Source organism: Callorhinus ursinus, unplaced genomic scaffold (assembly GCF_003265705.2).
Source record: "Callorhinus ursinus isolate GAN/ISIS: 27379988/994484 unplaced genomic scaffold, GSC_fseal_2.0 scaffold21, whole genome shotgun sequence".
Taxonomy (NCBI): Eukaryota; Metazoa; Chordata; class Mammalia; order Carnivora; family Otariidae; genus Callorhinus; species Callorhinus ursinus.
This window is the reverse complement of record NW_027397083.1, coordinates 15,577,452-15,720,929: the sequence shown is the minus strand read 5'-3', so window position 1 is coordinate 15,720,929 and position 143,478 is coordinate 15,577,452. Positions and strand designations below refer to the sequence as shown.

The window sequence follows — 143,478 nt, the reverse complement described above, 5'->3', positions numbered from 1 at the left end:
TTTTCCTCCTGATTTTCACCTATGTTTTCTGGTCTTTGATTATGAGCTCCTGTCTGCTTATCTTAATCTGTGCCATTCCTGAGAACCTGGGTTAGGGAGATCACCGCCAAAGAGGACTTACAATGGCTCCTGCCTGAGCCTGGGAGCACAACCAGCCTCCCTCCGTGCAAGGGACTAATGTCAGCCCCTTGCAGGTTGGTTGTATCTCAGTTCCACTTGCCCGCCCCTCCTCCCACTTGCCTGTCCCAAGGCTTGATCTCTTAATCGTTTGCCAACATGGTGCTTGACTTCCAGGCAACCCCACCTTTCATATTTGCATACTTCTATTTCTATCTTTGGTTTCAGCTCATGGTTTTGTTTAAGTTTGCTGAGATGCGTGCGGGGCCGGGGGGGGGGGGGCGCGGAGGGAGTATGGGTAGGGTCTTTGAGGTTTCCCTTACATCTTGCAATTCCCGAAGTGCATTAAGATGTATGTTTCATCTAGGATCTAGTTGTTAGCTCATGGGTCGGCCCTTACGAGTATGTAGTCTGCCATAATGCTGCAGGGCAGAAGACCTCATTCAGTTCAAAGAACCCTATTTATGGATTCCCACCGCTGCTCTTTTTGTCCTGATGCCTTCAGGCTTAAAGACTTGTCAGCTTGTTCCTCAAGAGATCTAGCAGGCATGATACCTAAAGAAAAAGATGAATGAGAAGCACAAGTTAAGCTTTGTCTTCCCAGAGAGCATTTCTAGATTGTCTCCTGCTAAAGGAGGCTGTGGCCTGGCTCTCTGATCCTTTCTATCTCTGACTGTTTTCCTTTTATCTCCTCACGTGTTGATCAAAGTCTTCACTTTTGTGATAGTTCCAATCCTTTATCTTTGAACAGTGCTTTATAGATTGTGAAATGCTTACACCGACTTGCCTGATCCCCTTAGCCCCCCTTGGTGCAAGGCATCCTTGTTCCCATTTTAGAAGAGGGCAGCGAGGCCCAGAGAGTCCACCTAACTTGCTTAGGGACATAAAGTCTATTTATCAGCAAACTAGGACCTCCACCCTTACTTCCTGACTCTAAACCCCTTGCTTTCCCCCATTAAACGTGCTTTCTTTGAGTGAGAAAGTAAAATGCAATCAATGACTCACCGTTGCAGGCACGAGGATACAGCTGACAATAAAGCCCCTGCCCTCATTACACTCTAGCTGGTGGCAGATAATAAATAAGCAATGATATAATACCAGAGAGTGACAATTGCTATGGCAAAAAATAAAGCAGAATATGGAGATAGATTAACTGGGGCTCTAGGGGAACAGGGGGCTGGCTGAACGAGACGGAGGGAAGAACCACGGGAAGAACTGGGAGACAGGGTCCAAGGGAGAAGCAGTAGCATGTACCAAAGCCAGAGGCAGGAAGGCACTAGATCAGCGGAAGGACTCCGTGACTAAGGTGGCCCAAGCACAGGGGAGCATGGCAGAGATGACATAGAAGAGGGGGCTGGAGGACAGAAGGAAGAACAAAGGGCAGAGTTCGAGGAAGGAAGGAAAATCTGACCTGGAAGCCTGCTTTCCTTTTTTTTTTTTTTTTTAAGATTTTATTTATTTTTTTGAGAGAGAACACAGGTCAGGGGTGTGGGGGCAAGGGGCGAGGGGCAGAGGGACAAACAGACACCCCACTGAGCACATAGCCTGACACAGGGCTGGATCCCAGGACCCCAAGATCACGACCCAAGCCAAAGTCAGGCACTTAACCAACGGAGCCACCCAGGCTCCCCCTACTTTCCTTTTCAGTAAGAACCTGTGTGTTGATCGACACTGCGTTTTAACACATCCTCCTCTCTTGCTTGTCTCTTTCACAGGCATACAGGTTTTCCCAGCTTCCTGAAATGGTCATGGGCTCTCCCCCTCCACCTGTCCCTCCCCGGACTGGCCCCGTGGCTGTTACTTCTCTCAGGCGGTAACACATTGCTTTCTTGGCTTGTTTGGAGTGTCTGGAAAGGATTCGGTCCCGGGTACTCTGACCCGACGGTTTTCCTTCATGCCCGCCCCATTCAGGATGCATCCCCGGTACCGAGAACCATGTGTCTGGGGGGCCCCGAGTGCCATGAAGGAAGTGGGAGCACAGAGAGGGTTGACCAACTTTCTTATCATTTGAAATGGAAAGTTCTACAGGACTTGAAGAAGCCCAAGGGCAACCAACCCATACCCCGAAAGCTTCATACCCTGACCTTCAACATCTGAAAATTATTCCAGCTCAGTCCACTACAACGGCCACCTCCAGTCTGGGCAGCTCCTGGCACCTGTGTGTGGGCCCAGAAGTCCCTTTGTCGTTTAGGGGTAGCATCCAAGAAACTAGGGAGTGGCATGTCTGGGCACCCACCCTAACTCCTGACTCCGAAGACAGGAGGCTGAGAGCACATGAACTCAGATATGTATAAAGAGATGAACTCAGATAGAAAGCTATAAGTCAGACATGATAAAGGTACTGTCTTTGTTCTGTAATGGTATGACAAGCCCGTGTTTTAAATAAAGGTAGGCGAGAAATACAAAATCCATGAGCACTGGGAGATGCTGGAATAGGCATCAGGTCCAGGATTAAAGAAACAACCGGGGCGCCTGGGTGGCTCAGTTGGTTAAGCGACTGCCTTCGGCTCAGGTCATGATCCTGGAGTCCCGGGATCGAGTCCCACATTGGGCTCCCTGCTCAGCAGGGAGTCTGCTTCTCCCTCTGACTCTCCTCCCTCTCATGCTGTCTCTCATTCTCTCTCTCTCAAATAAATAAATAAAATCCTTAAAAAAAATTAAAAAAAAAAAAGAAAGAAACAACCGTGCCCTGGAATAGGGATAGGCCAGTGCCCTGGCCCTCCTACCCCAGCCTCCCCCCTCAACATGCTAGCCACACTCTCCCTGGGGACCACAGGTCTGACCTTTGTGAAAATGGTGAAGAAAAATGAGTTCCCCCCAGAAATGACCCTGCCTTCATTTCCAGTGGTCCGGAACACCGAGCTGTGTGTAGACACCAGCTCCTGACTGCAGTCGAGCTCAGGGTGGGGTGGGAAGCTGCAGACCAGGGTTCCAGCCTAATCTGCTGTGTAACCCTAGGCAAATTGCCTCAACTTACTGGCCCCCATTTCCTTATCTGTAAAATGAGGGCAAGGGCCTAACTGATCACGGAGATTCATCCAAGGGGGCTGAGTGTATGGGGCAGAACCCAGGAATTTTCCTGGGAAGGGTTTCCTAAACTAGGAGCAGATGCCTGGAATAGTATGTGGGAAGCCAGGGATAAGGGGGAGAGCAACCAGGAGAAAGAGGGGAGGGAGCGAGAAAGGAAGGGAGACCCCACACTACCGAGCCTCCAGCACCCACCCTGAAGTTGAGTCAAATCATCATGGCCTCTGAGCAATAGTGGGGGGCTTTAATTACTCCTGAGAGTTCTAATGCAAGGAGCTTCGCAGCAGTCATTTGTAGCCGATTTGCTAAGGGCCAGTGTCAGTTTCTTTCTTCTCTCAACCATCCGTCCCCTCCCATGCCTTGCACAGTGTCTGCCATCTTGCCAGATATCAGCAGGTCACTGCTTCCCATTTAGACCCAAAGGATTAGAGCAGGGAGGAGCCTTGGAGAGGGGGTCATCCGCCCCTTTTGTTTCTCAGATGGGGAAACTGAGGCTCAGCAGGGGGAGGAAGCTAGAACCCAGATGTCTGTCTCTTGCTGTGGCTCTGTTCTGTTCTTCACAGTGACAGACACTCTGCTGCTCAGAGGGTGGCCATATGGGCTGGCAGCCTGCCACCTGCTGTGGCTGCCTTTGCCTCCTTCCATTTTAATTTTAGGAGAGCCTGAAGTTCCTCTGTGAGGGGGAGGACAGAGACTGGCTAAAGCACCCTCTATTAGAGGGGGAGGCTGGCCGCCGTGGCGCCCAGGCAGCCCTCTTCTTACGGCTTTCTGAGCACTGAGTGGAAATAGGATGTGTGTAATGGGCTGGAATCTCGGCTTGCCTGTGGGTCCCCCCGCAAAAAAAAAACAAGTGCCTGTCATTCATAACGCCTAGAAAGTGCTAGGCTCCTGCTTCCTGGAGCCCCCCGAGCTTCCCGAGAGTCTTGAGCTTCTTGAGGCCAGAATCAGCAGCAACAGCAGGGAACGTGGTCCTCTGGGCCCTCGCGGGTCACCAGCCCCGGTGCCGGGGGGGGGGGGGGCCGCCACTCCACACGGAGCCTTCTCATTGGCTGCTGCTGATGTCATCCCCTCCCAGGCCGACCATCCCCGGCTAATACCAGCGCTAATGGCCTGGCTTATTTTTATGCGGAAATTAAGTGGGCTACTCCCCAGAGACACAAGAGCCACTCTCGGGGGAACACTGACCTTGAATATCTAAAAATGACTCCAGCTCGGGCCACCACGACGGCCGCTCCAGGTCTCGGCGCGCCCGCCTCCTTTGTGAGTCGGGGGCAAATCCAGGCCCGAGGACCCCACCCTCGTGGGGCTTGGAGGCCGCCGCGGCTCCCAGAGGCGACCCCCCCCCGAGGTGACAGGCGGCGGGAACTTCTGGGTGGCGGTGCGGCGGCGGCGGGCGTGGGGAGCGGCTAACGCAGCCCCTCTGCGCCCCCCAGGTCCACCTCGGACGTGGGCAGCAAGACCAGGATGGCCGAGTCCGCGGGGCCCGAGCCCGCCCAGCTGCACGACAGCGCCTCCTTCGCGCAGGTGTCCCGAGGCCCCGTGTCCGTGGCGCAGTTGGATCAGTCGGCTTTAAATTACTCAGGTGGGCAAGAGGAGAAACGCCTGAGAAAGGCCGGCGCTGCACCCCAGCCCCACCCGGGTGCTGTGTGTGCTCTTTGCACTGCCCACCCCCCACATTCCCACTCGCCACCTGCTACCTGCCATCCTCAGCAATGGAGGCAGCTGTTACGTCTGACTTCAGTAGCCCTGGCTACAAGAGCTACTGCTCTATTTCTTTGAAAAATCTGAAACGTGACAAAATAGGAAGATATGTGTTACAGTCAGGGTAGCTGTTAGCATTTGCCAGACTTCAGGGTTTCTTTTTAATTTATATTGATCTTTAAAGCATTACAGATAGAACTGTCCAGCCCTATCTCATTCCCCTTCTTCCCAGAGGTAATCCCAATCCTTAAATTGAGGGTGTTAACTTTTTTGCTACATATGTATGTATATGCAATAGTGTATATTAATGCTGTTGGTATTTTACATGTACACAAGTGATATCAAAGTATGCCTTTCCTTCCGCATTTGTTTTCTTGACTCAGCCTTGTGTTCAAGATGGGTAGGTACATGTAGATCTAGTTCATTTGTTTCAACTGCCATATGGTATTCAAAGATATGATAGGCCACAGTTTATCCTTTCCCCTAAGAAGGGACATGTGGGTTGTTTCCAATATTTTGCTATTACAGACAGTGCTGAAATGAACATCAAGGTTTATCCATGCCCTAATTGGTTTTTTGAGTCTGTTCAAAGCATACCTTTTAGGCGAAAACTGCAAACACCCGGTTGCTAACACTTACTAAAGCATTCACTGTCTCCAGAAATTCCATCAGTGGAATCCATTCCTTTTGGTTCCTTTTCTTGCCTTTTTAAAAATACCTCTTCCCCATGGGAGAAAAAAATCTGGACACTGAGGTGTCCCTTCTTGCCAGTAGGTCAGGGGTGTTGGGATGGGGATGGGGGAATCGGCGAGGGGAGTTGGGCCATCATTTCTCTAGAAAACCAGGTCTGCATCATAGCAGATGACTGTGCAGGTGGGCAGGGCTGGGGCTGCAGGTGAAGATCTGCTCCACACCTCATTACCCCCTCCCCCCATGCCAGAGTTCCTCCATTTCCCAGCTTCCCCCAGCTTCGGCAAATGCCAACCCAAGAGGTAGGGTGCTGGTCTAATCTTCCCCATGCATCTCCTCCGTGCCAGGTAATACGGTGCCGGCAGTGTTTGCCATCCCAGCTGCCAACAGACCCGGCTTTACTGGCTACTTCATCCCAACGCCTCCCTCGTCCTACAGGAACCAGGCCTGGATGTCCTATGCAGGAGAGAATGAGCTCCCAAGCCAGTGGGCCGATTCGGTGAGACCCTTGCTGATTCCCTCACAATCTTACCTGCTGGACACACTTGAGGGAGAAAATGGATGAAAGGTTGAGACAGTGTTTTTTTTGTTTGTTTGTTTTTTTATCTCAGCCTGCTTCCCACCAACCAGGTGGCTAAGTTCAGCCATTTTAGAGGAGACAGTGTGGTCAGGTGGGATGTCTTTTGACAGAGGGACTTGAGATTTGCCTTCCAGTCAGGTTCAACCTCTTCCTAATGGGGTGACCTTAATCAAATAACTTTTTATTCTGTCATTTTTAGACTGTTTTCTATGTGCCAGACACCATGTTAGATGTTTTATATATATTATCTTATTTAATCTTCACAACAATCCTATCCGGTAGGTGTTATGATTCCCATGATGTGGAAACTAAGGCCTAGTCACATGACCTGACTGCCTAAAGACACACAGCTATTGTACATGAAATACCAGAAAATATAGTTTTAGAAATTGAAGATTGAATTACTTTGCATGTAGATCCTAAGGCATTCTACTTGACTTCCAGCAAAGGACTATCTTGTCAGGATCCCCTGGTTCCATCCTCCATCGTAAGTAGGAATATATGGCACAGTGGGCCTGGCCTAGCCTCCTACACCACAGAGAGGCAGCAACTAGTTGAACCTGGATAGTCACACCCAAACTTGCCTCTGAGTCACCTGTCAAAGGTTGCTAAGTAAAAAAAATCAAGCAAACAAAAATAGCACAATGATGGCCTCTAGTGTGGGTTGCCCCCATCCATCTGTGAGACCATCCATCATGGATAAGAAAGGCAGGCTGTCTCCCAGGCTCAACCTGAAGGTTCCCTGGTGCTGTGTGTCATTTTAGGGTTTGGTCTCAACATTTGAAATATATCCTAGATTTAGCAAACATGTTGATGCCCAAGGCCTGGGTCATCTTTTCTCTCTGTCCAAACCCCTGGGGTCCATACTTTCTACCTCCACAGATTCAATTCAGCCTTGGTGTTGGTGTCTATTTTTATCATAATGGTGACACATTTGAACACCACTAATGGGATAAAGCTATCCTATATATATTAATTTTCCTGATGATCAAAGCTTATCCTTTTAATTTTCAAAGCACTTAAAATATCTTGCATTAAAAAAATTCTGGAATGAATTATATCCTTTCCTCCTTCTTTAAAAGAGGAACATAATTTAATTTGTGTCTAACAAATGATTCAGCATCATCATTATGCCTTACTAGTAAAATGACATTTGTAAGATGGACTCTGATGGTAGGATTATTACCCCTATATCACACCTCTCCCAACTACTGTAATTTTTGGAGTTACTACAAGGCTCAATATGGTTTTTCTTTTTTTGATCTTGCTCCCAGCCAGACCTTCTATTGCTGTCAGTGTCCGCACTTCCACAGATATACTCACCCTTAAATATACTTTTCCTAATGGACTGTTATCTGCAAATGAGGCATGTCTGAGTTCCTTAGAATTGTTTGTCAAGTTGGAGTAAATAAGCTTTAAGAGTAACTGTAGGGATTCCCTATTGTTAAGTCTACAGATCTTAATGTGAGACTTTACGGCATCTGTTTTGGTTGTTTGTGGGCATTTTTTTGCTTCCTTTGTCATGCTATTTTAAGCAGCTGAAATCACGGGGTATGAGTTGATCATTTCAGAGCTTTCTTGACTCCATAATTCCACTTATAGTCTAAACATAATGTGTACTTTTCAGAAAATAGATGATACTTAACTTGTGACAATTAGGCAGTAAACCTACAGCTTTGTGGGTTCACCCTCTGCATGGAAAGTTTCACTGGGTACTCTGCGGGAGTCAACGGAAGTATTTTCCCAAACTTTGGCCCTTGCCCTCAAGACACAGATGATAGCTTAGCCAGGCTTATGGCCACTTCCAGATGCTTTTGGATTCATATTGCCTTAAAGATGAAGGAACAGGAACCCAGCAAATCAAAACCCAACCTTCCTAACAGGATGATTTGACCATTCTGGGTCCATCCCTGTCAGTGTGAGGGGGAGTTAGTTTTCTATTAGTTGTTTTTAAGAGGAACATGTTTGCTGCAGCCTAAATGGGTCTTTCCTGGCGCCCAGTTACCACCTACAGTTAAGCAGGCTGGTGGGTCCATGCATGGAGCACAGTAGCCAGGAACCACAGCAGGGAGCACAGGAGATTCCTCACACGTGAAAGAAAGTGCAGGAAGCTCAGAGGGACCCGCTGTCAGCCTGAGAAAGTGGGGCAGGAATGGCGTCCACTTCTACATCCGTGCGAGAAGGAGAAAACCCCCACCATCATTTGGGGGTCTGACCCTCCTGATCCCAGGTATCCAGACATCAGGAGCTAGCTTAGACAAAATCACCTCAAAATCACCCCTTGACAAATGGGTTTCATCCTTGGTGCTGGTTGGAGAAGGGTTGGGAGGGGTGTGTTGTGATCACTAGGTGGTGCCTGCCTTAGGCACTGCCTGGGGAAGCAGTGGTGTTTGCCAGCCCCGAATTTTGGCCAGCAAGATGTGATGGCTCCAGCCTGGATCTACTATTAGGGGAAAAAGAGTTTCTTAGAGGAGTGACTCCACTCCATGATCCCTTGCCTGTGCCAGCCACTGGCACCTGCACGCTTGATGCCACAGAGCTGAGGGGTCTCAAGAGTTGGATGCTAACTCTCAGCTCCAGCTGAATTGAAATGCAGGGAAGGGGGATATGACCGCTTCCCTCACAAACATATGGCACCATCTGGTCATCCTTCAGTGATTTTCAAACTGTGTTCCTCAGAACCCCAAGTTCTGAGAGACTCCCTACTGTGTACCATGCATAATTCTGGGTACTGGTGCACAGTGATATGCAAGCAAGACACCGTTCTGCCTTTGGGAAGTTGACGGCCCGAGACAGGTGATGATGTCATGGGCGATGACTGACTCTAGAGAAACTACTGGAAGCATCTTATAGGGAGCCCTTGGCTAATGTAGGGCAGGGGAGCATGTCCTGGAAGAAAGGACGTTTGAGCTGAGACCTGATGGGTCAATCCCCTGTCTGGGTCTTGGCTCTGTTTCCCCACAATCACTTGTGCATTCCCAGTGCTTGTGGACCAAGGACACAGACAGTTCGACTCTGGTTTTCCTCTAAGATGCAAGGGAAATATGTACAGCCCTTGTGTAGAAAGACCCACTATTAACACCTATTTGCCACTTTGTCTTTCTTTGCCAGGCCTTGGGAAATTAAAGCCCCAGCTTTTGGAACATCCATCCTGTTATTTCTTCCCTCACTCGGGTCCTCGCAGGCCCTCACCTAGCCCATTGACATAGCCTCAGAACTCTCTCGACCTCCTGTAGTCTACCTCCAGAGTGTCCTTTCTAAAATACAGGCCCCTCCTCCACCTGACGCCCGCTGGTGGCTCCCAGGCCAGGTGTCAGGCATGCATCTCAGAATGCTGCATCCTCGGGAGGGCTTGTCAGAACATCTCAGGCAGGGAGTGGAGGGAGGCTGCATTCCTGCTGTACATTTGCCCACCCAAAATTTCTGACTCATCACCCAACCCCATCCTACCTCATCCTCACCAGGACCCAGACAAGTGTCTCTGTAAAGAATGGGAACCGTATTTCTGAGACGTGTGCCATAGAAAACTGAACTCTGCAGCCTGGCATTCGGTGGCTTTCTGATCCGGCCCTGCCTGTCTGTCTTCCCTGAGCTTCTCCCGCACCCTGTACATCCTCTCTGGTCAGACCAAACTCTTCGAAGATTCCTGGGTGCACCATCCTCCACGTACCCCCTGCCTCTGCCTTTGCTTTTCCCTCTGCTGGAACACCCCTCCCAACTTGCCTTCCTGGCAACAGCCTATTCATCTTCCAGACCCAACTAAGCTGCATCTCCCTGAAAGCCCCCTGACTCCCCACACGTGTCCCTTCCCCGCAGCACCCTGTGCCTTCGTTGTCCACAGGCACGCATCCCATAGGGATCCAGCTAACATTATGGGATATAAAGGCCTCTTGTGGGTTGCTCTGGAACAGCATCCCCACGTGTGGCACTGTTTCTGTGGGAAAGTTAATCCTGAATTCCAAATCACTGACGTGTCCTTATTACTAGAAGTGTCCATATATGTAAGCATCTAAGTATGTGTCTTCCACATTTGATAAAAAGAAAAAATTTTCCAGGAACTCAGATCACATCCCAGATCTGAGACAGTGCAGTGACTAACTCCCAGCCCTTGGCGTCAGACAGACTTGCTCCAAGCATGTCTCGGTGGCCTGTTAACCATGTCACTTAAGGCTGTGGCACTCTGCTTCAGTGTCCTCTTCTGTAAAATAAGGATGACCATATCTGCCTCCTGGGTTGTTGCTTTGAGAATCAAATGAGATAATGTGTGGGAAGCCCTGAGCGCAGGGCTTCTTCCATGTTGGCAGTTACCTGTTGGTAATGAGTCCCTGAGTCCTTCGAGGTCTGTGAAGAACAATACTTCTGTTTGCTGGATTGTGCTTATGTTAAAAAGGTAGCCGGGTAGATTCAGGTGTGGACTCTGTTTGTAGCAAGGTTCAAAAACCCTACTTCATTCATCCACCCAGCATATCCAGTGAGTCCAAATGACCTGCTTTCTAAACAAACAGACTCCAGGTTTTATATGTGTACAGTGGTACCTGGTCTCCATTTTCTTCTGAACCTCTTCCCTTGTCTTCAATTCCCCCCCACCACCCCCGCATCCAGTATCAAGCATGTCCCATGACTCGAGCCCCTTCCTAATCCCGGGCCCTTCCCTTCTCTCCAATACCCTCTGCAGGTCCCCCTCCCAGGGTACATCGAGGCTTACCCCCGGTCGCGTTACCAGCAGAACTCTCCCTCCAGACTCCCTCGCCAGTACAGCCAGCCCACAGGTATGCACCCCAGCCTGGAGCAGGCCCCGGGGCCGTCCGCAGCAGCCTCGCAGCAGAGCCTGGCCGAGAACGACCCGTCTGATGCACCCCTGACCAACATCTCCACCGCAGCCCTCGTGAAGGCCATCCGGGAGGAGGTGGCCAAGCTGGCCAAGAAACAGACAGACATGTTTGAGTTCCAGGTCTAATACCTCAGCCCCGTGGAACTTCCAGACTCCGAAGGAACAGTCTTCCGGTGTCTCAACCTGACCTCCTGGGACTTGAGGCACAGACCACGTGGGAGTCTTTCTCACCCTCTGGACAGGTGAACGGTGGGGCTTCTGGGCAACAGAGGAGATTCTTGGCCAACTGAATTCTTGGCTTCTTCAGCTGACTGTATATCAAGAAGTCCCCGCGTGGGACTTTATGTTTGATATTCTGTGAAGTTAAATGTTTGAACTGTGGGTGTATTTCCCTATGGAGCCTTAGTCGCAAGAGACACTAACTGATCTGCCGATCCCTGATCAATGCCACATTTTACTAAGTCACCAGAAGGGGGAGAACATAGCTCTGTCTTCGGTGAGTTCTGCATGTTAACTCTGTTTCTGCGTTAAAGGCGATGCAGGCATCTAAGCACCAGACTGCACCCTCTCTCGTTCAGCCGTGACTGTAACCATTACAGTCGCCTTTCGGTCTGTGAAGGAGGCACTGACTCCAGCCAAGAAACTCTAGTCCTTTTCTTTTAAAGGTTCAGGTTCAAAGTCAGATGAATTGGATAAAAATCAGTACTGTCCATGACTACACCTATAAATAGTCCTGGCTCTTTTTTTTCCTCCCGTTCATTAAACAAAGGCCAAGGAAGAGAGGAGTTTGGGGGGGAATGGTGGGTTTGGGTTGACAGGTTTTTTGAAAACATGTCGTTTTGGAACTAGAGTACCCTGCAAGGTCGTATCTAACTGAAAGGGAATCGGTGCTAAGAGCTTTTAGGATCCTACAGAAGAAAAACAGTCATATGTTGGAGGTTTTTTCTTTGCCCGGCAATGAAGGTGGCCTGAGAACAAAGCTTCTCTCTTCTTTGAGATACTAGAAACATCAGCGTTTACAGGAAAACCTCTGTCTCTTCAACAGCGACGTCCGGCAGGCGCTGCTGAGTGACACAGAAGGAAGGAGTAACTGATGCCTGTTCCGAGCAGAAATAGTCTCCCCCCCCAACCCTCGGCTGCAGCCTCTGTTTATAGAAGCTTCTGAATGTAGAAATCTGTTGATTTACGTTTAAATGTAAATACCATTTATAAAAGTGTATGGAGTTTGCCAGTTCCCTCCCTCCCCGCCCCCATAGTCAATGGATGCAGGAGGACATTGGCTGACTTTAGGACCGCCATGTGGCAAATCACACTCCCTGAGTGGTGAGTCGGTCTCCAGAGCTCTGGGTGGACACTGCCTTGCAGCCCGGAGGCACCAGCTGCTGACTGTCAATACCTGAGCAAAACAGCCACCGACTTCAGGTGGCCCCGGGGAGGGAACACTCCGGCTCCCTCACCAGCTCTGTTGGGGGCTTCCTTGGTGTCTGTTGGAGAACGAGGTCCTGTCCTGCCTTCACCCATGACCATCTAGCTTCAGCTGTGTCCATGCCTTCTGAGCCCATCTTGCCATTTTCCTCATGAGTTTCTTTGGTCTTTACTGAGAGAAAGTGGAAATTTAAAAGTTGAGAGAAGAATAGGAGTGGAACTGATTAGAATGGGAGATTCAAACTGTCAAAGCACAGGCTTTTCAAAGAAGCTGTTTTTATTTCCCAATGGCAAATTGCCCTTTCTGGAAAGTTCCGGAGAAGATGTGTCATGGAATCCCCCCAGTCAAGTCTCTTGTTCAGATGATATTAGATAGTGTCCTTTTGGTATGCTGGTTGATCTTTCATAGTGTTAGTTTTTTGTTACTTAAAAAAAAAATCAGCTATAAATAAAATGTATTTTTGTAATTTCCATGTGTATATATGGTATATTTCTACCAATGGCCAGTTGTTGTAGTCCAAAACCTAAATCAGCTTGCAAAACACTGTGGATGGTGCAAGATTTTGTTGACAGATTAACACAATGCCTAAGTCTATCCAAATAGGTATTCAATGCACTTGAATGAACAAAGAGCCAAAGAAACTCAGCCTTTTCATGCAAATGGTATGAGTCTGATAAAGTCAGCCACATTGTCCCGCCTTATCAATAATATTAATATTTCATCAGTGCAATGATATCAACCCAGTACTTTGTCTACTTGGTAAATGCCTGGAAATCCTGTATGTGAAAATGAAGTTTCAAGACCTTAGTGTAATTAAAATAGATGCTTCAAAGACAGTGTCTGAGCTTTGGATGTTCCAGTGGCTTACAGAGAAAGAGCCTGCAGTTTGCAGTGGTGTGGCTCCAGCTTGCTAATAGGATGGGGAAACAAATCATTGCGGTCTTTGCAGAACCCCAGGAAGTATTGAATTAGTCAACTGAGACGACTAAAAATATAGTGTGTAAATCAGACATCCTCGTAAACTAGACACCATAGGTTTAAGAAAAGTATATGGGAGGAAAACCTTAAGTTGAAAAGAAATCAATCTGTTCATGTTTTTTCCAGCACTGGGGAGACATTGTTAGATTTTTCTGTGACTGACAAATATGTGGTCCCTTCTCTGAAGAGTCTCCTGACCTCGTGGAGGGGATAGATGCCTGGACAGCTGACTCTGAGCAAAAGCAGATGGGCAGAAGTGCCTCATGGAAGTGAAAATAGAATTCCATGAGAGCCCAGAGGCTCTACGTTCCTCATGACCCTCCAGACGGTGGAAGAAGCCACAAAGGATGTTGGCAGTCCCGGAGAAGGAATCAGAAGTCCAGAAAAATGGAGCAACCTGATCGAGGATTCCGGCTCAAGCCTGATTCACGATTCAACTTGCTTTCCATTTCACCACGCTGCCTGCACGCTTGTCTGTGACACGTTTCTTGAACTGTGCTAGGAAGTTTAAACAGTAGACCAGGGTCAGATGAGGGACGCCCTACATTCTTGTGAAGAAAAAAGATGATTGGATATGTAAAGGACATCAGTTAAAGTATATAAAGGACGATGTGTTTGTGGCATAATAAACATTTTTCAGAACTTGTTTTGATGTGAGTTTTCTGCATTCCTGAAAAGAAATGCATCTTGACTTTTTCCAGAGAGGGCCATCAAGGAAATGGTGTTCTCCTTACCTGCTGTTCAAGGCTGCAGGGGTGCATTCCTCTCTCAGTGCCGTGGATCCAAACCAGCAGGGAGGGAGGCCATGACAGCTTGTCATTATGAGGCAGCAGATTCTATGCTCAGCATTAGGGGAGGCAACCCCATGTGCAGGAGCCTGAAAGTCTACCGTGTGCTCTGGTACCTAGGATCTGAGATGGCCGTGGTTACCTATATAGCTGGAAGTTCTCTCTTTCAGGGTGTGCTATGGGCTTAATGTTGTGTCCCACCCCCATTCATATGTTGAAATCCTAACCCCAACATGATGGTATTAGGAGATGGGGCCTTGGGGAGGGGGTAGTTAAGTCATGAGGGTGGAGTCCTCATGAATGGGATTAGTGCCCTTGTAAAAGGGATCCCAGAGAGCCCTCTTGCCCTCTTTTTTTGCCACATGAGGATACAGTTGGAAGTCAACAGTCTTGCAGCTCTGAAAAGGGTTCTTTCCAGACCCTGATCCTGTTTGCACCCTGATCTTGGACGTCCAGCCTCCAAAAGTGTGAGAAATAAATTTCTATTGTTTAAAAGCCACCCAGTCTGTGGTACTTTGTTGTGGCATCCTGGGCCGACTGAGAGAGGGTGGATTATGTTAAGAATCAGTTCTCTGGTCCTGGAGGTTATGTGCCTTTGCTAATTTAAGAATTCAGTAGAAGGGCATGTAGTTTCTGAGTAATCTTGATGGAAGAATGGATAGGAAATTGTTAGATTTGTGACTTAAAAAAAATCAGAATACAGATGGAGGAAGACAGGAATTTAAATAGCTAACTAAAAGAAATACTTCTCTAACGGGCAGAAATTAGAGAAATGGATCAAAAATTTAAACATTGATTGTAGATAAATAAGCTTCTTTTTTCTACGTAAGGTACCTTTTTCTACTCAGGCGCTCAATGTTTAATGAATACAATAACAAATACTATTTCTAAAGTTTGAAAACATATTTTAAACTTAATCTGTTCCTTCTACCACACACCAGAAAATAGTTTGGACCTTGCTTACAAAATACAGCCAAACACTCTTGGGAAATATAGTAATTTAACTTGGAGCAGTAACTGACTTGGCTCCAAGTGTTAGATATTAAATTCTCCCATGTAGTCCAGCCTTGAAGGTATTTTAGTCAAAGACCTTTGCAAGGACTAGAAACCTGTTCAGACTTGCTCAAAAGTGTCGGGGGTGATGGAGAGACTACAGGGCCATTTCACAGAAACTAAACACAGCGCCCATATGGGAAAGGGCTGGAGACAGCCAGCTCACTCTTGCTTTCTCTTGCATCCTCTCTCCATATGGACTTTCCTATGTTTCTCTCTGTATGTCTGCTCAGTTCTCTTGCTTCCCTTGCCCTCCTAGCATTCTGTTTTTTCATTACTGTATATACAGCTGAAAATCCATCCCAGGACCCACTCTGCTCCACTTTCTCTTTCCTGTACCCACCCCTCTCTGACTACCATCTCTGTGCCCAAATCTTGAGAGTCTGGTTGGTCCAGTTCATCTCCCTATGGATGAGCCACCCTTGGATCATGTGTCTATCCAGTCAACTGTCACCAAGGAGGCAGAGTCATGTAAGACCAGCACGGCCCCCTGGCCTGACCCATTCGGTAAGAGCCTTTGTTGGAGGCTAGTACCCAGAGGTGGAGCGTAAGTGGGCAGAACCTTCAAAAGGAAGGAACCTCCTCAGGACTGGAATTGACCGGCACTCCTAGGACACCACGTAGCCAGTGAGCAATCAGTATGGACACTGCTACAGAGAGGAGAGGTCGTCCTTGACGTGTATATCAGGTGGGAACGCATGCATTTGAAACCCTGGTGACCGGCCAGCGCTGCCCCAACCACAGGCCATCCCAGCACCAGTACTACTGATTCTGGGTCTAAGAGCAGTTTCCGGCCAAGGTCCAGGTAGCACCACATCTTGCTCAGCAGACAATAAATGCTTGTAAATTGAATTGCACGATCTTAGCTCAGGTGCTATTAATGTAGCTCATGGCCACACACTTGCATGGATGAGGCAACTGATGAGCCTCTCTATACAGTCTTTTGAAACAGAATTAGTTTCAAGTGAAATTGACATTATTGTGGCTTTGCCCTTCCGAATATAATAAGTTAGTGTCCCGAGAATTGAAAGGTCTCTTGATTTCTTAAGGTGAATGGTTACAGGATACCTAGCCTATGGTAAGTGCTAAAAGGTAGGGGGGCTTCTGGAAAGGAATATTTCAGAAATAGAATTAATAGTGCCAGAAACGAATTCTTTTAGACAGTGTTAAGTTGCTTGATTATGCAGGTTTCAAAGACAGGGAAATTTGTGATGTGGCAGAATTTGTCTCCATAGGTCAAACTCATACTTTAGTGAAAGCCATTATATAATGAAATTGAGATATTGATTATTTTCATTCTCTGACCTTGGCCTGACTCTTGTAAATTATGGAGGGAGGCCGTCAGTGTATTTTACATAAATTAACTGTGACCTCACCTTATTTCCCTCATCTCTTCCTTATGCCTAATTTCACCCCCTGCCCACATACAAACGGAGAGAAGGTTTGTACCAAACAGAATCAGAGTATCATTCTCTGGTCTGGAAATTTTGAAAAAGGCTTAAATAGTCAAGGCCTTAGGCAACTCACTTTAAAACCATTCTCTGACTCCTCATCCATAAAATGAGGACAGCGACATCTGTGCTTTCCTCCCTCCCGTGGTGGGCGTGAGGAGCGCGCGGCAGATTGTATCCGAAAAGGCTTTGAAAAGTAGGTTTGAAGGTATTCTTCCTAAAGTATCAGCTTCATAATTTGGTCTTTTGCTAGCAAAATATTTTATCTCCTTCCATCCACTGAACTAATTTGTCACATATTCTATAAAATTAAAAAAAAATACTCCATAAAATAAAAAAAGAAAGAAGGTCCTAAGTTTGGAACTGCCCACAAAAGCCAGCCTCATCGGAGCCATATTGTGTTGTTGCTGTTGTGGAGGATTTGGAGGCCATGTGACCACGTGTGTGTGCACTGTCACTCTGGGCGGAAAACCCAGACTCCCGCTCCCCACCAACCGCATCACACACACATTAGGCATTAGGCAAAGACAAGTACCGAACAGGAGCTCTGACTGTAGCCGTCGACACTTAATGCTTGGCTTTCTAATTAACTTCCTACGTCCGTGGCCTCTGCTGAGAACAGAGCGTTCATATGCTGTTAGAATTTTTTATTGTAAAATAAAAAGCAAAGGCTTTCATACCCCAAAACCTACCTGCTTCTCATTCTACCTCCTCCATATGGTGAGATGGAATCCCCTTCACAACCCAACCGCACAGCAGTACCTGCTTCAAGTTATCAAAGCCCTGCAGAAACCCTTGTGGTCTCAGAAGCCATCCCAGCCTGAGGCACGAGCTCATGAGCCAAGAAGAACTTCTTCCTGGCCATGCATAGGCCCCAAGAGAGCAGTTCCAGCCTATTCATGACTGCGTTCTGGGAGCAGATGTTGTCCCGGAGCAGAATAAGCCAATGTCTGGTCATAGGCCCTTCTCAGACCATAAGGAAGTCCCATCCAGGTCAGTGGCTCCCAAAAGGTCTGGGATGACATTGGTAATGGACACAAACTTCCAAAACCACCTACTTTCCCTGCCATTGCTAGTCCCAGCGATCATGATGCCTGCCTTACGTTCAGCCCTATCCATGTGTTTTCTGCTCTCTGATGCAAGCCGATTGGACAGGAGGAGACCCATCTGACCCAGGAGCCACAAATCCGTAGGCTGACCAGCCACAAGAAAATGTAACTCGGCCCATGGGGCTAGGCCGACTGGATTCTCTCTGTAGGAAATACCAAGACACAAAGTCTATTAGCAAGAGATGTTGAAACTGAACGGTCAAGACTCAAAGGCCGTGATGGGCTGTATGCAAAGCAAAGCAGCGAACAGAATATTGAGTAAGAAGTAGCCTTGGGCGCCTGGGTGGCTCAGTTGGTTAAGCGACTGCCTTCGGCTCAGGTCATGATCCTGGAGTCCCTGGATCGAGTCCCACATCGGGCTCCCTGCTCAGCAGGGAGTCTGCTTCTCCCTCTGACCCTCTTCCCTCTCGTGCTCTCTATCTCTCATTCTCTCTCTCTCAAATAAATAAATAAAATCTTTAAAAAAAAAAAAAAGGAGCCTTGAGGCCAAGGAGACTTAGCACATAGGTAAGAAAGCCTGTCTCCTGTAACGAAATAGACAAATGAAAACCAATTCTGACTGTTCCCGAGGGGTCCCCACGTCCTAATGGAGAGCCGCAACCCCGGGATTCGGGGGCTTTTTTGCGATTCGGGCAGCTTGGACAGTAAGAGCGTGTTGTTTCTCCCGGGAGCCAGGTCTGCTGAAGCTCTCTGCAAGTGTTCAGAAGTACTTAGACACCGAAGGAGCAACTTTTACTCCTCTCTCTGCCACTCCATAAAGAGGGTTGACATCTGCACAAAAATCACTCCCCAAAGCCACCGCCTCACTGCAGTGATGAGGAATAGACTTGGAGCCTCCACAAATTTCTGGGGCACTCACCATGGCAGAGAGTAGGACCAGTGTGCCCTTTTGTTTTTTCTTTCCTCCTGGATCCTGACTGCTCTTAACCTTCAGGACAAATGGAATGATCAAGGGAAGTGGTGGCGCCTACTTCAGTCCCAGGAATGGCAGACACAGACCCAGGGGGCTGGAAAAGACACATGGCAATCCCCAGCCTTTCCTTGCTGGGGTGCCCTCATGAAAAGGAGAGCAAACTTATTCCAAAGGACCATCTCCAGACTTCTCTGAGTCACTGTCATGCATCCAACTCATGAGCTCTGCTGGCCCCTGGAAGCCAGAAAGAATGCACCTAAGAAGGAGTGTGGAACCAAGTAATGGTAACATTAGTGAGCGTGTTGTCAATGGTCAATTACCTATAAAATGTACACAGATGGTTAGCAGAAGACATAATTGCTCTGAGTCTCTCTATGATCTTTTGGAGGTATGGCTATGGCAAATACTGGTTTGCACAGTTGGGCACTTCAAGTTAACAACATTTCAGTGTTCACGTTTGCACATGGACAAAGCCATATTTAAGGAGAGGCCATCTGATGCCTTGGAACTGAAATAAAGTTTCGTTAGCATAACAGTTTCATAGCCAACCCCTCCTACAAACCAAAGAGCTCTGGCAAACTCTTGAAGGTAAAGGCACTCTAGGTTACCTGGTCTCTGAAATGAGCTATATGAGCTTGCTCTGGATCTGATGGGCCTTCACTGAACATATAAGAGAGCTTTTTTTGTCTGTGGTGCCCACTCCTATCACCTAGCTCCTCAGTCCTGGTAGCTAAAGCCTTTGGGAAACCCAGAGGGCCCGTGTGAGCCACACCCCTTGAGGCCGTATCTCCAGTGATACCAACACAACCTAAGGAAAAATCAGGCTACCACCCAGATGTCTTGCCTATGGGACATTTGGAAACAGTTGGATTTCAGACACAGAGTCTACAAGTAAGCCAGATGTTGGATTACATTATTCATGCTTCATCCTACCCGGCTAGGATTCGTGATGGCAAAGCCAAAAGCTGTTTGCATCCTCCTGGAGAAGTCCATTTCCTAGGTCAAGTTGGGTAGCATCGAGAAAGGGCCTGGAAAGTCTTAAGACTGTGAAAACAAAGGGCTGCCAAGTTGCATGAATTGCTTCATATATGGAAATCCAGGTGCTTTGGAAACCAAAAGTTGGCTTCTTTTTAATTTAAGATTATGTCTCCAAAACTGGTAGGTCCCAAACTAGCCTTCGGTGCTTGTGGGGACCAATTCTTTAGAATGAGTCCAAGTGAAAGAACCAAAGGCTAAGACTAGAAATCAGATGCCACAAGTGAGCAGAAATGAGGGCTTAAGGAGGGCTGCTGGGCTGCCTTTCTGCCAGGGGCTTGCATTATGGACACATTTCTATCCTGTGGATCATTAACCTTTCATTTAACTGGAACTGTACAGGAAGCACTGATAGAACCTTTCACATAACCATCCATTCAGGCCTTCATTGGCTGAGCAAACATTTCCTGAGTACCTATTATGCACCAGACTCCGTGCTAAGTGATGAGGATTCAACTGTGAGCAGGACACATGCCTGCCCCTCCTGGAGCTAACGGTCAAGGAAGATTGATCCTTGAGACACAGAGCCCAACATATGAAGGACCGCCATTCATTCAGTGCATTGTCTATCTCATCAGAGGTAGGTGAATTAAAAACCGGATACAGCCACATGAAAAACCAAAGTCCCCTTCTTTCTGTAAACATTTACGATTAGAAAGGACAGACTACAGTCCTATCTTCTAATGATGCTACACAGTTTTCCTTATCAATGACCTTTAACTCTGTGTAAGGTGGCCACAATATCCCCATGGGGACTGAGAACAAATTGCCAACTTCCAAGAATCAACAAGTGTTATAAACCCAAATTTCAGAGCTGTCACCATCAAATGAAATCAAGAGCCCAAACTGTAAGAAAAGGAATAACCGATTTGGGAACTACACTATGCAATCCAAATGAAAATTTCAGGAGCCATATATTTTACAAATGAAAACACAGTACGTGGAACACTCTCACTCTGCATTGTTCATATCAATAAAGTGCTGTTCAGAATGCACTGGATTATTAATGAATGGGTTTTGGTGTTGGTTCAGCCTCTGAAATACAGTGCTCTATGAGCAAATCTAAATAGGCGAGCCAGGTAGAGCTTTGCAATGATACCATTTGTTTGCTGCATTTGTCTATTGAGCTTAGTTGAAATTGTGTTTGTTTTTTCTTCGCAAATTTGCATATGAAATAAAGCACGTTGTCTTACTGTAATTTTCTTTCCAAGGCATTAATGGATATTTGTGCTCACATTTTGTCTTTTCTCTTACTTAATATTTCTTTCTCCATTCCCCATAAGGAAAAGATTTTAACAAGTATTTACAAATTCTCAGAATATTAGAAATCACCATGGGATGGAAGGATGTATTTTGCTTTTTTTGAAATTATAGGATCCCAGACTCTTTGAGTTGGAAGAGAATTTAGTGGGGAAATTACCCAGCTTTGTACCCTGCAATCAACACAGGATAAACCTCATGCCCTGTATGCACAATGTTGGCTTACCCGGTCAAAGATTAAGCAGAATTAGGGCTTCAGCAAGGCAGGTACTCAAAATGAGCGGGAGGGGAATGAACAGGAGGTAGAAGAGAGATGGAGAATGTTAAATATGATTTGATATTTAGGGCAAAAAAGTAATGTAGTCACCACGGGGTGAAAGTGGGGGAATTGTCTTGATTTTATTTTTTTTTTTATTTTTATTTTTTTTAAATGTTGACCTACCAGTCTGGTTTCATTTATTTATTTATTTTTAAGATTTTATTTATTTGAGAGAGAGAGAATGAGAGAGCACAAGAGGGAAGAGGGTCAGAGGGAGAAGCAGACTCCCCGCTGAGCAGGGAGCCCGATGCGGGACTCGATCCCGGGACTCCAGGATCATGACCTGAGCCGAAGGCAGTCGCTTAACCAACTGAGCCACCCAGGCGCCCGGGAATTGTCTTGATTTTAAATTACATATGGAGTAAGAGGACACCAAAATTTTTTCTTTTTTTTAAGATTTATTCATTTGACAGAGAGAGACACAGCGAGAGAGGGAACACAAGCAGGCGGAGTGGGAGAGGGAGAAGCAGGCCTCCCGCCGAGCAGGGAGCCCGATGCGGGGCCGATCCCAGGACTCCGGGACCATGACCTGAGCCGAAGGCAGACAGACGCTTAACCGACTGAGCCACCCAGGCGCCCCCAAAATTTTTTTAAAGATTTTACTCTAGCTCAGAATCTATACCATGCCCGTTGTTATCACATGGGTATAGGGATCCCCATTTTAGGATTGGCGATCATCCAGATCTGGATTTGAACCTCACTTTTACCTCATTCTAGTTTTTGGACAAGTCATGTCCCCTCTCTGGGCCTTATCTGTGAAGTGAAGCTAAGATCTAGTCTATGATGTGACTGTAGTGCTGGGAGAGAGTGCCCGGTTTACACTGCATGATACTTTATGAGCATGATGGATTGTTGGTATTTATTTGCCTTCTTGAATACTTCTAGCATTGGGGAACTCACTGTCTTGCCAGAGCCAACATATTACCCATTGATCACCCAGAAGAGGTGACCCCTATGCTCAGCCCCTTCCAGCCACCTACTGTAGACAACCTCTCTTTTCAAAAGCCCAGGACACCCATAAGTCCCCAGAACAGAGGCGAGCTCAGGACACCCAGGCAGGGAGCAGTGCTATGAAAGAAAACGCCCTTCACCAACTGACCAAGTTGAAGATCTCCCACAGATTCCACATGTTCTTTTTTTTTTTTTTTTAAGATTTTATTTTTATTTACTTGACAGAGAGAGACCCAGCGAGAGAAGGAACACAGGCAGGGGGAGTGGGAGAGGGAGAAGGGAGAAGCAGGCTCTCTGCCGAGCAGAGAGCCCGATGCGGGGCTCGATCCCAGGACCCCGGGATCATGACCTGAGCTGAAGGCAGACGCTTAACGACTGAGCCACCCAGGCGCCCCCACATGTTCTTTTGATTATGGCCCCATCACTCCTGGGAGTCAGTCTTCAGAACAACCAAAAGACTCAACTCATCCAGGGTGTTCGACCCTAGTCCCACCTAGCAACTCCCTGCAAAACGCCTGGACTTGGTGTATTTGAAGTTCTGGCAGCAAGGACAGTTAGCGCTGTAAGAAGGATGGGGAACTCATTACCAGAATCATACAGTAAGCCAGTGGAAAATGAGACTGCCCATGTAACTGCTCAAGGCACAGTGTTGTTCAACTGAAGCTCTCCTGCGCTGAAATCAGGAGAAAACTTGCCTGTTCCTGTTTGAGAGTCCAGACTTTGGGTGGTTATGATATTTGCTCACACAAATGTTCTTGATAGCAGCTGGGTGCAGTGGGCTGAAGGGGAACAGGGAAAATATAATAGTTTGAAAGCAGTTACCAAAACATGAGCTGGAGGTTTAAGTGATCGGGCTTTGGAGTGGCTTGAACACATCCTAGTTTACATTTCTTGGTGCCTCTGTAAATGGCAGGGAGGACATCATCCTCATGGTCGGGGCTGGAAATATATATATATATATTTTTAAAGATTTTATTTATTTATTTGACAGAGAGAGACATAGTGAGAGAGGGAACTCAAGCAGGGGGAGCGGGAGAGGGAGAAGCAGGCTTCCCGCGGAGCAGGGAGCCCGAAGCGGGGCTCGATCCCAGGACCCTGGGACCAGGACCTGAGCCGAAGGCAGTCACTTAACGACTGAGCCACTCAGGCACCCTCGGGCTGGAAATATTAATAAGACTCAGTGTGTAGAGTGCTGAGCACAGAACCTGGCACAGAGGACCCCCTCAGTAATTGGTGGCTGATAGTTGGTATTGGTGGGTTTGGCATTATGGCGGGGCTTGCAAGAAATTCTAGGAGTGACTCGAAACCCCATCAGCCTCTCTTGTGCTCAGTCCCCAAGACACCTTTTCCATTGCAAGAACTGGCCCCATCAGAGCATCTTTGCTCTGTTCCTAAAACAGACTATAAAGTTACACCAGTCCTTGTAATGCACCTAAAATAAACGGTCTCTTGGGGATGGATGGGGAAGGGTGCAGTGAACAATTCAGGTTTGCTCACCGCCCTCTTCCCCGTGAAGAAGGTCACACACCCTCCTTCTACAAGAGGGCTGCTCGTGCCACGACGGCAAGCACGTGTACACGCGCACACAGGCGTCCATGCTCACGCATCGTACCTTGGTCAAGGGGGCCTGTCTTCATTGTCCCGTGACTTCCCACATCTCCTCTGGGGAGGGACAAGCAGGGAGCCTAGATGCCTGGAGGCTTACACAGAGGAAGGAACTGCCACCTGAGGTAGTGGGTAGGCTCCGCCACTGACCCGCTGTCACCTTAAGCTTCACTTCTCGGAGCCTTGGTTTCCTCATTTATAAAGAGATACTATTGGGCACCTGGGTGGCTCAGTTGGTTGAGCAACTGCCTTCAGCTCAGGTCATGATCCTGGAGTCCCAGGATCGAGTCCCGCATCGGGCTCCCTGCTCCATGGGAGCCTGCTTCTCCCTCTGACCCTCTTCCCTCTCATGCTCTCTGTCTCTCATTCTCTCTCTCTCAAATAAATAAATAAAATCTCTAAAAATAAAAAAAAGAGATACTATTTTCACCCACTCCCACGTCAGTTAACTCTGAAAACCAGGCCTGCATTCAACCCCAGATTTTCCAAACTCAGCACAACCCAATCAATTAAATAAAGGGGAAACTCTATGTATGACCTCTGTCTAGATCTGAATGGTCTGATACACTAGCCATTAGCTGTTTAAACTAAAATATAATAATTAAAATGAAATAAAATTTAAAATTCAGTTCCTCAGGGCGCCTGGGTGGCTCAGTTGGTTAAGCGACTGCCTTCGGCTCAGGTCATGATCCTGGAGTCCTGGGATCGAGTCCCACATCGGGCTCCCTGCTCAGCGGGGGGTCTGCTTCTCCCTCTGACCCTCTTCCCTCTCATGCTCTCTGTCTCTCATTCTCTCTCTCTCAAATAAATAAATAAAATCTTAAAAAAAAAATTCAGTTCCTCAGTTGTACTAGCCACATGTCGAGTCTCCACGGCCACGTGTGGCTAATGGCTTCCATATTACACAGCACAGATTTAGAACATTTCTATCACTGCAGAAAGCTCTATTAGACAACATAGGTCTAGACCATCCACCCATTCATGGATAACAATAATAACAGGTAATAGGCAAGTAGACAACAGTCCATAGAAAAATATCTGTATTTAGGTATATTTATGTTTGTTCCCTCATATGTAAGTAGGTATAAATATATGTACTTACTTATGGACTGTTGTCTATCTGCCTATTTATTTATCTATTGTCATCCCTTAATGGTTGGATGGTAATAGCAACAGGTGGATAAATGACAGGAGGGAGAGAGAGGAATAACTAGGAATACAATGTAGATGACGCTGCAGACTGACTTGTGCCGTCCCCCACCCCAAATCCATAAAATCGGGAGGGGGAGATGAACCATGAGAGACAATGGACTCTGAAAAACAATCCCCAGTGTGCTGGTATTTGGAGATGGGGCCTTTGGGAGGTAAGTAGGTTTAGATGGGGTCATGAGAGTGGGGTCCTCAACATGGGAAAAATGTGCTTGTAAGAAGAGGAAGAGACACCAGAGCTCCCTCTGCCATGTGAAGATGCAGCAAGAAGGCAGCCAACTGCAAGGCAGGAAGAGAGCTCATCAGGACAGGAATTGGCCTGCACCTTGATCTTGGACTTTCCGGCCTACAGAACTGTGAGAAGTAAATGTCTGTTGTTTCAGCGCCCCAGTCTGTGAAATTTTGGTATAGCCGCCCAAGCAGACCCATACAGACAATAAATATTAATGAGTTCAGTCCAGCTTCTTTTATTCATGTGAACCAGACTTTTCACCTTGAAACTGCTTCTGAAAAGAGATCCTCCATCCCCCCAGCCCTCCCCCCACCACCCCTGGCCCTGTGGGAGTAGAACGGGGCTCTCAGCAGGCCCCCACCTGCAGCCTCTGGGAAAGGCCCGGGCTGCACCTGTGTTTATTTTCGCACTGAATGCCGGCAATGGCCGCAGCGGGTCCTCCTCCCTACAGGTTTCCAAACTGGATTTTCTCCCGGATAATAACGAACAAGCTGATAAATGTCAGCTCTGGATGTGAGAGGACTAGAAAGGGACGGGGGGGTGGGGGGAAATCTGTTCCATCCCACTCCCAAGTTCAGGCTGCCACCTAGTGGATCCCACCAAGAGAGAAACACCTTTGTGTTCACGACCAGAAACCCTGATGCCGAATGTGCCCAGCAAACCCTACCAAGCAAAGTGACGGTGTCAGGTCGTGATGCGAGCGGTTTTATGCACATTATCTCAATTAATTTGAAACAACCCCAGGCCGGGGGGAATGACCAGGTACATTTTCCAGAAATTCCAGAAATTAAGCACCTGCTTCTTTGAAGGAAGGCTTGGATGAATAAATAAACGAATGAGTAAAATGAACGCAGGCTTAATTTACGGGCAGTGTTTTCCGAGTTGTAGAATGTACCGCATTCAAATAGAGTCTGAGGTGAAATAAAGAATCCCGGGTGAGTTTGGGAATGGATAGATGGGATAGCTGCTATTGCTTCCTCCCTGCGGAGGAGGCCGCCTTCGGGCCCCCGCTGAATCACCGGCTGACCTCGACCTTCGCCGCTCGGTCTGTCCTCTCCCCCAGCTCGTGACCGAGGTCCCTGCCAGCATGCCCCACACCGCCCACCCCCGCCCTTCCCTGAGGAGCTGGGGCAGGAAACTGCTCACTGCGGGCGCTCCTGCGACCACGAAGCCCGACGACGTGGCGCCCGTGAGTCACTGAGGAGTGAGGTTAGGAGGAGGCCCGGGGCAGAGGCAGGAAGGCGGGGCAGGAGTGGGGAGCGGGGGATGAGACGGCCGCGGCCCAGCCCCGCGCCAATCGGCAGGAGGCCCGGGAGGGGACATGCGGCTTCCCGGAATGTAGGGGCTGCCCCCAACTCTGAGTGCCTCTGAGGGGGCTGCCGGCACAGGACTCTGGCCTCCCGTCCCTCCCTCCGCGACGTGGTCAGAGATGGACTCGGAGGGTGGAGGGCCAGTCACATTTCCTCTCCAAGGACTGGGGAGGCTGGCGCGGAGCAGTCCTGGGGCAGCACCCTCATTCCTTTCCTTCTAAAGGCCTGGATGTCTCCTTTTTTTTTTTACATTTTTCTTACGTTGGTTTCTATTGCTTGTAACCAGAGAACCTTCCTGTCAGCCCTTCTTGTTATCTAAGTAAGCTAGTTTGAGTGGCCCACTGTTTCCTGGCAACCAAAAGAAACCCAGCCCCCAGACCCATTTCCCGGATTTCCCTCCGGTCCTGTTTCCGAGGACGGGGCACAAATACCTTCTGTGTGAGTTGACGCCCTGGTGTGGACTGATGAAAGCGCTGGGTGGGGACCGCAGCGCTGCCCTGGGGGACCCACCTGCAGAGAGGCCCAGCCCTTGGCTTTGCTGCAGGAGATGATGCTGCCTGGGAGAAATGCGGTTGGCCCTCAGACTCAAACCTCCTCCCAAACTGCCTCCCAGCCACCCTCACCTCCTGGTCACTTTTTGTAGGGCTGAGCCCTCGGGGGCCCTGCAAGCTCAAAGCTCAAAGCTTCTCCCTCCCTGCAGGCCAGGCCTCCTTCTGGCTCACAGCCCACGGCCACCTCCATTCCCTGCACCCATACCCCAACAATGAGAACAGTGTTCTAAATGCACCAGAAAATAATAATAATGACTCCCAACTGGGGCAGTTTCACATCTGTCACCTTATTTCTTGTCCCCCACCCAACCATCCTGTGAGAGCAGTGTCTCCATTATACAGATGAGGGAACAGGCTCAGAGAGGTTAGGTGACTTTCTCAAGGTCACATATGTGGTTGGAATCAAGTGTCTGTTGAAAATGCCAGTGAGCTGGGTGGGGTGGGAGGGATGGGGTGGCTGGGTGATAGACATTGGGGAGGGTATGTGCTATGGTGAGCGCTGTGAACTGTGCAAGACTGTTGAATCACAGGTCTGTACCTCTGAAACAAATAATGCAATATATGTTAAGGAAAAAAAAAAAGAAGATAGCAGGAGGGGAAGAATGAAGGGGGGGAATCGGAGTGGGAGACGAACCATGAGAGAGGATGGACTCTGAAAAACAAACTGAGGGTTCTAGAGGGGAGGAGGGTGGGGGGATGGGTTAGCCTGATGATGGGTATTAAAGAGGGCACGTTCTGCGTGGAGCACTGGGTGTTATGCACAAACAATGAATCATGGAACACTACATCAAAAACTAATGATATAATGTATGGTGATTAACATAACAATAAAACATTTAAAGAAAAAAATAAAATAAAATGGGGATAATAAAAAAAAAAAGAAAATGCCAGTGAGCCATGAGGCACCCATGTGGTGTTCACCTCCAGCGAAAGCTTTAAAGCTGTGATTGGCTCTCCTGTTCTGAGAAACCAGGTTCCTGCAGGCACTGGATCCTGCCTGACTCCTTTGGCCATACAGTGGGGCACAAATTACTTGCATTAGGTAGAAGGAGGTTTTCCCATTTCCCTTGAAATTTTCTATTTCTCTCAGGACTAACAGATCTGTGATGAAGGGGATGTGATATAAATAGCTAGTTTCATGCTTAATCAAGTTTCATGTTCCATCTTGCTCAAAATGGTTACCACTGCAGAGGAGGAACTTCTGTCCCCCACCTGCAGGCTATTACCTCTGTACTCCCTTATACCCTTATTACCCGAAAGTAGAAGTCACAAATCTGATTGGCCAGGGTCCAGAACATTCTTTGGGCCCCATGTTACCAGTGGGCAGGCTTACTACATCTTGAAAGTCAGTACACATGTGCTCCTATTTATTTCAAGGTAAAGCCTGCCTTGGGGGGCAGGCCTGATCAGGCTCTTCTTTCCTGCCTCCTCAATGTCTACAGCTAAGTGGGCAAATGGGGCCAGAGGGAGAAGGGGGCCTCATTTATACCTTCAGCCCAACTTCAAATGCTTCAAAGCAGCTTTCTCTTTAGCTCAGTTATGAACAAAGTGGTATTTTTTGTCTCTCATTTATCTGGTGGTGTGCTAGTAAACAATTTAACAACCAACTCTCTGGGAGAGTGGAGGTGGGCAGAAACAAACGTGATTTCTACATTCGCCAATTTCCATGGTGTAAAAACTCTCTGGATGGCCAATATCATACACCAACCTGACATTCTTAGGAAGTAAGGAAGCACATTAGATACCCTTATAAGTGGTGCTGGAGACGTCACCTCAAGAACATAGGTAATTGTAAAATGTAGCAAAAAAGGAAGTGATGGATTTTGAGTATTTCTTAACTTAGTTGTAAATAGTTTGTGAGTTGATACAGTTTAATTTTTAATAATGGCTGTATTTAACAAGCAGCTGACAAAATTCCTGAATTTTAGCAATTGGCGCTCATGAGCTATTCCAGCTGGCTTCAGCACCCCGTGCATTCAGCTATTATTCCTTGCATATGCTCTTCTCTCAATCAGGACTCTTATCCGTTTCATCTGCTAACATCCTTTTCTTTGGCAAACAGCTTCTTCCATTCCATTTTGTTCTGGAGGAGCCTCTCTTTCCTCATTTATAAAACACGCCAAGAGTGGTGCTTATTCCACAAGGTGATGGTGAGGATTAAATGAAATTGTTCATATCAATTGTCTCCCTCTGCACCTGGGACATGGTGTGCACTGAATAGGGGGCCAATCTTGTGCGCATGGGGGGATGGGGGAGAGGTTAGGGGTTAGCAGGAGGTGGGAGCTATTGGGACTGGGAAGGGAATGGGAAACAGGCCTCCCCTGGCTATACGGCCCTTGGTTTTCCCCCACCCTATCATTAACATTCTCCAGCCCCTCTCACTGACTTCGCCCGCCATTAGTTTTTCAGGGTGAACAAGGGAACTTCTCCAATAGCAACCAGCTTGGGGCAATAGGAATCTGCCTTCTTCCTGGGGAGGGGAGAGGGGCCTAGAATCCCTGCCCGGGGTGGAGAGGGCTGCTATGGGAAGAGCAGAGGTTACAAACTCTTTGGGACTGCTGAGCCTTTATTTGGTCCGAATTGTGTTCTGGAAATATTTGCATTTGTTGCTAAGATTTAGAAAGCAGGAGCTTTCGCCTGACAGCGGGCTACACTCCTGGCTGGGCAAGAAGCAGTTGGAAGTCGGGGTCGGCTGCCGACCCCCCCACCCCCTCCGCCCGGCCTCGGCTCTGCAGCTGGCCCCTCTCCACCTGGCCCCCCGCACCCCTTCCACGGTTTCCAGCTGGGCCTTGCAGGCATGCACATTTGCGTCCTCAAGCACGGGGTCGCTGCACCAACTTTGGGGCATGGGTATGCAACTTCCCGGGATTCCTACCACCCATTTCCCCATTTACCGGCATCTGCATGCTCACACCGCGGACAGAACCTCCTGTGATTGCGGAGGAACCGTCTCTACGCCCACGTAACGCTGATCCCTCCACTGTAAAGTAGGTCCCACCTCTCTTGTCCACTTGAGGACACCATTCCAGCCATGCCCCATCTACATCGTCACTTTTTCTCCCTCCGCCCGTTATACAGCAGTCATTTCTCCCTTAATGAAGACCGCTCAACCCCGCTTGCCCTGCCAGTTACTGCTCTAAGAGGCAGCTAAACGCCTCTAAAGTCTTCTCCAGCCATGGTCTCCAATTCACCTCCACCCCCCCTTCTCTCTTAAAACGACTCTGCTCAGGCGTTAAACCCCTCTCACTCAACCAAAACTACACCTGACAAGATCACCGACACCAAATCCTCGTTGCCAAGTCCAAGAGGGCATCTCAGGCTCGCGGTGCCGGGCCGACCAGTGCGATTGGTCCGAGCTGACCACGCCCCCTCCCAAACACCTCCTCCGCTCGGATTCTAAGACGCCTGATTCACCGCTCACTCCTTTCCGTTCTTTTTTGCAGGAAGCCCAAACGTCACAAATTCTTTGGCTATGATCTACAGTGGCTGCAGGCAGAGTGAGGGCACAAGGGAATCCAGATGCCAAGCATCAAAGTGTTACACTCGATTGAAGACCTGTTTTCTAAAATACTTTCTCCTTTATTTGTGGACTTGTGTTGCTGAGCTCTTGCTCCTTCTTGCCAGAGAGACAGCACCTGGCTGCAGGGGTGATGGCAGTGGGGGGCACCCCACAGGACATAGACACCTCTGACCCAGCAAGGGGGAAAGGGCGGCCGGGCCTGGGCCACATTGCGCGGCACCACCAATTCTCGGTGGATTATTAATTATGACAGCCTCCTACCTGCTTTCTCTGTTTCCTCCTCAGTCTGTTCTCAACTCAGAAGCACAGGTCAGATATTATCACTCGGCTGAAAACCCTCTAACCACTCCATACTCCCCTTGGAGTAAAACCCAGAGTCCCTGCATGGCTTGCAGAGTCCCACCTGGAAGGACCCTCTGCACTCACCCTTATCATGCTCCCCTCTCTCCTCCTGCCCCAGCCATCTGGGCTCTTGCTGGCCCACAAACATCCCAGTATGCTCCCACCTTCAGCCTTTGCACCAGCCCCCCTGTGCCTGGAACCTTCCCCTAGGTGCCACATGGCTATCACCCTCAACTTTCTCCACACCTTGTTTACATGTTACCTCTTCCAGAAACCTTATTTAAAATGCCATCCTGCTTTCCTCTGACCCTCCTGACCAACCTTGCCTACTGTTTTTGTTTTCCCCTTAGCAGGTCATCTATGATACTGTATTATGATTTACTTATTTATAGTATTTATTGTCTGGGTCTCCCCCACTCCCAATCCTGAGTCTGGGAAGGCACATAAGTCCTCGGTATTTCTTGAATATGATTTTCTAGGAAGGACCATAGCTTTGACCAGATTATCAAAGAGTTTTTTGGCCCAAAAACTATTAAAACACTTTTCAAGACTAAAGCTGTTTGAAAACAAACCGCTTGTTCCAGTCCTCAAAGAACCTTTCTGAGCAGGGACACAGCAACCAAATATATATTGCCCTTGGGTTTTCCCAACTCCCTCCACATGGCAGTATTGGACGTCCCCTCCTATGGTCTCAGGAGCCCCTGAATGCCAGCTGGGCAGCAGCTTCTAGACCCTGTGAGAGAGCACCCACCCCCAGCTGCAGCACAGAGAGGAGACAGACCATGAGATTTACCCCACAAGTGGGCACTGTATGTGGAGTACATGCTGGGAGCAATGAGAACAGCAGGAAATACAGAACAGAAAATAACCTTTGAAATGCCAACAAACAGGACACATTATCTAAGCACTAACACCTAAGGAGGTGGCTGCCCAGGCTCTGGTGGGCAGCTCCTCAGGAGAGAGAGGCCGACTTCTTTCCAGGAGCCTGCCTTGTCTTCAGTCCTTGTAACTTTTCATCTTTCAGTGCCTTCAAGAATTTATCTGCAGGACAGCAAAACAAACACAGCTGTAGTTAAGATAAGGGCTTTTCTAACACTTCCAAAGTAAGCTTCTGGGAAGCATTGTGTGTTGCCTGCATGAACCCAAAACCCAACATGGGTAGGAAAAAAACCCTAACAGCCAAAATGTGTTTTAAGTGGGGAATATGTAGTAAAGAAATCCAGGACTTAGAAAAGCCTGTCTTCTAGGGATTCTTTCCACGACTGTGGGGAAAAGGACCTTACAGGTGCCTGATGAGTTGGGGACCATTCTCATAGCCACATTAACTTAAACATTTAGGTTATTTCATACTCCCTCCCCTTCCCTGTGTGGCAAGAGAGCCGATTTAACCTGTTGTTTTTGTTTTGTTTTATAATAGTGGGGATGGTCTTTCTAGAACAATGTGCCCTCCTCCACTGTTATACTGCAAACCTTAGAACAGGTGATGGGAAGACAAAGTCAGCAGAACAGCCTATGGCTACTGAATATTCTATACTGTGATAGGTCCTTATGCAGGTAGAATCAGATTTAACTTCACCCTCCAACTGGAAGGATCAGTTAGCTTGCATGCTAGAGGAATCCTGCCCACATCAATACACCTGGTCTACCCTGATCCAGATCCCTAAGACTTTAAACCTAAGATCAGAGGGCAGAGTTCAGGACCCTGGTGAGAGAGCTACCAGGACCGGGCCCAGGGTTCACAGGGAGGTTTCCTTCCAACACTGAGAAGTGGAGGGCCCCAAAGCCCCTCAGTGAACTGTCCTTGGGATTCCTGGGTCTCGCACAATTCCCACCTCTACCTACAGACCCTCCAACTGATGTTTGCTTCCCTCTCCTCCCATTCAGGACCGCAGTTGAAGATAAACACTAAAGCTCAGGTCTGTAGAGGTAGGGATTGTGGGTCGTGGGTGATGGTAATATCACTACCACAGGGGTCGGGGATGTAGGAAGTTTAAACTGCAGGTTGGGGGCTGTGGTGGACGGAGTTCTGGGTTTGGAGGCGGAGTCCAGATTACCAAAAGGGCTCAGGATGAAGGGGGAGGGTGGAGTTTGGGCCAGAAGTGCTCATGAAATCCTGGCTGTGGTGAGGGAAGCGTCGGTTGAAATCGAGTCGGGGTGCTGGGAGGTGTGACTGGGTGCTGGAGAGGTCGAGAGATCTGGAGAGAGATCTGGGATCTGGGATCCCTGGGGGCTGGAGTCTGAGCCCGAGGCCACACTGCGGGGGAGGGGATTAGGAAGGCATGGAGCCAAGGAGCGAGCCAAGGCGGGCTAAGCAGGGACTCGGGCAAGGTCACGCACAGCGCTGGGAGTCGAAGCCGTCCCCAGTGATGGTGAGCAGCTCCAGCTCCTTAATCCGGATCTCCAGCTCGCATAACTCCTCGGGGTGGGAGGCGGAGGCGAGCCGGGGGGTCGTGGGGCCGGGGGCCAGAGGCGAGGCAGCCGCCTCGGGCCCCGGCGGTGGCGAGTAGAAGAAGCGCAGTGGCTCGTAGGGGATGGAGGCCAGGCCGGAGGGCCAGGGCGGGGGCCAGGGGCGCTCGCCGGGAGGCCCCAGGCCGGGTGGCGGCGGCGGGGGCGCCGGAACCTGGGGCACCTGCGGCAGGGGTCGCCCCGCCACCGCCCCGCCCGCCGCCGCCCCTCCCGCCTTCAGCGGCACGAAGAGCTTCTTCCAGATGTTGAAGTCGCTGAGCGGGGACGAGGAGATGCCGCGGTCGTAGAGGGAAGGGAAGTAGAGGGGCGGGGCCGGCCGCTGGCTCATGGTGGGGCTCTGGCTGCCGCGCCGCCCCTTCGGCATCTTTTGAATGGGAAGCTGCGTGGGAGGAACCCCGCGCCGGGAGACGCGCGCCTCAGCCCCGAGTCGCCCGGATTCTGAGGTTCCACAGGCCACGCCCCGACGGAGCGCGGCCCCGCCCTTTCGGCCTGCCCCGCCCTGAACCGGAGGGGTTCTACGGTCCGGCCGGCCACGCCCCAGAACGTGCCCCGCCCATTGACGGCAGGCGGTGTCCCTGGAGCGGGCGAGGCTGGGCGAGCGGCAGGAACCGGAAGTGTCGCAGGCGCGCCCTAATCCGCACTGTCCGCAACGCTGGTTTAACGATCGCCCCATATACGCTGTCCTCCAGCCTGCTATCCGGTCCGGCCCCTCGACTCTTCCCACCGCCCCTAACATTTCCACAAGCCTCGCTCCCCCGCTGTTGCGCCCCTGGCCCCAGCTCCCATTTCCCATCCCAGCAGAACCTCAGAAAAAAACAGGAAGCAGGGAGCTGGCCAGAACTGCAAGAATACATTTTTCAGTCTTCCTCTCCTTTCATAGGGAGAAAAATATTTCCGAGAAACCTGCCCCCTGCCACAGCCGACTTCCCTTAGCACCTCTCGCCGCAGAGTATCTCGGGAAATGAGTTACCATCCTCTACAACGGGAGGCAAAGGAGAAGAGTGTTGATTGGGATCGGCTGTTGGAGCCAGCCCATGTTTCTGCCAAATTTCCCAGTGTTGTGGAAGATTCTGGAGAACGGGACCCTGGAATGGATTTGTAATAGATCTGAAGGAGAATGTCTTCAATGAAATGCAGTTTACTTAAGTTCTTTTCCAGACACATTATTAGGCGCTAACAGGAAACAAGCCACCAAAAAGAAATCCTGCTGCACCCACCTCGAATAGCTCACCCATTCTTTAAGAGGGACCTGTACATACTGTCCCAAGGGGCTTGTCCAACTCATTTTACATGCGTAGCCTGTATTAGCACAGACTGAGGGGAAGTAAATTTCCTTGAAAACCTCCCCCTAGTGATCATTGGTGTGAACGGACAAAGGTGGGTGGGGGCCAGTTTAGGTTGGCCAGCCAAGATCTGAGTCAGTACCAGCTCCATTGGCAAATGCTACATATATGTATACGGCTATATACATATGGTTCATATAGGTGTCTGTGTGTGTGTCTGTGTACATGTATGTATGTATGTGTGTGTGTATAGATGTTAGGAGTGAGCTGGACAATTAGGCAGTCAGGACTAGGGTCCCCACAAGAAAATATGGAGTCAGGGGCGCCTGGGTGGCTCTGTCTTTGAGTGTCTGCCTTTGGCTCAAGTCATGATCCCAGGATCCTGGGATCGAGCCCCACATTGGGATCCCTGCTCAGCGGGAAGCCTGCTTCTCCCTCTCCCGCTCCCCCTGCTTGTTTGTGTTCCCTCTCTCGCTGTGTCTCTCTCTGTCAAATACATAAATAAAATCTGTAAAAAAAAAAAAAAAAAAAAAAAGAAAGAAAAGAAAATATGCAGTCAGGACAGCTAAAATAAAACAGCACTGACATCCTGTTTTGCAGCTTAGAAAGGACCGCACTAATATTTTGCTTTGCAGCCTTTGCAGAAATGACTTCTGCAAAATGTCCTAAAATAAGACAATTAACCCCAAAGCATTTGTCAATATCACAGGCAAGGGACAGTTAAGACATAAGCCCCAGATGTCAGCAAAAAAAGACCATCAGCACAGAGACATTAACCTAATAGATAGGCAGATACATGACCAAAGCCCTGATTGGCATGACTCAGCACACCCTGGTTGCTTAAGATAGCTCACAGAACCCCCTAATCTTAGAAACTTTGGGAGCAACCCACTCACACTCCCCTCCCTCTCCAGGAAGCTTTATACTCTTGCTCAATGAACTTTGCTTTGCTGCCCACCACTCTTCGTCTGGTCTACCTCTTCATTCTTCCAAGCAGTGTGACCAAGAACTGCGGGCACTAAGGGGACAAAAATCCTGTAGCATATATAGCGGAACAGTGGACAGTCAGATGTCCAAGGTGGATAACTTTGGGTAAGTTGCTTGACTTCTAAGAGGGTTTTCTGTAAAAATAAAAATAAGAAAACCAGGCTACCTCATACTGTTGTTTGTGAAGATCCAACAGAAGACAGAATGATGTGTGTGAAGCACTTGGAAACTTAGAAAATTCTGTCCAAATGTAAGGAGCAGCTGTCCCCACTGAGGGGCTTGTCTGAAGCTGAGGAGCTTTGTCTTCCCGTACTTAGCTGCAAGCTCCTCGAGGGCAAGAATTCAGCCTTATAATGTTGAGCATAGAATAGGACTCAATAAATATTTGAGAACTTTTATTTTTTTAAGATTTATTCATTTATTTGAGGAGGGGGGAGGGACAGAGGGGGAGGAAGAGTCTCCAGCAGATTCCGTGCAGAGCCAGACTCGGGGCTCCATCTCACAACCCTGAGATCATGACCTGAGCCAAAACCAAGAGCTGGATGCTTAACCTACTGCACCACCCAGACGCCCCTATTTGAGAACTTTTAGAACAGTGTTATGTGTTTGGGGGACTGAAGGGGACCAGGATATAGCACGCCAAAATATGCCACATTGGGATAAGGATTATTATAAATTGAAGGCAACTGAGAAACAGCAGACACAGGAGAAGTTCTGTCCTCTCCCTTTCTGCCTAAAAGCAGGGTACAAATTTCCCTTTGTGAAGGTATCTCCTCCCCTCTCCCAAACCAGGGAAAAGAGATGATAATTCTCACTGGAGATGGCACTGACTTGAGTATGCATAAACAAATCTTACTACACAACCCTATCTTCAATGAGTTTCTCCCATGTATCTACCTTCCCACGATTTATGACTTCTAGAAGCGCAAACCCCTTTTTCTTTGTCTTGTCCCTTGTCCACAATTTATCACCATTTGTTAAAATGGCTTATAAGCTTGCAAGCCTAAATGTTTCTTTGGGTTTTCACATCTTTTCTGTCAGCCCCCAAGTGCATGCATAATAAATCTTTTCTACTGTTAACTTGTCTTTCGTTGGTTTAATTCGCATGACCCAGCTACTGAACCTAAGAGAGTAGAGGAAAATACTTTTTCCCACCTCTACAGAACCACAGTAGTGGTAAGAACCAGAGTTTTGGACTCAGACCTAGCACCAAACCCTGGATCTACTATGTACTTGGCTGTATGGATGAACCTTTCTGAACCTCGGGGTTTTTTTTAATCTATATAATGGGAATAGCAGCGGTATTTCCTCATTAAATTGGCAAGATTAAATGAGACCATCTAAGTTACTTGACCATAGAACATGCTCAGTAATGTTAACTCTTATTATATATTGAAGAGCCTTAGAAAGAGATTTTGCATTGTTTTTTAAATGATGTAATCTAATCACATCTTTACTCATATATATATCCATTCAAAGAGAAAAAGCTTACAGACTTTTTGCCTTAGCTTCAAGGTAATCTGAATAGATGTTTATACCGGGTGGCTTAATTATAAGACAATCGTGATGTTACAAGTGGTAGATTTAAGAGAAAGGTAGTTTCCTCTAACAACTACACAACAGGAAAATGCTAAGATGAACACACACTGAGGTAAATCCCAGTGAGGTGAAGTCCGTACGGGGTACTAACAAACCACAGTGGTTAAGGCAAAACCCTACAAATTCGTTCTGCAAACAAGTGTCTGGTAAAGTCAAGTTGGTGATGAAAAGACAGAGCAGGCTTACATCCATTTTAAATAGAAACTTTCCCTCCCTGGGCTCAAAAGCTCTTGCAGCACCTGCTTCGCTACTCAAATTCCCCATTAGGTGCCATCCTATTGGGGCTGAAGGGATTTAGTTTCCGACACCCAAGCTCCCTGCCTGCACTTGGAACCAACTGAGAGAGACACTCACCCAGGTCCCTCTTCGCAGATAAAGGTCTGTTGGAGGATGTGGCTTTAGGTCTGGTAACCGGGTGGATTTGCCAGGACAGCACCTCTAAGCTGAGCTCAGCTACCCAGCGCCAGGCCCGATGGGAAAACCACAGGCCTCGTCCACAGGGGGCAGGGTCTTTACTGGCACAGAGGAGAGCGGGCTAAAGACAGGCCTGGTCCTTTCTCCAGACTCATCTATCAGGGCAGGTATTCTCCCACATCAGGAGAAGGGGGGCAGGAGTGTCACCCTTAAGACACGTGACACAGTGGGGCGGGGGTTCCTCCCAACACTCTGACTTAAACTCTCTCGCACCGAGGTTGGGGTTTATAATTTCCCCTCGCCCAAACCCTGTTCAGGCAGGAGCTCCCGGGAGTACATGCGTTGCTGGTTCCCTCATCATAGCCTGCTGGACATAAGAAAGCTTCTTCCGGTTTGCTGCCCCGGGAGTCCCATTGCTCTTCAGCACCTTAGTTCTGCATCTAGTCACACCACTGGTGGTCACATCCTGTCCGGGTTCCCAGGCTCTTTAGGGGACCATCGTGATTGGCCATGCCTGCCTTGGCTCCGGATGGCTTTTAGGGACATGTAGTGCTTGTGGCTCGGAGTACAGCAGGGTTGTTATGGAGTACATGTTTGTGTCCCCCCAAAATTTCTGTGTTGATATCCTAACCCCCAAGAGGAAGGTGTTAGGTGGTGGGGTCTTTGGGAGGTGATGAGCTCATGAGGATGGAGCCCCCACAAATGGGATTAGTGCCCTTAGAAGAGAGACCCCAGAGATCTCCTTTGCCCCGTCTGCCACGTGAGGACACAGGAAGGTGGATGTCTGTGAACCCAGAAGTGAGTTTTCACCAGACACCAAATATGCTAGAGACTCGACCTTGCACTTTCCAGCCCCCAGACCTGTGAGAAACGGCCTCCGGACTTGTTGCTCAAGTCCCCCCAGTCTGTGGTATTTTGTTACTATAGCCTGAACGGATATGTGAACCCAGGACTCTGTGAGTTGGGGAAAATCATGTCAGCTCTCTGAACTTCACTTTTCTAGCCAATAAAATGAAGACAGTATCTATGCCACAGGGTTGGTGTATCTGATGAAGATACGTATAAGCAGTACCTGGGACACACACTGGGCGCTCAGTGAAGAGCGGCTTATACAGCTGTAGGTGGGTTCCTTAGTTCACCATTAAGCCCTGGTGAATTGATGAGGAAAATGGAGCAGGGAAGGGAGGATGTCACTTCTAGAAAACCAAACCCTCTCCAGATAATTTAGCAAGGCCTGAACCCTGGAAACCGCTCCCCGGCTGTCCTGCTGAGGACAGTGATAGCAAACTCATGAAGAGAAGCTACTGCATGCCACGCACTTGTCTGAACTCCACTAATCTTTCTAACGACCCAAGCAGTAGGTGTTATTATCCCCATTTTCCAGATGAGAAACTGAGGCATGTAAGGTTAAGCACCTCACCTGAGGTCCTGCGGCAGGTTGGCATCAGAGCTGGTGTTCTAAATGGGGGGGCGGGCCCCACTGCCGCCTCCTCCAGCCCCCCACGGGCCCCCAGCCCTCAGGGCAGGCCCACAGCCGGGCATCTGGCCCCCTGTCCTCTTCCTGGAAGGGGCCTGGCTCCACTTGGAAGTTGTCTGTGCCACAATTCAATGGCCCAGCTATTCTGGGAACAGCCTTTCCTTTATTACTCATCTGAATTAACCATTGTGTTGGTCTGGACCTGGGGGCCCAGGCATGCCCACTTGCCTTCACAATGCTCACTATTTATAAAAGTTTCTAGAAAATACAGTTCAGCCCTTCTTCTTTTTCCCTGGGTAGATGTGTTCCTCTGTACTTACTCTGTACTTTGCAGAGTAAGCAAATTGTTTAATAAACTGGAGCCTGAGAGGCAATTTAGTGGAATGGAGCATGCAGGGGGAGGTCAACCAGCATCAACTAGCTGTGCAAACTTGGGTAAAATAATTGTAGCTAACACCTACTGACCACTCACTATTACGTGCTCTCACGTCTTCCCTACAGCAACACTTAAGAGAGTAGGGCTGTCAGAATTTTCTGTGCACAAGCAACAGAAGTTGACGCTGAGAATTTACATGGAGGGCTATAAGATAGCTCAGGGATTTGAAAGCTTAAGAATTAGGTTTAGGAGGAGGAAGAAGCAAGGCAACTTCAGGATCCAGGTAGCAGGGAGGAATCAAGAGCCTGTTCAGTGTGGCCACTGGGGGGGTAGCCAACTGTTGGCTGGCTATTCTCAATGACTATTCCCTTATCCTTTGTACCCTTGCTGCCCTCCCCTAGAGAGGCTGGAAAAATTAAATACAAGCTTTGCCAGTCCCCCCTTTGGGTAGGGGTGGCCGTGAGACACAGTTCCAGCCAGAAGGTATGACCAGAAGATATTTGGGAGATTCCTAGGAAAGACTGTGTACTTTCCTGGTAAGAGTGATAGGAACAACTGAAGCTTTCCCTTCAGCTCCTCTTCCTGCCTTGAACTTGGATGCAATGCTGGAATTTCTGCAGTCACCTTGTGACCGGGAGGGAAAGACAAGGCTATCACAAATATACCAGCCCAGACATTGTCGAGCAGCTGACCGAATGCCGGCCGCTGCTTACCTGCAGAGTGTTTATGCAAGAAAATCAGACTTTGTCTGGCTAAGCTCCTCTAAGTTGGGTTGTCTGTTACTTGCAGGCTTCCTGCGAGACTCACACCTTCACCCAAAAATACTTCTTTTTCAGTCCTTGCAGAACTCCGGTCGAGACTTAAATTCCAGGAGAGAACATACCCAACTTTTGGCTGGAGGGTAGGCTACCTTTATTAACAGTCCCACCAACACTGCACTTACGGGTAGAAGGACTTCCCCAAAAGAGGAGTATGCTCCTGTTACCAGAAGGTGGGGGCAACAGAGGCTGGGAGGCTGAAAGTCAAGCGTTCATTAGGATAGGTACCACGGTTACAGCTGGTGAGGACACAGAGGCTCAGGGCGGTGACGCAGGAAGCTCAAAGCCTCCGAGCTAGTCAGTTCACAGGCATGGAGAAGAACCCTTTACGACCATGCTGCAAATGTACTGCCTTTAAGTAAAGGACTGTTGTACTGGGATTTTATTGTCCACCCACCTCTTAAAAAAGGGGCAAAGCTGGGGCACTAGGTGGCTCAGTCGTTGAGCGTCTGTCCGCCTTCGGCTCAGGTCACGATCCCGGGGTCCTGGGATCGAGCCCCGCATCGGGCTCCCTGCTCCGCGGGAGGCCTTCTTCTCCCTCTCCCACTCCCCCTGCTTGTGTTCCCTCTCTCGCTGTGTCTCTCTCTGTCAGATAAATAAATAAAATCTTAAAAAAAGGGGGGGGCGCAAAGCTGCATTATTCACCTCATATACATGTTATTTCCATCCCAATTTTTAGTGTTCTTTAACTGCTCCCCACAGCTCAGGGAGGAGGATGGTTTAGTTAGCAACTGTCACTTAACCCATTTCCCTAGTAGATGTCTTGGGGAGCGATGCTTGGCTGCAAAGAACAGAAACGTTCTCAAACTAATTCAGGCACCCACAAAGGTCGGAGTTATGGTGTGGATAGACCTGACTTTGGGTATAGACAGTAAATACCATTCATAGTTACCGAGAAAAATTAAGCGAACTTGTACACATACAGCGCTTGGCATAGTGCCCGGCACACGGTAAGCCCTCAAGTTATGACCACAACACTCCAGGGTTGAAAATGTAGTGCCAGGTCCCATTTTGTCTACAGCAGTGGAGTTTATGAACTAGAACGCTAAGTTCCAGTTCTGGCCATAACACCATGTCACACCAACCCAGGAAAGGTGTTTCCATTACATTCAGGCCACCACATCTTATCAGCATCAGCATTTTAGGTTTGCCTGATTTATATATAAAACCTACAGCCAGATTGGGTGGTGTTAGTTGAGCCCGCATGAGCACAGTCTGTTTACGGGATCGACTTAATGGGGTCGGCCAACTTGCCCAGAGCCAACGCTGGCAAGGACGGGGACAGCCGCACCCTCAGGGAAGCTGACCACCGAAATGAAGGCCCTCACTCCACAGTAGAGGAACTGTGCTTCCCAGGTCAGTGCACCTGCCCCCTGCAGGGTCTGTGCTGTCTCCGCATCCCCCCCACCTCTCCCAGGCTATGGACCTACATGGCTTCTGGGGAAAGGAGAGCATCCTTACCTACAACAGAGCCTCGGAGGTACCCAGCTAGTAGTCCTGTGGTCATCTCCCTTACGCCAAAATAATGTGTTAGTAAATAGGAAGCTTTAGCTTAAACAAAAATCTTATGGTGAACAAATCTGTAATAAGCAATATGAAAAGATCTCTGGTCAATTTCTACATAGGTCAAAGCCAGTGGAGTGGATGCAACAATGTGGTCACTGGAGATTCTCAGATCTCTTTAGTTTTAACCACCCTGGACTCGTGTAACCTGCGTTTTTATTACAGCCCACTTCCTACCTGCCAGACACTTTACAAATGCACTTTACAAATGCACTTTACAAACGTGAGATCCCAAGCCTCACAATTCTTTGAGCAATGGGCAGGAAGCCAGAGTTCAGAGAGGGTCCAAAAACTTGTCTAGAGACAGCCAATTCGTGGCAGAGACAGGATCAGAACCCAGGCCTCCAACTATAAAATCTACTCACTCAACTGCTACTATACTGAAACGAAATAATTAACGAGAGGCAGTAGGCCTTGGAAACAGACTGTGGCAAACACAGTATTTTGTAATTTTATCATGTTTCCAGAAAGGCCTAACTGGGTTCTATAAAGTTTATCCCACTGGCTAACCTAACTGTTCAGTGAAAACAACCGTACTTAAAGTTTTTGTTTCGAAGAAGAGGCAGGAATCATTCACTTCACAGCAAAAAAGCACCCGGCTCTCCTTCCAGGCTTTTTCCCAAAGTCACGTTGGTGTGCGCTAAAGGCAGTGTGCAAAGGATGCAGGGCAGTAGGGTGGCTGCCTTGGGGAGCTGAGTGTGAACACTAGACCTGCCAACGTGTTACCCTGGTGACCGGGAGCAATTCAGCTAACTTCTCCAAATGTACTTTTCTCTTAAGCAAAGTGAGATGATGATAGCACAGATGGAAATACAGGTAGAACAAAGAGCAGAGAACCCCACACCAGGCGATGTCAGGTCCGTACTACTTCAGGTCAACTCTGTGCCTTCCCAGTACATCAAGAATCTCTTAGAAATGTTAGCATTAGTTCAGATCTGTTTGCAAGCAAACAAACCCAACATGAGCTAGTGGACTTTGACCACTGATGAAGCACTTACAGGGTGCAGGGTGAAATCATCTGGCCCCGAGGACTCAGACATATAAAACAAGGTTCATGCTCTCAGGAGGCCCAAAATCCAAAACGTGGGCTAGACAGGCTCTTATTTTTATCAGGACACATACTACGTGTTAAGTCGTGGGGCCCACTACAAGGACACAGGGGAAATATACCCATACCTTGAGGCTCAGTACCTTCAAGACGAAGTTGGATGATGGGTCGGCATCCTTCAGGACACACTAGGCGTTCCACTTTCTACCCATTGGGTGTATCTTGCATCCATACCTCACTCCCCGAGACAGAAGATCCGATGGAGTATGACCACCCAATATTAAACCCAGTATGAAAGTTCTTATAAAGCCATACAAAGGCTGTTGACTCTCCAGTCACCTGGCCTTTGCAGGACTACTTTTGGGTCAAGACACCCAATGCTCAGTCCATGGCGTGAGTCGTAGTAACTTTCTGCAGAAAGAAACCTCAAAGCTTAAGGCCATTTATTATGACCATGCTGATTTCAACTCCGAGGCCCTCTCCCCATCTCCCCATGTAGCAGCACTCAGATTCTGCTTTAGAGAATTATCCCTTTCTTCGTGCTCTCTGACCCCAGTGTGGGCACAGGACCCAAGACAGCAGTCAGTCACACCCTGGAATCCCAATGTTGAGAGAGCATTCTGGAACCACCCAAATCCTGGCTTTTTGTAGTCTGGTTGGATTCTTCCTCAAAAGGTCCCCCAGATTCATTTTCTGTGTGAGTGAGTCAAAATTGGTTCTGTTTCCTAAAGGCCTATGTGAAAGGCGCTGCGCTGCGCTGCTCAGCCGGCGGCCGTGGGTACGGTCAGTACTGCCCTGGGCAGAAGAAAGCCTACTGAGCAAAGAGTTCCATGTGGTATTCTGTCTCGGACAAGAGAATGAAAGACAATGTAAGGAAAGACACCGAGCCAGTGAGGAACCCAGAGCACCAAGGCAATGCTAGGTTTTGGTGAGGAAGCCCCAATTTGTATCTCTTCGAGGAAGGGCGTCCACAGGAGAAAGCTGACACTGCGCAGGCTCTCTTCTTCCAGCTGCAACCACTGGGCACACTGCAGATGCTGCTCTCCTCCTGGGCCAGTAACCACACTCATGCACTCGATTATATTTTATTTTCAGAAAGACATCCGTCATTCCAGTTTGTCGCACAGATTATGTGATCAAGGGGTTTAAAAAAATGTTAATCGTGAAATCCCACCTTCAGCTGCAAACAGTCAAGCTAAGCTGTTAAAGACAGCCAAGATCATAAGAATACAAGTGTCCTTACATCTATTGGATCTTGAGAATTATTCAGCAACACCCACAAGAAAAGCAAACTCTACCCTCCTGAAAAGGTGTATCACTTTTTAGGAAACTGGGAGAGCTTCCAAAAGCCTCAACACTTGTGATTATGTTAATAACCCTGACAAATGTCTCCTCCGCAAATGGGGCTAAGTCAGCTAGGGGTCAACAGGCCTGGTGTCCGCAGGTAAAAGCACACCCCCGTTGCTGTTTACGAGGGCATCTGGAGGTCCCAAGCTGCAGCCCCAGAGCTCTTCTCTGTGTTCATAAAGTACACAAGTAGGCACATTTAATGCTGCAAGTCATTTTTTTTTAAAGGAAGTTTTCCTGATTTTTTTTTTTAAAGATTTTATTTACTTATTTGACAGAGAGACACAGCGAGAGAGGGAACACAAGCAGGGGGAGCGGGGGAGGGAGAAGCAGGCTTCCCGCGGAGCAGGGAGCCCGATGCTGGGCTCGATCCAAGGACCCTGGGATCATGACCTGAGCCAAAGGCAGACGCCTAACGACTCAGCCACCCAGGCGCCCCTACTGCAAGTAATTTTTAACAAAGAATGTCCCAACGTTCCGTCTTTAACTGTGTGTGACAAAGCCAAGATACCCCACCAATCCGATACAAAAGTCAGGGGGGTAGTTTTAACACATCATTATTATATGCTGTTTGGTTTTTCTAGTGAAGACAGCAAAGCTCATTCACAACTGACGAACAGAGGAAAACTTGGGTTTTAGCCAACTGCTAGCTCTCGGAAGACAGACCTGGTGGTTCCACACCCTGCCATGTGGGAAGCTCCCCTCCTTCCCTGCCAGACACCTGCTAGTTGAGAGTACAAAGGTCATTGCGATCACACCCACCCACCCGGTGCTGAGACTCTCGCTGCGCCTGACTGACAGCCCACACGTGGGAGCTTGGTCAGGCCGGCATGGCAGCATGGGGGGCCATAAAGGGAGAGGATGAAGGCATTCCCTGGGAGAGGCTGTTGAAAAGAATCCCCTGCCCCAGTCTCCCCCCCACCCCAGAAAGCACTGATCAGAGTATTTAGTAACTACCTCCCAGCCATCAGAGGGGAAATGACCGGGGCATGCAGAGAATCTAAGGTACTCAAGCTGTCACGGCGAGGCTACTCTTGCAAAGCCGAGGAAGCAGCATGTGACCTAGCTCAGATGGCACAAGCTGCGCCCTTACATTTTGTCCCTCCAATGGGTCTTCGCTGCCGGAGGAACTGGTCTTCAAAGTCTCTCAGAGTCTCTCTCTTAGTCTTGAGCTAGTTTTAGTCTTGCCCAGCGGGATCCAGGTGAAAAATTTGGAAGGCAGCAGCCAAGGAAATAAGAAATATACAGAAACACACAGATTAGGAGAAGGCCTCCCGGTGTTGATTTAGAGACAAAGGGTCCAGACTGCCGCCAGCAGGGGGCTCAGCAGCAGAGCCTGGCTGCCGGCGCCCCGGGCCGCGGCGTTTCTGTTACACAGGTCCTGCTGGCAACAGCGGTACTCGAGCTTCCTCAGCCCTAAGGCTTTGGAGATGAAGTTGTAATTGCAATCATCAAACTTCCAACAGTGGTGGTAAAAAAGGTTTGGCTCTGTGGGGGAAAGACACACACAAGGGTAAGCAAGCCCGCGGGTACAGTTCGGTACCTGCCTTTGACCTCTCGATTCTATTTCCTAGAACTTAGCTACTCATGGAAGTAGAGACTACTGGGCAACAACAGGTACCCTAGTTGGGCTAGGGAATGACTGAGCAAATGATGATACAGCTCAAGATGTAGAACTTTTCCCTAAAACCAAAGTTTCATCAGAGCCCGTAAAGTTTGTGGTGCAGTAGCCAATCACGCTGGTGTTTTAGAGGTTTGCTGAGACTTTTAAACCCACATTCCCTTTGATCCAACAATCCTATGTCTAGAATTGACTCTATGATGTTACTTGTGAAAAAGGTTAAGATAGATGCTCGAGAATGGTCACGGCATCACCATCTATCACAACAAGAAACTAAAAGACAAAAATCAGTCCATTACTAAAGAAACATTTGAAGAAATAAGGGTAGAGTTCCATACAATGGAAATCCAGGTAGAAAAGGAAGGACACAGGCCTCCATGTGTTGAGAAGTGGAGTCTGAGTTAAAAAAAAAAAATGTAGAAAAATGGATAAATTGGACCCCATTAAAATTAAAAACTTTTGGGGCGCCTGGGTGGCTCAGTTGGTTAAGCGACTGCCTTCGGCTCAGGTCATGATCCTGGAGTCCCGGGATCGAGTCCCGCATCGGGCTCCCTGCTCGGCAGGGAGTCTGCTTCTCCCTCTGACCCTCTCCCCTCTCGTGCTCTCTCTACCTCATTCTCTCTCTCAAATAAATAAATACAATCTTAAAAAAATTTTAAAAAAAATTAAAAACTTTTGTGCATCAATGGGCACTGTAGAAAACAAAGACAACCCACAAAAAGGGAGAAACTGTTTGCAAATTATATGATGAGTCTCGTATCCAGAATATAGAAAACATTCTTACAACTCATTAATAAAAATACAAACATGAGCAAAGGATGCAGAGATTTCTTCAAAAAAAGATATACAAATGGCCCATGAGCACATGAAAAGATGTTCAGTATCATCAGTCATTAGGAAAATACAAATCAAAAGCACAGTGAGCTTCCCTTCACACCCAGTAGGATGGCTATAACGAAGAAACCGGAAAAGAACGAGTGTTGACAAGGAAGTGGAGAAACTGGAAACCTCCGTTCCCACCACTGCGGGGAAGGCAAAATGGCACTGATACTCTGGAAAAGTCTGGCAATGACTCAAAAAGTTAAAAATAAGAGTTATAAATACCACATGATCCAGTAATTCCACTGCTGGGCATTTACCCAAAGAAAACAAAAACACTAATTTGAAAAGATACATGTACCTCTACGTTTATAGTAGCATTATTTACAATAGCCGAGACATGGAAGCAATCCATGTGTCTGTCCATCGATAGATGAATGAATAAAGATGTGGAACACACACACACACACACAATGGAATATCATGTGGCCATAAAAAAGGATGAGATTGTGCCATTGGAGACAACATACATGGATGGACCTAGAGGGTACTATGCTTAGTACAGACTCAGGGTACTATGCTCAGTACAGACTGAAAAAGACAAATCCTGTATGATTCTACTCATAAGTGGAATCAGACCTATAAATACAGAGCATAAACTGGTGATTGCCAAGAGGGAAGGAGGGGGGCGGTTGGGAAAAACAGGTGAAGGGGAGAGGGAGATCCAGGACTCCAGTTACGGAATGCATGTCACGGGCAGACAAGACTGTATAGGAAATAGAGTCAACACTGCTGGTAAAGCGGGATAATGGGACACGTGATAGGTACACTTGTGAACACAGCATCACGCACACACTTGCCAAATGCCTTAAGTTATACACCTGAAACTACCCTAATATTGTGTGTCAACTATACCCCCCCCAAAAAAAGAGTTACCATATGACCTAGCAATTCCACTTCTAGGTATGTACACCCAGGAGAACTGAAAACTACGTTCACACAAAAGCTTGTACACAAATGTTCAGAGCAGCATTATTTACAACAGCTACCAAGTGGAAACCCAGATGTTCATCGGCTGGTGAATGGATCAACAAAATGTGGTCTCTCCATGCAACGGAGTGTGACTCAGCCACAAAAAGGACTGGAGGTATCGACACATGCCCTGACATGGGTGAACCTTATAAACACTCTGCTCGCTGGAAAAAGCCGGTCACAGAGGCCACACCCACTGTATGATTCAGTTCACAGCTAAGTGTCCAGAACAGGCAAATCCATGGAGATAGCAAGTCGATTAGTATCTGTTACGGTATGTGGGAGGGAGGGGCGGGAAGTGACTGCTAATGGGTATGGGCTTTCTTTCTGGGATAAAAATATTCTGGAGTTAGTGGCGATAGTGGCGCAACCCTGTGAATATACTAAAAGCCACTGAACAGTACCTTGTAAAATGTACATTTTCTGGTATGTGAATTTTATCTCAATAGGATGGATGCAGACCAGGATGTAGAATGGGGGCCATATGCATAAATGAAGTGTGTGTCTGGGGGTAAATGCATTCATTTTCTTTGGAAAGATTCCCAAGGAGTTTTACAGTGTTGCCTTCCTAGAAGCCAATCTTTCATTTATATATTTCTGTATAGATTTTTTTTTTAAGTCATTGGATGGATTTATTTTCAAAATACTTTAGGGGCCCGGCGGACGGCGGGCGGGATGGAGGCCACCTTGGAGCAGCACTTGGAGGATACAATGAAGAATCCATCCATTGTTGGAGTCCTGTGCACAGATTCACAAGGACTTAATCTGGGCTGCCGTGGGACCCTGTCAGATGAGCATGCTGGGGTGATATCTGTTCTAGCCCAGCAAGCAGCTAAGCTGACCTCAGACCCCACTGATATTCCTGTGGTGTGTCTAGAATCAGATAATGGGAACATTATGATCCAGAAACATGACGGCATCACTGTGGCAGTGCACAAGATGGCCTCTTGACGGCTTATATCAGTTCTCCAGCAGCCTGTCACCAGGGCTCAATCCTACCTGTGTAAATGATCTTGTAGAACTATGAAAGTCCCAGGAGTTAGGCCATTTATTTAGTGTTGTATTGGGCACATTTCTATTAATTTTAGAGTAAGCTGCTTTTTGACACTCAGTGGACTGACTTAACCCAAATATTAGTAAGAAAGGATCATGTTTTGAAGCAGCAGGTCCAGGTCACTTTGTACATAGAGTTTTCTTATGTTCAATAAATCTGGTCAGAGGAAAAAAAAATATTTTAAACTTCATTTAAATATTATTGGACTATTCAGTAATACAGGAAGAATTAAAAAAAAAAACAACACACGCCATTATGGTCCCAACTTTTGCACACATGGAAAAAAAAAGGCCCAAAATATCTATGCCAAATATCTTATTGTGGTTTTTGAATATTCAGAAAAATTATGTTAAGGGAAAAACAGTGTGCTGGTTGAGAGGCATTACGGTCAATTTTCCTCTCCAAAAATGCGTGCCAAGACCACGGTGTGCTAGTTGCTGGAGATACGCCAACAGAGAAGGGATGGTCCTGGCTCTGGGATCACTCCCTTATCCTCTGTGCTGGAAAGAAAAAAACCCATACAGATGCCTATTTCCTTATTAAGGGCTTGTTGTAACTAACTTCATTTCATTCATAGCTGGGAACAAAACTACATTTATAACTGCAGACATAACTGTCCCATCCTCCCCCTCGGAGGGGATGAGCGCTTGGGTTGGATTTTAATGAAATCTGATGAAGTGGCAGAGGCCACAGACTGTTCTAGGGACTCTACTTTCTTGGGTCATAAGTATTTAAGCAGATGCTTCTACTACTGAACTAGAGGATGCTGTTGGATAGGACAAGTTACTGCTTTATGTAAGCCTAATCAGGAATCGGAGCTGGAAAAACATTCAAGTGACCAGAATTTTAATTGGGGGAGCCTAACAGCCTGGGGAAAGCACACAGTAGTTTATTAATAATTGCTACCAATGAATGAATCGTTTACTCCATGGCCTGCAGTGAGCCAAGCACTCTACTTCAATGATCTCATTTGCATAACAACCTCCGATGGTGAGCTTCTCACCAAGCCACTAGCAGAATTACCCAAATAAGGTGGATCAGAGTCCCCAGAATGTTAAGAGTCTCTCTGCTGGGCGCATCATCCCTGATCTCTTTGAAGACTTAGTTTGAATCTAACTTCACCAAGCAACAGTCCCTCATTATTCTTGGCACCTCTACGTGCGCCCCTTATTCATAAGGTCATTCGGGCAATGATCACTCGGTGCCGTCCCCAAAGGCTTATGCCACAGTCTAAGTCCGTGGTTTACAGTTCTGGGACAGGCTGGGACACCAGTAAATAGTGGTTGAATGAACACCTAATACCTGCCTCCTCTCTTCTAGACTCTCTGTACGGCACCAACATACCCATTTTCTCCTCTGTCCCACTGACCCTGGGAGAGAAATATTCCTCTTTTACAGTGGGGGAGAGGGTAGGGTGTGGCTAGAGTCGTGGAATGATTTCTCCACTGGAGTACCTGACCTTTCACTCGTGTTTATGACGACAGTGTGCCCTGCCTCTCCCAGGAGATGTCCATCCCAGCTGGAGGGGGACTGAGGCGCTCTGGTAGGATCTGTCCTACTGTAAGGTCAGAGTGTCTGTATTTCAAGAACTGCTATCATCACATGTCAAGCTGAAGTTTTAGGACTTAAGTTCATAAGAAGAAAAATATTTAAGATTCAAATTATCCTTTAAAAAAAAACAGATTTTATTCTTTAGAGGAGTCTGAGATTCACAGCAAAACTGAGCAGAAAGTAGAGTTCTCATTTGGCTCCCCGGGACCCCCTTCCCTACCCTGAAGAACCTGTTCTTCGCGTCCCCCACAGAGTGGCCCACTTGTTACAACTGATGAACCTACATGGATTCGCCGTTACCGTTCAAAGTCCATGACTTACATTGGGTTCGCTCTGGGTGTCATACGGGGTTTGACAAATGCAGGACAAATATCCACCAATAGAGTATTATATAGAGTTGTTTTATTGCCCTAAAATCCTGTGTTCCACCTTTTCATCCCTCCCTCCTTCCTGCTAACCCCTGGCAACCACTGACCTTTTTATGGTCTCCTAACTTCGCCTTTTCCAAAATGTTCTATAGCTGGAATGGTCCATGATGTAGCCTTTTCAGATTAGCTTGTTCCACTTAGTAATATGTATTTAAATTTCCTTCATGTATTTTCATGGCTTAATAGCTCATTTATTTTTAGTCCATTTTCTAGATGCACTACAATGTACGGCTCGTTTATCCATTCACTTACCAAAGGACATCTTGACTGCTTCCAAATTTTGGCAACTATAAATCAGGCTGCTACAAACATCTGTGTGCAGGTTTTTGTGTGGACATGGGTTTTCAATCCCTTTGGGTAAATATTCAGTGACTACTGAATCATATGGGGAGAGTATGTTTAGCTTATTAAGAAACTGCCAAGCCGTACCATTCTGCATTCCCACGAGCAATGACTAAGAGTTCCCATTGCTCCACATCCTTGCCAGCATTTGGTGCTGCCAGCATCTTGGATTTTGGCCACTCTTAATAGGTGTGTCTTATTTGCACAAACCACTTTTAAAAGCTGAACAATTCATTTTAAGATGAATAAGCTTTGGGTATCTAATCTTAACAGCGTGGTGAGTCTAGTTACTAATACTGTATTACATTCTTGAAATTTGCTAAGAGTAGATCTTAGTGATCTCGTCACGCACAAAAAGGGGTAACTACGTGAGCTGCTGGACGTGTTAATCAGACCACTGCCATAATCATTTCCCAATGTATACAAATATCAAATTTTCACACTATACCCCTCTAGTATTCACGATTTTTATCTGTCAATTATGCTTCAATAAAGTTGGAAACATTTTCCATAAAAGTTTACCAACCCGGTAAGAAACACTGGGATTTGAGAGCTGGAAAAAAGATTCTGGCTCTACTCTACTTCCCTCTCCTCCTCACCTCTACCGTCCAACACACACATTTCATAAACCAAAAAACACAGGCAAAGAACTTACTGGAGGCAGGACAGAGATTGGAGTTCAGAGCTCCTAACTGCAAATCTAATTCTTACTCTACACATAATACTGCCTTTATTCTCTCATTTGGAAATTACACTTTTTGTAGTTGGGAGGGGTCCAAGAGACACAGATGATCAAGGTTAACTTGATGTATGTGCTCACATAGAACTGGTTTTCAAATATCTGTGGGACGAATGGCTACATTCTCTCCAGGGGGCTTACTGTGCTTTCGACATTAACAATGAATGATCGCGGTCCTCTGGAGGCAGAGAACCTGTCCCCCTCCAGAATCAAGGACCTCGCATACATAGGGCTCAGAATGTTACCCACATTCCAGGACTTGACATCAAAATGATCAGATCGTTTACTCTGACAGGATAATTCTGATGTGTCCTTACTTATTGAGGGATTTCTCCTTCTGGGGAAATTAATCTTCTCCTCCTTTCTATCAGGTTTTCCTGAACCTGTGGGTCTCCCGAGCCTTTTATGAGTTTACCAGACGTGTGCAGCATTCCCTGACGATGCCCCTGGAGGGACTTTGTGGTAGAGGGTAGAAAAAAGAGAATAACCTTGAAGGGTGCTTTTATTTTTATTTCTTAGATGGTAACCATTACTTGTTGAATACAGGTCTCATGAGAACGAGCGTGGCACACATTTTTTCCCAGACCCTCATCATCCCGTTACTCTAAGGAGACAGGGAAGGGGCAGGCTCTTACCGGCGTTGACCAAAAGACACGCATCAAGATTAGGCGAACAAACGGTGGTCTTATTGCACACCTCACTGGCAACACAGGTGTAACATGTCAGGCTATGACCTAGAATCAAGAAGAAACCCTGTCAGTGCTTGTAAGATCTCCACTGACTTGCCCCTCCCTGGCAGCAGAAGGGAGACCACCATCGCCACTGGTATGAGGCCGAGGTCGGCAACTCATAGCCTGCTTCCGTTCCCGCACAAACCTGTAGCAGGTATATTTTCCCAACCTCAAGCTACAGTTCCAGCAGCATTTTTTGGACCCTGATACAAGTGCAAAAGGAATTTCCATATTTCAAAATCCACCGAACTGGGACACCTGGGTGGCTCAGTCGGTTAAGCATCTGCCTTCGGCTCGGGTCATGATCCCAGGGTCCTGGGATCGAGCCCCACATCAGGCTCCCTGCTCAACGGGAAGCCTGCTTCTCCCTCTCCCCCAACCCCTGCTTGTGTTCCTCTCTCTCTCTCTCTCTCTCTGACAAATAAATGAATAAAATAAAAAAAAAAAACCCAAAAGCCCAAAAAATAAAATCCACATAATCATGCAATGGAGAAGTTTCCTCTTACCTTCAACTAGAAGTGATTAAAAAAAAAAGAAGTGCTTAATCTGCAATGTAATGACATATTAAATGGAAACTATCAAAAGAAAAAACTAACAGAATTCTATAAATGCCTTCCAGGCCATGAATACGCTCTTTTTGATCACATTCTCCTAGACTGATACTCAGTTATCTGGCAGTACATATCTGTGTGAAAAGACATTTTCAAAGATGAAATATGTAAAATCTCATAGAAGAATGTCATGGTTAAACCCAGACCCAGTGTGGGTTTTAGAACCCAAGAGCTGACTTGTAGTTCTAAGGCCAAAGCCTACATTCCTCACGCAGGGAAGGGAATTTTCCAGAAGGCCAGAAGAAAGTGGCTCCTCACTATCTGAGCACCACAGGAATCAAGCTCTCTGTAACATATAAAATGGCCATGCTTGCCTTCACAGGTGTGAAATCCCACCTAGCAGAGGACGCTCTGATTTGTGAAGGTTCCAGATGAACCTTTGAAATGTCAGTCCAAAAAACGCTCCCCCACCCACTTTGTTTGCAGATGACAGATGCCTGAAGAGGTGACGTGGCTCACCCAAGGACACCGAAGGACACCCAAAGCAGCACGGCCGGAGCCAGCCCCCACAGCCAGGGGCCAGGCTCTGTTAGCCCACTCTGCCTCCTCCCTCCCAATGTTAGTTAGCGTTAAGTTGTGCCTGTGTGAGGGGGGCCACCATGAGAAGGGACAAAGATGCGATTTTTCTGCAGTCCCCTCCCTGTTCCAGATGTATACACCTGCGTGGGAGGGTAGGATGAAAGAGGGAAGAATATTCTAGCCTGGATACTGGGGAGGGCCATCTGAAAAGGCTGTTCTGAGGACTGACTCTTCTCCTGGCCACAGCCAGACCTCTTCTGGCTTCTTGACAGAGGAACCAAAGCTTGTGTGGGAACTTGTGTGGGGCAGATACAGCTGACATGTTCATTCGGTGTGCAGAGATCCTGTGTGCCTCATGCTAAGCTCTTGATCTTTGCAGAACTGTTATGACAGGTAGGCTCAGTGATCTCCAGCCCCATGTTTGAAGAGAAAACAGGACTAAAATGTTAACTAACTTGTCCAAAGTCTCACGTTACAAATGAGAGTTGGGACTCAAACCCAGGCCATCGGTGCTGAAACCCAAGCTTGGTTTAACCATGACATTCTTCTAACGGTCCAGAGCGGGAAAGAGAAGGAAAGAGCACAAACTGTGCAGGGATCTGACTCTGGGCTCACAGAGATGAGAGGAAGACTCCCCTGCATTTTCCTCAGAGCCCAGGCAGCAGCCAGGACGCATCTCCCCTGCGTGTGCTCGTGCTCCGGACAGACCCTGACTCTCTGTGGAAGGGCCGGGGACCTGTCACAGAGCAGCTGCTGGCCCCAAACCCAAGCCTGCTCTGTAGGCAGATGCCGGCTGCTGGAGCTCGGGCATCACCAGGCGATTCTGCCCACAGGGACTACACCTGGCAGAAGAACAGAGACGGTCACGTCGTGTTGTCACAGGCATGAGCCACATGAGCACCCGCCCTGGCTGGGAGTGACTGAGGTGGGCAGGGAGGGTCATGAAGCTGCATCAGCACCCACCCCAGCTGGGAGTGACAGAGGTGGGCAGGGAGGGTCATGACAGCTCTTTTTTCTCTCTCTTTTTTCTCTCGAAAGGGAGAGCATATTCAAATGTGTCCTTAGGCTAGTTCCTTCTTTGCTTCAGTTCCCTCAGCTGTAAAATGGAAAGAACAACCATGATCCCTCATGGGGTGGCTGGAAGGGTTAAGTGAGACCGGGCTTGGCACAGTCCCTAGGACACAGAAAGAATTCAATATATGGGAGCTGCTAAAGCTAATAATATCTAAGACATGCTCTGACACAGCAGAGATCTCTTCATTGCTCATTGCATTGCTACCTCCCTTTCTGCCTCTCCCCCACCAAAAAAACCCCTGAAAAACTGGCAGAACTAATTGCACAGAGGCAGAAAAAAAAAAAAAAAACTGATCCTTATCATGAAGCAAAACAAGTAGTACAGGTGGGGTTTTTTTGTTTTTTGTTTTTAAGATTTATTTGTTTGAGAGCGAGAGAGTGAGGGAGCAGGGCAGGGGCAGAGGGAGAGGGAGAAGCAGACTCCCCGCTGCGTGGGGTGCCTGATGCGGGGCTTGATCTCATGACCCTGAGGGGAAATCAAGAGTCAGTCTAACTGACTGAGCCACCCAGGCGCCCCAGTAACAGAGGTGTTTCTACCATTACAGAACTAAGACTCAGGAACACACAACTACTGGGGAAGCAGTTCAGAGCAGACACTTGGGTGCCAGTCCATCTGGGGCTCAAATTCGGGCTGCACCACTTGTGTGTGACGTTTTACAAATTAGTTCACCTCTTTGGGCCTTAGTCTGGTCATTTATAAGATGATGGCAAAACCAGGAGTTATTCCATGGCACTGACAGGAGGATTCAGTAAGTGGGTGCGTACGAAACGCTGAGAAGAGCGGTCGGCACATGAGTGCCGTGAGCTAGCCGCCGCAGCTGCTCCTAGGACCGTCGTCCTCACCAGCGCACGGTGGACGCCCCTGCACAGAGCTCAACACCCTAAAGATGGCTCCCAGTGGGGTCCCCAACAGCTGGCGAGAGGGAGAAACTCCAGCTGCTGCGTGTCCCCCCTGCCCTGCTCCCCCCGAGAAGCTACTCTGTCACCCAGGACAGGCTGTCACTCAGGAAGGTGCTCCAAGGAGGGCACGGCTGTAATGCAGGAGGGAGAGGTCACATGGCCCTGGACCTGTCACACTGGAAGGCCAAAGAAGCAAAGCCAGGTCCTAGATGGTCTGGATCCACGTCCCCTTGGGCACTCACCTGAATGGCAGAGGACAGCCAGGACAAGCAGCAGCGGGATGAATCCTCCTTTGCCTCCCATGGTGACTGTCCGCAGAATCTGGAAGGAAGGGACGCAGAGGGTTGTCATGCACCAACAAAGGACTGCTAAGGACTGCTGGCTATTTCAGAAACCAACAGTTGGAAGGCCTGGAGCCTTTAGGAAACACGGGGAAGGAGCTAGCAGAGCAAGAAATGGTTTGGGGTGCCATGAACCAAGGTGCTCTCCTGGTCCCTCCTCTTGCCCCCAAACCTCAGGTTACGGAAGAAATGCTCGCCATCCTGGTGGGAGGGGCAGCTACGGGGAGTCAACGCACACAGGGCCAAGCGTCGGCAATACCCGGGCCCTGCCCCAGCTCTCACCTACGGCGGCCGGGAATAAACAGTTACCTTTGAATAAACCTTAGTCCATCCAAGCCGCAGTGGTCACGATTATGCAGTGGGGGTGGCACTCTGTTCCCCAGAAGGGTTGCTGAGTCAAATGAGAATGTGAGGAAAATACTTAATACAGCAACTACAATTCCCACTCTGCAGGCCCAGCCCCAAGCTGCTGGCGGAGCAGGGGGGCCTAGCAAGGGCCACCTCTGCAGGCCATGCCACCAAGTGTGTCAGACCCAAGGGGTGAGTCTGGAGGGCACCAGCAGGCCTTCTGCAGCAGAACAGGAGGCAAAGGTTTAGCATGCACAGAAGCTCTGGCTCCCCACCGTAACCAGTGTGATGGAGACAGTGCCTTGTTCACCTTTCACCTGACAAGGAAGCCAGAACACAGAGAAGTTTCTCACCGTCTAAGTCTAAGCCACCGTCTAAATCTAAGCCACGAGTCTCCCAATCCTGCCGCTACTTCCCTGACCCCACCCCCTGAAACAAGGAGGCAAGAGCGCCTCTAAAGCAGGGTGCTCCACGCTCTCCTCCTCTCAGCCCCACGGGCCGGCCCGGCAGACAGCGGGGGCTCTTGCTGGGCGACCCCCCACCCCCACCTCAGTTAGGAATGTCATCCTTATACCTCTGAAGGTCATCTGCGGCTCAGAAATTGGCTGATCAGGGTCAGGGGAGGGTTGCGAAGCAGAAAGAACAGGTTCTGGCACTGCCCAAAGAAGAAAACACCGAGTAGGTCAGGCCCGGAGGAAAGAGACAGGCTGCTTTCTGATGTGTGGGGAACCAGGAAGAAAATCAAACGGAGCCTGGCCTTTCTTTACAAGTAACCCCCACTTCCCTCCGGCGTCTTCAAAATCTACAACAGCCTCCGAATGGCCACCCCCCACCCCACACCGACCCTGCAGGGGGTTAGCTGCCCTCAGCAGCCCTGCACAGTGAGGCCGTGAGGGGCGCAGGGGTCACTGCCCCCCAGCCACATTTACCTCAGCTATGACAAGGGGCAGGCGCTGAGGTGCTTCCCAACACCGTGAGGATTCAGTGAGGTAAAACAAGCATGTGCTTGGGACACAGCCAAGCCCAGGGAAGTGGGGGATGTTACCAACCACAGACCTCCTGCCCTGACTCAGACGGGCATGTCTACTGCACCTCCCATTCCGAGGACCTGAGGATTCGTGGATCTTTCCTCCTGGCCCCTGACCCTGAGAGGTGGGTGTCCTGAGGTCTCCGCACCCTAATGGATGGAAAAGAGCCCTCAGCACCTCCTGCTGGCACCCCGTGCCCTCTGCCCGGAGCCAGATGAGGGACACGAAAGAGCCCCATCCACTCTCCCCTCACCAGTGAGTGGACTGGGCCTCGGCACCCTGCCAGCTCCCCGCCTGGCTTCTCTCGCTCAGGAGTTTCTGGGGAGAGAGAATGATCTACATGCTCCAGTGAGACTGGGCTCAGGTCTGTGAAGAACAGCTGCCTGCGAGTGAGCAAGGAGGGGAAGGTATCCATCTGAGGTCCCCCCCCCCAACAGGGGGCAGGAGCTACAAGGTAAGAATGGCTGCAACATCCAGTGTCCCCACTGGAGGACAGGACCAGCAGGGCATCAGGCTGGCGGGAACTGTGGCTCCAGGCTTGCCCTGGAATGGCCCTTAGCACAAATGACACCACCACCAGGACAAACAGGGTGGCACACGGAGGAGGGTTCCCGGATGGAGTGCATGAGAAAGAACCTCTCCTAGGAAAGGCACATCTTTTTTTTTTTTTTTTTTAAGATTTTTTTATTTATTTGACAGAGAGAGACACAGCGAGAGAGTGGGAACACAAGCAGGGGGAGTGGGAGAGGGAGAAGCAGGCTTCCCGGTTGAGCAGGGAGCCCGATGCGGGGCTCGATCCCAGGACCCTGGGATCATGACCTGAGCCGAAGGCAGTCGCTTAACTACTGAGCCACCCAGGCGCCCCGGAAAGGCACATCTCTTAACAAAAGCAGAAAAGCCACGAGCTGGGGAAGGGACCGGCTGTCTGGTCTGGAGAGCTGGAACAAGGCCTCGGGCAGCCCTTCAGCCAGCCTGGGGATAGTGACACAGACCGCAGGGGACAGTGCCTGGCACTCCAGAGGCGCTTCCCCCCCGGTCTAAAACAGTCTCCACTGGACGCTTTAAATGATGCCCGTAAGTAAGCGTACGTCGGATGGTGGCCAAGGCACGAGAGCTGCTATGATTCTCCAATCCACCCAAGCCAAGCGCTTCCGTGCAAGATGTACCCAGAGGGCCTCAACACTCTCTTTTCCAAACATAAGAACTCACTGAAACAGCCAACAGTGAATTTAATGATTGGAAACAGACTAAAGTCTCTCTAAATAAGATCCACAGAATAAAGACGGGTGAGCCTACGGGTGAGCCTATTTTGGAGTTGCAAAACTCACTTGAAGCCAGCTTTAGGAGTTTGGACGGGTTTTCCTGGGAGGTTCTGAACTTGACTCAGAAGTTCCGGGGTGCTCCAAATAGGCTTTTCATTGCAGGATGAGGTAAATACTTATTACTCACTCAAGGATACATACCTATTGTTTAAAATAGCAAAAATAAGGGGCGCCTGGGTGGCTCAGTCATTAAGCGGCCACCTTCAGCTCAGGTCATGATCCCAGGGTCCTGGGATGGGGCCCCGCATCAGGCTCCCTGCTCCACAGGAAGCCCGCTTCTCCCTCTCCCACTCCCCTTGCTTGTGTTCCCTCTCTCGCTGTGTCTCTCTCTGTCAAATAAATAAATAAAATCTTTAAAAATAAGTAAATAAAATAAAATAGCAAAAATCTGGCAACAGACCTGGCTATAAGTAAATTAGCAAACAATTCCTTGTGGGGGAGTGCACAGCCGTGAGGAATGCCAGCCAGGGAAGGCTGCTCACAGTGTATTAAGGAAAAAGCCAGTCTAAAAATAGCTATAATCTTATTCCTTTTTCTCAAAGATACAATGCTTGGAATACCATATCATCTATTCTGAACATTTTTGGAAACCGTGGTTGACAGAACGGTAGAATTATTGGTAGCTTACTCATGCTGAAATACATTCTCTTAACAATAAACACTTTTATAGAAAGAGCCCTCAACACAATAGCAGGATAATAATGTACTTATGAACCATTTCCCTTGTAGCTTCTTAACTTTTTATTTTTCTACTACTGAACCTGATTAGGTATAAAACGTATATACCACCTTTCAGAATTGGCTTCTTTGAGGTTAAAAGGGTTTCATGTACATATACTCTCCTGCATCTGTCTGACAGCAATTATTTTAGTCATACTCTGTATTTGTAAAATTTGAGGCTTGGACGATTTTCTACCAGTCTTGAGAGAAAGAGACCTATGTTCTAATCCCACATTGCTGCCAACTCACACAACCTTGAAACAGTCCATTCCTTTACTTCCATTCCTCACTTGTGAAGGGATAATAATGATTTTATATAATGATAAAACATAAGAATAAGACTTGAAAAGTTTACAGCTCGATATGGACTAAAACATAGCAGGTTAAGGAAGAAAAAAGCAGACAAATGCACACCAACCTGATCACTATTCTTGATCTCAGGGTTGTAAGTTCGCGAGAGATATCAGAGGAACCTAAAACACTGCAAGGTGATTTACAAACACAGGCATTCCCGATCAAGTTCCTGAAAATGTTCTGACTAGCAAATTTACGGATAGTGTGACCCTATATTCCATTTCCCCCCTAGATTCCATCATTTTAAAAGAAAAACAAAGTCATGTTACTACTATCCATCCAAAGGCCCCAACCAGTCCTTTCAAATATCTATCTATCTAAATGATCCACAGGAATTTAAACATGAAGCATTTAACACACCAACTATTTCATGACGGAACTGAAGCAAACAAAAGAAATTCACTGGTGGGTCTCTTTACTACTGTGAAGTATGTTCAGTCTTGACATCTATGCCCTGTTCACCCCACAACAATTGTCTATGAACCCACTGTGAGCAGGTGTCCTGCCAGGCGCTGCGTTACAGTGCCTTACCAGGCAAGGCCCTGCTCTTGTCTAGCAGAGGTGGACAGCAGCTCGTGCTAAAAACTAGGAAGAAAATAAAATAAGGGCGCAGCACTGGTTCTAAATCTTGAGTGGCAGAAGAATCATCTGGAGGGCGGTTAAGCACAGATGTTGAACCCCATCTAGAGGTTCTGAGTCTCCAGGTCTCAGGGTCCCAAGATTTTGCATTTCTAACCAGGCACACACTGAGAACCACTGGGTTAGTGAGTGACCTGGGACACGCGTGAGGCTACTCTAGATGGGGTTGGAAGCGTCTCTAACAATGCTTTGAGAGAAGCTGTCCGTTCCGATTAAATAATTAAAGGCTTCTCCTTTTACGGCCCGTGTGATTACACTGGGTCTGATGTCACCGCACGCCAGCCGTAAGCAAACACTTCTTTCTTTCGGTGAGCAAAAGGTATGGCCGGTTGCTTTGCTGGTGCTTGACGTATTAACTGCATTGAATCCTCACACAATGCTGTAAAGTAAATTTAATCCCTGCCTCCCTTTATCAAAGGAGGGAACTGAGGGTTGAGGAGGGGAATGAACTAAGGCAACAGTGGTAGGTAGGATAAATAACGCCTCTCCCCCTGAGAGATGTCCACACCCTAATTCCCAGTGCCTGTGGATACCAACAACCTTAGATGGCAAGTGACTCTGTAGAGATTAAGGTTACAGATGGTTCTGGATTATCCAGAATCACGTGGGTGATTACAATGAAGAGGATGAGGAAGGCAACAGCGTCTGTCAGAGAGATGTGAAAATAGGAGAAGCAAGAGAAGCACCTGGCTGCCTCAGTCTGTGGAGCGTGCAACTCTTGATCTCAGGGTTTTGAGTTCGAGTCCCATGCTGGGTATAGAGATTACTTAAAAATAAAATCTTGGGGTGCCTCCGTGGCTCAGCTGCTTAAGTGTCTGACTCTTGATTTCAGCTCAGGTCCTGATCTCAGGGTTGTGAGACTGAGCCCCGCATTGGGCTCCATGCTGGGCGTGGAGCCTGCTTAAGATTCTCTCTCCTTCTCCCTCTGCCCCTCCCCACCCTGCTCATGCACTCTCAAAAAAAAAAAAAAAAAAAGGAGAGAGAAGAGATGAAGAGATTCAAGGAGGATGGAGCTCTCCTACTACCGCTGATTTTGCAGATGGATGAAGGGAGTCCACAGCCGAGGCATACAGGTGGCCTCTGGAATAGTCCTCAACTGACACATGGCCAGGAAATGGGACCTCAGTCCTCCTACAAGGATTCTATTGTGCCAATAACCTGAATGAGCAAGAAATGGATTCTCCCACAGAGCCTCCAGAAAGGAACGCAGCCCCGGTGAGGCCCATGACAGACTTTTTTTTTTTTTAAAGATTTTATTTATTTATTTGAGAGAGAGAGAATGAGAGAGAGCACGAGAGGGAAGAGGGTCAGAGGGAGAAGCAGACTCCCCACCGAGCAGGGAGCCCAATGTGGGACTCGATCCCGGGACTCCAGGATCATGACCTGAGCCGAAGGCAGTCGCTTAACCAACGGAGCCACCCAGGCGCCCCCATGACAGACTTCTGACATACAAAACCGCAAGATTAATAAATCTGTATTAAGCCGCTAAATTTGTGGTGATTTGTTTCAGCAGCAATAGAAACCTGGTACATAGTTAGAGCAGCATTTAAACCCAGGTCTGAGGTCTTAACCACAGTTAAACTCTCTGGAGGAGAGACTTCTTGTGAATTAAGCTTCTGAAATAAATTAGTTAAGCTGAGGCCACGGAGAAAAGACTTCACATCAGCACTGGTTCCGAGAGATTCACAAACACCCACAGTCTGGTCACTGCTCCGAGAAGCGTGGCGCCTTAGAGGCTGATGAACTTTAAGGCTAGCAGTGTCCTCAAAAATAAAACCCAATGTGCTCATTTTACAGGAAATTCTTAGAAGCCCAGGAATGAAGTTACCTGTCCCAAGGCAACAAACTCTGGCAGAGCCATACGGGGTGGACTGGCTTCCATTCAGTGGGGGCTTCCCACCCACAAGTGACTTAGCATTACTGTCGGAGGCCTGAAGCTTTGCCCCCGTAACATCCTGGACACACACACTGCCTGCTGTGGTCATGCGTGCAGATACGCGTAGCCAGAAAGCAGTTACTCAGTTCAGGGAAGTCATTACATCAGAAGGAAGAGACAAACAGAAAGCCACCATCATAATGGTGGCCAGCCCCTCCTAGCCACCCTGAGGTCCTGCTGCCAGAGACAACCACCCCAAAACTCTCTAAACCACATAAATTGGCAGCTTGCCTGCCGTTTGTTCCAGGACCCCAAGAGCTATGGAACTTTCCAAAGAGGGTGTCTTTGGAGAGATCCTCCTCAAGGCCCTACCCTTTGGGATTATGCATGCACAGCCAATGGTTCAGTGAAGATGTTCACAAAGATCTGGGGCTTAGGTAAAAATATGTCTTCCCCATATTATGCTGCCATCAAAAAACAAGAAATCTTGCCATTTGCAACAGCGTGGATGGAACTAGAGAGTATTATGCTGAGCGAAATAAGTCAATCAGAGAAAGACAAGTATCATGATCTCACTGATACGACGAATTCTTAATCTCAGGAAACAAACTGAGGGTTGCTGGAGTGGTGGGGGGTGGGAGGGATGGGGTGGCTGGGTGATAGACATTGGGGAGGGTATGTGCTATGGTGAGCGCTGTGAATTGTGCAAGACTGTTGAATCACAGACCTGTACCTCTGAAACAAATAATACATTGTATGTTAAAAAAAAAAAAGATAGTAGGAAGGGAAAAATGAAGGGGGGAAATCAGAGGGGGATATGAACCATGAGAGACTATGGACTCTGAGAAACAAACTGAGGGTTCTAGAGGGGAGGGGGTGGGGGGATGGGTTAGCCTGGTGATGGGTATTAAGGAGGGCACGTTCTGCATGGAGCACTGGGTGTTACATGCAAACAATGAATCATGGAACACTACATCAAAAACTAATGATGTGATGTATGGTGACTAACATAACATAATAAAATAAAATTTAAAAAAATGTCTTCCCCTTTGGAAAACCTCAGGCACGTATGGACTTGGCTTTGTTGTGGCAGCCTGGCCGAAGTTCAAGAGCTGGCCCGGAATTTTTAATCTGCTTCTTTTCAAGAGCTTGTACCTACCCGTAGCTGTGAAAGATGAATTTCATTACACACCTGCTCTCCTCATTTGAAAGCCCATTTTATGTGGGCTTTTATCTTTCAAACCACTCAGCATAATGGGCTGTTCCCCTTACAACAAGCTTCAGCAAAAGATTTCCTGTTTTTGTTTTGAAAATACAGAAGTCGCAAATCGCAGGCATGGGTGGAGCTCCGGAATACTCCCTACCTACCCTGGGGTTATACATTTACCACCAGAGTAAATATCCACAGTTTGAGAAATGTTGCCACCCACCCTCAAGGAACATTCTGAGGTCTGTATGGCTTCCTTAGAGAAATGGGAGTGAGATGGCCCCGTGGCAAACAAGAACAGCTGCTATCGGGTCATGACAACGGTCCGCGAAATATTAACAGCCACCGTTGTTCTCCACAAACAGGTGCCAAACTGATTTCCACGAATTATCTCCATTAGTTCTTATAACACCCTAGAAATTGAGGCCTATTATCTTACTGATAAGAAGATGCAGTTAAATACCTTGCTCAGGATTACCCAGCCAGTAAACAGCAGAGCCAAGGTTCAAACTCTGGTCCGTTGCCCAGGCCCCCGACCACTACCCTGTGACACATGAACTCGGTAGCGAAGCGCAAATTCACCACTTCTCCTCACGCATAGGAGGCTTCAAATTGTACTTGACTCTAAGTGGATTCCAGAGCCAACAGATTAAGCCAGACAAGGCTGGGCAAAGTGGTAGAAAAGAGGTGTTTCCCCGAGAACTGAACACCTAGTAATCTCTGGGTTAACTACCGTGTTTTAAGTCTCTCCCTCCATTTCAGAAATTGTTTATTATCACAAGCTAACGTGACAGAGGCGCTGTGTCTCTAAATCTGCAAAATGTATGGGCTGATTTGCTTAGAAAGAAGTAGCGGTATTGCAGTTGAGTAGGGGTGGGGAGCCAGGTCTCCGCTGGGATCCCCTGGCCTCTTTACGAGAAAGTCACCACCGGTAAGAACACGACTTTTAAAAAAAGAATCAGCTGGTCACAGCGGGCAGCGCCTTCAGAATGTACACAGCGGATAACCGAGAGTAGGGAAAACACCCTCAAAATGGACACGCTGAGCAAGGCGCGGGCCTAGCGCCTTCACGAGGTGGCCACCAGAGGAGTGTACGATTTCACAAACGGGGCCACCCGCGGGCAGAGCGTCAAGATCCGCGGCCTGCGTTATCAGCGGATGCCAGCGCTCAGGGTGGATTGCGGCAGGCCCCCTGCTAGGGCCCATTTCCCGGACACCGTGCACTTGCGGCAGCGAGGGGAGAAACGGAACATGTTAACCTGGCACATTTCTAGGATCCGGGGAGCGCCTGCTTCTCATGAAACAACCACACACACAACTAGTTAACAGTTCTTTAAAATCCCGCTGTCACACTCCGGGAGGGGTGGAGCCCCTCCAAACGAAACGTCACACCAGACTTGGACTTAGAATGTCTACGTTTCGGCCCCGTCCTTTCCCCCGCAATTCCAGATTTGTCGGTCCCGACCAGGTCTGTTACCACTCGGCGGGGAGCGGGGAGCAGGCTAACCTCCTTTCAAGGCGCGACTCCTCCTCCCTAAATTACAACAGCTTCCCTTCACAGTGACGCAAGGGCACGTGGTGGGGGTTTCGGAAAGATACTCCCGACGCAATGGAGGGCACGGCGCGCGGAATCTGCGGTGTTTTGGAAAGAGCGCCCTCTTCCTCCCCCCCTCCCCCCGCATCCCCGCGCTTCTCTTTTTGTTAGCAAAAGAAGCGTTCCGCCGGGCTCTCTGGGGAGGGGCTTCAGGGGCCGGAATGCTGCGGGCCGAGGGCCGCACCTCCGGAGGGGTCTGGGGAGGGAGGCCCAAGCACCTCCTTCGGTCCGGGGTCTCCGCCGGCCCGGGCCCAGACGCCGGTGAGCGCACGTGCCGGCTTAAGGTAGCTGCGGCCGCAGGCTGGGGGGTGCGGCTCGGGCCCTCCTCGCCTCGGACCTTACCTGCCCGCACCAGGGGTCCCGGGGCTAACACCGCGCGGCTCGCGCGCTCCTCCCCGCCAGTCTTTATAGCCTGGGTGGGCGGGACTCCGCCCCTTCCCGCCGGCCCCACCCCCGCCGAGGCTCCTGCTGGGACCTGGTGGCCGCCGGTCTGGGAGTCCAAGGTCACCCCAGTCCTAGCTCGGTGTACAGACCCTTGGCACTCACCGCGCGCTCCCGAGCGAAGGCCCGGCAACCAGCTCTGGCCAGGCAGCTGGGCAGCCACTCCTCGCAGGGTGACTCAGGCTCTCCGCCCAGGTTCAGAAAAAGACCGTGCCACGAATAGATTAAGACCTTTAAAATCCAGAATTTGTAGTGTCCTCTTCCGATTTGTTACAGGGAACAAAAATAGGAAGCTCCATGACTTCTGATTTTCCCTTCGTTTAAAAAAATATATTAAGGGGCGCCTGGGTGGCTCAGATGGTTGAGCGTCTGCCTTCGGCTCAGGTCATGATCCCGGAGTCCTGGAATCGAGTCCCGCATCGGGCTCCCTGCTCCTTGGGAGCCTGCCTCTCCCTCTGCCTCCCTCTCTCTGTCTCTCATGAATAAATAAATAAAATCTTTAAAAAATATATATATATATATATATATAAGATGTTTCAAAAAACTTTCTTGTGCCTGTGCCAAGCTCCCACCTGGCCGGGCTGTCAGGTTATCCAACCCGGCTGCAGCCGGATTCTCCTTTTTTTTTTTTTTTTTCATGAATGCATGAGATACATTTTACTCAGGGAAATCATATGATAACCGATTATTACATGTGCCTTCTACCATGATCCTCTGGTAGCTTTGGGATGTCAGGGAATGAGTTTCAGTTGGTGGTGCCCAAATCTTGGTTTTCTTCTGTGGAAATGGGAGTCTCAAATCAGGACTTGCTTTGATATTTAAAATGTGTCTGCTTAAAACAGTGAATACATGTATTTCCTTGTTTACAAAACTCTTTCACATGCATTATCTCATACACATCTTATTAGCCGTTCCCTCCTTGGAACTCTTGGATTCTGAGATGCCACCCTCTCCTAGTTTTGCTTCCAGCTTCTTGATCTTTCAGTCTTGAATGTTGCCAGGGTTGGACTGAGACCGTTACTGTGTGCTCCCTTTTACTCCGCTTAGTTTTGCCTTGGGGACATGTATAATTTGCAGATAATTTGCAAATCTTTATTCTCCATCCCTGACCATTCTCTCAGTCTTCATATTCATAGCCAACTGATTGCTGGAACCTGTATGTCCTACAGGTATCTTGAATTCAAAATGTATCCAAATCTCATGTCCAATGTCCAACCGTATTTCCTCCATTTTTTTTTTAAAGTGAATCCAGAAACCTGGCAATCACCTTTGATTTCTTCTACTCTCTCACATCTGATCACCAGCTCTTACGTACTTTCTCTTGTAGATAACCATTTCATCCTCTTTTCACTCCACTTCCACTGCTACTGCCCTAACTCAGGCCTGTAAGCATGTCTTACTTGTGGAATTACAAGTTCTTCACACCAGGTCTCCATGCTGCCCATGTTAATTCCTCCATCACCCCCCACATCTGTCCTCCACATGATTGCTGGAGACCTGGTTGGTTTACCCCTTCAGCCGTATGTTTGACTTTACTTTCCATTTAATTTGTCCCTTTTCTCCTTATCCTTCCCTATCCAACTATTCTTGGAATAGAATATGACTGCAGCTGCCATCTTGCAACCACGAGGTAACCTTTATGATTAAAGCCTTGTGCTAAGGATGGCAGAAGAGAAAGTTGGAACAAATCTGGAATGAAGACACCACTGGGCCACTCTATCAGTCCTCAACTAACCTTTGGCTTTTCATAAGAGAAAAATAACCCTTAGCTATTTGCTGCTATTGGGTCTCATCCTAATACGTCAAGCTTTAGATAAATGAGTCAAAGACGGGCAGTGGTCTCAAGGGACCTCAGAACCAGAAATGGCCTTCACTCCACAAAAGCATAGGTTGGCCAATTGTTAAATCCCTTCTATGTGTAAATACACATTCTTGCTAATGAAATAACACTTAAGCGTGTTATCAACTAATCAATCACACCTTGGTATGAACAACAGGTCATTCAACATATTAAGAGGATGTGAGGGGGCACCTGGGTGGCTCAGTTGGTTAAGCGACTGCCTTCGGCTCAGGTCATGATCCCAGAGTCCCGGGATCGAGTCCCGCATCGGGGTCCCTGCTCAGCAGGGAATCTGCTTCTCCCTCTGACCCTCTTCCCTCTCGTGCTCTCTCTCTCAAATAAATAAATAAATAATCTTGAAAAAAAAAGAGGATGTGAATTTATATGAGAGGATAAATAAGCCTGACATATTCTAAGGAGCAAGAATTGGATGGGGTTGTAGGGGAGATCTGGGGCTTCGTGAGTACTGTGGGAACTGAGAGGAGAGGTCAACCAGGAAAGACAAGCAAAAATGGCAAGGGATCCTGGGACTAGCTTTAACTTTCAACATCAACTAGCTTTAAATTATCATTTTATTGGGAAAGTTTATTTTTTTAAAAATCAGTAGGCTGATTTTTTTTTTAAGAAGGGAGAGATAAGCATCATAGGATTTGGTACCCTAATGATTAAAAAAAAAAAAGCAGGAAACACTACTTACTCCATTTCAGAACATTTTGACATGTAGCAATAGGAAAGTGTCTTCATGGTCCCTGCAGACAGCTGCTTAACCCCATATACACTTCCCTCTTCCTATAGTTTTCCCTACAAAAGTAGTATTCTTGGGGCACCTGGGTGGCTCGGTCGGTTGGGTGTACGCCTTCGGCTTAGGTCATGATCCCAGGGTCCTGGGATCCAGCACCATGTTGGGCTCCCTGCTCAGCGGGGAGCCTGAATAAATAAATAAAACCTTAAAAAAATAAGTATTCTTGGGGAAAATGGAAGGTAGGGCATATGACAGGATATAGTCAAAGCCAGGAAATAACTTTGAATGGGCCTCTGGCAATAGGACAATGAATAGCGATTTCATCTTCCACCCTGACAGCAAAGGCTGATTAATATTAGTTTATGGAAAATAGGCAATTACACAAAATACAGGGTCAGAACCAAAATTCGTTTTTAAAATGTGAGTTTTTGCCACTTGGAGGATTTCATTCCAAACTCTGTTATATAATTACAAAAAAATCCATGTTTCAGGAAAACATACTTAATCTTAACATAAAATTCAGGTCACTTATCACATAGACGGTCAAGTGTATAAAGGAGAAACAAAACAGAAGCAGTATTTACAAATTTAGACTACATGAGACATTGTGAAGACTCTTGTTAATAAACAACACAATACATACTTTCACACACTACATTTCAAAAATGATGCATCTGTGAACAATATGATAAAGGTCATAGCATTAAAGACTTTAAATTCAAGGTTGTCATGTTGAAGATTTTAAATTAAATTCAAGGTTGGTAGAGTTGAAAACTAAATGCAAGGTCATAATGATGAAGACTTTAAGTTCAAGGTGGTAGTGATGAAACCTTTAAATCCAAGGATAGATTGTCTGAGAAAGGACAAACAACTAGCATTCAAGCTATTTAGTCCATTAGTTCCCTGTAAGTACAAAATATATAGGAATCGCTAAATGTATTAGCCTAATTACAAATTCTGTTCATTTCTAAATAATTCAAACTGCAAGAAGTCTTTTCACAGAATTATTCACATAGTTCCTCTCTATCCTTGTGTAGGTATTTCTGCTACATTTTTCAATCCTTATTCAAAACAATTCCCTCCCATTTCCATATTCGTACAAGTATAAAATATTTTGAAACAAAGAAATGTCTGTTCTTTAGCTAGAGAACTATTCTCCCACTGACTTCTAGAAGAGGGAGAAAGAAAAGATTCCCATTTCCTCCTCTTCCTCAAAAACACAAAGCAAACCAAAACAATCCAGTTCCTAACTTGGCATCGCATAGAACCCAGGGCCTGGAACAATATTTCATGCTACTTTTCCTGCTATATGCAGACAGCAATTTAGTTATTTACATTATTGGGAAATCTATTTAACAAGTGGATTCATGCCAGTGCTTCCATCAGCACCGCCTCCCTAAAAAAGGCGAGAGCAGCGGCGTCTTCGAATGGGAACATCAAAGACTCTCCTCCGTCTCTCTTCCTCATCGTCTTCATCAGACTCGTCCATACCCGCCGAGTCGTCGTCGTCGTCGTCTTCCTCCTCCTCCTCCTCTTCCTCTTCCATCTCTTCATATTCATCAGGACCCATCTCCTTAAAAGAGAAAACAATCTTTTGATAAGAACTTCCATCAGTTTTTTATACTTCTTTTACACAAATTCTCGTTTATCTAGAATTTAAACAACTGGACATGCCAAACAGGAATTTTTATGGAGTTGAACCGTGTGTATTTTCATAAATGCACGTGCTGATGCAAGATTCTAGAATGTATATCACGTTTTAAAAGGCTCAATGTGGTTTTAATGGTAAATCTGTTTCACTCATACAGTACTTACACTTTACATGGCAGTTGATGATTTGTACAAGGCAGCCAACAGACCACTTCTAACAACCCAAGATAAAATTTTCCTGGATTTTAGTGTACTAAGTAACAATTCATTATTAATCTATATGCTGACAGAAAAGAGGACTCCAAAATATTAATAAGGTGTGACCTCTACTGGTAACTTACATGTACTGTCAGGTCTAACAGACTTCTATTGAACTCCTACTATAAAGATCTATCATTTCAATTCAATCACCAGGGGCAGCGTCTGCTTGGAAATGAACTTGCTGAAGGCTCTCAGAACAGGGGCAACAGTGAGGTTGAACATCTCATGGAAACTTCAATTCTGCTTAAGCGGTGTCTCTGATAAAGTCTTGACTTCCTCTGCTGTCAATTTTTCTCTCTCATACGTTTGAAGACTCAGTGAGAGGAGTCGCTATATTGGAGAGAGTTCTGAACAGCAAGGAGCACCTAGCTGGTGATGTGGGAACTACTGGGAAACCTGGGATGTGTTGTCAGTAAAAGGCCTTTCTGGCCTCACGTATCCAGCACTCACTATGCCTCCGATCTCACCTCTGACCACTGTCCCCCGGCCACGGCCCTCCAGCTACACTGGCTGTTCTTCACACATGCCAAGAATTAGTATGTTTATGTAACATCAGGGTTTCAGGGCCTTTGCACTTACTATGCTTTTGCTTGGAACATCCTTCTGCCACATATATCCACCTGGCTCCCTCTACTTCAAGTCTTAACTCAAATGTTGCCAAGGCCTTTCGTGACACATCTTTATATTAGAACAACCGAACAGGACACTCCTTATATATCCTTTACTCTGATTTTTCTCCACAGCACTTATTACTACTTGGTATAACTAGGTAGTGTTTATTTGCTACTCCTGTCTCTTCCAACTAGAATGTAAATTCCAAGGCAGAGGTTTTTTTTGTTTTGTTTTGTTTTTAATTTCCTCAACTTTCTTCTTTTTTTTATTGAGGTATAATTGACATACATTACATTCATTCGTTCCAAGTGTACAACATAATGATTTGATATTCATTTGATATTCGTATATATTACAAAATGATCACCACAGTAAATCCAGCTAACATCCGTCACCGTACATAGTTACAGAATGTTTTTTCGTAATGAGAACTTTTAAGATTTATTCTCTTAGCAACTGTCAAATATGCAATGCAGTGTGCACTATAGTCAGCATGCTGTACAGTACATCCCCGAAGGCAGATTCTGGCTGTATTGTTCACTGCGTTTCCCCAGCACCTCGTAGGGACTCAATAAATATTTGTTGAGCAAGCAAATTAATTAATGTGGGAGAAAAAAATTGTTCTTTAGGAGTTGTGAAAGGATTGTCACTTAGGATTTATTATAACACTAATAACAACAACATTAACAACAATCAGAGAAAATATACATAAATATGACATGATATTCCATTATTTTTATTTTTTGATATTTTTAAATCTAGGGAATGAAGACTTTAAAATTCAGTAGAAGGTTCAAAAGGGGCAAGGGGGAAGGCTTAGGAAATCCTAAAACATTAAATTCAGGTAGTATGATCATTAGTCAACTTATCGAAGAAGAAAACAGAAAAAAATGTTAAAGTCAGTGTGGCTAAAGAGGGAGACTGCTGATGTCAGATAAAAGTGTACATACAGAAGCAGCAGACAGAAAGAGGCACACACAGATAAGAATGGAAATAAGTAAGCAGCAGGAACCTCTAAAGTGTCCAAAAGCAAACAACAAATCACCTAAAGCAAGAAAAGGCTTAAGAGAAACCAAAAGTGTATTTTGTAGTGACATTCAAAGTATAAAGCAAAAGGAAGTATTAAATACAGTAATTATCATATGGTTAGGGCACAAAAAAGGAGAACAATTCAGTTTCCATATCAAGAAAACTAGTATTTCAACAGGAAAGGTACAATACAAATACAACACCATACAAATATAATCCCCACTGCCTCTTTCATGTTGATTAGAAGTCCAGAATTTTCATTTCTTTGTATTGATATCTCATCCTTGAGAGAGAGAAACATTTTCCACAAGGCAGGTCAAGATTTTATATGCGTATTTGTGGTTGGGAGGAAATTAAAACTCTAAATAAGTAAGAACATAGTTAAGAGGGTTGAACATGTAATGAGTTTATTATTATAATTTAAAATTATAAATTTAAAAATTGTAAACTTTAAAAAAAGAGTAAGTAAATACTATAAAATTTCTCAGTTTTCATTTCTAACATGATAAATATTGACATAACCCACATCAACAAAAGTTCTTTGGAGTCCTCAACAACTTTTAAAAGCTTAAGGGAGCCACGAGACCAAAAAGTTTGAGAACTGCTATCCTAAATTAAAGACTACTTTATACCCACCCTAACAAACATTAAAAACAAGTCTCACCAGGATCAAGCTGACCCCATAATAACTTAACTGCCTGCCCAAACAAACCTCAACATTCTTTACACTTTAGGTCAGGAATATTAGCAATTTTAGGACAAGAAATATTATCAAAGAGAGAGATTTCATAATAATAAAAGAAAGCACTTCATTAAAGACATAATCATCCTAAGCATATCTCCATTTAATTATAGAGCTTCAACACACATGAAGCATATCTGATAAAATTTAAAAGAGAAATAGACAAAACTGTAATTATGGTTGGAGATTTCAACAATCATCTTTCAGAGAACAAGGACCAAAAAAAAAAAAAAAAGTGAATATATAGAAGACTTGAAAAACAGTCAACCAATTTGAACTTTCATTTACAGGACAATATTCCCTCAATTAGCAGAATATACATTCTTTTCAAATGCACAGGGATTAGTAATCAAGACAGACCATAATGCTGGGATATAAAACCTTTAAAAGGATTGAAATTACACACAGCGAGTTCTCTAACCATAACAAAATTAGAAATCAGTAAACAAAAGTTAACTGGAAAACCTCCAAATGTTTGAAAATTAACACATTCCTAGAAAAGTTACAGATCAAAATAAAATTACAAGGGAAATCCCAGAATATGTTGAATTAAATGTTAATGAAAACAACACATCAAAATTTATGAAATACAGCCAAAATAGTGCTTTAGAGAAAAGAAAGGCCTAAAATTAATAATCTAACCTTCTACCTTAAGAAGCTGGTAAAAAAGCAAATGAATCCCAAAGTAAGTAGGAGGAGAGAAATAAAGAAAACCACAGAAATCAATGAAATAGAAAATCAGTAAACAGCAGAGAAACACAGTGAAACCCAAAGTTGCTCTTTCAAATGACTAACAAAAGAGATAAACCCCTTAGATAAACTCATCAAGAGAAGATATAAATTACTATTATTAGGAGCAAAAAGGGACATATGACTATAGTTCTTGTGGCCATTAAAAGGATATCAAGGGAATATTATAAATAATTTTGTGCCAATAATTCAACATTTAGACAAAATGGACTTCCTTAAAAGACACAAATGACCACAAGTGAAATAAAAAGTAGGAAATCTATGAAAGAAATTAAACTATTTCAAACTTGCCCACAGAGAACTCTAGCCCCAGATGGCTTCACCAATGACCTGTATCAAGCATTCATGGATGATAACCAATCTCAGACAGAAACTGGACTAGTCAAAAACAGGAGACTGTTAAAAGAAGTAACAAATTCCTAGTACTGGAAATATACAGTAGAAAATATTCCTGCACTGGGAGGGAAGCTAAACTTCACTTCTAAACCCAGACGGTAGATCCTTTTCACCAGATATGCAAGCGTTAAGTCTCGTATCATCCTTCTCTTTCCAGACTGGTGTTAGGAATGTGTCAGCTCTGGGTCAGACTAATCCTATGTCCATCTTCCCAGGAGCCAGAGGGCCCTTTCTGAACATTCAACACCTACCACTCAGTCACATTCTGGGTATATGAGTCATGATTTATTTCTATTGTATAGCAGGAGCCTCTTAATTCTCTTTATTGATTTTATAATCCATAAGATTAGGGTACTGCCACTATCATAAAGTAATCCTAAAAGTGAGATTTTTTAAAATTATAGCTAGTTGACTTAGGAAATGATCCCAAAGAGAGATGACTACAAAGAAGATTTAACAGGTAGACTTGCACTTTTAGTAGTCCCTCTCTAGGACATTTGTATTATTTTACAAAATTGGGATTTTTAGCAAAAACACTGCAAGAAATTGCTTTTCTAATCTTAATGAAATAAAATAAAGCCTATTTTAACTGGTCTAGTGTGGTGTTTCTCATTAGGCCACAGAATTTTTTCTGGAAATGGTGGAAAAGAGGCTGAACCTTTAAAACCAGTAACCTCTCTACATGATACTATGATGGTGGATATGTGTCATTATACACTTGTCCAAACCCAAAAAACGTACAACACCAAGAGTAAACCCTAATGTAGACTACGGACTTGGGGTGATTATGATGTTCCAATGTAGGTTCATCAACTGTAACAAAAATACCACTCTGGTGGGAGACTGATGATGAGGAAGTCTGTGTGTGCATGGGGGTAGGGGGTATTTGGAAAATTTCTGTACCTTCTGCTCAATTTTCTGTGAATCTAAAACTGCTCAAAAAAAAAAGACATCTATTAAAAACAAAAACAAAAAACAGCTAAACAGAGTAGAGTTATTCTGACTGAAATGTATGGAGTCTAGCTTATTATCCACCACCCCCACATATTCACATGGCCCCCCACGATATTTCCTCAGAATCTCTAGGGTTCTCTGGAATACCATTTATAAACCATTTGTCTGGCTAATCAACAAAATCCCTCTGTGGAGTTAATTCTACAAAGCATGGAAATCAGTCCCAGAGGAAAATTTAACTCACCAATCGGGCTATAGACACCCTGAATGTTGGACAAGCCATATGGAATCGGGGAATAGCAACATTAAAGATCTTGTCTTTAAAGTAAAGAAAATGGAAGGTATAATATCCTTCCATATATCCTGATGTTGTAGAAAATGTGGTACAACTTGTGTATTCATATACCCGACCTGGGCTGATGATTGGAAATTCACCTGCAGAGAAAACAGTAATAAGAAACCAAAGTATAAAATGCAGTTCTTCATTATAGCAAATAAGATATGTCCTCTATGAGATTATATAAACTATGTTAAAGTAAATGCACAATCAGAAAAAAAAAATCTAAAGCGCCCCGGTAATCGAAATCTTTTAAAAAGCTAACGGTCAATGACAACCGGAGCTAATGATGATTGAAATCCACAAATAAGAATCTGTGCTACTGATTTTTTTTTAAATTTTTATTTATTTATTTGACAGAGAGAGAGAGACAGCGAGAGAGGGAACGCAAGCAGGGGGAGTGGGAGAGGAAGAATTTTCCCGCGGAGCAGGAAGCCCCATGTGGGGCTCAATCGCAGGACCCTGGGATCACGACCTGAGCCGAAGGCAGATGCCCAGTGACTGAGCCACCCAGGCGCCCCTGTGCTACTGATTTTAACATTTCCCCCAAATTTCAAAAAGATGACCAATATGAAATTTATTTTCTCTTTCTGCCGTATGCCTGGTAACCCTACAGAATATGACAGTGAATAATTATCCAGCTAAAAAAGATGATGAACCTAAGAAGCTAACAAGGAACTCAGGTGATCCACAGAATGGAAAATCAATCCCTGAATAACTGTTTGCTGTAATTTTAGAAAAGTTCATGTTTAAGGTACTAAACTAATAGGATAATGATCTTTACACATTATATTTATGAAGCAAAGTATTGGAGTTACAAGAAGCCCAGAATCTATGATATCTTTCACACTGTAAACATAGCTATTAAAAGACACAGTCCTGGAGCGCCTGGGTGGCTCAGATGGTTAAGCGTCCAACTCGTGATTTCGGCTCAGGTCATGATCTCTTGGGTGGTAAAATCAAGCCCCATGTCAGGCTCCAGGCTCAGCAGGGCATCTGCTTGAGATTCTCTCTCTCCCTCTCCCTCTGCCCCTCCTCCCGGTCATGCTCTCTCTCTCCCTAATAGAGAGATCTTTAAAAAAAACACAGTCTTATCCACTAACTACATCGTGCCTTTTCCAAGCTGTATGTCACATATATCCTCTCCAAAATGTCTTAGAGGCAACTGATCTATAAACCCAAATCTTGAGTTATATACATACCAACTACTCCAGGTCCTTGAACTTCTTCTACATCACCTTTAGCATTTGTTATTCTCCAATAGCGACTGTCCAACTGACAAGCCTTCTCAGGAAGTGCATCCTTTGACATTTCAATCCTAGAGAAGGAAATGGGGTGGTAGAGACACAAATCTGACCTGATTTGGTTTCTTTTACTTTAGAGCTAAATTATTTGGACTAAAGTCTGTGTTAACCACCTATTTCTGAAAGTTCTCAAAATTATGGGCCTGATTAGCTTGACTCTCCCACAGAAATGCCTTTACCCAATGTGCACACTTGACTTGCCAAGAATCAACAATAGAATGGGGAACATAAAAATGTATGAACACATTGGTGATAATAATTTTTTGCTCTTCAAGTAAAGATCGATGTACGAAATGCTTTCCAGATAAAGTGCAATAAAAAATTTTAGTTTTCTTTAAAAATTTTTATTAAAAAACTGAGACTGAAGACATTTTCCTTTTTTCCATAACTTCTAGAAAGCTCAAAGAAAAATGTCACCAATCAGTTACTAGGATTACACCTTGACTCTTTCCCAGTACTATTATTTCCCCCCTTTCTCTAGGAATCTGCTGTCTCTTATTTTCTTTTGGAATACCCTATAAGCAAGTGTCAATGTTACTATTCTAAGCATGTTTCAATCTTACATAGGATCTGAATTAAACAATTAAAATAACAAACATCTGTACATGTGTAACTGGACATATCAAAGGCTGCATATAATACCAAAATCCTAGGATGCTCCCTGGTTAGTATACATAGCAAAAATAATTCCAGTATGTATATATGCATATATATTTTTTAAATATCTGTAATATATCATAAATTATATAAAAATATATCTAAAAACAAAGTATTCTTAATATTTTAAAGCAATGAGTTATCTTTATGTCACAGCACAGAGTATTAAAGTGAATTTAATATTTATTTTTTATTTAACCAAATTCAATGCTTAACACCATGGCTGATATACAGGCAGCACCGATAAATATTTATTAGAGTTTTAATCAATATAGACAGCCTAAGTGAAATTTAAAATGCCTGGTTTTATCTTGAACAATTTGATAGCTTCTAAATGCAACTCTCATAGAGAGATTTCATGATGATTATAACTTAGTGTCCACCTCATGAAGTACCTGGCACAATCTTTAAACACAGTACATTTGCAAGAAATAACTTAAGTAACTTGGAGGTTACTGTAAACTCAAGGTACTAGATGATACTAGATTATAAAATTATACTTTATAAAATTATGTATTATACTAGATGATAAAAATTTTTGTTATCCACCTTCCTCCACACCTCGGCAAAAAGCTGTCTTTCAAAACGTTTGATGGACCATGTCAATGGGGGCTATAACAACACATCCACAGGCTGTACCCCATTTACATCTCTCACCTGATTCGGTATGTGAAGAAGTAGTGGGGCGGGTGGACAGAGCTAAGTTCTGGCAGAAACGATGTAGAAACTGAAACGGTAATGTCCCCAGTTGTTGCCACACACTCTGGATCATGAACATATCTAGATAATTTTAAAACATTAAACATTTTTTAAATCAACCAACTTCAAGTCTAAAAGATTTCAAGATACAATGCAAAATAGCTTATATTTTACCTTATGATCAAAAATTTAAACCGTATTTGGGAACTTAAAGGTATAGTCCTATGATGCTTAGAAGAAAATTATAAATTACAAGCAAACTAGAAAACCTTGAAGACTTCAGACCAGTAATGACAGCATCAAGGCTCAATGATCAGTGGTTCGAATAATGATTCAGCAATTAAACTGGAAACTAAAAAGAGCTTATCTCAGTTTTCAGAGCCAGGAAACTTTTGGGACATCTGAAAACCCTATCAACAGTGGCTCTGACAATAAAATGTGTTGGTGTGTTACTCTAGAGACCTCTAATTTATAATTAATCTATCATTTCTGCCAACCAGGCTACTGTGAACCATTATTACCTCTAATACTATCTATAATACCTGGATGTTTCATTTATAGATGATATATAATATTTGCCAAGAGTTAACAGTTACTGACTTGCTATTCATGATAAATCCATTAACTGGCAAACCGCCTTTTTCCCCCCAAAAAAGAAACTATGTATAAAAAACTATACCATAGAGCCATAACTTCGAAATAAAAATCAGTTTATTCTCTGGATCCTCCAAGGTAAGAAAAATATTGGCTATTCAAGTGTTTAAATGTGGCTTTAAAGTGGGACTAACACAGTGGCACTTAAGATAATGAGAGGTTCTGTTATTAACCTTCTTTGAAACTTCATCTCAAGATGTGTAACTAATGGCTTTTTTCTGATTTATAATCATTTTAGTCCTGAGTGGAATACCTGAAAATCTGGTCTCTGATGATTGGGAAGCCACCTGATACAACATTGCTGACATAAGAAGTAAACCAGTCAGTAAAAGTAGCACCTATAAACCAGGAAGGGGTGGGGAGGAAGAAAAGGACAAATAATTTTTGTAAAATCTATACAGGAAACAATGATAACTTCTCTATGCTTAAGATATGAGATCAAAACTAGAAACACTTATAATTCTACTAGTCCATTATCAGGTCAATTTCTATTCTCAATTCTATCCATCTCATTCCCAACTACCTTGCTAGGGAACCCTCCATCTACCTTCAAACTACTTTTTATACTTATAATTAAATAATAGATTTAAACTTTATTTTGTGCTGGTACAAGAATGAAAAGCCTTCTTCTGTCTATAATTTCTAGAACATATGGAACAAAGGAGATACAGATACAGCTATGTCTAGGAAGAAACTACAGGAAAAATATCAGCACCTATCCTCATACAATCAGGGTATATACCCTTGGCCCAGGTACCGCCTGACTCATGCACAAAATTCTGGCAGAAGCCAGGCTCAGCCTAGGCATCTAACAGGGGTATAGCACTGTACAGTTCTGGGCGTCAAACCAATCCCAAAGTAGTCTAGTTGTACCACGGCAGATTCAAATGCAGAGTGGTCCTCCATATTCTCAGTGACCAGCTCAAAGTCCAGTCCAGACCAGACCACACATCCATGATCTAGTGAGTGGATCACTGGACAAGTATTTACATGAATTATGTTTACCCCTTCTAGGTAACACAACGTAACTTTCTCAGACCCCCACATCTATTATTAATACAATCAGTGCTTGGCAATATTAGTCCCTGAATCAATGTTATTCACTGGATTTCTCTGTAATCTTGTTTCTATTAACATAGTTCTCACACTCTGCCATGCTGAACAATGGAGCTAAATTTATAGTATTTACTTATTATTCTATTTAGGGAATAATAGAAGATACAATTTAAGCTTGGTCTTAGGGTTTATAGCTTTAAAATTTTAAAGGCATCAACCGAGAGAAGGTAAGCTACAATAGTTGGCTCTTTTCTCAACATCTACTAATGAATGGCCAATTCTAATCCTTTAATTATTAAATGTTCTAGTTAAATGATTACCTACCATCTATCCACTCTGAACGAGATACTAGAGAGGCACATGAATAATGTCATTAAAATTCATAGAAGCTACAATTTTGTTTTTAAAACTAGTGATTTCCCTATGAAGTTTAAAACATCATTTTGTGTATTTCATGGAATAAAATGTTACAGTAAAAAAACCACAAATTTTTCATGGTTTACATAAAAATGAAATTGGCATGGTGTATTTTAAGGTACCTTAATTTATAATAATACACACCCAAGTGTGTTCTTTAAAATGAGGACAGTCTTTTCTATGCAGTCTTCACCACTCAACTTACCTTAACTTCCCAACTACACAGATTCTAGTTTTTTCAAATATCTATTAATAATTCACTGAATACCAGGAGATTCCATCTTGTGTTTTACCAAAAATTCCAAGAGTGTCAAACTTCGTTGAATCAAGATGGATTTTTATACATCCTGAGGTAGTTTACCTTTTAAAGTAAGCCTGTTATCTTGCCGTCTCTTTGGTAGCACTAGGGTTTTATCAAGGCAGCTTAAAGGAAGCCACTTTCTTGTCTCTCCTCCCAGCACTAACATCCCATTTCACCTCTCCTCCCTCAGCGCATCTCAAATCTTTTGCTTTGCTCTCTTATTCCAGGAGAAATCCCAGCTACCAGAATGGTATTCATCAGATCTTAGAACCCTGCTGTAGCTAGCGGTGGGGCCTTCCACACCATGTCAGACCAGCACCAAACGAAGATTGAGAAACTCACAGAGCTTAGCTGGATGAACAGCAAACGGGTGAGCTGCAATTGCAAACAAACTGGATTGTTCTCAAAATCCTATGAGAAATACCTTGGAAGGCCAAGAAAAAGTAGTTGAGCCAAAGAGTTCATGGAGCCCAGTTTATACTGGTCTCCGAAGACTGCTGTTCTGAGATCTCTAGTGATTTGTCAGTATTTTCCCATCATCAGCACCACAAACTTTATAGGTATAAAGTTGTTTTATCTGTCTCCAATTATGTATTAACATGATTGATGGAAAATGCATGCATGTGTAAGGTAACTATATACACACTCATAGTAATCCTATTCATTCCCGTGTTCTACAGCAGAGTCCTAAGAGCACAAGATTATATAGGGCATGGCTTTTTTTCCAAGTAGAAAACAAATTCACACAAAGTACAAGGGCTATTCAAATGAGAGCCTAGATACAGTACTTTATAAACCAACAAACTTTAAGAAAGACAAGTATAAATTGCCAGCTGATCAAGTAACTGCAAAATTTTTACCAATTTAATTTTTTTGATCAGGAAGAAGAAAGGAAAAGGAAGACTATTTTTTCTCCTACCTATGATAAACATGTCAATAGCAGCTGGATTCCGAGCCATTTGGTCCTAGGTGAGAAAAAGAATATTATAATTGAGAAAAAGACATTTTACTTAATTTCTCATTGTTCATTATCTGTATCTTTCCCTGGAGACAAGGTAGAATAGATAAAAATAACAAGTGCTCTAACTAACACTCGGACATTACTCATACTTTTCAGTCCCTGCTCTTATGATTTCTATATTTAGGTCCTTTCCAAAAAGAAGAGTGCCAGGCACTTCTCAATAACAGTTAAAACGCTTATGTGCTGCCATTATTGTTACAGCGAACTAAAAAATTATCCTTTAGTTAGGAAGTTAAGGTAAGATGATATACAGCCTATTAAGAAAGGGCTTTAGATTCGGAGTCAAGAGACCTGAACAATTCTAGGTTGGTCACTTCTCTCAGTAAATGGAGGGACCAAGCCCTAATCCTACAATCTTACAGAGGTATCAAATCAAAAATGAGCTAAAATGCATGAAAATATTTAGGAAAAAAATAAAACTATGGAAGCTCTTTAAATATTTTCAATGTTATATGGAGTCACATGTCTCGGGTATCTATGATTTTCTATTTTAAATTCCTCTTTTAAGTTAAAAGTTCACATTTTTGGCAAAAATGAGGCCAGAAGATCTACAACTGAGAAATTACAAAGAACTGAAGAAGTAAGAATGAAACCAAATACCACATTTTCTGTGATCATATTTAAATCTTAACAAAAGCCTCCTAAAAAAGGATCCACACTTTTCAACAACTCAACTATGTAATGAAGAGTTTAAAAAGTTTCTATTGCACTCAGAACTTGAGTCAAATGATGTTCAAAAGCTAAATTTTTTAAGTTAGAAATGTATATTATAATTACTTCAACAAATCACTTTAGTTTTCCTTAAACTTAAATTGCCTTAACACATATCACAGCCTTCCCTCTGTGTGCACAATGGTTTGCATTGTTTCTCCACAGGTAAAATTTTCCTTTGGCATTCCATAATGTCAGAATATTATGACTGAATATTAGCCCTCTAATTAGATGGGTCTATAATCACATTGTATAATGCTCTATGCCCATTCTACAGCCCTGAAAACTCCTACTGCACACATTTATACACTCATCAGAACACATCTTATAGCCGCATTTAAACACACTTCCTACTTACTGGACATTGGTAAAAAACTTCATTTTTGTTTCGCCCCTCCGCAGCTTCCACTGCTATGTACTGACTCAAACCAGTATGTATGCAAAAAGTTAAAGGGAGACAGTATTTCAGTCCCTGTCTCTGCTGGAAGCCTCCAGCGGCTGTATCGACGTCTAACAAATCCTCCGAACGATAGTGATTGGACAGCGCCATACTTCCCAACAACCTGAGAGCACAGACAAAAATTTAATCAATTTCAGGGCCAAACAAACAGCTGTGCTTCATCTTTTTGATGAATGATAATTTCCTACTGACAGCTTTATAAGAACTGATTAACATGTCAATCACCAAAAACATTACAATTTCTTTACATTCAAACTCGAGTGGAAAGATTCTGATTTAAATTAAAAGCCTAAATGTCTAAAATGTCTAAAAAGCCTTTTTAAAAGAAAAATAGTTTACTGCTTTCAAGACTATCTTGCTGGGATATACTGATTTGCTAGTGTTTTGCTATATATGCATGTGCGACTATTTTAAAGTTTAAAGGGGTAAAACTCTGATACTTATTTTTTTTTAATTTTTTTATTGTTATGTTAATCACCATATATTACATCATTAGTTTTTGATGCAGTGTTCCATGATTCATTGTTTGTTCATAACACCCAGTGCACCATGCAAAACGTGCCCTCCTCAATACCCATCACCAGGCTAACCCATCCCCCCACCCCCCTACCCTCTAGAACCCTCAGTTTGTTTTTCAGAGTCCATCATCTCTCATGGTTCGTCTCCCCCTCTGACATACTCCCCTTTTCTTCCTCTCCTGTTATCTTCTTCTTTTCCTTTTTTCTTAAAATATGTTGCGTTATTTGTTTCAGAAGTACAGATCTGTGACTTATTTTTTTTTTTTAAAGATTTTATTTATTTATTTGACAGAGAGAGAGAGGGAACACAAGCAGGGGGAGTGCGAGAGGGAGAAGCAGGCTTCCAGCGGAGCAGGGAGCCCGATGTGGGGCTCGATCCCAGGACCCTGGGATCATGACCAGAGCCAAAGGCACATGCTTAACAACTGAGCCACCCAGGCGCCCCTCTGATACCTTTATCTTGATACAACTTTTAGCTTATCCTATCCTCCCAGACAATATTAATGTAAATCAATCTAAACCTTGCCCAAATTTTCATAAACTTGGGATGCATGGGGTCTAAACTGATCTCACTGCACATACGTGAGAACAGAGGTATTGGTCCTTGATGGAAGGAATCCTTAATGATAGGATTCCTATCCTAAAGTCTCACTGTTTAAACTGTGGGTAGATATAAATCCCTGCATAGACTTGGGGGCGCCTGAGTGGCTCAGTCATTAAGCATCTGCCTTTGGCTCGGGTCATGATCCCAGGGTCCTGGGATCGAGCCCCGCATCGGGTTCCCTGCTCAGCGGGGAGCCTGCTTCTCCCTCTCACACTCCCCCTGCTTGTGTTCCCTCTCTTGCTGTCTCTCTCTGTCAAATAAATAAAATCTTAAAAAAAAAAAAAAGAAATTATGACCTGTTTGTCGTGTCAATTCTGGGCAACTCTTTTAATAAAGTTCTCTCTTATTTGCTCTTGAAATATGACAATTTTTCAATTTTTATCAAGTTTCAGTTCAATAGGGAAAAAAGACTAGAAAAAAACAGCTAGTAATTTAGGCTTATCTCATCCTAACTGCCCAATATTTGATTTCTGCATACTACCTTATAATCTCAGTATGATCACCCTGTACTCACTCAACCCTGATCTAAAATGGTAACAAGGCCTCATACGATTCTTCACACACAAAGAGACGCCACGTTCCATTAAGAACAACGCAAAGTTCTCCCTAAGTTCTTACGAACATTTCTTAAGTGCAACGTCTCTGAAATAGCTTAATTTCATAAAAGAACAAAACGAGTAGGCCCAAAGTATATAGCTTTTAACACTGTGAATGAATTTGACAGCTATTGTATGTCTGCTTTTGCCAAAAGGTTCCACAATGAATACTTCCTCTTAAAAATAGGCCACTCAATTACAAGCTATGCCTGAATAGGACAAAACTCTATTTTCTTTAGTGTATGTAGCTCTGAATAAATTATTGCTTTTTACATGTATGGTACACAGAATTTACATCAAGCTCTCCAAAACAATTTACCTGGCCTATAATAGGATAAAGACCTCAAGGGTTCTGAACAGTTTTAATTAAAATATACTCGCACACACATCCACCCTACGTACAGCATGCACCCTAACCCCAACCGGACTTCATTTTTAAGTATAAAGATGCATTGATAAAAATGCTGTTTGGGGCACCTGGGTGGCTCAGTTGGTTAAGCGACTGCCTTCGGCTCAGGTCATGATCCTGGAGTCCCGGGATCGAGTCCCACATCGGGCTCCCTGCTCAGCAGGGAGTCTGCTTCTCCCTCTGACCCTCTTCCCTCTCGTGCTCTCTATCTCTCATTCTCTCTCTCTCAAATAAATAAATAAAATCTTAAAAAAAAAAAAATGCTGTTTTTATGAGACATATTTATTTTGGGAAAATCAAATTCAAGCAATAGATTCTGTCTTTTGGATTCTTATAAGGAAGAAGAGGGAATTCCTATACTCCTTTAATCTGTTAAGAGTAACTACAAATTGTATTTGTTTATTTTCATTCTGGGAAATGACGTGTGTCACTAAAAATAACCCAAATGGCAAACATTCTTACCCAGGAACCACTAACTTCTGCCCATTGTGGATACGATACGAACATCGATAATCATCAGGAAGCTTGCAACCAATCTGAGCTTCCACAGCATCTAGGTCTTCCTCTCGAGCACCCTCTGCAAATGCACAAAAAAGCAAATTATGAAGAAACAATAAGCCTTATAGTTAAGGAGAAATACAATCTGCTGCTAGCCAGTGAAACAATCTTAGAACAAGTGAATTCTGTCCAAATTGTACTGCTGAAATATAGGGAAATAAGTTGAAAATTGAGAGCAACATTATTTCACTTTGGCTTGGCTCTGACATTTGAAGCACTGAGAAGGAAATTCCTCAGTTTCCTCTCAACAGGGAAAACACTGGCACTCAGTGAAATATGGAAAGGTATACAGGAGGGAGATGCATTGTAATTATTTTACATTACAATGCAAGGGTATACCTCATTTTTCTTAATCTAAACACTCACATTTAAAACACAACCTCTATTAAAAAAAACTCTCCAGAAGTTCTCCAAACTGAAGTTGTTCAAGAGTCTTGACATTGTCTCTTAATGAGAAATATAGGACATAGATAGATATAGATTCATACTGTTGGGAAGCCACTAATTTAAATCCAATTTTGCACATTTGTCAGCTTGCCATCTATTCCAGCTTTAAAAAGCAGGAAGTGATTACAAATACCAAAAGAAGAGATTCATTTCCAGTAATGGTTCACCAGGTGGTTGGAGCAAACCTCTTGCTGAGAACTAGAAAAGCGGAAAAACAGCAAATTGGTTTCAAGGCTTTTGGAGAACCTCAAAGACAGTGAGAACGGGGCAGAGAGGCAGTCACAAGAACTGGGAAACTGAAAGGTTAGCCGGGCCTTTGGAGCAAGCCTGTCTTGGAGGCAATTGCCAATTCTGAAAGCAGACCTGTGGCCGAGAAGCTGAGCAAAACTTACAGCAGCATACAGAGAGAATTTTCCAAAATCGATGAAACCATCAAACCATAGATTCAAGAAGCACTATAAACCCTGTGGAGAATAGTTATAAAGAAAATCATATCGGGGCGCCTGGGTGGCTCAGTCATTAAGCATCTGCCTTTGGCTCAGGTCATGATCCCAAGGTCCTAGGATAGAGCCCCACATCGGGCTCTCCCTGCTCCGCGGGAAGCCTGCTTCTCCCTCTCCCACTCCCCCTGCTTGTTTCCCTCTCTTGCTGTATTTCTGTCAAATAGATAAATTTAAAAAAAAAGAAAGAAAAGAAAATCATATCTAGGCACATTATTGGGAAACCGCTGAAAATCAAAGGCAAAGAGAAATCTTAAAAGGAGCCAAAGAAGGGGAAAATCCATACAGTCACATTGAAAGGAACAACAATAAGACTAACAGCTACATTCTCAACAGAAACAATAGAAGGCAGAAGGATAGCTTCAAAGTGGTAAAAAAAAAACAAACCCGTTGACTAGAATTCTATATCCACTGAATATATACTTCAAAAGTGTGGATAAATACATTTTTGAACAACAACAAAAAAATCTGAAAAACTTCAGCAGTAGGGCGCCTGGGTTGCTCAGTTGGTTAAGCGACTGCCTTCGGCTCAAGTCATGATCCTGGAGTCCCGGGATCGAGTCCCACATCGGGCTTCCTGCTCAGCGGGGAGTCTGCTTCTCCCTCTGACCCTCTTCCCTCTCGTGCTTTCTATCTCATTCTCTCTCTCTCTCTCAAATAAATAAAATCTTAAAAAAAGAAAAAAAGAAACTTCAGCAGTAGCAGTACCTCATTTAAAAAAAATACTAAAAGGAATTCTTCAGGTAGAAGAAAAATGATCCCAGATGAAAGCATGAAGATTCAGGAAGAAATGAAGAACAATGAGAAAAGGTAAAAATGGAGGTAAATCTAAAATAAAATAGAATATATAATATAATAATAATGTTTTCAGGGATAGAAAATACGTTCAAAATTAAAATCACAAAAACTATAGTATGAAAGGCAAGAGGGTGATAACTGAGTATTCTAAGGCTCCTTTTATTGACCAGGAAGTGGTAAAAATAAAAATTTACAATAGATTTTAATTAAGTCAGAGATGCATCATTTAATCTCTAGGGTAAATCACTAAAAATAATAAATAAGAAAGGGAGGTACAGAATAAAAGATAAGAAGAACAGAAAAAAAGGAACACTTGCTCAGGAGCACAAATAAAAAACAAATAAGAACACAGTATATTGGGGCGCCCGGGTGGCTCAGTCGTTAAGTGTCTGCCTTCTGCTCAGGTCCTGGAATCAAGCCCCGCATCGGGCTCCCTGCTCAGTAGAAAGCCTGCTTCTCCCTCTCCCTCTCCCCCTGCCTGTGTTCCCTCTCCCACTGTCACTCTGTCAAATAAATAAATAAAATCTTTAAAAAAATTTTTTTAAAAGAACACAGTATATTTAAACTCAAATACATTAGTAATTACATTAAATATAAATAAACGAAATAATCTAGTATTAAAAGACTGACCAGATAAAAAACACAATCCTGTACAAGAGGCACATCTTAGAGATGTAGATATGTAACAGAAAGTTAGAATAGCTGTACTAAAATCACTAAAATAGACCTTAAGGCACCCAGCATTATCAGAGGTAATGGAAGGTTTTTTGAAATGGCAAAAAAGGTGCACCTAATAACCCAATTTCAAAATATATTTTTTTTTCAAAATATATTTTTTAAAGTAACAGAACTGAAATGGAAAAAAGATGTATCCACAATCATAGTTATTAGTTTTCTACTGCTATACTATTAGCAGCTTAAAACAATATGCATTTATTATCCCATAGTTTCTGAAGGTAAGAAGTCTGGGCATGACTGAATTGGATTCTCTGCTCAGGTCCCAGAGGCTGAAATCACCATGTCAACTGTGGCTGCTATCTCAGGTTATGCATCTTATGCTTGGGGTCCTCATCCAAGTTCACTGGTTATTGTCAGAATTCATTTCCTTGCAGTCGCTCAACTGGGGCCCTCAGCTCCTAGAAACTACCTGCCATTCTCTATCACCTGGCCCTGAGCATGCCAGCTTGCTTACTCAAAGCCAACAGGAAAGACCCATGCTTCAAAATCTGCCTTCTGGAAGGGCCCAGTTTTTAAGGGCTCACCTGATTAGGTCAGGCCTGTTCAGGATAATTTCCCTTTTGATTAACGATTAACTCAAATTCAACTAATTTGGGACCTTAATTACATCTGCAAAGCCCATTCACCTTTGTCATCTATTACCTAATAACAGGACTGAAATCAATTATATCCACAGTACCACTCACACTCAAAGGAAGGCTATTATTAATACCAGGCATGCACAGTGAGGGTAGGAATCTTTGGAGCTATCTCATAATTCTGCCTACCACACTGATAAGTTTTAACATACCTCTCTCAGTAACTAACAGAACAAGTGGACAACAATAAATAAATAAAATAAAATAAAATCAGTAAGAGTGCAAAAGATTTGAACAAGACTAACATTTTTTGCCTAAATTATATACATAGTACTGAATCCAACAATTGCAAAATATACATTCTTTTCAAGTGTACAAGGAACATTTACCAAGAGAGATTATATGCTTGACCAGAGAACAAATCACAACAAATTTCAAATGACTCAACTTATATACAGTATATTCTCTGATCCTAGCAGAACTAAAGTATAAATTATATTAAGAAAATTACCAAAAAAAAAAACCCAAATTTTTGGAAATCTAGCAATACATCTCTATATAAACCTGTGAGTCAAAGAAGAAATCAAAAGAAATCAGAAAATATTTTGAGCTGCAGGTTAATGAAAATACAACATATTAAAACTTATGAGATAAAGCTAAAGCTATGCTTAGAGGGAAATTTATAGCAAAACAATTGAAGAAAACAAAGCCTAAAAATTTATGATCTAATCATCTCAAGTCAAGGAAAATGCCACAGTAAACTCAGAAAGAAATCAGAGAAATTAATGAGATAATAAGAAATGAATATAGGGAGAACTGACAAAGGCTACGCCAGTTCTTTGAAAAAGCTAATAAGATTAAACCCTACCAGCATGTGACTCTCGATCTCAGGGTTGTGAGTTCAAGCCCCACATTGGGTGTAGAGATTACTTAAAATAAAATCTTAAAAAATAAATTAGTAAATAAACAAATAAAATTTTACCTAATTTCCATGTTCTTTTTTCCTAATTATCAAACTTGGGAAAATTCCCAAGAAGTCCACCAATCCTCAATAAACACTCCTAAAAATAAAAATGTCATGATTTCTTTCTGGATCTCACTCGCAACAGGGCCATGGCTAAGGACCCAAGTTATCAGCCTCGCTGCACAGCTTGCCAGAAGCCGTGAGTCAGCCTGCTCCCACCAGAAGACTGGAAGCAAGTCACCCATCTACTTCATGGCTCAGGTTTTGCACTGGAGAAACTGAAAATAAAGCACCTGCCCCTGTTTTATGTAAAAGAAAAAAAGAAAAAAAAAAGATTAACCCCTACCTAGTAAGACTGATCAAAAAATAACAGAAAAAGCACACAAGAGGCGCCTGGGTGGCTCAGTTGTTAAGCGTCTGCCTTCGGCTCAGGTCATGATCCCAGGGTCCTGGGATTGAGCCCCACAATGGGCTCCCTGCTCCTCAGGAAGCCTGTTTCTCCCTCTCCCACTCCCCCTGCTTGTGTTCCCTCTTTCGCTGTGTTTCTCTCTGTCAAATAAATAAATAACATCTCTAAAAAAAAGAAAAAAGCACAAAAAATATCAGAAATGGAAATGTGAAATCACTACAGATCCAACAAGCACTGCAAAGGTAAAAGGATATTTTAAAAAACTTCACAGCAGGGCGCCTGGGTGGCTCAGATGGTTAAGCGTCTGCCTTCGGCTCAGGTCATGATCCCAGGGTCCTGGGATCGAGTCCCGTGTCGGGCTCCCTGCTCCTTGGGAGCCTGCTTCTCCCTCTGCCTCTCTCTCTCTCTCTTTCATAAATAAATAAATAAAATCTTTAAAAAAAAAAAAAAACTTCACAGCAATATATTGGAATATGTAAATAAAGTGGACAATTTCCTAGAAAAATACTCAAGTTTACATAAGAATAAGTAGAAAATCTGAATAGTCCTATATCTAATAAAGAAATTGTATTTTTAACTTAAAACCTTCCCACAATGAAAACTCCAGAATTGAATGGCTTCACTGGTGCATTCTATGAATAATTTAAGCAAGAAATAATATCAAGCTTATATAAACTCTTCCAGAGAACAGAAAAAGAAGTAATACTTCCTGACTGGTTTTATAAAGCCAGCCTCATCTTGATACCAAAACCTGACAAGAACATTTCAAGAAGGAAAAATTACAGGCCAAAGTTTCTCATGAACATAGATGTAAAAATTCTAATCAAATACTAGCATATCAAATCCAACATTCAAAGAGGATATTACAGGGCGCCTGGGTGGCTCAGATGGTTAAGCGTCTGCCTTCAGCTCAGGTCATGATCCCAGGGTCCTGGGATCAAGTCCCGCATCAGGCTCCCTGCTAGGCGGGGAGCCTGCTTCTCCCTCTGCCTCTCTCCCTCTCTCTCACTCTCATGAATAAGTAAATAAAACATTAAAAAAAAAAAGGATATTACAGCCAAAATTAAGTTTATTCCAGAAATGCAAAGTTGGTTTAATATTCAGAAAAAATCAATGAATGCAATTTGGGACATTAACAGAATGAAGTAGGAAAATCATGTGATAATCACAAGGTTGGAAAGTCACTTGACAAAAATTCAAGGATCCATTTAAAACACAAAAACAAAAACCCTCTCCACAAACTAGGATCAGAAGAGACTTTCTTCAAAGTGATAAAGACTATCTATTAAAAAACCTACAGCAAACATCATTTAATATTTTTTTTGAAGATTTCATTTATTTATTTGACAGAGAGGGAACACAAGCAGGGGGAGTGGGAGAGGGGGAAGCAGGCTTCCTGCTGAGCAGGGAGCCCGATGCGGGGCTCGATCCCAGGACCCTGGGATCATGACCCAAGCCGAAGGCAGATGCTTAACGACTGAGCCACCCAGGCGCCCCAGCAAACATCGTTTTTAAAGGAGAAATGTTGAAAGTTTTTCCTCTGTGATCAGAAAGATAAGGACACTCATTATCATCATTCCTATCCAATACTGTACTGAAGGCCCTAGTCAGTGCAATAAAGCAGGAAAAAAAATGACATGAAAATTGGAAAACTAGAAATAAAACTGTCATACTTAATATCCTTAGGGAAATGCAAATTAAAACTACTACTACATATCTACTAGAAAGGCTGAAAAAAACAACATTAAAGTGCTGGTGGGAATGTAAAGTTTTAGAACCACTTTGGAAAATTAATAGTATCTTTTGAAGTTTAATATAAGCATACTCTACAACCCAAGAAACTCAATCCTAGATATTTACCTAATGAAAGTATGCTCATATGTACATCAAAAATTATTTGCAACATTATTTATAATAGCCAAAAACCTAGGGATAACCCAATATCCATCAACAGTAGAATGAATCTATAAATTATAGTCTACCCATATAATGGTAGGCCATACTTGCGACAAAAATGAAAAAACTACTGTTACATACAACACAGCTGAATCTCACAAACAAAATAGAAAAAATTCACACAAAATATATACTTAATCATGCAAATTATATAAAGTTCAAAAAGAGAGAAAACTACTCAGTGGCATTAGCAATCAGGATAGTGGTTACTTCTGAGAAAGAAGGAAGAGTCTAGGTACAGAAAATCATTCTACTTCTTGACCTGGAGGGTGTTACAATGGTCCTGTTTTACGTTGTGATAATTTGCCGAGCTGTACACTTAGAATTCACACACATTTTGTATGTTACTAGTGATGGCATGTGGATATCACGTGTCCCTAGGTATGATATGATAAGAGGGGCACTTCACCTTTGTGGTAATCTAAAAGCCCATTACTCCAATCTAATCATAAGTAATACTTCAGACAAAGCCAATTTGCGGAATATTCTACAAAATATCTGACTAGTACTCCTTCAAACTGTCAAGATCATGCAAGACAAGGAAAGACTGAGAAACTGCCACACACCAGAAGACATTAAGGAGACATGACAATTAAATGCAATGTGGTATTCTGGATTGAATTCTGGAATCCAAAAAGGATATTAATGGAAAATGTGGCAAAACCCAAACAAAGTCTGGAGTTTAGTTAATAGTAATGTGCCAACAAAAACTGTAGCTTTGACAAACGTCCCACAGGGAGATACGTTAGGGGAAACTGAAACTGGGTGAGGGGTGTACAAGAACTCTCTGTACTGTCTTTGCAACTTTTCTGTAATCTAAAATTACTCCAAAATAAAAAGTTTAGAAATAAAAAGGTTTAGTACAAAAGAAAACAAGTTGAAGAGCTGCCTGAGTCAGAAATTGATGAGGATAGAAACTAATATTGGTATGGTCAGTGCTACATGTTGGACATTAGAACATTAAGAAACTAAGAATTTCTTGAAGAGACAGCTGGACAGAAAAAAGTAAAACAACAAGAGAAAAATATAATGAAATACATGGTTACAATACAACAAAATCAACGTTTAGAGGGGCATCCTGTTAAACGGAGAATTTGGGAGCTACCCAGACCAGGTTCAAATCTCAGCTCTACCACTTACTAGCTCTGTTATCTCTGGCAAGTTATTTCACCTCTTTAACCCTGTTTCATCTGCAAAATGGGGGATAATACTACCTACTTGAGACAATTATCCTGAGGACTAAATAAGCTCCCTCTGCTTAATAAAGTGCTTTCCTGGCACTCAATAAATGTTCATTTACTTTCCTTGCTCCTTAGCCTACTTCTGTGAAAAAGCAGGGAAGAGGTTACCAGGAGTTACCCATCACTTACTAGTTATGGGACCTTGTGTAAGTCACCTAAAACTCCTCTGAGCCTGTTCCTTCACCTGTAGAATGAGGGAACTAGTATAAATCAGGGATTGGGAAACCACAGCCTGTAGATCAAATCCCAGCTTGCCGCCTGTTTCATAAATAAAGTTTTCTTGGAACACTGCCAACCCCTTTATTTAGGTATTGTCTATGGCTGCTTCCCCACAATAACAGGAGAGTTGAATAGTTGTGATGGAGACTCTCTCTCTCTCAAAGACTAAAATATTTACTATCTGGCCATTTAAAGAAAAAGTTGGCTAGCCCCTGGTCTAAATGATCTCAAAGGCTCCTTTCAACTCTAAAGTTCTAAGCCCACATGTAAGGTAAATATGAAATTCGAAGATAAATGATATATACCATTAGATAATTCCAAGTTACTCTGTAAAACTTTCCCCAAGTCTAGTGCCTATTTGCTTTCCAAGTTTCCTTTCTATCTCTGCCATCTCCATAACCTTGAGACTGAGTCAAGGACTGTGGCCCTTGAGGTGAATAGCTAGTTCCTGACTCAGTACTACAACTCATAGGCCTGGCATCCCTAGTGTACCCAGCATTCTAGATATCGAACAGCTTTTACCCCATTCCAGCTCACGGCAAAACCCCCACAGAACTGGCACCTGGCAGTAAAACAGGGGCTATCAGGGAAGTCTCTGACAACCTCTCCTCCAATCACCAGGTACAGAACAGTAAGCAGCAAACCTGCGAATGCCAAATGGAGAAAAAAAAAAAAGGAGGAAGAAAGAAAAAGAAAAGAAAAAGAAGCTGCTATGTATCTTTAGTTTCTTCCTTTCTTGGTAGCTTTGTGCCTGAAAGGAGAACCATGCCTACATTTTCATATTCTAAATGTCCTAATATTGGACTAGCTCTCTAAGAGTCCTAAGGCACTCTGTACAAAACAGAATAGGTCCTCTCTCCCTTCAATTGTTAAGACCATAGCTCTGGTGTCAGCTATGTATTCAAATCCTGGCTCTTTTATTTTGTGATGGCAAACGACTTGCTTAGTTTATTATGTCTTAGGTAGTTCACCTATATAACGAGAATAATAATTATCTACACCTCGTAAGATTTTGGCAAATTAAATGGGATAATATGAGTACTTAGCTTAGTGCCTTACTTTGTGTATAATAAAAAATAGCTATTACAAATCCTTACCTATTTTACTTATCACCACCAAATACCTATTTTTGGAATTACTTTCCTCTTGCAATTATTTAACCCCACATACCAAGTGGATATTATTCTTCCCTCCGCAAAAAAAGAAAAGAAAAAAAAATCTATTAAAGATATTAATCAAGAATACTTTCCTTCAAAGCTCTATTCTCTCTACCAAATCACTCTTTCCTCTCCCTCCCAGCAATTCAGTTTGAAGTACCTAGTCATGCGATCCTGGTCTGTATGAAATTCATGTTTGCATGGGAAGTTACAGTGGAAATATGACATGTAAAAGGAATACTGTTTCCAAAGAGACCTTAGTTCAAAAGGAATACATGTGAGAACTGATTCCAGTTTCAGCTCAGTAGAACCAAAACATGTTTAAAATTCCTTTGGAGAAATCTGAAAAAACCTGGAAGCTAAAGCAGGTAAGTGGCAATATATCTGTAATCTGTTTATGTACTTTCTTGGGCATAAATTAACAAATCAAATTAGTGGGAAATAGCTTGTTAATATTTCTTGCCAGAGTTGGACAATAACAGTATAGTAGAAAGACCACAAATTCTGAGGTCAAATAGACCTTAGTTCAAATCTTAGTTTTCACTATTCTGTAAATGTCAAAATAGGGATGAAAGCTTTTCTTACTTTATTATGCTGCTCTTATACTCTGAAAGATCCAGGTCTTTAGTATTTGGTCTTTCTAAATTGTTAGATTATCAAACAAAACTTTACTTGCACTAAAAATAAGAAAGAGGGTTAACACAGGAGGCCATTTTTTGATTAAAAAAAAAAAAACTCCTTTGAAAGAAATCACAATAGTTATCCTCAAGCTATCTTAGTGTTAGTGAGCTTATTATAAAACAAATGTAAAGGGGCGCCTGGGTGCTCAGTCGTTAAACATCTGCCTTTGGCTCAGGTCATGATCCCAGGGTCCTGGGATCGAGCCCCGCATCAGGCTCCCTGCTCCGCAGGAGGCCTTCTTCTCCCTCTCCCACTCCCCCTGCTTGTGTTCCTTCTTTTGCTGTGTCTCTGTCAAATAAATAAAATCTTTAAAAAGATTAAAAAATAAATAAAACAAATATAAAGACACTAGGAGTTCGGCTTTCCCTTCTAATAAATAATCACGTGGGTCCCAAGGCAGGCAAAAATGGGACAAGCAGTAGAGCAAGGGTCCTTTTAACAAGATAGGCTTCCTATTTCCTTGGCCAAATGTGAATGGTGAATTACAGATAATGTTGGTGAATTACAGATTAGCATAGATGATAGAAACCCAAAGTTATTTAACCTATTTATACTATAGTTACTAAAATGAAGGGAGACCCTGCATTGCCAGTACCTTTCAGAGATAAAACCATCCGAGGACATCTGGGCTCCAAATATTTCTTGAGATCATCCCAGGCCTTTTTAATAGCAGCATAATGGTCAATGTATCTTCCTACATCAGAGTAAGTATCTATGAAGAGAGATTTCCAACACTGATTCTTCTGTGTTTTCTCTTCCCTAAATAGATTTTAAAACATGAGATTAAAAATCTTTTGAAATGAAATTAAACACTTACCAACATACTTTATTGGGAATTTGTGTTTACTTTTGCCTTCCTTTTCATTTATTTTAGCTACAAATGAAGACTAGATAGCAAAAGTGATACATACATCAAAAAATCTAACAGGAGTTATTGCTGGCATGGTGGGATTATGAGTCACCTATTTTCTTACTTTCTACTTATTCTTTTCCCTAAGTTTTCAAATCCTTAATAAAGTATAATGTGAATTGTATAGGAGGTATGAATTTCAACTTACTCCTTAAAACATACCAATTATAAAGTTTTAAAACACATATGTAGCGGTTCTATTTTAGAAATTATTCAGAATTTAATGATATAATACTACTAATCTAATTTATCTACATTGGATTAGCCAAGAAATCATATAGCACTCAGTGTAATCACATGATTTAATATCTCTATTTGGTACAATTCCACAAACATTTATTGAGTGTCTAACTCAGCCACTGAGGACATTAAAAATGAAGCACCTTTTTTGCCCTCAAAAATATATATATTCTATATTTTGAGAAAGAATGAAGTGTCAATTTATGAGTTGGAAACGGTATAGGATAAGGCAGCCACAACGGGCCTTCTGGTATCCTGCTAATGAGGTTGGACTTTATCCTGTAGGGAATGGAGAGCTACTGAAGGGTTTTAACAGGGGAGTTGAAAGAGCAGAATTGTGGTTGTGGTTTGGGAGGTATGTAAACTAGAGGCACAAGAGATGAGTCAAGAGGGTTTTGAGTAGTCCAGGTAAGAGATGATGAACTGAACTAAAACTGGTAGCTAGATGAAATGAGAAGGAAAATTCAAGAAATATACAGAGGCTAAAATCAGAAAGGCTTGGTAACTGAATGAATGTAGGGACAGAAAGAGAGATCTAGGATGATTCCTGTTTCTGGCATAAATGCCCAGGTGGATGCTTCTGCCATGAGGACTAGGAATGCAGGAGGATCAGGTTTAGGGATGGTGAAAAGAACAATTCAGGGTGTTGTTTTGGCTGGGAGGCAGGGGTGAAGGGGGGGGTGGGGGCAGGAGCTGGAAGCAAAGCATCTTTTTATTAATCAAAATAATATATATACATATTATCAAAACCAAAAAGGACCAAAGAACTTATGATGAACAATTAGTCTCCTAGCCTAATCCCAATCCTTCAAAGGAAACTTTAGTTATTTCTGCAAGTTATCTCTGTAATTCTAGACGTTCATGCCTCTACACTTGATTTATCAATTTTACATCTATCTACTGATACCTCAAAGTAAAAGATCAGTTCATGGCAACACTTAAAATGTCTTCTTCCCCATTCTTCCTCCTCCCAGTGTTTGATAACCCTGTTATATTTCGTTCTATTAGGTAGCTTGCAGCTTTAAATAATATACTTAACCTCTACTTCTTGCTTTGCCAACTTGTCACTACTTGATTCCCCTCGATCTAAGAAAAAGATATTGGCAACCCTACCCTCCCTTTCATCTTTCCCAACTGCCAGCTTCTGTTAACTGCACTTTGATTCTGTCAAATGTATTAACATTTACTGAACTCAGAAAGCCCTTGTGGGTGATCCAATTAAGATCTCGGTGGGGATGTCAGGGATGGACACTCAGGTTTGGGAGGAAGGAGCACACAAGCAGCCACCATAAATGGCAACAGTGCACGCAGAATTCATAGAGGGAGAAGAGCGGTGGCCCAAGGACAGAAGCTTGGAGAACACCAGCAGTTACTGGCAGGCACAAGGAGAGCCTCAAAGGAGATAAAGAGACAAGGGTGACAGAAGAGAATTGGGAAAGACTAGTGTCATGGAAGCCAAGGGCCGAATTTCAAAATTACATTATTTCCTGAATACTCACTCAGATATCAGCCAGTATTTTTTGCAATGTCTTCTCCACAGTGGATCGTGACTTGATAGCTGGCTAAGTCTTCGACTGACATAGCAACAACTGGCAATAACCAGATTCATGGTTAGTATAAAAGAAAATAAAACAATTTAGAACTAAAGATGAAAATATTCAATGTTGTTTTCTTTCATTCCTTTTGCTTTTCTTATTTCCTACTTTCTACCCTTATAATTGTAAAACAATATTTTCTAAAACCTGTTTAGCATGTTAGCTAGTATAATTACCTTGTGAGTTGTGAAATCTTAACTATTTGAGTTCACAAATAAACCCCAAAACCTCTGCAACGGTAATTTTCATATGAAAGTCTATAAAACATATAAACCACTGGAGTTAATTTCAAATCAAGGAGTTTTCCTACACTTATTATTGGGACGGTATTTCTACATAGAGGAAGAAACGTTAATCAGGTGTAAACAAAACAGTTTTCTTTTCAAGATCTGTGACACATTTGTTATTAAATACATAAGCCTTTTGTCTGTTTTGTTCCAATTTTTTCTTAAAGGAAAGAAATATTGCAGCCAAAATCAATCTTAATTATAGCAACTATTGGAGAGCCCATTTATAAAATACATCAGATTCATAATAGTTCTAATTCAATATCTATAGCGATCCAAGTTAGTATCAGCTACTCAAAATCATGGAATGTTGGAAATAATTTTCTTATTATATAGAGATTTCTAATACAATAAGTGCTCCAGTCCTGTAAAGACTACCCTAATTAATTTGCAAAAAGAATGAACCTAGGATTAGGAAAATGGATTTCTATCCTCTCAGAAGAGGAATCACAAGTTATAGAAAGTTGATACTCAAAGATCTCAGTTGGGCAATAGGTAGTCAATTAAGTGAATCTTAAATTACATGGAATTTGTCAAGGCCATGATTGGGGCATGTTAAAAACCAACTGATGGTAAACAAAATAGCCTTCGTTCGATTTTCAGATTTCACACAAATAATCCTCCTCATCCTTTTCTGCCAAGCTGAGGAAGTGCCCAAACAAACACTTGCAAACAGGAATCCCTCCAGTTTTGTCAGAGTCCACTCCCTCTTTTCTTGATCCTTCCCTCTCCACTGTCCCAAGAGGTAAACAACAAAAAAGAGTCTCTGGAATAAGCACCAAAGGAGATTTTGATGCACATGAAGGATGAGAACAACTGTTCTAGACATTCTGACTCTGTTGGCTTGGGGTAAGATCTGTATCTTGAGCATGTGTATGTTTAAAAAAGTGTCACATGTGGGGTGCTTGGGTGGCTCAGTCATTAAGTGTCTGACTTTGGCTCAGGTCATGATCCCAGAGTCCTGGGATTGAGCCCGAGATGGAGCCCCACATCAGGCCCCACATCAGGCTCTCTGCTCGGCAGGAAGCCTGCTTCTCCCTCTCCCACTCCCCCTGTTTGTGTTCCCTCTCTCGCTCTCTCTCTGTCAAATAAATAAATAAAATCTTAAAAAACATGTAATTCTGATACATAGTAAGGGTTAAGAATTAATAGTATGCAATAAATCACCCTGGAATGGGGGAGATCCACATTGTACTGCTGATATTACACAATGATCCCAAGAGACTACTCCAATCCAACCTGATCCAGTCAGTAAATATGTATCAAAAACTTTGGAGCTCAGCAATGGTCAGGACACTTGGCAAAGTGGAGCTGTACAGTGCAGGAAAGAAGTTGTAGTCCACTGGAAACTTTTCTGTAGATAAAATTTGATGATGTTTGTGACGGTTAATTTTATGTGTCAACTTGCCTGGGCCAAGGGATACCCAGATAGCGGGTTGAAGATTATCTCTGTCTGTGTGTGTCTGTGAAGATGTTTCTGGAAAGGATCAGCATTTGAAATGGTGGAATGTGGGTGGTCCTCATCAAAACCACTGAGGGCCTGGAACAGAACAAAAAGGTTCCTACCCAAAGCATTTAAAATAAAATCTGATCCCCCTCATCTTGGCTCACAGGGTCCCGCATGATCTCACCAGTCTCTTCTCAAGGCACTCTGCCTGTGAGTCACTCCCTACCTTCCTGCAAAACATTCTAGCACCCATCCTGGCTATGCTACTGTCCAATCAGCTTCTGAATACACTGTTCCCTCTGCCAGGACTGCTCTATGCCAACCTTCATAGATGGCAACTCCTTCCAATTTGAATTGATCATCCCTCCCTCTCATTCCTTTACAGAGCAATTGGTTTATTTCCTTCATAGCAAACAGCAACTCTTGTAATTATGCACTTTGTTTTCCCATCTTGCCTACAAGACTGTAAAGCTTCCTAAGAGGGGCCTTATCTGTCTTGTTCACTATTATATTCCCAACATTTAACCAGCTGGCACTGAAAAAAAAAATCTGTTGAATAAATGGTGAATACTAAGATAAACAAAACAGTCTTTACTTTTAAGAAGTGCACAACCTATCTGGTATGGCAAATAAACTCTGCAGAGGAAGGAAGAAGGTAGAAGAATCAGGAGAAGGGGTCTTAAATAAATTCCATCTTGCTAGGGTGAGAAAAGGTGGGCAAGGCATTCCAGACAGGGTCAAGAGCTTAAGCCATAGAACAAAAAAACCTAAATGTGTGGTATGTTGGCAGAGGTCTGATTTGGCTAGAGTGGACTGTGCCAAATTGATAAGGACCTTAAATGCTCCCAAAAGTTTAGGTAATAATTTGTAAACAAGGAGCATCATAGGTTTTTAAGGGGACTGACAGCGAGACCTGTCTTAGAAAAATTCACCCTGGCAGCAATGTATGTGTGTATATGCGTGTGTTACATCCCTAAGGGACCATAGCAAGAAAATATGTCAGATGAAAAGTCTGCTTCTGGAACAGCCTTTTCCAAAGGAAAGATAAGCGTTATTTCTCTGCTTTATGTACAAGCCTGAGTAGAGAAAAATTGAAAAAAAAGTTACAGGTACTAATATAGACAGCAGCCAGAAACCGGAGTTATCCCTCTGTCACCAATTAGCTAGGCCAACCAACAAATATCAATAAATCTAAGAATACTGTATTTCTAAAAGAATTTCTGATAACACAGGGCACAATCATCAAAGGGTTAAAATCCAATGGTAATCCAAAAAACAAAACGAAAGGAATCTTGCCTACCGATCCTTAAGAGGGCGATTTTGCCTCCTCTGCAAATATATATGGTGGCACAAGAAAGACAGAGCCATGCCACCAGCTGTCAAGGGTGTAAACAGCGCCATTTCTTCCACCAAACAGTCCCGAGCGCTGAAGGAACTGGGCATTTAACCACCCTTACCAGCAACCGGTGTTATTTTTGGAACGGATGCTGGTAATGTAGGAAACCCAGAGCCTACAGGAGAGAAGTCACCTGTATCGCACCACCGGAAATCACTACCAAAACACAAAATCCAACATGCAACCGTGAGGAGGAAGGCTGGCAGCAAAACAATTATCAAGCATTGATGTCCAAAAGTGAGCCCTGCTGGATATTATGGTGCCACGGAAGTCACACGTGAGGGTCAAGGGGTCGCCCCACCTGCCCACTCTGGCGCCGGACTCCGCAGGCCCGGGCCCAAGCGGAAAAGAGCTCTAGGCCCGAAGAGGGGCTTTTCCAAAGCGTCCAGGGCTGGGCCAGATCGGGCGGAGACCAGCAGGACGGCGTGTGGTGGGCACGGGGGTCGACGGGGCGGCAGCGGGGAGCAGTGCCTTCCCACCTTACAACTGGGCCTCGCCGAGGCCTGGGAGAGAGGATTCTCGTCGCTCCTCCGGCCCGGACCCCGGACCGGAGGAAGAGCTAAAGGCGGGGCCCTTTTCGCCCCCGTCTCACCCAGGCCCTGGGGTGGCTCCGCAGGATCAGGTCGGCCTTCGCGTCACCTTCTGGCTGACGCGGGAGTCTGGGTCCTGTCGGCGAGCCGGGCCTCCGTCCCTCCTGCCTCACTGTCTCCCCCCGCCCCGTGGCCCCACCCCTGCCATGCGTGTCCTCCCATTACTTGATTAGGTCCCGGTAGTCCAAGAAGGATAAGATGAGGAGCAGGGGATCCGTGGGCAACGATTCTAGGGTCAGCGGCGCTGACTGGGTCTCCATGGCCGCCATCTTGCCTGGCCCGGTGCAGGCCTGGCCCCGCCCCGGCCCCGCCCAGACCCCGCCCCCCGCCGCCACCGCCCGAGCTGCTCCCCAGTCGCTCGTACAGGTTTGTTATGTAACCGCCGGGACAGCCCCGCCCACGGGGCGGGCCGAGGGGGCGGCTGCCGGCTGCCCCCGCCCCTCGGGCCCAAAGCTGGTGCGGTGGGACCCCGCTGCAGCTGGGATCCGTGTTCCTCCAAGCTGCGCGAGCTTTGCAGGCTGCCCCCGTGCTCCCCATCACATCTCCCGCGCTCTCTCCTCCCATTCCGATCCTTAAACTTGCCCAGCCCGTAACCCTTTCAGTCTGTTCCCAAATCTGCCTGGCTCTCTCTATCCCTGTACGCGAAATTTTACACCCGGTATCCTCGAAGCCAGGCCCCAAATCTCACCCTAAGTCCTCTCTGCCCTTGGCCCTCAGATCCTAAGCTTCTCTTCGTTTTCCGACCTAGAAACTCCTCGTTTTCCCCCTCAGCCTCCCTCACCCTGCCGGTCCCTAGCGCACAGCAAGGTGGCTCGGAGCCTTGTCCAGTCAGTAGAGGCAGAGTTGGGGATCAGCCAGAGGTGCAAGGCTCCACTCCCAAATTGGGGAAACGATCGTCAAGGGCATAATTTTAACCCCTTCCCTGCACAGGGACTGAATCTAAGGATCAGCTGCTCTCACTTATTTGGTCTTCACGGTGATTTTTTCAGCCTATTAGGGCAATGCAAAGTGTATAGTAAATGGATTTTACCCCCCAAGGTTTAATATTCAAGGGTTCAGTACCTTGGGTGTGAAGAGATGAGCCGAACCTGCCAGCGGGCGTCGTTGAGGCTCGGTGATGGCCCATCCTTAGCTTTGTGGATGGGCGAAGTGTCATGGATTGTGAGCTAAGGAATACACACTTACCTGAAACCTTTTCCCTTGCTTTTCCAAAGGCAGCCTGCTGTAAGGAACTTTGGGGAGCCCAGTGAAACCTGGACGTCACATATCTGTCATATACTTTAGTAGAAGTGAGATGGACTAGCTACGGATGGGTAAATTCTATGAGCCTGTGGACTCATCTCTAAAAACCCTCCCTCCCCTAAAGTGGTTTATAGATGGTAATGAAGCCTTGTTTGTGTAAAGTACCTGGCTAGATATTCAATAAATATTAATTTCCCAAGCCTATGCATAAATCCATTACTAAGTTTTCCAAACGTTTCCATGTCCTGGAGAGGGTTTCCTCCCAGCCATTTGGAAAAGTGGAAATAATTTCCACTGCCCACCCCAAACCCTCCATTTCCTCAATTCATTAATGGTAATTAATGCTTTATATTTATGGTTTTGTCTAATATTTATAACTCCTCTCCTCACCACACATACATATATTAATCTTTTTTTTATTTTATTTTCTGTATGTTACGATGTTTTGATCCTAAAAATCTTGCTCTCAGGGGAAAGACTGCCCTCCTAGGGCTAGCTAATTCCTAAAAGCAAGCAAACAACTTGGTTGGGAGATGGCCTCTCACGTGCAAGCCAACCACTCCCTTTATCTATCTCTCATACACCAAGCCAATATTTCCCCTGCCTTAAATCATCTGAGTGCCAGGTACCAGGCAGCTAGAGAACACCCTTAGAGCCCAAAGCCCATCATCATGTATTGTTCAAACTAGCCAGTCCTAAGCGGTTTAGTCTGTCCTGCCCTGCCTTCCCGGTGGAAACCTAATAAAGTCCCTGTGATATAGGAAAGAACGTAGGGTTTGAAGCCAATTGCCAAGAAAGAATTCTTGAGACGTCTTTGGTGCAAAAAGGTGATTTTTATTAAAGCACGGGAACAGAACCCGTGGGCAGAAAGAGCTGCATCAGGGTCATGAGCAGTGGCCCATTATATCCTTTCAAGTTGGGAGGGCATTAGGGATAGCGTGAGTCTAGGGAATTTGGAAGGAAGGTTTCCAGGACCTTGAGGGGCCTAGCTATTGTTGGGAAAAGGTCATTTATTACCATCTAATAAAACCTTAGTCATGAGACCCTTCAGATGTATATCAGTGGGCCATATGCTTGGGGGGTGATTGCCAGCACGTATCTTGGGGGGTTTAGAGATAAAGGAAATTTCTAAAGGAATTTTTATATGTTAAAGTAGACTTACAGGATCCTGGAATGGAGGGGGGGGTTGGTCAGGCTAGGATTGTCTTTTGCCCTTAGGAAAGTATTAACATCGAGGCATTTGAGTCCGTAAAGGAATGTCACTCTGCCTGTTTCAAGGACTTGTCAGTGGGTTGTAGGTAGTAAGGAAATTTAATAATTTTTCTTCTCCCATTGTTTCCCACATTGCCTTGCCTAAACTTTCCCCTTGCTCCTTCTTCTGCATCCTAAGAAAACCTGATGCTTCCACTGTGGCCCTGCATATGCTGTAGTACATCCCCTTCTCTAAGGAAATGTATTAAAAAATCTTTCAATGGCATTGGCACACTCATCACTCACTCACCTCCATAAGTTCAAATCCCATCCGTAGGAACGAGGAACCCACCTAGGGAAAACCACAAGAACTAGAGAAAAAAAATCTCTGCTCACATCTCTGTAATTCCAAACTATTTATGCACATATTCAGAGCATTTATTGAGTTGGATTTGGGTCGGTTGTTCCCTGTTTGTCTCTCTCACCAGACTGTAAGCTCTCAAGTCTTTTTTATCCTTGTAACTCCAGGGCCTAGCATGGCATTCAACAAGTAGAAAGTTTTAATTCAGGTTGAGTGAATGAAGACAGAACGGTCATTTCAGTTTGCCGGGGAACCATACCCGTCTATAGGTAAATGCTTATAAAGGCACTTGATTCTAATTCATGTTTGTCTCTATTTCTCCCTCAGATAAGCTATTGAACTTGTTTTTAGTTCAAAAATTGGGGGGTAGTTTTAAGTACACTGCGTTCGCTTCTGCTACCCTAATGTATTTTCCTTTTTTTCTTTTGGACTTGCTCCAGAATTAATGAGAAGACCACAAGTATGTTACCCTACTGCCATGGCCGAGATTAAGGTGAGATGAGAGAGACATTCACCTGGGGGCACAACATTTAAAGGAGTGCCCCCCCAAAAAAACAAAAAAAAACCCTCAATAATCAAGATAAGTAATATTTTAATGCAGTATTTTTTTTAAACCAAAGTTAATGGAAAAATCCATGATGAACAAAACACCAAAATTCTAAATAAAAGCAGGATTCTACAGTGCTGTTCAAGCTATATTGGAGCCTAATGTTGTGAGAGAGCTAGATTCTAGCCTCATGTAATCTCTGGGACAAAGGGGAGTGAGTAAAGCGATAGAAGTTTATTAAGTGAAGATAGAGAAAAAACTCCCAAAAAAGTGAACTTGAATTCTTTTAACATTTCTATTGATATCACCATTGAGCAAGGACTAGTGATAACACTTTCAATGGCTTACTTCCTTTTTAGGGTCTGGTTATTCTTTGTTGGTCGCAAGTGATTATCATAAAAAAAGACACCCACCCCACACGCCTGGGACAGGGTGGTCCGGTTTGTTCCCTTATCTTTGGTTTCCCCACACCGCCACATTTTTGGGATTTCTGTGAGCCTGATCACATAGCCCGCATCTCTCCCTACCTATCCCCTCCTGTCCCTTACTCATTAAGGCAAAAGGAAAGAATGTATACCGAAATACATGTTTTTACGTCTTTTTAAATGGTTATTTTTTTTTTCGCAGAAGGCAGAAGGGGTGCCGAAGTGGAGGACTTGCTTCTCCCAGGTAGTGGGGTTCAGAACTCCTGCTATCCTCCCTAGCCCCTCTTTCCCAGGCTGCTAATTGTTTTGGATGCTACTTCTTAAATGGAACAGAGGATTTCACTAAAATAGTATTTGCTTGCCGTTCATATTACTATGGTAGATCAGAAAGCACAAGGTGGGGGCAACCTGAGTGGCTCAGTCACTTGAGTGTCTGTCTGACTCTTGGTTTCAGCTCAGGTTGATCTCGGGGTCCTGGGATGAGCCCCGCATCCTGCTCAGGACTCAGTGGAGAGTCTGCTTGTCCCTCTCCATTCCCCTCTGCCCTTCCCCCTCTCTTTTTGCCCCCCAATAAATGAATGAATGAATTAATTAATTAAATCTTAAAAAAAAAAAAGAAAGAAAGCACAGGTTCTGAAAGAAGAGTTCATCCATGGCATTTTTAAAGAAAAGTTTTCTCTACTCTCAGGAATAGATAACACTTCAGAAATAAATACACTTACATGTTTTCTTCAGAACCCCAGTGTTGGGTGCCTGGGTGGGTCAGATGGTTAAGAGTCAGCCTTCAGCTCAGGTCATGATCCCAGGATCCTGGAATCGAGTCCTGCATCAGGCTTCCTGCTTAGCGAAGAGCCTGCTTCTCCCTCTCCCGCTCCTCCTGCTTGTGTGCTCTCTCTCTCTCTGTCAAATAAATAAATAAATAAAATCTTAGAACCCCAGGGTCACTTGGGTCTATGGTGTAGAGTTTTTAGTGCACAATGCTCTACCTATAGACAATTCCATTGTAGTTTCATTGGCTTCCAGGTTCCCAACCACTCTTCCAGTAAATCCCACACTCATTCACATCTTATCCTGGGCAAAGGTTGGGCTCAGGCCTCTAAGGGATCAAGATGAACACAGTGCTTGTTGTTCCAACTTTGATGCCATCACTCTTTAGAAGGTGAGAGATACACCCCCTAACTGTTGGGTGGGGAAGAGACAATCCGCAGGGCTCAGGAGGCTCATTTTCTCCCTCATTTGTCAGGGTTTAGCAGCTAGCTGCATCAGCAGATGTGAGTGTGCTGGGAGGCAGGACGGTGGTCACCAGATACTGAGTTCTAGAGGCTTCGCCTGAATGGTGGCCTAGCTGTGCCCTGCGCCACCCCCCATATGTGAAACACCATAGTTTAGGGGCCCTCTCTATTGAGCACTTTCTGGGATGTGCCCAGTCTCCTGCCCAGCCTAGTGCCCGGCTCAGGGGGATAATGAAAGCCCTGGGTTGGGAGCTGGGATGCGGAGTGAGATGGGTGGAGGGGGTCTGTGCTCTCTCCTCCTCCTCTGCTTGTAGCCCCGCCCCCAACCTTTTGTATTTATACTGTGCGTCATTGTTGGTGTGTCCTGGGTCCCTGAAAGCTGCATGAAGGTCACACTCCATTTTGTCTCTTGCTAAGTGTTTTTGGAAATGGCCTTGTCCAACTGGGCCTCCCAGGGGCAGGAAACCTTCTCAGGTGATTCTCAGGGGGTCCTGTCGAGTCACAGGGCGGGCCTCGGAGAGGACAGCACAAACTCTGGTGTCAGCCCTCCTAGTTGTGGTGAGGCAGCCTGGGCATCTGGGAGCCCAGGAGATGAGGAGGCAGGAGGACCCGGTTGGAACCCGCCAGACCCTGACTGACCCAAACAGATGTGGCACCAGAAAGAAAAACCTCAGGCCCAAAGGCTGCTGGTGATTGGTCAAAAGGAGGCCTGCCTCTGCAGAGCTCAGAAGAATTCAGGAGTATGCTTCCGCTTTATGGCTGAAAGCAAGGAGAAGGCTAAAATTACAGGGATGGGGCGCCTGGGTGGCTCAGTTGGTTAAGCGACTGCCTTTGGCTCGGGTCATGATCCTGAAGTCCCGGGATCGAGTCCCACATCGGGCTCCCTGCTCAGCGGGGAGTCTGCTTCTCCCTCTGACCCTCCCTCCTCTCATGCTCTCTCTCTATCTCATTCTCTCAAATAAATAAATAAATAAAATCTTTAAAAAAAATAAATAAAATTACAGGGATGTGTGGAAATTAGGGGCTGCCACTGCTGCTCAGAAAGGCAACCAGCCTGATGGGTTGATAAAATCTGGAATGGATTTAGCTGTTCCAGTGCAGCAAAAACACAGACAAACCCCTGGCTGGGATGGATGTAAGAGATTTAAAGGCACAGTTCCAGCAGTCATATAAACTAGCTCTGGGACTTGGTCCCTCCTCCCCCAACCTTAAGTGAGACTTTAAATGTTCCTGAATTTGCTAAACAAAGTCTTTTGTTTTGTCTGTTACATGCTTCTTGTTTTTCTGCAGTCTCTATAGTTGATATGAACCTTGGGGTGGGGGGTGAACCTGCAGATTGGATACATTTAAAGTGTCCTCTATTGGTGGACTCTAAAATGGTGAGTACTGAAGGTGTGGCCAAGGATGGTTTGTAATCCCAAAGCTTATATTGAAACAATGTCTCCTACCTGGGGCAAAGGAAATGCAGTATTCTCCTACAATACAGGCCAGGGTGCCAAATAATGCCATCCACCAATTCAATAGCCTGTAGGTTTGGGGAAGCCACTAGTAGCCACTAGAATTTGGAGTCCTACTGTGTCCTTTTGAGATTTAATCAGGTCAGTTTGTTCACTGCTGTTCCTGTAAGTGCCTGACAGACATCATTAGAGTGGATGATCCAGGATGCACTTGGTATGCAGGCTTACTTTTTGGGGGCGGGGGGGGGGGCGATATTCTCTAGAAGGAAGGGAAAAATCAGTCTCTGACCTAAGCTCTGTTTTGTGCCCCTGGAGGCTGATCTCTATGAACTTCTTCACCTGGGCTCCCTCATCATCTGGTTTCTGGTTGGGTTCAGCCATTGGGAAGCATTGGTAGGAGACTGGGAAAGAGGGGAGAAAAGAGAAAGTGGGGTATTTAATGTCCACCAGCCGGGGTTTTAGCCATGGCTGTGTTTCTCTGTGGGAACCACTCCTTCTGGTGCCCTCTTCCAAATCATTGGCTTGTCCAGTAACCCTGTTCTCTCCTGTTGCTCTTTCCAGATTGGAAACAGCTCCTTGTTCACTAACCCCTGGGCACCTCACCACCCCGTATTGATTCCTTCAACCTGCTCATATCTCTGCAAGTCATCTCCTCATTGAGTTCTGTTCAGTTATCTCCTTTTGAAAAATTTGTATCTTTCCTTATAGGAATCTGCCTGATGTCATTTGCCTTCCCCAACCTACCCAGGCAAACAGTACTGTAATAGGCTCCCCAGGAGTGCATTATCAGGGAGCTAAACTAACAGTGAGCCCTGCTACTTGGGGCTGAACATTCCACTCTCTCCGATGGCACAGCACCGAATATACTGCATGCATTCCTTTGAGTCCCATCTTGGAGAAGTTGACCAGAGATGGATGGGCTTGGAAACTTATGGAGGTGCTGGGTATGTTTGCTTACCTTGATTGCGGTGACGGTATCACAGGAGTATGTATATATTCAAACTCATCAAAATGTATATGTTGAATATATGCAATTTTTGTATATCAATTATACCTCAATAAAGCTATAAAAGAGGGAGAAAAAAAGAAGAAATGCTTCTGCCATTCATGGGACCTCTTGGGGGCTTCCTGTGTGATAGGAATGGAGGCCCAACCTCTGCTTGGCCTATTTTGGAAATAAGATTCTTCATACCTAGAAATTTTACTACAGCCTTTATATACCAGATAAGTCACCACATCTGAGAAGGGGCTACCTTCTAAGGCAAGAAGCTTTGGAAGCAATCCAGTCATCAGGAAAGCAAACCAAGTCCTGGGGCTTCCTCTCCCATTCAGACCTCCAGAATTACAGGTTTGGGTGTTCAATCTCATAGCAGATTGGAGGATTTGGAAACGAGACAGTCCACTTTCTTGTTAACCAAGCCTACAAGGACTTCCTTCTGTTGTCGAGCCTAAAACTAGTCCACTCTGGAAAAAGCAAATGTCACCAAAAGAAAAAAGACTTTTCCTTGTGAATGACTGCCACCTGACCATCCTGCCTTGCATTGAGTCTTGGGCTGTCCGATGAGTCTCAAGCTTCTGAAATTGAGCCAATCAGTGACAGCCAAAAAGTAGCAGTGTACTAGCTCGTCATGCAATTGTTGAGCATAGTTTCTCACTAACGAATGTTCAGCAGACAAAAGAACAAAATAAGTTGGATGGGACCACTGTAGAAGCTGTTACGATGTAGATGAAACAGAGATTGTAAATGCCAGGACTTTTGTTAGCAAATTCTGCAAAACAAGAAAACGTTAGGGAGGGCCAAATCACCAGGGAAATATAATGAAAGAAAGAGGTACGTAATTTATGTAGTTATAATTTATTGCAGGTAAAGAATGAATAATTTTTTAGTATAAATATGTCCCAGACACGGATCCACCTTGAGGGAATTGTGCTAAATGAAATAAGCTAGACAGAGAAAGACAAGTACTGCGTTATCACTCCTATGTGGAATCTTTTTAAAAAAAACATTGAATTCATAGAAACAGAGTAGCAGGGCGCCTGGGTGGCTCAGTTGGTTAAGCGACTGCCTTCGGCTCAGGTCATGATCCTGGAGTCCCGGGATCGAGTCCCACATCGGGCTCCCTGCTCAGCAGGGAGTCTGCTTCTCCCTCTGACCCTCCCTCCTCTCATGCTCTCTCTCTCTCTCTCTCTCTCTCATTCTCTCTCTCAAATAAATAAATAAAAAATAAAATCTTTAAAAAAAAAAAAAAGAAACAGAGTAGCATAGTAGCTGTCAGGGGCTTGGGGGCTGGGAAGAGGTTGGCACAAGAGTACAAGCTTTCAATTACAAAATGAATGTGTCAGAGGATCTAATGTATAAGATGATAACTAGGGGCACCTGGCTGGCTCAGTCCGTTAAGGGCCTGATTATTGATTTCGGCTCTGGTCATGATCTCAGGGTCCAAAGATCGAGCCCTGAGCCCCATGTTGGGCTCTGCACTGGGTGTGGAGTCTGCTTAAGATTTTCTCTCTCCCTCTCCCCCTTGTGTGTGCATGTGCACTCTCTCTCTCTAAAAAAAAGGAAAAGAAAAAACCCCCATGATAACTGTAGTTGTTGTGCTGTATACTTGGAATTTACTAAGAGATCCAAACTTAAGTGTTCTCAGCACCCCCAAAAAGACAGATATATGAGATGACAGATGTGTTAATGAACTTGATTATGAGAATCCTTTTACAATGTATATATGTATATCAAATCATCATGTTGTACAATTTAAATATATTACAATTTTATTTGTCAATTGTACCTCAATAAAGGTGAAAAAAAAACCTAAAATGAGAGAGATAATAAAAATAAATAAAATACTAGTACAATTTAAAAAGATTATACTTCTACTGTTGTATAACTTGTGTTTTTTAAACAAATTGTAAACTCTTTTCCTTCTTAGCAAGTATTCATCTACATTATCATCATTAATGACTGCATTTATGTTCCTTAGTAAGAATACATCATATTTTAGGTAATCAGTCTCCTATTGGGAGATATTTGGAAAATTTCCATTTTTATCATAATAAATAGCATTGTGACAAATACCCACGTACATTCATTTTTGTGAATTGTTTCACTTACATTCATAGCATAAATTTTAGGTATGGAATTGCTGCATCAAATTTGCAAACTTTTTTTAGTTTGTCCCCTATTTCTTTTTTTTTTAAAGATTTTATTTATTTATTTGAGACAGAGAGAATGGGAGAGAGAGAGAGAGAGAGAGAGCACATGGGGGGGGAGGGTCAGAAGGAGAAGCGGACTCCCTGCGGAGCAGGGAGCCTGATGCGGGACTTGATCCAGGGACTCCAGGATCATGACCTGAGCCGAAGGCAGTTGCTTAACCAACTGAGCCACCCAGGCGCCCTGTCCCCTATTTCTAAATGGCTCTCAAAATAGGCTATAGACAAACATTGAGTTCTAGGTATAGAAGTAGTGCAGACTGGGGCAACTGGGTGGCTCAGTCGTTAAGCGTCTGCCTTCAGCTCAGGTCATGATCCCAGGGTCCTGGGATCGAGTCCCACATCGGGCTTCCCGCTCAGTGGGAAGCCTGTTTCTCCCTCTCCCACTCCCCCTGCTTATGTTCCCTCTCTCACTGTGTCTCTCTCTGTCAAATAAATAAATAAAATCTTTAAAAAAACAAAAAAAAAGGAGTAGTGCAGACTGCATTCTCTGACCCAAATACAGTAAAATCACAGGTGAATAATTATCTCAAAAGCCCCACCATTTTGACCTCAAAAAGCAAATAAATAAAAATATCCTCTAAAAACCTCTTTGGCCAAAGAAATTAAAACTGATATTATAGAATGGTCTGACAGTAATGCCAACCAGAATGGCTTACAATAAAATGTTTTATTTTTTTAGCAAAACTTTACCAAGAAGCAAATTTACAACCTTAAATATTTTCTCTATTAAACAAGGAAGACAAATGTCTATTTGTCTTCTCAAGTTATAAAAGAACAAAAACATTTAAGGGAAGCCAGATATAGATATTAAGGGAAAGACATAATGGAAAGAACGAGGGATAGAAATAGTGGAATTGACCGGTAAGTTCCCTGTCTTGCTCTGTGTGTGTAAGTGTTTGTGCAGTTGTGTGTATATGTGTATTCCTGTGTGCTCAAAGGAACAGGGGCCACACGGAAACTTCCCACATTTTGCTGACAGGTTTAGGAGGCAAGGCAAACTCAACCCAACTGACACTCACAGGGAGATTAACTGGGATAATGTGTCAGTAGAGAGCCATGAAAGCACAAATGTGGAAGTGACTAATTTAATGGTGGGCAGGCCAGTGAAGGAAATCATCTTACAGAATGTGACAGCTGAATTGACAATCGTGGGATGGGTAGGATTTTGCCAAGTAAAATGCTTGTAGAAAGAAAGTGAGGACTAGGTATGTATGGGGGGGCTGTTTTCAAGGCACTAGAATTTTTTTCCATGCCCAGTCAGTACCTGACATCCATGGGATGATTAACTGTGCAGCCTTATCATTTTTAATTGGGTGCTTTCTTTTAGAGCTGGTATTCTTTTGATTCAGGTAACCTATTTTTAGGTCCTGCTTTATATTATTAATAATTACAGCAGAAAATGAACTTCATAGAAAGTAAATGTCTTTTTATTTCTCATCTGTAATTAGCTATGATGTGAGCATGCAAGATATATTCAAAATCTACTTTATTCTATCAAAAGGATATGTTGCATGGATCTAGGATTATTCAAGGAAAAGAGAGTCTGTAAAACCATATGGAAATCTTTTCATTAAATTCTTAGCAATGCCTGAGTGGCTCAGTTGGTTAGGCATCTGCCTTCATTTGGCTCAGGTCATGATCCCAGGGTCTTTGGATGGAGTCTTACATCAGGCTTCTCGCTCAGCAGGGACCCTGCTTCTCCCTCTGCCTGCCGCTTCTCCTGCTTGTGCTCTCTCTCACTCTCTCCCTGATAAATAAATAAATAAAATCTTTTTAAAATTTTTAAAATTTTTAGAAGTTTATCTGTTGGGTGTCCAATGACTCAGTTATAGTGTCTTATATACTAAGTATGTAATAGGAAGAATGAGGTATATAGAACCTCTTTCTCCAGAAAGATAAGCTTTTTATTGTCTTTCTTGTTTTTTTTAAAGATTTATTTATTTATTTGAAAGAGAGAGAGAATGAGAGAGATAGAGAGCACATGATAGGGGGTAGGGTCAGAGGGAGAAGCAGACTCCCCGCCAAGCAGGGAGCCCAATGCGGGACTCGATCCCGGGACTCCAGGATCATGACCTGAGCCGAAGGCAGTCGCCCAACCAACTGAGCCACCCAGGCGCCCTATTGTCTTTCTTGTTATGAGTGTTTTCAAAATGCAAACTTCTGAAATTAGTGTTATTCCTTTTTTGGGGAAAAGAAATGTTAGATGTGTGTTTGTAAAAGCATAAAGAAAGGTGTGGAAAGCATAGAGAAACTTTTATATATATAAAGTTTCCCTGGTTCCCCGGGGATGGAGAGGGAATATTGTGGAAAAGGTGAGTGAGGAGAAGAAGGAATGAAAGGAGATAATTTGTTTCTTTTTATATGTTTGTATTATTTTGTTACAGTGGTAACTGATGTGATGGTTAATTTTACGTATCGACTTGACTAGACCATGAAATGCCCAGATATTTGGTTAGTATTTTGAATGTGTCTGTTGAGGGTGTTTCTGGATAAGATTAACCTTTGAGGCATCTATGAAAACCCCACAGCTAAAATCACACTTACAGCGAATGACTGAAAGCTTGCATCTCTAGGATCAGGAATAAGACAAAGATATCTGCTCTTATTACTGCTATTCAGTATTGCAGTGGGGACTCCAAACAGGGAAATTAAACAAGAAAGGGAATAAATGTCATCTGGATTGGAGAAGAAGAAGCAAAACTATATTTGCATATGACACAACCTTGTATATAGAAAATCCTAAAGAATCCACACACACAAAAATTATAGCTAATAAACAAGTTCAGTGAAGTGGCAGGATACAACAATATACAAAAATCTACTGTATTCCTATACAGTGACAATGGACAATCCAAAAGTGAAAAATAACAAAACAGTTCCATTTAAAGAGCATCAAAAATAATAAGAACACTTAGGAATAAATTTAACAGAGGTAGTGCAGGACGTATACCCTGAAAATTATAAAATGTCATTAAAAGATATTTAAAAGGAACTTATAAATGGAAAAGCATACCATATTCATGAATTGGGAGACTTATTGTTAAGATGGCAACATTTCCGGGGTGCCTGGGTGGCTTAGTCATTAAGCGTCTGCCTTCCGCTCAGGTCATGATCCCATGGTCCTGGAATTGAGCCCCGCATCGGGCTCCCTGTCTGTGGGAAGCCCGCTTCTCCCTCTCCCACTCCGCCTGCTTGTGTTCCCTCTCGCCCTGTGTCTCTCTCTGTCAAATAAATAAATAAAATCTTAAAAAAAAAAAAAGATGGCAACATTTCCTGAGCTGCTCTACAAATTCAGTTCATTTTCTGTCAAAATCCCAGATAGTTTTTTTGGAGAAGTTGTCAAGCTGATCCTAAAATTCCTATGAAAATGCAAGGGACCCAGAATACCAACACGATCTTGAAAAAGAAGAATAAAGTTGGAGGACTCACATATCCTGATTTCAAAATTCCAAGAAATTTACAGCAATCAAGAAAGTGTGCTTTGGTATTAGAATTATATAGATCAGTGGAATAAAAATGAGAGTCTAGAAATAAACCCATACATTTAAGTCAATTGATTTTCAACAAGGATGTTAAGATAATTCAATGAAGAAGGAATAATATCTTCAATAAATAGTGCTGGGACAACTGGATAGTCACATTATACAAAAATGAATTCAAAATGGGTCAATGACTTAAATATTAGAGCTAAAACCATAAAACTTTTAGAAGAAAGTGTACAGGTAAATCTTCATGACCTTGGCGATGGATCCTTAGATATGACACCAAACCTATGAGCAACAAAAGAAAATATAGATAAATTGGACTTCATCAAAACTAAAAACTTTTGTGTTTTAATGGATTCTATACAGAAAGTGAAAAAACAACCCATGTAATGGGAGAAAATATTTGCAAAATATATTATGTATGTATGTATGTATCTATTTATCTATATCTCAGTTGCTCAATAATAAAAAGACAACCCAACTAAAAACTGAGTAAAATATATAAATAGACATTTCTTCAAAGAATATATATAAGTGGCCAATAAGCACATGAAAAGATGTTTAACCTCATTAGGCATTAGGAAAATGCAAATCAAAAACAATATCATGGGGTGCCTGCCTGGCTCAGTGGGTGGAGCGTGAGAATTTCCCCACGTTGGGTGTGATATTTCTTAAAAAGAAAAAAAAACCATAATATCGGTTTTTGTTTTTTTTTTACATTTTATTTATTTGCATGGGGGGGGAGCACAGGGGGGGAGCGGGCGAGGGAGAGGCAGACTCCCCGCTGAGCAGGGAGCCGGATGTGGGACTCGATCCCAGGACTCCATGATCATGGCCTGAGCCGAAGGCAGGCGCTTAACGTCTGAGCCACCCAGGTGCCCCTTAATATCACTTTCTATCCACTAGGATGGCTATAATTAAAAAAAGATAATCACAAGTGTTGATGAAGATGTGAAGAAATTGGAAACCCCATATACTGCTGGTGGGAATGTAAAATTGTTCAGTCACTCTTTTTGATAAAATAAATTCTTTAATCAAAACTAGTTTACAGGGGCACCCTCAGCCCAGTTAAGCGACTGCCTTCAGTTCAGGTCATGATCCCAGTCTGCTTCTCTTCTCTCTCTTTTTTTTTTAAGATTTTATTTATTTATTTGACAGAGAGACACAGCGAGAGCAGGAACACAAGCAGGGGGAGTGGGAGAGGGAGAAGCAGGCTTCCCGCTGAGCAGGGAGCCCGATGTGGGACTTGATCCCAGGACCCCGAGATCATGACCTGAGCCGAAGGCAGACGCCCAACGACTGAGCCACCCAGGCACCCCTCTTTTTTTTTTTTTAAAGATTTTATTTATTTATTTGACAGAGAGAGAGACAGCGAGAGCAGGAACACAAGCAGGGGGAGTGGGAGAGGGAGAAGCAGGCTCCCTGCAGAGCAGGGAGCCCGATGCGGGACTCAATCCCAGGACCCTGGGATCATGACCTGAGCCGAAGGCAGACGCTTAACGACTGAGCCACCCAGGCGCTCCCAGTCTGCTTCTCCACGCCCCCCCCACCCCCGCTCATGCTTTCTCTCTCACTCACTCTCTTTCAAATAAATAAATACAATCTTAAAAAAAAAAAAAACTAGTTTACATGTTGACACTTAAGGCTTAACTAAAATAAATCTCTGCAAATTAAAATTGTATTAAGGACCAAGTAGATATGGGGCGCCTGGGTGGCTCAGTCGGTTAAGCGTCTGCTTAAAGGAGTCCCGTCGGCTCAGGTCATGATCCCAGGGTCCAGGAATCGAGCCCCGCATAGGGCTCCCTGCTCGGCGGGAAGCATGCTTCTCCCTCTCCTTCTGCCCCTGCTTGTGTTCCCTCTCTGTCAAATAAATAAATAAAATCTTAAAAAAAAATGACCAAGCAGATAATGACTGGTTTATATAATGTAATAGCAAGAGTTCCCGCAAAATAGCGGATCCAACTTCCATTGTAAGACCTCTTAAACAGTTTGGCAGTTCCTCAAGAAGTTAAATACAGAGTTATCATCTTGGTATGATCTAGTGATCCCACACCCAAGTATATACCCAAAAGAACTGAAAATATTTCTCCACACGAAACTTACACATGAAGGTTCATAGCAGCGTTACTCATAATAGCCAAAAGGTAGAAACAACCCAAATTTCCATCAACTGATGGATAAATAAAATGTGGTACATCCATACAATGGAATATTACTTGGTAGAAAAAAGAAAAAGAAAGGAAAGAAAGAAAATGAAATGAAGGACTGTTCTACAAGGTGGATGAACCTTGAAAAACAATATGCTAAGTGAAAGATGCCAATCACAAAAGACCACATCCTGAAATGTCCAGCATAGGCAAATCCTTGGAGGCAGAAAGCAGATTAATGGTTACCCCAGAATACCGGGAGGGAGGGAGTGGAGACTGATTGCTAACAGGTACCTGGTTTCTTTGGGGATGATGAAAGTATTTTGGACTTAGGTCATAATTGCATAATTCTGTAACCATACTAAAAACCACCAAACCGTGCACTTTAAAAACAAAGTGATCATTTTCTCCTATAATTTTCTCAGGAAAACAGTTGGATAATGCTGGAGAAATAATACGCAGCCCTCACTTGGTATAATGAAAACTGCCTGCCTCTGTATCATTACATAATATCTTCAACTTTGTCACAGTCTGCAGTGACTGTTCAGTGGCTCATTAACAGTGTCTCCCATCGTATGCAAGTCCCTGTGCTGGGTACTGTCACGGCCCAGTCAGATTAAGACCACCAGGGACAAACGGGTAGTTTGACAAAGTCAGGTTTATTGGCCCATTGCAATGAGAAAAACCACATAGTAGAGTTACTCTGCAGCTTCTCCAAACAGGGAAAAGTAGAGCTATCATAGAATTTTGAGGAAGCATGGAAATCTGGGTGAAATTCAAATGAAGTAGTGTTTCAATGTGCTTAACACAACACAGTGTGAGTGTAAAAGGGTTATCATCAGGTCTGAACCGTGCAATGGACCCAGAATCCTATATCCTTGGAAACCACTAAGTTAAGATAAACGTGGATGCTTTGTCCAGACAGCTTTATCGGAACCTCTGCCCCTGCGCTGTACCCCAAGTTTCTTTCTCTGTGTCAGACTGTCTTAGTTCCGGGGCACCTGGGTGGCTCAGTCGTTAAGCGTCTGCCTTCGGCTCAGGTCATGATCTCGGGGTCCTGGGTTCTCTCTCTGTATCTCTCTGCCAAATAAATAAATAAAAAATCTTAAAAAACAAAACAAAGCAAAGACTGTCTTAGTTCCTCCAGGCAAGACTGGGATATTTTACTCTTACTGAAATAATTTCAAGCAGCAACATTACTGGGAGTCTGATTTTAGAGGCCAAGTTTTCTCTGTGAGCAAGAACGCAGTAGTCACCTCAAGAAGGGGGTCCGGTGGTACTTTGCAGTGGCAGTGTGTCCTTGGGAGAAACCATGTTTACTGTGAACTTTGGGCTGTCTCTCTCTGTGTCTATTTTCCCAGCCTGGTGAATGGCAGGGCTGGTTTTTCCTTCCCCAGTATTGAGGGGTTGCTAAGGATTGATGCAATGTCTCCCAAGACCCCAGAGGTAAGAAAAGCAACACTTTAATTAAGGAGGGAGCAATGCAGTTTCCTCTGGAGGTTCATTCCCTCTGCCTTTTAGTGGTTCTCAAGGCCCTGGTTCAGCAGGTCTGAGTTAGCTCAGAGGAAGGACAGGCTGGACTCCAAAAGGGCCTCCTTTCTAACAAGGCCATTCCCTAGGCAGGAAACTCTGCTGTTACTGGACTACTGCATGTTCCTTAGGGAGAGACTCACCACCACCAAGCTCCCACTGCAGTGAGCAGGCCAGCAAGGCCCAGCCAAGACACATGCTGGGTCAGGAGCTGAGGGGCGGGGAGGAGGTCCTGCGTCCTCTGCTCCTAGGTGCCCTTGGGAACTGTATTCATACTTGTGAGTGGCCCGAGTGAGCTGGGTACCCTTGTCCTCTTGCGTGACCTTCCTGACCACAAAGGCACACACCCATTTTGTCTCTAATTTTTAGAAGTGGTCATTGCAAGCTGGGCCACCTTAGGGGTGGGAAACATTTCTTCTTAGGAGTTGTGCTGGGTCTCAGGGAAGGCTGAAGACTAGGTACCAGGGCCTCAGGTATCTGCAACCCCAGGAGCAGGGTGAAGTGGCCTCATAGTGCAGGAGTCTGGCTGCTTGGGGGTCTGCTGTGAGGTTTGGAAATTAGGTGGAGGGGTAGCAGGAACTCAGCCGGCCCCTGAAGCCCAAAAGCAAGGGTACCATTTTAAAAAATAATAAATTGACTACAGAAGGAAAACCCTGGTAGCGAGGCTGCTGATTGCTAGGAAAAGAGAGGAGGGTGGCTGAATCGAAGAGGAGGGAAACACCGTGGGGTTGGAGGGGACAGGCTGAGGGGGCTGTCAGACCTGCAGCCAGGCAGATGGGCTGATCGAAAAACCTGGTGTGGACTCCTTGGCGAAACCCCTGACAGGCTTATGGGCCAGTGGGAAAACCTGGCGCAGCTCTAGGAAAATGACAGAGACTGCACCAGCAGGAACCAGGGCTAGGTCTGAGATTTAGTCCCTAACCCTTCCCTCCCCAGCAAGAGCAGGCTCCAAACGTCTTGAATTTTGTAGAGCCCCGAACTTACGTGGCTAGTATTAGTAACAGTCTGTTCTTTTGTCGTCATTATAATTGTACGTGATCTTGGGACCTTGAATGTCCTGATAGTGACCCCTGTTGGTGACTTCTAAAAGAAGTGGGCCAAGGGCACCACCAAGAATGACCTGTACTCCTAAAACTTGGCTAGGATGAATCGATTTTTTTCCCTCTTAGGAAAAAAGAGGGAAAAAAAACCCCTCAGTTTGTAGGACTCCTGCATTAGGGACATTCTGGAACACATAGCAGTTCCGTTTTCTCTTAGTGACATTATAACGGACTTCTTTCCCAGGGGATATATGGCTCCGATTTTTTTGCAGAACACCTGTCCCTACCTCAAGGTAGGGTTTGCTCTTATCTTTTCATAGTACAGGGATCCCCTTGTTTTCCACTTCTCTCCCAGGAGACCGAATGCCCACTTTTGTCATCTTATTTCCAAAGGTAGGGGCTAATCTTAGACAAGGCAGTTCAGGGAATCAAAGAAAGTCCAGTCATCACCCTCAAGGGTCAACCACTAGTATTTATTCAAAATGTAGCATGTATGTGAATGTTTCTTTGTGGAGAGGGTCTATAACTTTCAAAGATGACCTCAAAATGGTCAACAAGCTTAGACTCAGTACCTGAGGGATCTTCCTCTGAAAAGGTTGGTTTTGAGGTTCCCTCCTGGAGTTCGTATCAGGGCAGCCCTGTTCTGGGTCCTACACTCAGATGTACTCATTCTCTCTCCCCATGTCTATCTCTTGTCCTTACCACCAACATCCGTGCTGATTTATTACTTTAGTATTATCAGCTGTAGTACTTATTAGCATTATATTAGAATTAGGTCTCACATGCCATGCTGCCTTTTTTTTTTTTTTTTTTAGAATTTCATGTTTGTCTTAGGAGAAAAACTTGATAACTATTCTTGGTAACTGACTGGACAGGAAAAGACTAAGCAGGTACTTTATCATCTAGAAAAGGTCAGTGCTGGAGGGCAGAAGTTCAGAAGTGATTTCTTTGATTCTTTCGCACCTCAGGAGGAGCAATGGATATGGTAGATCCATGAGGATCCCAAAATCCTCCAAAATGGGGCAGGAGGCTTGGAACAGCCTTGACCACAGTGATGTGGAGATAGGGAGATAGGGCAGGGGGGATGGTAACTGCTAGCTTTTCTCCACCATTTTACCAAGCACGGGGTGGTGGGGGGGCTGGAACCTGCAGTAGGGTAGGGGGCGGGGCCCCAACTGCACTGGAGTTCTGTCTTGCCCTTTTTTTTTTTTTTTTAAGATTTTTTTTTTTTTTTTTTAAAAGGGAGGGAGAGAGGGGGGGGGGAACAAAAGGGGGGGGGGGTGGGAGAGGGAGAAGCCCGCCTCCCCTGGAGCAGGAAGCCCGATGTGGGGCTCGATCCCAGGACCCTGGGATCATGACCTGAGCCGAAGGCAGATGCTTAACGACTGAACCACCGCAGTGCCCTTTTCTTGCTCTGTCTTACACACTTTCATTTACAGTTTTAGCAGGTAGAAGACTTCAACAGGAAACGTGAAATTTAACAAGAAATCAAGAGATGTCTATGGTAGAGTTTTTTCCGTATTTCTTCTCTAGGACAGGCCTGAGCTACAACGAAAGATCTTCCTCTCCCCAAGTGGCTATTTTTGAAGGATGTGAGACTTAACTGCCATTCTTTTTTATGTCTTCCAAATCATGTATTACTATGTTTACATGTCTCTAGATTGTTTGATGAATAAAGGGAGGGGGATAAAGGAACTGATAAGTACTGACTCGTGGGGAAGACTGAAAAGCTAGCCGTCAAAGTACTCATGGGCTGTGTCCCTTCACTTCTTGCCTACGATATAGTGACATTTCTCTAGGAACTGTGTAACCTGGGGCAAAATTCAGGGATGGCCCATTCCCTCTAAAAATAAATTTGGTGAAACAAGACCATTGTTGATAAACTCCAGAAATTGCCAATTTTCAAGTTATGTCTAAGGTGAATCCTGCTTTCAACAGGTTCCAAGAAATACTATTCACCCATTTCTAGCACCTTTCTTTTCTTCTCTCCCAAAGTGAGAGAAAATCATGACCCTCTATCTTTACCTTACGCGTGAACTGTCTACAACTCTGATAATAACAGTAATGGTGATAATAGAGTAGCACAAAAGGAAGGTAATAATGTGCCCATATACTGCCTAGCTAATTGTAGGTTGCTCAGTAAATACTTATTAAATTGTCGTCTGTTGCAAGTCATTCAACAAATATTTATTGAGTGCTAGTGAATATGTGATTTTAGGAGATACTGGATAAAGCGATAAGCAGACATCTTCCCCGCCCTTGTGTGTTTTTGTTTTCTGTCTTGTTGTTGCTGTTTTTGCGCCATAAGAAGAGGCATTACGTTTCACTTACAGACGGATACAGACAGAAGACCCAGACGCTAGTTTTTGCTTTGATAGGAACAAGATGTTCATATGATCTCGGACAAGTCATTTAAATGTCTTAGTATCATCTGAATGAATAAGATGATCAAACTAGATTTTTATATCTTATTTATTTTTAAAGATTTTATTTATTATTTGACAGAGAGACAGAGCGCATGCACAAGCAGGGGGAGGGGCAGGCAGAGGGAAAGGGAGAAGTGGACTCCCCGCTGAGCAGAGAGTCCCCGACATCATGCAGGGTTCATCCCAGGACCCTGGGATCATGACCTGAGCCGAAGGAAGATGCTCATCCGACTGAGCTACCCAGGTGCCCCTAGATTTTTATACTTTAAAGAGCTCCACCAACTGTCGAGTTTGGTTTGGTGTTGAGACGCAATGAAATTGACTGGATATGAAAGCGTGGCCTTTATGTTCTGCTTACAAGTCTAGATTCCAGGATTAGTCTACAAAGTCTTTTTCAGCTTCTTTTAATGGGGGTCAAATCTTCAGAAACCTGGCTTTTGGAAACCTAAACTCATCTGAATCTGTTTTTTGTTATTGTGGTTTGTTTTAAAGATTTTATTTTCTTAAGTTATCGCCACACCCACCATGGGGCTCGAACCTACGACCCTGAGATCAAGAGCTGTATGCTCTACATACTGAGCCAGCCAGGCGCCCCTGAAAATATTAATTATAAGAAACCTGACTTAGTTATTTGCCGCTTTTTCTAGAACAGGAAACCATCAATAACAGCCATAAAAAATTGGCATGGTTTCTTGCTGAGGAAGGCATCAGACCTTCAAAAGTGGGCTGATTCCAGCCAAAGCTGTCATCACATGAGAACCTCTTGTGAGCCGACCTACCATGTAAAGAGTGAGTAATCTCTTATCTTCACTCCCCTCCACCTGTTGACTGTGTCAGCGCTTACCCATCATCTTCTATCCAGTTTCCCATGGCTTCATGTAATGTGTTAGCCAGACAGATCAAGGTTGAAAGGTATTTTTTTGCTGTGAAAGTTAAATTTTAATCGAAAGTTAATTGATTTTTCTAGGAATGAGCTTCTAAACGTGGCCACAGCTCAGTGATACTGACCCACCCAGTGTCTCTTTGCTGATCCGATGTAAACACAAAGCAGATAAAGTGAAGTAAGTATCATTAGAAGAATAAGACCAACGCAAACTTTGCAAGCAATATGTGTTTATCAGTCCTTATAACTTGGAAAATTACTGACAAGCTTTCTTAGCCTTTTCAAATTATGTAAGATTGAATTTCTTGAAGAGTTGTGGGAGAAAGGCTTTCCAGACCCAGATCAGCGAGTACTCGCTGTTATTCAGAGGATCCATGAACTTTGAGCAGCTTGGTCATCCTGCTGCCGAGAACAGCAGTCTTCAGACTTTTATGTGTGTGTCACCATGGTCGCTTATTAAAACACATATTCTAATTCTTTGGTCTGGGGTGAAAATTGAGATTCTGCATTTCTTTTTTTTTTTTTTAAAGATTATTTATTTGAGCGATAGAATGAGATAGAGAGAGAGCATGAGAGGGGGGAGGGTCAGAGGGAGAAGCAGACTCCCCGCTGAGCAGGGAGCCCGACGTGGGACTCGATCCCGGGACTCCAGGATCATGACCTGAGCTGAAAGCAGTTGCTTAACCAACTGAGCCACCCTGGCGCCCAAGATTCTGCATTTCTAATAAGCTCTGAGGTGATGCCAATGATACTGGTCTTGGGACCATATTTTGAGTAGCATGGTTCTGATAGAGTTACCCCATCTGGGGAAGGCAAATGAGCACAATCCTTACCTGTGATTCTGACCAAGGATGTCTATGGCCAGGCATAGGATTTTAGGAAGCTAAGTGCTGCCTTTGGCCTCTACAGTGAGTGCATCACAATTCAAGTGATGGGATAAATGCATGTATTGACTCTTAAAAACAAACCCGAAAAGCCAATGGGCACATGGGCAACAAGAAGGATGTTAGACTCAAGTGTTTCTGGAAAAAAGGTAGAGTTCAATGATATGGTAAGGCATTAATTTTGTTGCTATGTCTAATGTATGGATAATCCATTATTAATTTAACCTAAGACATCAATGATTTTTTTTAATATAAATAAAATGTAGCTAAGCTGACCACGTTGAAATGAATTTCTTCAACTTGAATTAATGATAGGAAAATTTGGGATGACAATGAGAAAAGACAGTGTTTATTTTCAGGATGGGAGTCATTCATTCATTCAACAATGACAGTGAATTGAGACCCTTGTGATGGGCCAGGTGCTGTACTGGGATCTCAGTCCTTCCACGGAAGTCTCACATTCATTGGGAGCATATTGACCCCAAACAGCTCATCTTAAAATGAATTAAAACTGTGATCCTGGAAAGAGAAATCGAGCATGCTCTGAGAACACTGAAACTGGGGCATGTGACTTGATGGACGTGTGAAGGAAGGCTTCCCTAAGAAGGTGATGTTTGAGGTGAGAGCTGAAGGATGGGTTGAAATGATCTAAGTCCAGGGGTTGGTGTTGGAAAGCAAGAGGAGGGAAGGAGGTTGGCCCACGTGTGAGGTCATCCATCCATGACATCCATCCGTGTCAATACATAGTCTCCCCCCATCTGGGGCTTGATGCAGAGTCGTGGTGTAATTACTGTTGATGTGAAGACCCCCAGGGCTTTCATATATATGCCCAGCCTGATCTTATCTACAGAAATGTACCCTCTCCCGCATGGTCCTGTGGGCTACCACACGCTGGGGAAATGTTCAGCCCACCCTTTTGCTTTCACTCCCCCTGAGGCTTATTAACCTGTAAGCTTCAAGACCACCAGATTTTAAAACTTCTTTTTCTGGTAAAGAATATGTAGATTGCATTGTGGTGATAAAGTAATACTTGTGAATGCTTTTATTTTCTATTAAAAAAGAAAACTTACCCAGTTTTTTTCAGATTCACAACCAGGTTTGGGAAGCCCTAGCCCACATCAAACAGGCCTGGAGTTTGGACAGTCTGGAGTCTGTTAAAGTTCCAGGGCCCTTGACAGAATACTTCATCCACGGGCACACGGTGGTGTTCAGAATGGTGCTGTGAGGTGGGCAGTCATCACCCAGGCTCAGAGAATTGATCTTGCCCAAAGTTACAGTGACCGGTAAATAATGATAAAGCTAACATTGAGCATGCTCTTTCCATACAATGTCTTATCATCTCAAGTCTCCTGCTTGGCTTTGCTGTCTCAGGAACTCCTTGAACCTTTCTCCTTCTGAATCCCCCTTACACCCAGCCTGCGGACCCAGAGGGACAAGTTTCACACTTAGCGCAGATATGACTGTCTCCAGAACTCAGTCTTTGGGGGCACGTAGTCGTAGGGAAAAGTGGGGAGGTAAATCTCTGTGAGTCTGTGTACCCTTGGGTCATGGAGAAGCTAGGTCTTCTTCTCCTCCTTCCTCTTCCTCTTCTCTTCTGCTTAATTATATTTTTCCTGCCCCAGGTTAGAAAATGTAGACGCTTCGGAAATCTGCCTGTAGTGAGCTATCTGGCCACCAGGGGCAGCACAAGACCACGGCTTTGTCCGAGGATTGAGGAAGTCCTTCAGCCGGCTTCCCTGCCAAAGGGGGATCTCGGGTTTCCAGTGAAGTATGCACATTAGAATCATCTGACGAAATTGTATAAAATCCCAGGGGCCCGGGCTCCATCTCAAGCCAGTTGCATCTTATATTCCTGGGAGAGGGGCACAGCCTTTCAGTTTCTCCAGTGATTTTGATCTACAAAGAGAGTTGACGACCACTAATTGAGAACACTGAATCCTGAAAACTGTAAAGGCTTTTAGGAATCACCTAGCTTAGCCTGATTGCTCCATTTCACAGTTGCAGGAACTGAGGACAGAAACCACAGGCTTAGGAATCATTGGAAAACAGAACCCAGGATCCTGCCATTCAGCCAGTTCTGGTTCCTCCCACAGCCCTTGGTTGTCCATGCTTTGGTTAGGCGTGGGGGCACCAAGGAACACTCTGTCCCTCCTCTCTGATCTCAGGGCTGTGTGGTCCCTGGTTCAAGGAGCTCCTGTTGATGGAAGCATTCAGAACCCATCTATAGAAACCAATTGGAGAGCAGCCCCAAGTCTGTGTGGGCTGAGGTTCAAGGCTTATGTGCTCTTGGAAACCAGGGAGTGAGAGAGAGGAGAGTGGGCAGCTACAGTCAAGGAGGGCTTCCTGAAGATGAGGCAGGAGTAGAGGATTGGCTGGATTTTAATGACCCATGGATGGTGGGGGCCCAGGACAACTGATGGGCATTGCTGGGGCCACACGAGCCAGTATGAGTGAGGCAAAGGTGAGGCCTGCAAAGAATGGGAGTTACCACTACAGAGAGAGATGGAGGCACAGCCTATGGAGAGAGGAACATCCAGACAGAGGAACTGAGGAACCAAGGCCTTTCATGAAATGTTCTACATCTCAGTCTGCCTACAGTGGGGAAACATGGACAGTGTCTCAGCCGGAGAGGGTCACAGGTGAGCGAGCCTCAGAAAGATGCCACTGGGGTGGAGGGGTAGAGGCCCAAAAGCAGAGGCAGCATGTGTAGGGGCCCCGTCTAGGGACTCCCTTAGGATCACCCTCTTCCAGGCCCTCAGAACCTAGACAAGATGTGACTTTTGGAAGCTGTCTTAGCAGTATTGGCCGAATAGAATGTAAGTAGAAGGCCCTCTGCAGCAGGTTGTGGCAGAAAAGACACAGACTGAACAAAGAGTCACTTCGAGGGTAGCAGGGGCTGCATTCCAGAAGCTTCTCAGACAGTTTATGGGGCGGTCGGAACTGCCGTCACCCCAGAGGAGCAGGACAGTGGTGTCCAGAGTGAGGGAACCCCTGCCTGCCCTCCTCTTTTCTAGTCAGGATATTCTTGGGGATCCCTAGAAACTCCACCTCGAGAAAGCCCTAGAAGTCCAGGATTAACCTTCCACCCCAACCTCATGTATCTTCAGAGCTTTATGATATGAGGGCCCCTCTTTACCACCGTGTTGTCCAGCCCACTTCCGCCCAGCCTGGCCCACCTCTCTGGGGGATTCCGGGCAGCTCAGGAGTCAGTAAACCCTATTCGCTATTTATACCATATGGCGCTGGTGGGCTGTGCCCTTGTCCCCCTTCCGTGACATCTGGTCGCCACATAGGTACATGCTCCATCTTTCCCAATGCTGGGTGTCTTTGGAAGGGATCTTGTTGAACCAGGCCTCCCCAGGGATGGGTGGGTAAGATTTTGCTTCTAAGTATCCATGTTTTTATATAGGGGGCGGGGAGGAGCCATATAATACTGTCTTCTATTTGCAAAGCAAGACAAACCTTTTAAAGCCTCATCTCTTTCACTGTTCACCGGAGCCCTCCAAAGTAAAGAGTTTCCTAAGGAAACTGCTACCCAGGATGACGCCATCTGCACTGTCCAGCCAATCCAGTAGGGAAAGGGTCAGCTGTTTCTTCACATTGGAACCTGGGCAGTAGTATGAGGCAGGAACACCTAAACTATTAAGTATGAGGGAGTTATTCCAATAATTATGCAGGTTTGAGCCTTTACTGACACCAACATCTTTTGTGCACTCCGGGATGCTGTAAACAATCAGCTGGTGCATTCGTAAATTCCGGATCATTTCCCTTTGGAGTCTACCTTCCTGTGTCTATTTTCCTGTTTTGTTTTTTTTTTAAAGATTTATTTGACAGAGAGAGAGACAGCGAGAGAGGGTACACAAGCAGGGGGAGTGGGAGAGGGAGAAGCAGGCTTCCCACAGAGCAGGGAGCCCGATGTGGGACTCGATCCCAGCACCCTGGGATCATGACCTGAGCCGAAGGCAGACGTGTAACGACTGAGCCACCCAGGCGCCCCTATTTTCCTGTTAATTAGGAAGATTTGGCAGCTCTTGAAAAAGTCACCTTCTCAAGGTGGCATCATGACTTTCTCCTTCCTTTAGGAAGATTTGATCCCTGGATCTTCCAAATTACACCTGTCTTCCACTTGGCTTGGGGCCCACGCACTGCCATCTTCATAGAACTGGGTGTAGGCATTCACCCACACTAGCTGCTAGTCGGGAGGTTTGGTCATAGCTCTCAGTGGTTAAGGAATCCCCTTCGTTTCCCCTTTCTCAACAGCCAGAAGTCTGTTTTTATCTTCCTCTTATTATAAGATTTATTAAATTGGGGTCGGTGGAATCAAATAAAATACACATATGGCCTCCCAGAGGGTCACCCAGTGAAATTTATGTGTATATGCATGCTTCACTGAGGGAAAATGACTAAGAACTTATGGCTGAGACTTTGCAACTGTTGAATAATCCTCGGGAAAGGCTGGTTTTTCTCCAAAGTAATGGCGACAAGGTGACACTGTCTGGCATCTCCAGCTTTATTTAACATTGTGCAAAAAGGCATACAGATTGGCAAACTGTATTTGCAGATGACATGATCATGTATATAGAAAATCCTAAGGAATCTTGAAAAGAGATCTACTAGAGTATTAAGTGAATTTAACTAAGTCACAAAATACAGGGTCAATATACAAAAATCAATTTGACTTCTATACACTAGTGATGAACAAGTGGAAAAGGAAATGTAAAAATACCGTTTATAATAGCATCTACAATATGATATATATTCAGGGAAATCTTTAATTATATGCAAAACATGTACATGGAAAACTCTAAAAATGCTGAGAGGAAATAAATGGCAATATATACCAGGATTTATGAATGGGAGGCTCGATATTGTTAGATGGCATTCCTCCCCAAGTTGAGTTACATATTTGATGTGATTCCAGTCAAAATCCTAGTAGGGTTATTTTTGTTTTTTTTAGACGTTGGCAAGCTGAAACTTACATACAAATTCAAAGGTCATAGACTAGCCAAAAAATTGTGGAAAGGAACAAAGCTGAGGGACATAATCTGCCCAGTTTTAGGACTTAATGTAAATATATAGTAATCCAAGAGATTATGTACTTTTAAGTATAGAAATAGAAATCAATGAAATAGTCTAGAAAGATATTGTGTATATAACATATATCTATTATACATATAATACACTGCACACACACACACACACACTTAATTTTCCATTAAAGTACCAAAGTAATTCAATGGGGGAAATGGTGTTTTCAGAAGATACTGCTGGCGAAATGGTATATCTGCTTGGAAAAAGTGAATCTCAACTCTTTTTTTCTTTTTACGATTTATTTTAGAGAGAGACAGAGCATGAGCAAGAGGGGCAGAGGGAGAGGGAGAGAGAATCTCAAGCAGACTCTGTGCTGAGCACAGAGCCCAACCCAGGGCTCAGTCCCACGACCCCAAGATCATGACGTGAGCCGAAACCAAGAGGTCAGATGCTTAACTGATTGCGCCACCCACGCACTCTGTGAATCTCAACTCATAACTCACATCACACAAAAGTTGACTTAGAGTGAGTCACAGAACTAAATATAAGAGTTAAAACCATAGAACTTCTAAAAGAAAACATAGGAGAACATACTTTTGGGTAAGCAAAGATTTCTTGTGGAGTAATAAAAAGTATGAACTATAAAAGTTGACAGTTGGGCTTCATCAAAATTAAAAATTTCTGTTCTACCAAAAACATTAAATTAGAAGGCAGGGCCCCTGGGTGGCTCAGTCAGTTAAGACTCCAACTCTTGGTTTTGGCTCAGGCCATGATCTCAGTGTCCTGAGATCGAACCCTATGTTGGGCTCTATGCTCAGTGTGGAGTCTGCTTGAGATTCTCTCTCCCTTTCCCTCTAACCCCCCCAATAAATAAATAAATCTTAAAAAAACAAGAAGGCGAAATCAGGGACCGGGAGAAAATATTTGCAATACACAGATCGGGATAGGGCTTGTAACCAAAATTCATAAAGTACTCATAACTCAATAAGGAGACAAACCAACCAATGAAAAATGGGTGAGGTAAGGAGGATGCTATCATGACCCTAAGGACCGACCTATGCCCTTGTATAATCATCTCTTCCTTGAATATGGGTGGGCCTGAGATAATCAGGTGAACCTTTAAATGAGGCTCATGAGGCAGCAGCAAAACTTTCCCGTTGGCCTCGGAGCAAAGCACCATGAGTTCGACAGCTGCAGGGAAATGCATTGTGTCAACAACCATACGTGCTTGGAAGGAGACTTGGGCCCCAGGTGGGACTCTGGTGCTGCCCAACATATTCGTGGCAGCCTGTGAGACCAGAAGGGAAGACCCAGCTCAGCTGTGCCTGACTCACACTAACTGTGAGACAATAAACATACTTTCTTTTTTCAGTTTAATCTGACAAACTTGTGGTGACCTGTAGAAAGCGAACACAATAGGCAAATGAACATACACTTCACAAAAGAAGACACGCGAATAGCCAGCAGGTACATGAAAAGATGGTCAGCAACAGTCATCACCAGAGAAAAACAGATTGCAAACAAAATGAGAACACCCCTGCCCGCGCACACAAGTGGCTAAATTTAGGCGGAGGGGGACCCCAGCAGTCCTAAGGACAGCATCTGGAACATTCATGGGCTGCTATGGAAATGCCGAATGTTCCAACCATGGTGGAAAACAGTTTGGAAGTTTCTAGTAAACCTAAATGTACGTTAGCATATGGCCCAGCGATTCGTGTTTCCACACAAAGACTTTTTATTCATAGTAGCCCCAAAGTGGAAACAGCCCAGTTGCACGTCAACAGGCCAATGTGTGAACGAATCATGCTGTATCCATACAAGGGGGCACTGCTCAGCCACGGGATAGCTTTTGGGGGTGATGGTAAAGGTTTGGAACTTGACCATGGTGGTAGTGGTGGTAGTGGTGATGGTTACATGGGCGTCTACATTTGTCAAAGCTCATCTAACTTTACACTTATCCTGAGTGCATTTTATACACAAATGATACCTCAGTAGGGCTGATTTTTAAATGTTGACTTGCCCGGCATGATTTTACTTGCTTGAAAATGACCCTCCAGCGAAGGAGCTAATGGTACAGGTGGATAGAGGTCAATTGCAGGAGGGATGTCCTTGACTAGGAAGTAGGGTAGGGTCCAGTGCTTAAGTGGAATGGCTATTGATACAACCCGGGGGGTAGTTTATCTGTTTACTTGGTTAAACAGGAAGCAGTGTAGCAGCTGAGACTGGAGGGGAGGTGAGGCGTTGGGAGGTTAGGGGGAGCAATGAAAGGGTATAAAAGTCATTTCAGAGAAAAAATGGACCTCAGGCCTGCCTTCCCACCCCACCCCCACCCCTCACCCTGTTCACCTTGGGACTCCTTTCCCACATTCGTCTTTCCCATCATTGTCTTACTGAAGCAGTTTGATGGGGTGGCAGTTTCAGCTTAGAATCTTAGACTTGTGACCATCATTATGGAAACCCCAGGCCATGCAGCCTGTGTGAGACTTCATGGGAGGGGGGCCAGGAGTCTGCAGGGAGTGATCCCCACATAGTGCTCACAGTATCCGGAGAGCTCTGGGGCTCTGGGGAAGCAGCAGGCTGTCAGAAAGCAGCTTGGGGGTGGTGGTGGGGAAGCCCGGGAGAGAGGCTTCCATGAATGGAGGGACAAGGGCAGCCATGGGGATGTTCAAGGGTCCCTCGAGACTAGAATTAAGAGGCCACAACTAAGAGGCAGGAAGTAGGGTAGCAGGCACAGGGATGAGAGAAGGCCAAGCTGCCAGGGCCCGAGACCTAACAGAGAAGTCTTGGTGGTGAGACATGGCTCTCCCCGTGCTCCTTCTAGGCCTTTCTTCCCATCACCTTCAACAGTGACTCTGCAGAGGGGGCTGCTCTCACCTGGGCACTATTTCCTAGCTCTCAGAAACACATTCAGGGCATAAGTCTTCCTGCACATCTCGGCTTCTCTCCCCTTCCCCACCCAGGCCTACAAGCTCCTGCACTAGAATCTTCCTGCAGACCCACCTGTGTGGCTCAGGGCCCATGGACTTGGGGTTTTCCAGGGCTGCCAAGCAGAGAGGTAGCCAGGAAATCCAACAGGTCCACTTCCAGCAAAATACCCAGCCTGGTCTCCCTCTTAGAAGGATGCCAACCCCAACCTTGTCCATTGGAACTAGCTCTTCCACTGAGGGGACTTTATGGACATCTGTCACTTCTTCAACTTTGATTGCTGTTGTGTCTCATCCAGAAGGGACTCTTATTTGGGGTAAGAGACAGGTCATCTCTTTCTGGGGGACGTGTCTGTAGACACTCAACCTGCCAGAGTCAACTCTGAGATTTGTGGGTTGTTTTTTTTTAAGATTTTATTTATTTGAGAATGAGAGATAGAGAGCATGAGAGGGAAGAGGGTCAGAGGGAGAAGCAGACTCCCCGCTGAGCAGGGAGCCCCATGTGGGACTCGATCCCCGGGCTCCAGGATCATGACCTGAGCCGAAGGCAGTCGCTTAACCAACTGAGCCACCCAGCCGCCCGAGATTTGTGGTTTTAAAAAACAGTATTCACCCCTAAAGAAGGTCACCTCGACTTATAGCTCCAGAAGGAAATGCCCGGGGATGCCTGGGTGGCTCAGTTGGTTAAGCGTCTGCCTTTAGCTCAGGTCATGATCCCAGGGTCCTGGGATCAAGCCCCGCATCGGGCTCCCTGCTCTGCGGGGAGCTTGCTTCTCCCTCTCCCTCTTCTGCTCCCCCTGTTTGTGCTCTCCTGCTCTTTCTCTCTCTCCCCGCCCCCGACAAATAAATAAGTAAAATCTTAAAAAAAAAAAGAAGGAATGATGTAATGTATGGTGAGTAACAATAATAATTAAAAAAAGGAAATGCCTATTTCCAGCAGCCACTTAGTTACAGAGCTAGAATTATTAGAAATCAAATGCTTTTAAATCATTTTTTTCTAACATTTTTTAAAGCTCCCTAAATAATTACTGGCTCAAAGAGGCTTGGGAAGCAAAGGACCATGGCCCTGGAGCAGGGAGAGACTAAAGCCTTGTCGGACCGTCTGACAGGGCTGGGCGAGAGCACTGACGCTCTGAGAGGTTATCTTGCCCAAATGACACCATGGTTCTCCCTGGTGCCAGGTGCTCTGTAGGCAGAGCTGGTATGCGGGGCCTGGCGTGCTCCGGGAGAAGTCGGAGTTGCACTGAACCTCCCCACGTGCCCCCCGCCCCCCCCTCCCCCGAGCACCGGTTTCGTCACGGAGGGCAGTTGTCAGCGTTCTCACAGCCTGGCACATCCAGAGAAAAAGAGAAGTCTTGGTCTCAGCTGCCCCGGGCAGATCCTGGCACTCCACTCGACTCCAAACTTCTCACGACACTTGTCCATTCACTGTCCCCTCCTTCCATTGGGATTCCACCTGCTTCCGCTCAACTGGCTCCTTCCCACTGGTATCTAAATCAGCTCACATTTCATCCATCTTAAAAAACAACCAAACCTTGACCTCATTTCTCCTAGGCTGAACCATCTTCTTATTCCCACACACTGCACCCAGACTTGGGACTTCATTTTTGTGCTGACAGCTTTCAAGCCATCACCTCCTTCCCGGAGCCTTTCTAAAGCACCACTCCCCAACCGCAGCTCCTGCGCGACATGACCACCCAGATGTCCCATGCGCGCATCAGAGCCCGCCTTCAAAACTCTTTCTCCCCTGCTCACACAAACCCCACCCCCACCCCCGCCCCAACACGACCCTTGCTGTCCTCACAGCTGCCAAGACTCCGTCCCTCCCTGGACGATTTCTTCAGTGTGCCATTCTGCTACAGGACGCTGCCAGCTCATCTGTTCCCTGCGCGACCACCGCAGTCTCCTGGTTTCCCACCTTCAGCCGTGTGCGCGCTCGATTCACATCCCACAGGAAGTAGAGGCAGCTTTCAAAATAAATTCTATCACGGCTCTTCCTACTGAAAAGACATTAATGGCTCCATTAACCTCATTAAAATAAAGTGCAAGGTGCTGCCAGGTCCCTGAAGCTTCTCCCCACACCCACAGTCCAGCCCCGGAGCGCTGACCACCTTGCTCCCTCCCGCCCCGCCCACGGCCCCGCCCACACCGCAATCTCCCCGCCCCCTGGAGGCTCCCGGAGGGCAGTGTGGTCACCTGGGCAGAAGGGCTGTACAGGCGTGCTTTCAAATCCCAGCTCCACGTCTGTCTCGCCCTGGGCCCTTGTGCCACTCACTTCCTGTCTATGAGCCTCAGTCCCCTCAGAGTTCCTCGCATGTTGCTGCGCAAAAATTAATGCAGTAACGCACCCAGGGGCTCAGATGTTCCCCGTTGTGGTCCTGACCTCACGCTCCTTACAGCCCTGTCCTCCCCAGGACTTCAGTGATGTTGCCCTACCGGGGTGCCGCTGGGAGCCTCCCCAGCTGCTCTTGTTCCCCCTCTAATGCACTCCGAGCTGCCTAGCATCGACTGAGCCCTTTCCTGGTACTGAGCGAGCTATCATCTCCCCATTTTACTTTATCCGGACGTGTTGCTTTCACCATACATAGCCAGTCAACAGATGGACGGGTTAAAGCCCAGAGTAGGTAATCACCACCCAAGAAGACACAGCCAACCGGGGCAGAACCAGGGTTCAAATCCAAGCCCATGGGTTCCGGGCCCTTTGCTTGAAACCCTTCTACCATTCTGCCTCCAGCTCTCCAAGTGCTCTAGGCTGGGTGGTGGACTCCTCGTTCCTCCTTGAGCAACTCTCCCTTTCCCTGATTCTATTTACTCACAAAGCTTTGTGTATTCATTTTCCCCAGTCTCAGTGCTATCCCAACCCCACCTCTGAGCTTGCTGGACACCTCCTGATGGCCCTCCTTCATCTCAGAGAGCCCCAGGCTTACTTCAAACCCCTTCCACTGCTATCCAGTCACCTGATTTTGCAGCTTTCTGGGCAAATTTCTTTCATTCAGCCTTGCAGGCTAATTTCTTGTGAGCATGCCTGCCTCCTTCACCAGGCCGTGAGCTCCCAGAAGGCAGGACCCTGTCCTCCTGGTGTCTCTCTCTGCCTCTAGTACAGTGAAAGCAGATGAAACTCTCTCTCAGATCATACCCTGTTCTGACTTCCCTCTCTCCACGCAGAGAACTATTCTTTATCCTTTCTTCCTGACTCTGGAATTTTTCTCTTGCCTTGTCCCTCGCCTCTGTCTCCCACATCACTCCGCCCTGGTCAGGGCCACCTTCCAACTGTCTCAGATTCTCCCCGGGCTCCTCATTCCAACTGCCCAACTGTCATCCAGCCCCAGCCCTCACTACCGGGCCTTCACCCTGATGTCCCTGCCCTTCCCTTATTTTTAAATGTTGTCCTGAATAACCTAAAACATGGTAATGGTTTTTGCTTTTTTTTTTAAGATTTTATTTATTTATTTGACAGAGAGAGACACAGCGAGAGAGGGAACACAAGCAGGGGGAGTGGGAGAGGGAGAAGCAGGCTTCCCGCAGAGCAGGGAGTCCGATGCGGGGCTCAATCCCAGGACCCTGAGATCACGACCTGAGCTGAAGGCAGACGCTTAATGACTGAGCCACCCAGGCACTCCGGTTTTTGCTTTTATTTATTAATTTAATTTAATTTTATTATTTTATTTTTTCCGGTTTTTGCTTTTTAAAAAGAAAAAAACAACACATATGTGCCCTGAGTCGCCTGGGTGGCTCAGTCAGTTAAACATCTGCCTTCGGCTCAGGTCATGATCTTGGGGTCCTGGGATCGAGCCCCACGTTGGGCTCCCTGCTCAATGCGGAGTCTGCTTGTCCCTCTGCCCCTCCCTCTGCTCATGCTCTCTCTCTCTCTCTTTTTGTCCAATAAATAAATAAAATCTTTAAAACACACACACATAAATGTGCCCTGTGTAGCTGTGGGTCACCAGTTTACTGCCTATGATTAGCTGGAGTTGGGAGGAGAAAGGTCTTGATAAAAAGGAGTGTTGTGTTCAGCCTACAAGATGGGCCCCAGGATCACTGCCTTCTGGTATTTATGCCTCTGTGTAGTTTCTCCTTCCACACTGTCTCAAGGCTGGTCCGTGTGACTGGAGAATATGGCAGAAGTTATAAAAGCCGTTGGGTGATGTTATAAAAGCCGTTGGGTGCCTCTCTCTCTCTCCCATAACTTGCTCTGAGGGAAGAACAGTCAGATAATTCAGGGGAAAATGAGATATGCCAGATGGTGATAAATGTTATGAAGAAAAACCAGTATAAGGATGGGATGAAGGGTATATATAGGCATGATATTCATATTTTATACAGGTTGGTCAAGGGAGGCCTCTTTAATCAAGTGCTATTTGAGCAGAGACCTGAATGAGATGAGAAAACAGATATACAGGGAAAAGCACCCAAGGCAAAGGGAACAGTAGGTGGGATGGCTCAGTACCCACTCACTTCTTACCATTCCTTTGCTCATCCTCAGGACAGGCTACCTCATGTCTGGCCTAAATTGCTAGCTCAGCCTCCCAAGTACCTCCAGCTTATGCTTCACCCTACCACGGTCTCTTCCCAACAAAACTGCCATAGTGATCATACTAAAAACCTAAATGAGATCAAGTCACTGCTCTATGTAATCCTTATAAGGATTCCTCATTTCATTCAAATAAAAACCGAAATCTTCCTCATGGCCTATGAGGCCCCACACAGCATGGCCCGTCACTGACATTTTGGCCCCCTCTCCGCTCCTAGTCCCTCACTCACTCAGTCCCTCCGTATTCCACTCCAGCCACGATAGCCTCCTTGCTGTCCCTACAACTTGCCAGCAAACTCCTGCCTTAGGGCCTTTGCTCTGGAGTCCGTCCTGCCTGGAATGTTCTTCTCTCTTCCTCACTTCCCTTAGTTTTTGCTCAGATCCCGTCACATAGTGAGGTTTACCTTGACCTTATTATTTAATTCTGCAACCTGTCCCCCCCACCTACAGGCCCATCACCCCTAAATGTGATCGCCTTCCGCTTTTCTCCATAGCACTTACCCCTGCGGATATTAAGTGATTTATATTTTTAGTTTGCTCTGTATTTCTGCCCACTAGAATGTAAGTGCAAAAAGATAGGAATGCCCTTCTTTCGACCCCCAGAGGCTTTCCAGGTACCTGTGTTCCCGGCACACAGGTGACACTCTGTAAATATTTGTTAAGTTAATTAATAAATGATTGGATGAGTGTTCCTCTCTCTCCAATGACTGATTTGTGACCTTGAGCAAGAAACTTCTCCTCCCTGGGCCTGTTTCTTCGTGATAAAAGGATGAGATTGGTCCCTAGGCTGTTTTGGGTTGCATGGCATCCCACAAAATCCACCTGAACTGTGGACAAAAGACATGGACAATGAGAGCTTAATCCCAGGTGTCTGCCATTCAAAATGTACTTGGCGGGGGACAAAAATCATGAAAAAAAAAGGTTTTTTTGTTTGCAGTAAATCACCGCCCTGGTCATTTACCATACCCTTCCCTCATGCCTATCTTTGCAATACTTCAGGAATAGATATCCAGACAAGTAAAGGAGCCAAGGGTTCATTAAGAAGAGATGTATATGTATAGTATGATGCCCCTTATGAAAATTAAAACACAGAAAGCCATATGATATATTTCTGTTGGCTTCACATCTGTATAGGAAAGTACAATATATTGGATATATTGGGGCGCCTGGGTGGCTCAGTAGGTTGGGCATCTGCCTTTGGCTCAGGTCATGATCCCGGGGTCCTGGGATCCAGCCCCACAGCAGGCTCCCTGCTCAGCAGGGAGCTTGCTTCTCCCTCTCCCTCTGCAACCCCCGGCTCGCACGCTCTCTCTCTTTCAAATAAATAAAATACTAAATAAAAAAGAAAGGAAAGTACAATATACATGGGAGTCAGTCACCAACTCCATTAAATTTTCCTCTCAGGAGGAGACAGATTAGGAACAGACATAGCTATGTCTACAATGCTTTATTTCTGAGAGAGAGAAAGAATTCTGAAGCAGATATTTCAAAATATCAACATTGGTTAAATCTAATTGACTCTTGTTTTTTGTTTGTTCTCTATTTGACAGAAGTCATCATTTAGAGAAAATGATTTTTAAACAACTGAGAAGCTCACCACTTCTCCCATGAGAGCGCAGGCCCAGGGCTCCACAAAAGAGGGAGCAGCATGCTCTGCAGTTTCCAGTGTGACGTCCAGGGATCGAGATCATCAGGAAACAAAAGTGAAGAGCTGAGCCCCGTCCTCAGCGGCCCCTCCTGTGCTTCCGTTATGGGTCCCCTTCCCCCGGGAGATGAGTACATTGAGGCGAGTTTCTGAGATCAGCACTCCTCGCTACCCATCCCTGTGAATGGTGGGCGGGGGGAAAAAGCCAGAAAACCCAGGGTCTGCAACATCTTCTGTTTCACCAACTCACAAATATGGACTTCTTTGTACCCTGAGAGGTAACACGACAGGTGAAAGCCGGAATGACTAATCACCCTCTGAGCGTGTGGTGTTGTGGGAACTATGAACACACCCAGGCTGCCATTTTTGCTGAGTACCTCACTCCACAAATACATCATCAGGGCTGGGTCCTCGGTTGGTTTGTCTGCTTTGGTGGAGTTAGTAACAGACTCCATAGGCTTGGAGTGCTCAACCTGACTGCTTCCCTGTAGGAGAGGTGAGGGACCGGGGCTGAATCCTGAAGAGACTTTTTATTTTATTTTATTTTATTTGACAGAGAGAGTGTGCACGAGAGAGAGAGAGAGGGAGAGAGAGAGAGAGAGCGCGCGCACAAGCAGGGGGAGAAGCAGAAGGAGAGGGAGAAGCAGGCTCCCCACTGAGCAGGGAGCCTGATGTGGGACTTGATCCCAGGACCCTGGGATCATGACCTGAGCTGAAGGCAGACGCTTAATTGACTGAACCACCCAGGCGATCCAAAGAGGTTCATTTTAACTTCCATCTTCCCCAGGAGACCCTCTGGCTAGTCTAGTTACCCCCAGTGGCCAGCCTGGTCTTACCTAGCTCTTTCGATTAAAAAGCATGTGGCATCAAAGAGAAGTGATAATTTGTCACAGTCTCTGCTGTGTCCAGCTAATACTTTCCCCTAGTCACCGTCCTTGCCAGAGCAGGGGAAGTGAGACAGTGGATGCCCTGGGCAGGAGAAGGGGCGCCACTGAGCTGGGGGCATGCGCAGCCACAGCGGGAGCCTGAGGCCCAGGATTTGTTGCAAGCTCTACCTCATAAGGCATAAGTACCTTGGGCAAGGTACTTCCAACTAATGCTTCTGTTTCCCCCTCTGTATAATACATCCCTCAGAGGTTTATTCTGATATTTGAGCGATGAAAACAAAATTCATGTAAATAGCTTGCAATAGCGCCTGATTTGGGGAGGGTCACTGCTGATACTGCTAGAGGTTTGCAGACATAGGAAAGAAAAGATAGATAAATATAAATTTCTTCCTCCCAGCTTCCAATCTTCTTGAACACTTCAAACACCACTGACCTCTGTGTATGTCCCATCTGGGATTAACACAAGAGACCCATCTGTAATTAAGAGGCAAGTAGGTGGAGCGAGGGGTTCCTCTCCCAAAAGGGAGGCAGCTTGTACTGGAGGATCCGGTTTCCCTGTCAATTTTCTCCTCATATGACTTCTGCTTCCCCAGCTGACTCCAAATATTCCAGATATATTAGCCGGATCATATACACCCTGCTGCTTCCCCACATGAGACAATGGGAAGCTGAGCTCTAAGCAGGGGGTTTCCATAGTCATTATGAAATATCAACCAACCAAATATACATATTATTATATATTATATAATAATTAGTGAAATTATATGTAAATATTATATGTATAATAAAAAATTCTCAAAGTCCCAGAATAAATCTTATGGGGATATTTTAAGGGTTCAGCGAGATTAGTGTTTGTGTTTGGTAAGGGCTTAACATGACGCTTTGCTAACAGTAAGTCCCCCATAAAGTGGAGCGGCTATATACTATTATTAATAACTATTATTAATCATCTTTTCCATCATCATTATCAAACCAGGGCTCAGAGACTTCAGCTACAACCTCAACACTGAGACCCCAGTCCGCGAGGCAGGGAAAGGTGTGAGCCTGCCGCTAGAGGAGGAAGTGCGCCCTCCACTGGATACACGCCACCTGCTCCTGGGCACCCTGCAGCGCCAAGAGCCCCGAAAGCCTTTCTCTAGGTCCTCCGGGTCAGACTGGGACAGGGGGTGGGGTTTACCCGGTCCCCAAACGCTGCTTCTTGCAGAGGAACGAGTCCCTCTCTGCGTTCGACCTGGCAGCGCCATTCCCCCGCTGCGCTGGGGGGCTTGCTGAATCTTCTCCCCTCCAGTTCGGGGATCCCCAAGCAGCCACCGGGCGAACCCCGGTCCCTAGGATCCGGCGAGGTACGGGACAGGCGCCCGAAAAGCACCCGGAGCGCGCCTCCCGGGCGGCAAGGGGAGAGAAAAAGGAGGAGTTGCTCCCCAGGCTTGAGTCCTCGCTCCTGGGCACCGTGTGATATCACCACCCCTCTCCCGGGCCCGTCTCAGATATCAAGCCAGGCTCCCGTGTCGCGGCCAGCTCCGTGCTCTCCGGTCCCGGTTTCTTTACCCGCTCCTGGCGACGTCCGGCAGGTGGCGCTGGCCGCGCTCGGAGACCCGGCGCCGTCTCGGCTGGTCCGCCCAGTGCCGCCGAGGGGGCCGCCGTCCCGGGCGCAGGGCGCCACGCCGGTGGGACCCTGCAGCGCCAGGGTCGCAGGCGGGAGTCGTCACCCCGCACCCCAAGAGCCCGGCGCCTGCAATCGCCCCCATCGGTGTAACCGCGGGACTGCGTTACCTCTGGCGCGTCCTCGCTGACAGGCGCTGCTCGCCGCAGGAAACCCCGGACAGGGGAGTTTTGCGAGGTGGGAGGGGGCGTCCTGGCCTTCTAGCGCGGGGGGTGGGGGTGGGCCCCGCAGCGGGGGGCCGGCGCCTCCCCCCTGCCCAGCGGCCGTGACGCCCCGCCCCGTGGACCCAAACCGCGGTGAAAAGTGCGCCCCGGAAATCAGGTTACTTGGATTCTGGTTTCCCCGCTGTCCTTTCCCTTAGTTTCCCAGCTCTACCAAAAGAGTTCTAGAGTCTAAGCAGCCAGAAGGGGGGACACAGGCTGGGGGAGCTCACCCCTTAGCCCCCAGGATTTCTTACCAAGTGGGGAGAATGGTGAGTCTAGAGGACAGCCGGGCTCTGGGAAGTCCGGGGGTGTCTTGCTGGGCTTCGCATCTCAGCCTTATTGACCTGAATGTCTCGTCTATCCCCCCCGCCCCCATCGCACCCTACATTTCATTTTTCTCTCATTCCTCCATCCTTCTTGCTAGCTACCATCTCCTGGGGCTCATTCCTGTCTCCCCATCTCACTCCTGCCTCCTTGCCAATCTAGCAGATGGGCGCCGCCTCTTCCCTCCCCTTAGTCACATTGAGCATGTCCATAATAACAATAATAAAATTCCAAGCTTACTTAATACCTGCTGTGAGACAAAGACTGTCCTAAGTGCTTCACATAGATTAACTTAATACCCATTGAAAACTCCATGCTGTAGGCCACTAGTCCACCTTCGTTCCCCATCTTAAATGGGGAAACCGAGGCTGCCAGAGATTAGATCTTTGCCAAAGGTCACCCAGCTGTCAGAGCTGGAGCATGAATCCAGGCCATCTGGCTCCGGGGTCTGGTCGCTTAACCACCACATTCTGCTGTTTCTCTGCTGGGCTTCTTTTTTAACTTTTGGATTTAACGGAGGCAGCAGAAACTTCATGTGGATTCCAGAGATCTTGAAGCAAGTTTTACCTCCTCTCTGGATGCCGCGATCTCTATAACTTTGTGGCCCTATTTATAACCCATATTGTTTCCAGTTTATATCTTACTCCAGCATTTGCTAAGGTCCTGTTTGAACTTTCCAGTCTTGTCTCAGATGCCTTACAAGGAATTCAGAGAGTGGTAAGTCTGAGCAGTGCCCCTATGAAGCCAGAATGTCAGTGGCAGGAAAACCAGTAAGTGGTTGGTTACCTGAAGAGAAGGCAACCCTGTGGCCCCCAGGGTCTGCTCGTGGTCTGGCCTTCCTTCTACAGGTTTGTCCTTCAGTTCTCACCTTAGAGAGTCTGGCTTTAATTTTGTTGCCAAGATGGCAATTTATGTTCACTTTCTATCCAGTTTTCCTTTACTCCTTGTGGAGTAGAGCCCCAGATGTGCCCAAACTCATCTGTGAGGCTGTCCTAGCCATAGAACACCAGTTCCTTTAGGGAGAGAGCTTCTCAGGCCAGATCAGGGCCAACATGAGGTCAGAGTTCAGGGACTATTTGGTGAAGTCAAAGACATTCTTACCCCAATCCTATCTCTATGGGAAACATGGACCCCTGGAAGAAGAAGTTGGTGTGGGCCTTGGAAAGGAAGTTTGGCAACATATGTTGGCTGGCCACTTTCTGTTCTGTTTATCTCAATGTGGATGATAGGTTCTGCTTTGGACCAACTGAGTTTTGCCACCCTCTCCCTCCAGCACCACCCATTAGTGAGTGTAACCTTCAGGGAGGCCCTGGAAGCCAAGATCCCCCTAACTGCTGGGATTTCAGCTTCTATCCCTAGAACATCAGACTGACTTGACTTTGGAATATCTTTTAGAATTCCAGAGGCTGGCACAATGCTTCCTGAGATTCTGCAGGTAACCCGCAGTGGGCTGGTAAGGTTATCGAGCAGCGTAAAGGTCAGGATAGATGTCTGGGGAGCTTGGCTGAGGCTAATTTGAAATCAGGTCCCATTTCAGGGTGATCCTAGGTATATTAGACTCCAGCGGGGCGGGGGGGGTAGGTCACGGCTATTTTTGTTGCTGTTATAGTTGTTATCCTGATGATTCAAGCTTAGAAAAGGAGCCAGAGTAACCCTTAACTGTCTATGTATATGGCAGATCTGAGATGGAACCCAGGACACTCTGGCCCCTGGGGCCACAAGCACAGCCACTGACCCCTCTGCTTATGTCTTGCTGCCCCAGAGTGAAGTTTCTTCTCTACTTTCAATATCAACTACAGCCATTACCTTGAGCCTACACCCTTCATGTCCATTGGCACCCTCTTCCTGTTAAATATCAAATCCCTCCCTCTTACCTGGTTCCCCTTGGTGTCAAGATAATGCTCCTTTAGTCTAAAAAAATAATTCCTTTCCATTGACCCTTACCACTCAAGCTACTGTCCCATTTCTTTCCCTTTACCATCTCCTTTTACTTCTTAAAAAAAAGAAAAAGTAGCTCTGAAAACTTATCTATGCTGTTAAGAGTCAGGAAAGCAGCTTTTTTGCCAACCTGTATACTGTGTACACTTTGCTGTATATAGCATACATATGATATACATATCATATCTATAAAACACAGCGGGAAATGTTTTATTATAAATAGTATACATATAAAAGAGCATAGTAACTTATACTAAGTATATATATATATAGTTGTACAATATATTGTATATATTGTGTATATATACGTATGTGTATATATGTGTGTATTGCATGTGTGTGTGTGTATATATATATATATATATATATATACTTGTACAAGAAAAAGTTAACGGACAAAGAGAGAGAGAGTAGCCTAATTAACTTGGTCTTCTATTCCCTCCCCTCCCTCCTCTCCCACTCAGTCACTATCCTCCTTTGCAATCTGGCTTTCACACCCACCCTCAGAGGTCACCAGATCCAGTGGTCCCTTCCAGATACTGCTTCCTCACTAGACGCTGTCACCATGTTCTCCTGACATTCCCTCTGGTCCTGGATGCCTTCCTGGTGCTTCTGCTTCTCCTCTGCTACTCTAATCCCTACCTAGAATGCCTTTTCTCTCATCTCTGCCTGCTAACCTTCTGCGTCCTTGTCAAGACCTGACTCAGGGCACCTGGGTGGCTCAGTTGGTTAAGCGACTGCCTTCGGCTCAGGTCATGATCCTGGAGTCCCGGGATCGAGTCCCGCATCAGGCTCCCTGCTCAGCAGGGAGTCTGCTTCTCCCTCTGACCCTCTTCCCTCTCATGCTCCCTCTCATGCTCTCTCTCATGCTCTCTCTCTCAAATAAATAAATAAAATCTTTAAAAAAAAAATTGGTTAAGACCTGACTCAGTTAACACCTCCTCCTGGAATCCTTCCCCACGTCCCCCAGTGCTGCACGCTCTGTGCTCACTTGGCCCATTTGGGGTAATTTTGGAGTAGAACTTTTCTTATTCATTCAACAAATAAATGCTCCTTATGGGCCAGGTACTGGGGCTACTTGCTGCCCTGTATTAGTTATCGGTAATATTAAATTTTCCTGTTTGAGTGGCAAGGAACATAGACTCACTCAGTATTTTACTTTAAGAGCATAGGA

The 143,478-nt window shown here is 45.1% G+C and overlaps 5 protein-coding genes across 11 annotated transcripts in view; 2 read left to right on the top strand and 3 right to left on the bottom strand.

The window, feature by feature from the left end:
• Positions 1-14,637, top strand: part of KIAA1549L (KIAA1549 like) — a 266,072-nt gene extending 251,435 nt beyond the window's left edge. The window contains exons 18-21 of the mRNA XM_073904787.1: positions 1,833-1,930; positions 4,578-4,726; positions 5,883-6,034; positions 10,791-14,637. Coding sequence (XP_073760888.1) covers positions 1,833-1,930; positions 4,578-4,726; positions 5,883-6,034; positions 10,791-11,072 — 681 coding nt within the window. The 3' untranslated portion in view covers positions 11,073-14,637. The remainder of the gene's footprint in view (positions 1-1,832; positions 1,931-4,577; positions 4,727-5,882; positions 6,035-10,790) is intronic.
• Positions 14,638-31,387: 16,750 nt separating this feature from the next.
• On the bottom strand, positions 31,388-33,893 carry CUNH11orf91 (chromosome unknown C11orf91 homolog). The gene is made up of 2 exons (XM_025879211.2): positions 33,336-33,893; positions 31,388-32,039 (listed from the first exon to the last, which is right to left on the bottom strand). The coding sequence occupies exons 1-2, from the start codon at positions 33,826-33,828 to the stop codon at positions 31,951-31,953; spliced, it is 582 nt and encodes a 193-aa protein (XP_025734996.1). The 5' UTR covers positions 33,829-33,893; the 3' UTR covers positions 31,388-31,950.
• A 10,205-nt stretch (positions 33,894-44,098) lies between these two features.
• CD59 (CD59 molecule (CD59 blood group)) lies at positions 44,099-65,919 on the bottom strand. Of its 6 annotated transcripts, none has more exons than XM_073904784.1 (5): positions 65,773-65,831; positions 56,448-56,529; positions 56,040-56,118; positions 52,598-52,696; positions 44,099-45,864 (listed from the first exon to the last, which is right to left on the bottom strand). In XM_073904784.1, exons 3-5 carry the CDS (start codon positions 56,098-56,100, stop codon positions 45,662-45,664), a joined length of 363 nt encoding a protein of 120 aa, XP_073760885.1. In that variant the 5' UTR covers positions 56,101-56,118; positions 56,448-56,529; positions 65,773-65,831; the 3' UTR covers positions 44,099-45,661. The 6 variants fall into 6 exon arrangements, with proteins under 6 accessions (XP_073760885.1, XP_025734628.1, XP_073760886.1 ...); XM_025878843.2 differs by lacking the exon at positions 65,773-65,831 and adding an exon at positions 65,569-65,709; XM_073904785.1 differs by lacking the exon at positions 65,773-65,831 and adding an exon at positions 58,978-59,049.
• LOC141374758 (ragulator complex protein LAMTOR5) lies at positions 48,506-49,078 on the top strand. The gene has a single exon (XM_073904908.1). It carries the CDS (start codon positions 48,524-48,526, stop codon positions 48,797-48,799), a length of 276 nt encoding a protein of 91 aa, XP_073761009.1. The 5' UTR covers positions 48,506-48,523; the 3' UTR covers positions 48,800-49,078.
• Positions 65,920-68,638: 2,719 nt separating the features above from the next.
• FBXO3 (F-box protein 3) lies at positions 68,639-101,396 on the bottom strand. 2 transcript variants are annotated; one of them, XM_025878859.2, is made up of 11 exons: positions 101,264-101,396; positions 97,283-97,372; positions 95,229-95,392; positions 84,850-84,964; positions 82,159-82,363; positions 80,988-81,033; positions 78,548-78,632; positions 77,599-77,721; positions 76,183-76,298; positions 74,888-75,078; positions 68,639-69,822 (listed from the first exon to the last, which is right to left on the bottom strand). In XM_025878859.2, the coding sequence occupies exons 1-11, from the start codon at positions 101,365-101,367 to the stop codon at positions 69,646-69,648; spliced, it is 1,416 nt and encodes a 471-aa protein (XP_025734644.1). In that variant the 5' UTR covers positions 101,368-101,396; the 3' UTR covers positions 68,639-69,645. The 2 variants fall into 2 exon arrangements, with proteins under 2 accessions (XP_025734644.1, XP_025734645.1); XM_025878860.2 differs by lacking the exon at positions 68,639-69,822 and adding an exon at positions 71,416-72,162.
• Positions 101,397-143,478: the final 42,082 nt, after the last annotated feature.

Excerpts from the sequence above, each read along its gene's own strand:
- CUNH11orf91 (XM_025879211.2), bottom strand. The coding sequence starts at position 33,828 with ATGCCGAAGGGGCGGCGCGGCAGCCAGAGCCCCACCATGAGCCAGCGG. Across the intron at positions 32,040-33,335 it reads CGGCTTCGACTCCCAGCGCT|ATAAATTCTTGAAGGCACTG; the intron begins GTGCGTGACCTT and ends GCTGTCCTGCAG.
- LOC141374758 (XM_073904908.1), top strand. The coding sequence starts at position 48,524 with ATGGAGGCCACCTTGGAGCAGCACTTGGAGGATACAATGAAGAATCCA.
- CD59 (XM_073904786.1), bottom strand. The coding sequence starts at position 56,100 with ATGGGAGGCAAAGGAGGATTCATCCCGCTGCTGCTTGTCCTGGCTGTC. Across the intron at positions 52,697-56,039 it reads GGCTGTCCTCTGCCATTCAG|GTCATAGCCTGACATGTTAC; the intron begins GTGAGTGCCCAA and ends TCTTGATTCTAG. Across the intron at positions 45,865-52,597 it reads GTGTCTTTTGGTCAACGCCG|AGCCAAACCTTTTTTACCAC; the intron begins GTAAGAGCCTGC and ends TTTCCCCCACAG.
- FBXO3 (XM_025878859.2), bottom strand. The coding sequence starts at position 101,367 with ATGGCGGCCATGGAGACCCAGTCAGCGCCGCTGACCCTAGAATCGTTG. Across the intron at positions 77,722-78,547 it reads ATCAGAGACCAGATTTTCAG|ATATGTTCATGATCCAGAGT; the intron begins GTATTCCACTCA and ends AAAATTATCTAG. Across the intron at positions 76,299-77,598 it reads TTCTTCACATACCGAATCAG|GATTGAAATGTCAAAGGATG; the intron begins GTGAGAGATGTA and ends TTCCTTCTCTAG.